The 134,914-nt window shown below is 35.0% G+C and overlaps 13 protein-coding genes, 3 long non-coding RNA genes and 1 other non-coding gene across 29 annotated transcripts; 7 read left to right on the top strand and 10 right to left on the bottom strand.

The window, feature by feature from the left end:
- Window positions 1-20,315: 20,315 nt before the first annotated feature.
- On the bottom strand, window positions 20,316-23,473 carry LOC122309125 (endoglucanase 24-like). The gene is made up of 4 exons (XM_043122489.1): window positions 22,824-23,473; window positions 21,783-22,082; window positions 21,437-21,598; window positions 20,316-20,960 (listed from the first exon to the last, which is right to left on the bottom strand). Exons 1-4 carry the CDS (start codon window positions 23,247-23,249, stop codon window positions 20,349-20,351), a joined length of 1,500 nt encoding a protein of 499 aa, XP_042978423.1. The 5' UTR covers window positions 23,250-23,473; the 3' UTR covers window positions 20,316-20,348.
- A 3,407-nt stretch (window positions 23,474-26,880) lies between these two features.
- On the bottom strand, window positions 26,881-28,639 carry LOC122311575 (GATA transcription factor 5-like). The gene is made up of 3 exons (XM_043126168.1): window positions 28,454-28,639; window positions 27,979-28,313; window positions 26,881-27,870 (listed from the first exon to the last, which is right to left on the bottom strand). Exons 2-3 carry the CDS (start codon window positions 28,309-28,311, stop codon window positions 27,187-27,189), a joined length of 1,017 nt encoding a protein of 338 aa, XP_042982102.1. The 5' UTR covers window positions 28,312-28,313; window positions 28,454-28,639; the 3' UTR covers window positions 26,881-27,186.
- A 3,055-nt stretch (window positions 28,640-31,694) lies between these two features.
- Window positions 31,695-36,834, bottom strand: LOC122311474 (subtilisin-like protease SBT3.9). Of its 8 annotated transcripts, none has more exons than XM_043126027.1 (11): window positions 36,489-36,834; window positions 36,293-36,384; window positions 35,815-35,912; window positions 35,581-35,736; window positions 35,395-35,506; window positions 34,395-34,938; window positions 33,791-33,888; window positions 33,451-33,690; window positions 32,679-32,793; window positions 32,384-32,606; window positions 31,695-32,314 (listed from the first exon to the last, which is right to left on the bottom strand). In XM_043126027.1, the coding sequence occupies exons 1-11, from the start codon at window positions 36,573-36,575 to the stop codon at window positions 31,746-31,748; spliced, it is 2,334 nt and encodes a 777-aa protein (XP_042981961.1). In that variant the 5' UTR covers window positions 36,576-36,834; the 3' UTR covers window positions 31,695-31,745. The 8 variants fall into 8 exon arrangements, with proteins under 8 accessions (XP_042981961.1, XP_042981964.1, XP_042981962.1 ...); XM_043126030.1 differs by having other exon boundaries at window positions 34,626-34,938; XM_043126028.1 differs by having other exon boundaries at window positions 35,581-35,727.
- A 6,067-nt stretch (window positions 36,835-42,901) lies between these two features.
- Window positions 42,902-49,726, top strand: LOC122311584 (SH3 domain-containing protein 2-like). The gene is made up of 10 exons (XM_043126183.1): window positions 42,902-43,124; window positions 45,470-45,592; window positions 45,695-45,764; window positions 45,860-46,011; window positions 47,008-47,109; window positions 47,240-47,440; window positions 47,559-47,621; window positions 47,760-47,909; window positions 48,680-48,754; window positions 49,223-49,726. The coding sequence occupies exons 1-10, from the start codon at window positions 43,065-43,067 to the stop codon at window positions 49,337-49,339; spliced, it is 1,113 nt and encodes a 370-aa protein (XP_042982117.1). The 5' UTR covers window positions 42,902-43,064; the 3' UTR covers window positions 49,340-49,726.
- A 6,560-nt stretch (window positions 49,727-56,286) lies between these two features.
- On the bottom strand, window positions 56,287-62,264 carry LOC122311028 (squalene synthase). 2 transcript variants are annotated; one of them, XM_043125371.1, is made up of 14 exons: window positions 61,821-62,264; window positions 61,451-61,493; window positions 60,325-60,414; window positions 59,670-59,745; window positions 59,116-59,185; window positions 58,437-58,580; window positions 58,243-58,347; window positions 57,912-58,058; window positions 57,544-57,619; window positions 57,360-57,448; window positions 57,013-57,104; window positions 56,857-56,902; window positions 56,632-56,716; window positions 56,287-56,548 (listed from the first exon to the last, which is right to left on the bottom strand). In XM_043125371.1, the coding sequence occupies exons 1-13, from the start codon at window positions 62,013-62,015 to the stop codon at window positions 56,645-56,647; spliced, it is 1,245 nt and encodes a 414-aa protein (XP_042981305.1). In that variant the 5' UTR covers window positions 62,016-62,264; the 3' UTR covers window positions 56,287-56,548; window positions 56,632-56,644. The 2 variants fall into 2 exon arrangements, with proteins under 2 accessions (XP_042981305.1, XP_042981307.1); XM_043125373.1 differs by lacking the exons at window positions 60,325-60,414; window positions 61,451-61,493; window positions 61,821-62,264 and adding an exon at window positions 59,366-59,489 and having other exon boundaries at window positions 59,670-59,727.
- An 8,594-nt stretch (window positions 62,265-70,858) lies between these two features.
- LOC122309557 (protein DETOXIFICATION 46, chloroplastic-like) lies at window positions 70,859-76,777 on the top strand. The gene is made up of 14 exons (XM_043123070.1): window positions 70,859-71,471; window positions 71,638-71,732; window positions 72,009-72,117; window positions 72,306-72,361; window positions 73,030-73,085; window positions 73,834-73,972; window positions 74,060-74,197; window positions 74,276-74,344; window positions 74,445-74,555; window positions 74,802-74,930; window positions 75,497-75,574; window positions 75,915-75,986; window positions 76,126-76,182; window positions 76,268-76,777. The coding sequence occupies exons 1-14, from the start codon at window positions 71,000-71,002 to the stop codon at window positions 76,367-76,369; spliced, it is 1,683 nt and encodes a 560-aa protein (XP_042979004.1). The 5' UTR covers window positions 70,859-70,999; the 3' UTR covers window positions 76,370-76,777.
- Window positions 76,778-77,982: 1,205 nt separating this feature from the next.
- Window positions 77,983-81,759, bottom strand: LOC122309556 (G-type lectin S-receptor-like serine/threonine-protein kinase B120). The gene is made up of 7 exons (XM_043123069.1): window positions 80,199-81,759; window positions 79,987-80,094; window positions 79,442-79,668; window positions 79,130-79,340; window positions 78,766-79,009; window positions 78,535-78,682; window positions 77,983-78,414 (listed from the first exon to the last, which is right to left on the bottom strand). The coding sequence occupies exons 1-7, from the start codon at window positions 81,508-81,510 to the stop codon at window positions 78,103-78,105; spliced, it is 2,562 nt and encodes an 853-aa protein (XP_042979003.1). The 5' UTR covers window positions 81,511-81,759; the 3' UTR covers window positions 77,983-78,102.
- Window positions 81,760-85,278: 3,519 nt separating this feature from the next.
- On the top strand, window positions 85,279-86,802 carry LOC122310054 (protein FAR1-RELATED SEQUENCE 5-like). The gene is made up of 2 exons (XM_043123941.1): window positions 85,279-85,466; window positions 85,692-86,802. The coding sequence occupies exons 1-2, from the start codon at window positions 85,279-85,281 to the stop codon at window positions 86,800-86,802; spliced, it is 1,299 nt and encodes a 432-aa protein (XP_042979875.1).
- Window positions 86,803-89,010: 2,208 nt separating this feature from the next.
- Window positions 89,011-89,794, bottom strand: LOC122309554. The gene is made up of 2 exons (XM_043123068.1): window positions 89,460-89,794; window positions 89,011-89,371 (listed from the first exon to the last, which is right to left on the bottom strand). The coding sequence occupies exons 1-2, from the start codon at window positions 89,610-89,612 to the stop codon at window positions 89,078-89,080; spliced, it is 447 nt and encodes a 148-aa protein (XP_042979002.1). The 5' UTR covers window positions 89,613-89,794; the 3' UTR covers window positions 89,011-89,077.
- A 2,540-nt stretch (window positions 89,795-92,334) lies between these two features.
- LOC122309551 (protein DETOXIFICATION 46, chloroplastic-like) lies at window positions 92,335-97,811 on the top strand. The gene is made up of 14 exons (XM_043123064.1): window positions 92,335-93,409; window positions 93,824-93,918; window positions 94,068-94,176; window positions 94,291-94,346; window positions 94,812-94,867; window positions 95,319-95,457; window positions 95,598-95,735; window positions 95,824-95,892; window positions 96,000-96,110; window positions 96,320-96,448; window positions 96,995-97,072; window positions 97,166-97,237; window positions 97,320-97,382; window positions 97,467-97,811. Exons 1-14 carry the CDS (start codon window positions 92,977-92,979, stop codon window positions 97,566-97,568), a joined length of 1,650 nt encoding a protein of 549 aa, XP_042978998.1. The 5' UTR covers window positions 92,335-92,976; the 3' UTR covers window positions 97,569-97,811.
- A 723-nt stretch (window positions 97,812-98,534) lies between these two features.
- On the top strand, window positions 98,535-104,566 carry LOC122309552 (protein DETOXIFICATION 46, chloroplastic-like). 3 transcript variants are annotated; one of them, XM_043123065.1, is made up of 15 exons: window positions 98,535-98,623; window positions 98,709-99,168; window positions 99,448-99,542; window positions 99,732-99,840; window positions 100,005-100,060; window positions 100,962-101,017; window positions 101,395-101,533; window positions 101,678-101,815; window positions 101,901-101,969; window positions 102,072-102,182; window positions 102,556-102,684; window positions 102,909-102,986; window positions 103,901-103,972; window positions 104,054-104,116; window positions 104,200-104,566. In XM_043123065.1, the coding sequence occupies exons 2-15, from the start codon at window positions 98,742-98,744 to the stop codon at window positions 104,299-104,301; spliced, it is 1,644 nt and encodes a 547-aa protein (XP_042978999.1). In that variant the 5' UTR covers window positions 98,535-98,623; window positions 98,709-98,741; the 3' UTR covers window positions 104,302-104,566. The 3 variants fall into 3 exon arrangements, with proteins under 3 accessions (XP_042978999.1, XP_042979001.1, XP_042979000.1); XM_043123067.1 differs by having other exon boundaries at window positions 98,552-98,838; window positions 98,896-99,168; XM_043123066.1 differs by having other exon boundaries at window positions 98,552-99,135.
- Window positions 104,567-107,335: 2,769 nt separating this feature from the next.
- Window positions 107,336-108,261, bottom strand: LOC122309553. Its single transcript, XR_006242453.1, has 2 exons — window positions 108,105-108,261; window positions 107,336-107,489 (listed from the first exon to the last, which is right to left on the bottom strand). It is a non-coding gene; the product is annotated as an uncharacterized LOC122309553 (long non-coding RNA).
- A 2,321-nt stretch (window positions 108,262-110,582) lies between these two features.
- On the top strand, window positions 110,583-112,057 carry LOC122311671. The gene is made up of 3 exons (XR_006242838.1): window positions 110,583-110,642; window positions 111,052-111,232; window positions 111,845-112,057. It is a non-coding gene; the product is annotated as an uncharacterized LOC122311671 (long non-coding RNA).
- A 228-nt stretch (window positions 112,058-112,285) lies between these two features.
- Window positions 112,286-113,891, bottom strand: LOC122311672. The gene is made up of 4 exons (XR_006242839.1): window positions 113,688-113,891; window positions 113,452-113,562; window positions 113,159-113,227; window positions 112,286-112,898 (listed from the first exon to the last, which is right to left on the bottom strand). It is a non-coding gene; the product is annotated as an uncharacterized LOC122311672 (long non-coding RNA).
- Window positions 113,892-114,871: 980 nt separating this feature from the next.
- Window positions 114,872-114,943, top strand: TRNAP-CGG. The gene has a single exon. It is a non-coding gene; the product is annotated as a tRNA-Pro (tRNA).
- Window positions 114,944-118,714: 3,771 nt separating this feature from the next.
- LOC122311786 (protein terminal ear1-like) lies at window positions 118,715-121,293 on the bottom strand. The gene is made up of 4 exons (XM_043126459.1): window positions 120,275-121,293; window positions 119,785-119,901; window positions 119,490-119,631; window positions 118,715-119,401 (listed from the first exon to the last, which is right to left on the bottom strand). The coding sequence occupies exons 1-4, from the start codon at window positions 120,889-120,891 to the stop codon at window positions 119,225-119,227; spliced, it is 1,053 nt and encodes a 350-aa protein (XP_042982393.1). The 5' UTR covers window positions 120,892-121,293; the 3' UTR covers window positions 118,715-119,224.
- A 5,740-nt stretch (window positions 121,294-127,033) lies between these two features.
- Window positions 127,034-131,020, bottom strand: LOC122311211 (D-ribulose kinase). Of its 3 annotated transcripts, none has more exons than XM_043125658.1 (9): window positions 130,758-131,014; window positions 130,315-130,550; window positions 129,464-129,603; window positions 129,116-129,368; window positions 128,876-129,008; window positions 128,494-128,582; window positions 127,875-128,152; window positions 127,453-127,522; window positions 127,034-127,367 (listed from the first exon to the last, which is right to left on the bottom strand). In XM_043125658.1, the coding sequence occupies exons 1-9, from the start codon at window positions 130,915-130,917 to the stop codon at window positions 127,158-127,160; spliced, it is 1,569 nt and encodes a 522-aa protein (XP_042981592.1). In that variant the 5' UTR covers window positions 130,918-131,014; the 3' UTR covers window positions 127,034-127,157. The 3 variants fall into 3 exon arrangements, with proteins under 3 accessions (XP_042981592.1, XP_042981594.1, XP_042981593.1); XM_043125659.1 differs by having other exon boundaries at window positions 127,224-127,367; window positions 127,453-127,527; window positions 130,758-131,020; XM_043125660.1 differs by lacking the exon at window positions 130,758-131,014 and having other exon boundaries at window positions 129,464-129,607; window positions 130,315-130,449.
- Between the last annotated feature and the right edge of the window lie 3,894 nt (window positions 131,021-134,914).

Here is a 134,914-nt window from a genome sequence, read left to right as displayed (position 1 = left end):
TTCTCTCTCTCTCTTTTCTCTTCTCTTCTTTCTCCATCCCCGAACGCCTCCATCCCTGAACGCATATACTTCTCTCTTTTCTCTCTTCTCTCCATCGCCGAACGGCCTCCATCCCCGAACGGCTCTATCTTATTCTCTTCTTCTCTCTCTACCGAACAACTCTCTCTTCTTCTCTTCGACACCCATTTCACCCCTCTCTCTCGTTGATCTGTTTTCTCTCTTGGACGCCCAAAATTTTCTGTGCTTTCTTCATCAACGGCGGCCTCTTCTCTCGTCCAAAAGGTGATTTCCCCGAACCCATTTGTGGATTTTAGTTGGAGAATATTTTTCTGTGTTATTTGGCCTGACTAGAAATTTTTAGGGTTTTTTTTTTTTTTTTTTTAATGTGATTACTCTAAATATTGAATTGAGAATAGAGATAGATAGAACAAACTAAGTTGGTTCTGAGGTTTGTGGTGATTTCCCCTGATTTGTATTTTAATTTGATTTCCCGAACCTTGTACATGGCATTTCGGTTGAGTTGGTTCTGAGGTCTGTGGTGATTTCCCCTGATTTGTATTTTAATTTGATTCCCTGAACCTTGTACATGGCATTTCGGTTGAGTTGGTTCTGATGTTTGTTTTGATTTTCCTTGACCTTGTACAGCTACCGTAGAGTTGCTGTGGAGCTGAATTGTGCTGCCGTGGAGCTGCTATGGAGCTGCTGCGAGTTCCTGAACATACCACCCGGAGATTAGGAATTTTAGGAAAAAAAAATTAATAGTTTATTATTATTTGGTCAAAAAATGCATAATCCAATATAGGAAATTTTGTTCATATTCAAAATCAATCTTCAAAACATGGAAATTTGCATATGAAGATGAATAATCCATTGCGAATGCTCTTACACCTTTAAAATCAATGCCAGTGAAATTCTATATTCAATTACCCAAAGAGTAGTTACAAAATTAGTCGGGGTTTGTCCAACGCCAGTGAAAAGTCTAAAAAAATAAGAAGTTTATAATTATTTTATAATTCTATTTATTGTTATTATTATTATTTAAAAATCTAAAAAGTAAAAAGGAAAAGAAAATAAATGGATTCGACCAAATGGGGGTAAATGAGGCTATATTAAAGTTATTGAATCATTTGCCACAATTATTCTATATCTACGAGTTATAAAAGTGTCTAGGCATATAATTATCTTATAAATTCTTAATTTAGATATTTCTCTACAAATAAGAAAGAGACAAACGTAATATATATTGAATTTATAATTTTTTTTTTTGAATTTACAATATTAAATGCAATAAATCAAGTAAGGTGCTAGAGTAGTTAAACAACACAAAAATGCTTAAGAGAATCACCTACCTCAAACACTACGTAAACAGCTGTTGAGTTGGCAAAAAACAAAACGCTGCATTTTGTCCCTCATGCCCACACGCTGCAAGACCCTCATTAGACAACCTTCCCCTTCCCCTCTATGTTTTACTCACGTCCTCCACACCCCCCCCCCCCCCAAGTCCCTGCGTTTTGTCTCCCTTGAAGCCACATCCCTCTCGTTGATGTCACTACTTACAGCCTCCATAGTGTCTCCCTCCCATAGATGTCGCTGCTTACGGCCTTTGTCAATGTCTCCCTCCAGTCGACGTCACGGTATACTGGTACATTCTTGGTAGAGCCCTAGATTTGCTTATTTTTTTTGAAGTCTAGTGATGGGGGTTTGGAGTTTCGAGGTGAGGATGCGGATGGAGGGTTGGAATAGAAGGAATTTGAGTTGCTTTCAGTTTCTGAGTTATGGGCCTCACTACTCATTGTCTTGGTCATCCTGTGATTAATGATTATCTTCTTTTATTGGATCAACTGAGTATTACTTTCTACTATGAGCTAAAAGAAACTAGTTGTTTGGAAGTGGAGGCTTTTAAGAAAACAGTCAATGGCAATGGCTAGTTTGGCTTCTATACAAAAATTTAAACAATCAACAAATAAAGTAATTCATGCTCATAAATAGAGATGAAGAGAGCTTGGCTTATGAGGAAGTTGATCATCATGATGAGAATGGAGAACATGCAGCTCATGCTTGAGCATTTCAAGTCCTCTTTCTTTTTGCAAGACCTATGGAAGAATGGGGTCCACAAACAAAATGGCTAACTTTGCAAAGAATGGGATCCCTTTCTCTTGTATCATGCAACCTCCATTCAACGAAGCCCACCCCAGAGATAAACGAAGAATCGACGAGCTTCAGCTTGAAGATCATTGTATCGCACCCTCAAAAGTGGGAAATCGAAAGTGAAATAGGTTTCATTGTTTTGCCTCTTGTTTTCATTTTTTTTTTGGAAAACTCTTGGTATAGGCATGGAGGGGCACCGATGCGCACCGATGTCCTACGTGGACCATTTATTTAAACGGTGCGTTTGAAGTAAAAGCGTAATGAAAATAAATTTGAGAGGAAGACACCATTTCCCAGGTTACATCTCTCTCTCTCTCTCTCTCTCTCTCTCTCTCTCTCTCTCTCTCTCTCTCTCTCTCTCTCTCTCCATTTTTTTTTCCTCTCCCCGTCATCCCCATTCTCTTTCATTTCTTTGCAAAACACTTCTCCTCCACTTCACGACTACCGGGGGGTTGTGTCCGTTCTGGTAAACATATAGAATTACAATTTACATGAGTATATCTCGCCTTCGGTGGTCAAAAATCGCGGAGGAGATTAGAAATGCCGAGATGCGATCTTCTCCTACATGCCCAACAAAATCAAGGTCTTTGTGGCCTTTTGTTCTTCGTTGGATTCCCTCCTCAACTAATCACATCCTTGCTGTCGAGAAGTGCCCTCTCTTTCTCTCTCGTCAAGTATTTTTCTCTCTCCCCCTCTCTCTCTCTCACAACAATAGTTTCATTAAATGTTGGAGCTGGTCGATTTTGTGTTGTGGATATATGTTGATTTTGTGGTTTTCATTAGTTAGGTATTGAATTTAGTTATCGAATTTAGGTCTTTTGATCTGGTGTGTATTTACTTTAGGTTTTTAAAGCAACTTGAAGTTATTAATCTGTTTGGAAGTTAATTGGGTTGAGTTCAAACACTTCCCTGGGTTGCCTTTATCCCATATTTGAATCCATGCATTTGCATTTAGTTTATTTCCTTATTACATCCAGATATTTGGTACCAACATCTATAAAGTGCCTAACACACAGGCTTGAGGCTTTTATTTGAATAGGCAAATGCTCGTTCTTATTATAGATGAATCGAAGTCTTAACTCCTAACAGGAAAAGGAGGGAAAGGGGGCACTTGATTTAAAACCAATAAACAAAGGATCTCATATATCTCTGCCGGCATTTGTGTTGAGGTGATATATTGTGATCTTGTTTATAATTTTGAGCGGTAATGTTGATTCCAAATGGCAATTTTGAGTCTGGCCCCTGGCAAGGATACCCTCCTTTTGAGTTTTTGCGAGGTCATGTCCTAAATGTTTGTGTAAACACAAAACCTTCCTTTTATTTTTCAGTTAGGGCCGTGTCGTTCTCTTGTATAAATTCATTGTTGCACCCAATTTCTCCATCTTGTGATGAAATATTTCTTGTCCAAATATTTGGAAAATGCTCATCTAGGAAAAGAAGGAAGCAATTTTTTAGAGTATCTTTAGATCCATGGGAGAGGGTGCATGTACTATTGTTTCCCTGAACCTTGGTGTATATATTTTCTAGGGGTTACATGTTTATAATTTTGAAGTACAAGGGTAAGGAACACAATAATGCTTTCTCTACCACGGTATGTTGTATTTCTTTTGGTTGGTAACTGACTTGACTTGCTGAAAAAAACTTTGGTAACTGTGTTGCATTCCAAATTTTTGAGTTTAGCACATCTTTCACATGACATATCTTTCAATTTCATATGTTGTTCTTTATAAAGAGTCCAATATGGGAATTAGTGATACTTCCTTCGCTGCTTTGTTCACTTTCTCCAAGCCTTTCTAATCATAAAAGCTAATATTATGATATTATGTTGAGATACGATTTCACTTGCTCTCAAATTTCCTATTCAAGGTTATCACACAAAGGAAAACTCTTGGTATAAGCGGTATAGAGGACATTTTTTTTGTGGGTTTGTCTAGTTATATCTTTCCTTTGCATTAACCTTTTTTCACTTACTGCTTTCAGTTGGTTCGGGCATCTAGCACTAGCATTGAAAACTCCATTGAACCAGTTGAGATACCTCCTCCATGGCCAAAGAAGAAACGCTCGCATCCTTATGATTTTAATTCGCTTGATTCTCCTAATGGAATATCATTAACAAATCAAATTGAACGGTCTCCATTGCCAAATTTATTGGTGGCCAAGGAAGGCACCAAATCAACTTGCAGTTGTGATGTCAAAGTTGTGTATTTTGTTATAATGGATGTAGCCAGTTGTATTTTGATTTAATGGACAGTCATGTGTATTTTGATTTAATGAATGTGGTCATGTGTATTTTTTTGTAATTGTTGCCCAGATGACTAACACAAGAGGGGGGTGAATTGAGTTGTATTAAAAAAATAACAATTATAAATCAAATATATAATATAAAATATAAACAAAATATGAAATAACAATAAATATAAAGAGTAAGGGTAAGAGAGAAGCAAACTTAGTATGTTAACGAGGTTCGGCCCCACTGCCTATGTCCTCGCCTCAAGCTACCCCTTGAGAATTTCCAAATTCACTATTCAACCTCATTCAGGTGGAGATAGAAACCTATTACACCTTTTAACAACACCGCTACAAAGGATCCGTATAGAACACCCTCTACACTTGCAATCACCTTACACGTGGTGATTCAACTATTCCCCGTGTAGAATACTTTCTACACGTACAAGGGTTATACACACCATTTTTCTGATACAAGAGCTGATAGTGGATAGGTTATTAGAAAACACTCCTCAATGAGTGAAATAAGAACAATACAGCGCAAACTATATCTCTCAAAATGAATAAGGATTAAGAATCAATGCTTAAAGAAGAGATAATGAAAACTTTAAATGAATGTTGTATGCTCTTGGTGTTGTAAATGTGAAGCTCTCAAATGATCTATTTATAGGCATATGAGACTTCATATTCAAATTTAAAAAGATTCACATGTCAAAGACAACATCATTCACTTTTTTTTAAAAAATCAAACATAATCTTTTACTTTTGGCATATGACAAAAGGAGCACACTTTCATTTTCAAAAAATTCAAACCTAATCTTTTACTTTTTGTATATGACAAAAGGAGCACACTTTCTTTTTCAAAAAATTCAAACCTAATCTTTTACTTTTTGTATATGACAAAAGGAGTACACTTTACTTTTCAAAAAAATTCAAACAAAATCATCTACCTTTTATATAAGTCTAAAAAAGTATCAATCACTTTTGAAAATATTCAAATAAAACATGCACATGTGAAAGATGACAATCAATCATCTTTCAAAATTTTCAAATTTAATTTTCAAAAATATTCATGCACATGTGGAAAATGTATTTTAATATTTTATGATAAAATATTAATTTTGAGCATTAATCCTAATTTCGAATTTTGAAGAGATTTACAACATTACTCTATAACTTTAATGTGAACTTGTTCCCTTCTTGCTCATGCTTGTTTCCTTGATGTGCTTGACTCCATTGTGTAGACAACTTGAGATTGAGACTTCTTTATTCTTTGAATTCATTTGTTATCATCAAAATTCATGTGTAGATATATAATTATACAAAACTTGAAACTTTGGGTTCAACAATCTCCCCCTTTTTGATGATGATAAATACTTGATAGAATCTGAAGCCTGTATTGATACTTTAGCTCCCCCTGAGAATGTGCGTTAGTTTTTCAAGAAAAAGTATAAATATAATTCCAAGTATATATAATAAGTTTAGCAATTCAAACAATGTTAATGTTCTAATCTAACACTTCTCCCCCTTTTAGCATCATTAAAAAGGATCTGCAACAAGTAAATGGACATGAAGAAAACGGTGCATTAGTAGAAACTGTTGATAGTTGAAAAACAAATGGATCCGTCCATGACCCGACAATTGTGGCTGGAGATTTGAAAAAAATCGCCTAATATTGTTGACAAACGAGATTGAAGGCTCCGAGTTTCTAAAATGTCATTTTCACCGATCGGTAAAAAAAAATCACATTGCTCTTTGACTTGGATGATAGCTTGTCTTGTTCTTTATGCTGTCTCTATAAAATCAGTCCTGAAGTTCATCCAATCCGCATCAAGTTTTCTTCTCATCTCTATAACTCATCTGCATTCGTTCAACATTCTCGTTTTAAGCCTTCTATTCTTTTCTCAATGGCTCATTCTTCTAACATTTCTCTAGATCCATCTATGAGGCATTCTGCACCTCAACCTCCTGTTCTTTCAGCAGCTACCATTAGTGCCATGTTGCAGCAAGAAAATAATAATTTGGCTAATAAGTCAGATTCTGATGCTATCTATGACTTGGTGAGTCTTGGAACTCGCTACTCTTCCTCTATTGTTGCTTTTTCTCAGCGGCTACAAGCCAAAAAATATGAAGTTAAAAAGCTCAAAAAATAAATTGTTGTACTTCAACGAATTGTTCAAGAGTCTCACACAAGAGAAGGAATCATTCGGCAGAAAAATAAACAGTTGAAATCTTTATTAGATTCTTCATTCCGCTTGCCGGTTCCCATGGATAAGAATGACATGATATTGTATGAAGAGAATGAACGTCTCAAACATGAGGCTAAGAATCTCAAGTTTATGTAAAAGTATTTAAAAAATCTATCTCTATTTTTATTGACTCTAGTCTATCTTTTAAGAGATATTCATAGCATGTATCATACATATTTCTCTTCTGATCATACATAATCTATCTTCTGGTAAAGGTTTTGTGAAAATATCTGCTAACTGATCGTGTGTGTTTGTGAATTCTAGTACTATATCGCCTTTCTGCACATGATCTCGAAGAAAATGATATCTTATTTCAATATGTTTAGTTTTAGAATGTTGTATTGGGTTCTTTGAAAGATTTATAGCACTTGTATTATCACATTTGATTGGAATGTGATTATACATGAGTTTAAAATCTTCAAGTTGTTGCTTCATGTAGAGAACTTGAGCACAACAACTACCCGCAGCAACATATTCTGCCTCAGAAGTAGATAGTGCAACAAAATTTTATTTTTTACTAAACCAGGAAACTAGTGCATGACCTAAGAAATGACATGCTCCACTAGTGCTTTTTCGATCTATTTTACAGCCAGCATAATCTGCATCTGTGTAGCTGATTAGATCGAAAGATGTGTACTTAAGGTACCATAACCCTAAGTTAATTGTACTACTAAGATATCTAAGAATGCGCTTAACTGCAATTAAATGTGATTCTTTTGGAGATGATTGAAAGCGTGCACATAAGCACACACTAAAGATAATATCTGGTCTACTGGCTGTTAAATATAATAAGCTACCAATCATACCTCGATATATCTTCGAGTCAACTGACTTACTGGATTCATCTTTATCAAGTTTAGTTGATGGGCTCATTGGTGTTCCAATTTCCTTAGCATTTTCCATCCCAAACTTCTTCAGTAATTCTTTAATATATTTTAATTGATTGATGAATGTCCTACTTTTTGCTTGCTTAATTTGTAATCCGAGAAAGAATGTAAGTTCTCTCATCATGCTCATCTCAAATTCTTCCTGCACAGTCTTAGCAAAAACTTGACACATATTTTCATTAGTAGCACCGAATATTATATCATTAACATAAATCTGAATCAAAAAAATATCATCATTTTCATATTTAATGAAAAGAGTTGTGTCGATTTTTCCTCTTGAAAAACCTTTTTCAATCAAGAAACCACTGAGTCTCTCGTACCAAGTTCTAGGAGCTTATTTAAGTCCATATAGTGCTTTTGTGAGTTTGAAAACATGATTTGGGGAAATATGATTTTCAAAACCTGGAGGTTGCTCAATATATACCTCTTCATTTATAAAACCATTTAAGAAAGCACTTTTAACATCCATTTGAAAAAGTTTGAAATCTTTATAACAAGCATATGCAAGTAGCATTCGAATAGTTTCTAATCTTGCGACAGGTGCATATGTCTCATCATAATCGATTCCTTCTTCTTGATTAAAACCTTGGGCTACAAGTCGAGCCTTATTTCTAGTAATGACTCTGGACTCATCTTTCTTGTTTCTAAAAACCCATTTTGTTCCAATAATAGTATGATTTTTGAGTCTAGGAACAAGTGTCCAAACATCATTTCTTTCAAATTGATTCAACTCTTCTTGCATAGCTAGAATCCAAGATTCATCAAGAAGATGATCGAGTACTTACACCTTGTGAAGCTTCTCCCAAAATTTGTTCCACTGGATGATCTTTCACAAATTTCTACTATTTGATTGCATCTTGTGTAACAGCCCGCTAGAAATTCAATTGTAAAATTTCTATTAACTTTAGGAACCTCATGAAGACCCCATAAGTTTTCACTAATCCATTAATCGTATAGGTTTTTGTCTAACTACATAGTCAGTGTTATTATTTACTATGGTATCAGAAGTGTGTTTTTGATTATTGGAGATAGTTAGAAGTGTTAAAATGTATTATGGTTTGTGCCATTAGACTCGGAGGGTTATTTAAGGTCTTATGGCGCAATAACATTTTTTCATATTTTCAGACAAAACGTCTGTTCAAAACTGTAGATATTATTGGATAAAAATATCTTAAACTAGTTTTGTGGATATTATTAGATAAAAATATTTTAAGCTAATTTCGTGGATATTATTGGGTAAAAATATCTTGAATTGATTTTTGTAGATATTATTAGGTAAGAGAGTTCTACACTCCACTCTCACTCCGGGTAAGAGAGTCATACACTTAACTCTCATTTCAGGTAAGAGAGTCCTACACTTAACTCTCACTCCAGCCTCATCTCTTCTATATCTCATCCATAAGTATTTTTAGCCACCTCTCCCCACGAAATTATTTTCATTTATACTTTCTATTAAAAGAATATCAAACACACTCTCTCAGACAGCTTTTAGGAGTTCTTTTGCATGCCCATTTCGAAGTTTTTGTAAATGTTTTATCATAAAGTCTCATTCATATAAGTTGTTTCTTTTTTAGTCTAGTTTACATGGATATTTTATTTGTCCCATTTGAAAATCATTTGGTCAGTCAAATATTATATAAACTATAGAAAGGTCATTCTAGGAGATAAACTCGAGAATATGTTATAGTTTGGAGTTTTTGACCAAGCTAATGGATAGATATTGGTCCGAAATTTTTATGGAGTATTTTTAACACGTATATATGACTATTGGTTGAGGATTTTTGCATGATTAAAGGTTTTGATTAAAGATTTTCTTAGATTTAGAAACTTAGAAACTGGAAGAAGAAAAACAGTTTCTGTTTTGAGAAAGTTTAACTCTTTGGTAGTCTAAACCTATTCTAATGATTTTGATAATTTTATTGGAGGATCCTAAGCATCTTATATACATGTTATATTATTATTTTGAAGATATTTGATGTTAGTTTCAAAGATATAAAATTTTATGCTAAGAGATATTTAGATAAGCCAAAGTGTGGATATTCTTGGCTAAATTTTTGTTTTGGTTAATTTCTAACCATGTGATCTTGAATTAGAAGCTTATATATGTTTTAGGATATCTTTTTAAACCATGTGATGGTTTGGTTTGAAGATCATATATTTATAAGTCATAGATCAAAAGGTTGATCAAAACAAGTTAGAAAACAAAAATCAATGGAAATAGAATATGAGAATTTCGACCCTATGGAGTTTTAATAGTTGTGATTAGTTTTAAATTTTTCTAAATTGATATTTGAATTGAGTATAAAATTTACATGAGGTATGTAAATTTTGGTAACATCTAGAGTTAGTATGCAAAATCTTTAAATTATGGGTAAAACGGTCATTTTTCTACATGCAGAGAGTAAAATGGAAATTTTACTCTTTAAGTTAGTATTTTATATATTTCAATTTATTAGTAATTTAGTGCTAACTTTTAGAATCACTAATTACAGTTCCTCGTGATCGCGCTTAAAGTTTTATAAGAAACGCGGAAATCGAGCTAAGTTAGCTTTTAATTTACTAGCAGTCTACTGTGTATGTGTGCTAAGTAAAGGAACTACAGTGTATGTATGTGTGTTATCATATATGTCATGCCATGTCAAGTTATCACATAATTGTCTATTATACAGAATTTATTCTGTTATCAATTTTTATCTGTTACATAATATATTCTGTCATGTATTACTGTACCTTACAAGTACGTCATGCTAAGTATACCATCTATTACATGTATGTCAAGTCATGTAATATTTACTGTTGCAAGTATGTCATGTTAAATATGTTATCTATTATATGTTATACCATGTTACGAAATGTTTCTATCTTAAGTTGGTCATGTATTTCAAGTTATGTTCAAGTCACGTTATGTTATATCAGGGCTTCAGTCATTTCGTATTCCAGTCACGTTTCATCTTGATTACTTATGTATAGGGTCACAGCAATTGTGATGCATACACTACGTGAGACACAACAATTGTGACACGTAGAATACATGGGGCCACAACAACTGTGGAGTATGTATTTAAGCAGTTAAAGAATAAGTTTTCGTAGAATACATGGGGCCACAACAACTGTGGAGTATGTATTTACACGTAGAATACATGGGCCACAACAACTGTAGAGTATGTATTTTTCATGTTAAGTCAAGTTTCCGTATAATACATGAGGCCACAACAACTGTGGAGTATGTATTTACACATAGAATACATGGGGCCACAACAACTGTGGAGTATGTATTTTTCATGTTAAGTCAAGTTTGTGTAGAATACATGGGGCCACAACAACTGTGGAATATGTATTTACACGTAGAATACATGGGACCACAACAACTGTGGAGTATGTATTTTTCATGTTAAGTCAAGTTTCAGATCAAGTTCATGTCAAGTCAAGTTCAGTTCATGTTTCAATTTAAGTTATGTCAATTATGCTATGTTGTACGTCAAGTTATACTTTAATTACTTATGAATTTGATTATGTATTTATGTTTTTACTGTCATTCATGCATCATTAGCTTGTGTGGAAATTTTTTGTTAACTTACTACAAATCTCACTTTGGTAGTCTCAACTACTATTCCCCCCGAATGGTAGATCTTGTTACAGGACCTGAAGGAGAATCAGGAGCTGATCAACTAGACACAGTTGACTAAGCGACGGTGCGACGTCAATGTTAATATAGTAGTTAACGTAAATTACTACTTGTACAATGGAGTTGCATCTCTAGTACTTTTTGGATCATAACCATTTTGGATTAGTGTTGTGATCTATTCAATTGGTCTTTATGTATGAAGTATGTTTTAAGCATTTGGAATATTTTCAATTTGGTGCATAGTATTGCTAAAGAAAAAAATTATCCGCTGCGAATATTGCATAATGTTAGATGCATGTTAGGAACATTGCATCTTATATGTCATGAACAGGGGCAGGAAACCTTGTGTTGCATGTCTCGACGCTTCAAATGTCCGTTCGATCCCAAACTGAATTTGGGGCCGTCATATCTTGTATTAAATTTTTATGATCTTTCCTGATGGCTCTATGTTGAACTTCCTCTATTGTTTTCTCTTTGTTGAGATTGAGACTTTCCGTGTTATTTATACCTCCTGTTTCTTCATCAATAGATTTCTTGAAGAGTGAAGAATTAGATTCATCAAATACTACATGCATAGATTCTTGTACAATCAAAGTCTTTTTATTGAATACTCTATAAGCTTTACTATTAATAGAATACCCGAGAAAGATACCTTCATCAGATTTTGCATCAAACTTGCCTAAATTATCCATGTCATTCAAAATAAAATATTTGCATCCAAATACATTAAAGTAACCAATGTTGGGCTTTTTCTCATTCCAAAGCTCATAGGAGGTTTTATCTAACTTAGACCTTAGCATAACTCTATTTATAACATAACATGCAGTACTTACCGCTGCGGCCCAAAAATAACTAGGCAAGTTGTTCTCATTGAGCATTGTTCTTGCCATCTTTTGAAGAGATTTATTTTTCCTCTTTACTACCCCATTTTGTTGAGGAGTTCGAGGAGCAGAAAAATTATGCACAAAACCATTTTCATCACAAAATGTTTCAATATTTTTATTAACAAACTCTTTTCTCCTATCACTTCGGATACTTGAAATGGTATAGCCCTTTTTATTTTAAATTCTCTTGCATAACTTGGTAAAAGCATTATGTGCCTCATCTTTATGAGCAAGAAAGATAACCCAAGTATATCTAGAGAAATCATCAACAATAACAAATGCATAATATTTTCCTCCTAGACTTGCAACTCTATTTGGTCCAAAAAGATCCATGTGTATCAGTTGCAATGGTCTAGTAGTGGAAATATGTTTCTTAGTTTTAAAAGAAGTTTTTGTTTGTTTACCAAATTGACATGCATCACAAATTTTGTCTTTAAGAAAATTTGTTTTTGGTAAACCTCTCACAAGATCATATTTTGAAAGTTTGGAAATAAGTTACATGTTGGCATGACCTAATCTTCTATGCCATAACCAACTACTTTTATTTTGACCTGAAAAGCAAAAAGCATCTTGTGAGGTAATTTTTTCAAAATCGATTGTATAAACATTATTGTTTCTAAAAGCAATAAAACAAATATTACAATCATGATCATTCAAAATAATGTACTTATCCATTTTGAAAGTAACTGTAAATCCTTTATCACATAATTGACTTATGCTCAAAACATTATGTTTTAGACCTTCAACAAGTAGAACATCTTCAATTATGATAGAAGATTCATTACCAATTTTACCTATTCCCACAATCTTCCCTTTCGAGTTATGTCCAAATGTCACGTGTCCTTCTTCTTTAGATCTAAGATCAAAGAATTTAGTCTTGTCTCCCGTCATGTGTCTTAAATATCCACTATCTAAAAATCACTTGTTTTTGCTTGTGGATGACTTCATGCATACCTATAAAAGCAATTAAAATGATTTTTCTTGGTACCCAAGTTCTTTGGGTCCTTTATTTATTAGTATTAGAAGAAATAAGATTTTTAGGTACCCATATGGCCCTAACAATCATTGTATGATTTCTTCTAATAGGACAAGTATGATAATTATGACCATTTCTATTACAGAAATTGCAAATAGCATGTGACATATATGAAAAATTTGAATGATTATAATAATATCTTTTTTTGACAAAATTATTTTTATGAAAAAAATTTTGATTATTAGTTTTTGATATAGAAGGATTATCAAAGAAATTTTTATAAGGTTTGTATTTTTATTTTGGTATATATCCCAAACTTGCCTTGTCAAAAACACATATTTGACTACCAAGAAGTTTTTCAAAATTTCTTTTTCTATTCGTAAAGTTTTCAACAATATTTTCTAAATCGGTTTTCTTCTTATTCAATTCAAGATTTTCATCTTTCAAAATGATATTTTCTTTTCTTAAAATATCAATTTCATTTGTTAAAGAAAAATTTTTCTTTTTCAAAGCAGTATATTTGATACCCAATTTTTCAAATTCCTCATAAACCTCTTCTAAAATATTTTACAATTCTTCATATGAAGGATCTTCAATATTATCAAGATTTGTTACTTCAATGTCATCTTTAGCCATAAGACAAAAATTTACTAATTCTCCATTACTTGCTTCACTATCTGAGCTACTTGAATCATCATCCATGTAGCTTTCATTGCTTTCTTGCCCTTGTTTCGATCTTTCTTTAGTAGAGGACAATCTGGCTTGATATGACCAGGCTTATTACATTTATAACAAATTAAAGTGTCATTTTTATCTGAATCTTTCTTGGAAAACTTTTTGAAGGATTTTCTCGGAGGAATTTTATTTTTCTTTAAGAACCTCTGAATTCTTCTTGTTATCATCACAACTTCTTCATCTTTGTCTTCATTTTCCTCATCTTCATCACTTTCACTTTCATGAGAAACAGCTTTAAGTGCCAAGCTCTTCTTTGGCTTTCCTTCTTCTTCTCCTCTTTTCAATGTGTACTCATAGGTGATAAGTGACCCGATGAGTTCATTCACTTCGAGCTTCTTGAGGTCTCTAGCTTCAAAAATCGCTGTCACTTTTGATTCCCAACGTTTTGGTAAAGAGTTGAGAATTTTTCTTACTATCTTCACCTTGGAATAAACTTTGCCAAGAGCTGTCAAGCTGTTTATGATGTTAGTAAAATGAGTGTGCATACTAGAAATAGATTCATCATCATTCATCTTAAACATTTCATATTCATGAGTAAGAATATAAATTTTTGATTTCTTGACTTGCGAAGTTCCTTCATAAGTAACTTCCAAGTTATCCCAAATTTCTTTTGCCATAGCACAAGTCATTATTCTATTAAACTCATTTCCATTGAGAGCATTAAATAATAAATTCATAGCAGTTAAATTCAAAGTATAAAGTCTATCGTCTTCACGATCAAACTCTTCTTCTTCCTTTTTGACCTTTACTCCATCAACCACTTTTGTTGGAATATAAGATCCATTTACAATACATTTCCAGATTTCTCGACCTTGAGTCTGAAAGAATATTCTCATTCTAACTTTCCAGAATGAGTAATTATCTCTACAAAAGAGTGGAGGCCAACTGCTAGATTGACCTTCACCAAATGAAATTGAAATGTTAGCCATAAAATCTTAACTCAAAAGATAGTTAATCTTATAATAGAGCTCCTAACTTTGATACCAATTGTTACCCAGATGACTAACACAAGAGATAGAGTGAATTGAGTTGTATTAAAAAAATAACAATTATAAATCAAATATATAATATAAAATATGAACAAAATATGAAATAACAATAAATATAAAGAGTAAGGGTAAGAGAGAAGCAAACTCAGTATGTTAACGAGATTCGGCCCCACTGCCTACTTCCTCGCCTAAAGCTACCCCTTGAGGATTCCCAAATTCACTATTCAACCTCGTTCAGGTAGAGATAGAAACCTATTACACCTTTGAACAACACAGCTACAAAGGATCCGTGTAGAACACCCTCTACACTTGTAATCACCTTACACGTGGTGATTCAACTATTCCCCGTATAGAATACTTTCTACACGCATAAGGGTTATACACACCATTTTTCTTATACAAGAGCTGATAGTGGGTAGGTTATCAGAAAACACTTCTCAATGAGTGAAATAAGAACAATACAGCGCAAACTATATCTCTCAAAATGAACAAGGATTAAGGCTCAATGCTTAGAGAAGAGAGAATGAAAGTTTTAAATGAATGTTGTATGCTCTTGGTGTTGTAAATGTGAAGCTATCAAATGATCTATTTATAGGCATATGAGACTTCATATTCAAATTTAAAAAGATTCACATGTCAAAGACAACATCATTCACTTTTTAAAAAAAAATCAAACCTAATGTTTTACTTTTGACATATGACAAAAGGAGCACACTTTCCTTTTCAAAAAATTCAAACCTAATTTTTTACTTTTTGTATATGACAAAAGGAGCACAATTTCTTTTTTAAAAAAATTCAAAACTAATCTTTTACTTTTTGTATATGACAAAAGGAACACACTTTACTTTTCAAAAAAATTCAAACAAAATCATCTACCTTTTGTATAAGTCTAAAAAAGCATCAATCACTTTTAAAAATATTCAAATAAAACATGCACATGTGAAAGATGACAATCAATCATCTTTAATATTTTCAAAGTTCAACCCTTTAATCAAGGCATGCACATGTAAAAGATGACAATCAATCATCTTTCAAAATTTTCAAATTTAATTTTAAAAAATATTCATGCACATGTGGAAAATATATTTTAATGTTTTATGATAAAATATTAATTTTGAGCATTAATCCTAATTTCAAATTTTGAAGAGATTTACATCATTACTATATAATTTAATGTAAATTTGTTCATTTCTTGCTCATGCTTGTTTCCTTGATTTGCTTGACTCCATTGTGTAGACAACTTGAGCTTGAGACTTCTTTATTCTTTGAATTCATATTTTATCATCAAAATTCATGTGTAGATATATAATTATACAAAACTTAAAACCTTGAGTTCAACAGTAATGGATGTAGACATGACTATTTTGATTTAATGGATGTAGTCATGTGTATTTTCTTCACTTTGATTTAATGGATGTGCAATTGGATCAGATTTGGAAGACAACTTTTTCTCTAATGATCATTAGATCACTCATGTTTGGAATAGGTTTTACCTGGAACTTATTTAGGTGAACCTAATTTAACTTTGCTTTCTTTTTCTTGCATTTACTTCCTCAAGGCTTCAACAGGATTTAAAGTAAGAGAAATATACGTGCACAATTTTTTCAATATACTTCAAGATTTTGATGACAACCAAGTTTTCAATATTTTCTAAAAAATCAATTGCTAGTTTCCAATTTACAAGAAAGAGAGTTTTCATGGCTTCATTGGATTATATAAAATGAACAGACACAAAGCAAGCAGCCAAGGCTCTAGGTTAACCCATGGCAAACTTGAAGACACCTATTTTTCTGATCAATATCATTCTTAAATGATGCAGTAAAATCAAAGATGCAATAAAATCATATATGCAGTAAAATAAGAGACACATAAAGACAACCATGCTACTTTGTTCTGGTCAATATCAGTCTTAGGCTGAAATCATAGGCATTTCCTACTCATTTTATTGCTGAAATCAGATAAGCAGTAAAAAGTTCAACACTTAATCTACTCATTTTGCTGAAATTAGAGATGCAGTCAAAGTTCAACACTTAATCTACTCATTTTCTTGCTGAAAATCAAAGATGCAGTAGAAGTTCAACTGTCTACTCATTATCTTCCTGAAATCAAAGGCATTTTCACTGCTTCCTATATCAAAACCAAAGCACACAACAGTATACACGAACTCATCGTCAATGTAACAATACATTTGTATAAATATTGAGCAGAAAAGTTAATACCTACTCATAGAAATTAGATTACAGCTTACCAAAAAAATCAAGAAATAGAAGAAGAAGAGTACCAACTTAATGATAGCAGTGCACAACCACCGCCCCCAAAAGAAAATAATTCTTAATTACATCATGTACAACCCAAAGCCTTGGGGGCGGTGGTAGTGGAGTGATTCCGCGTAAAGAAAATACAAGAGAGCCGTACTTTTCACCAATCGCAAAAGTAACAATAGTGGAGTGATTCTGCGTAAAGAAATACTTTTTCCCGGCTTCCAATTTCCAATCCTCCCTCTCGGAAACTTGCGAGTATCCTGCGCTTCTCAACTGCTTCTTTGCCTCATCTAAAACACAATGTATTGACAAACGACCTCAACCTCAATCACTTGTACAAAAAAAAAAAAAAAAATACTTGAAGTGCAACGAAATCTAGAGAAAGGGAGTGCGAGAGATGACATATGAGAAGTTTCAATTCTTTTATTCTTTTCAGGAAGGAGATTTTTACATATAAACGTCGCATGCTGGGTGCGAGGCTTACTGAGACTCCTATGTACTCAAATGTAAAGTTTGAAATTGAATAGAGAGATTTTTATAGTACTTCAGGAAGATATCAATCAGAAGTAGCAGCTGCAGATAGAGAAAATGAGAAAGGAGTTGCTTACTAGAGATGAAAATGGCAAGAGAGATCAACGGAGGCGGTGGTCGCAGAGGGGAGACGAACGAGAGAGATGAAAATGGCAGAAATAACAAATCTTCTTCTTCAAGTTTTGTTTTATTTTCGTTTCCCTCTCTTTTTAATATATATATATATATATTAATGAAACTGTCAGGTCAGCATCGGTGCACAATGGTGTGCAGGACTGCTTACCTGTAGAAGAACTCGTCTAGAGGAACTGTAAACAACCAGTGTACTCTGAGTTTTGCTATATATAAGTAAAGTCGCGTACTAATCTGAGTATTAATACTGATTCCTTTATACTTAAATTTTAAATCAGCACTGTTTTCAATAAAATCTACTTTTTATCCAATTACAATAGATTGATGCATATATTAGTACATAATTATACTTACAACTAGATTTTTTCGTGTACTCTATCATCTTTGGGCTTTGAACCCAAACCCAGCTTTGTATTGCTGGAACGGTTATTTTTTCCAACTTGCTTGAATCCATTGGAATGGCCCAATTCACTGGCCCCAACCATTTTAAACGATGCGTTGCAGTTCGTACCAAAAAGTTTGGGTTACAACCACCCATCTCTAATATAGGTCCGATCGGTAGCCATAATATGTTGTTTTCCCATTAGGGGCCCGGTTGGCCCATAAGGGCCCAGATTCCCCGACAGACGATACGGTTATAACTATACCCACCAATCTCTTTTAAAAGAAAACAGACTGGTTCTACCGTTCTTGCTTGGATTGATTGGAAGTTGGAACCACAGGCCAGTCGGTACCAAAAAGACAACTCTGTGCCACAATTCGCTCAACTGTGAGCGAGACTGCACTTTATTTAGGACTTCTAGGGGGATGGAGGCGGAGATAGACCTATACCAATTAACTGTATCGCAGATCACGAGAACCATTAATATAACGGTGGGTGGCCAACAGAGCCGATATCTGCCCCTTCCTAAGGTAGTAAGGTGCACCTTTAATATCAGTAGGTAAGTGAACGAGCATGATGGGTGTCACAACTACCTAAAAGTAACATGTCGGTCCATCATAGTACTCCTCCGAGATTAATAATCTGATCTACGTTATTTGAGTAGGTGTGCTATCTTTCTCAGCGTTTTGGCTGTGATCGATCATGATCCACTCCCGGCCCCAAGTTGTTATTCGTTTGTTTATCTGACAACTATTTAATTAATTAGACGAATCACATGATATATCTCAAAGTATACTACTTTCGTCATTTGGGAAAATAACAATTACACATTGATTTAGAAAAAATAATAATAATGAAGCCAAAGAATTCTTTTGGTCTAACTTGCAGTACTAGTAGTGGGACAAAGCTCGTGTTATCACGATGCTCAACATGATCATGCATGTGATCTTTTGAGGATAAGAGGTAGGCAAGAGCCTCGTGGTGATCTGATAACAAACGGCCTCCACGATTAATTATAAGAGATATTAATTATATATCCTGATCATCATGTATAACACTCATTAATGGATGCCGTCAACAATTATGCTGAAAGAGAATAATTTCACGGGAGGCATATATAATTTGTTTCTTTAGGGTGCATGGGTTAATATTGAATCATGATTACTTAAGACTTGTGTTCGTCCAATCAGTAACAATTAATATCTATAATAATAATAATAATAATTATAAGAGAACTGCTATAGAGACAAAAATATTATATAAAAGTTATAAACCTATAAACTGATATGGTTTAGTAAAATCTATTAAATTTACTTTACAATAAAAGTAACTTTACAATCTGATTTATTACATCAAAACACATTAATTTATAGATTTAATTTTGTGTAATCTCTTTGTGTCTAAAGTATTTTTTTAGAAAAATGATATTTAATTTACTCATTTTTTTTAAAGAAATTACGCAGTATTTACACATTCTACTAACTATATAGACGTAGCATTAATCATTTCCCTAACCATAATACTTGTAGCGAGAGAAATACAATTCATGCTCGATCTACTAATTCCCCGCGTACGTGGAGCGCATGGATCAGTAATTATATATGCTGTCTCGTCTCCCATACACAGAGAAACTAGAAAGAAGAAGGGTAGAAAAATGCATCATATGTGTCGAATTTCTTCAAGGCCATCTCGAGTATATATCAATTGATCTTTTCTTGGGAATATGATAATTATTATGTCTTTAGAAATTAGTTGAAACAATATCGTTGCATCTATTAAACATAGTACTCATGCATGCAGGAATATGTCGGCAAGGGTACGAAACATGTGTCTGTATGTAATTATATATATCAAGGTACGCTTGTATTTGATTTAAAAGACACCAAAGCACGACACCTTCATTGATCTTGTCAAATAGCAAGGGGCATCTTCAATTTTTAATCTTGAAATAAATTTCCAATAATCTTTCTCGAAAAAGTCACAACTAGACATGAATTGATGAGTCCGACATGCTATATCTCAAGAATCGAGCAAATTACGAACAAGCCTCTTCACTCTTTGCTTAATTTGCTTATATAAGACGAGAGGCATTTTCTCCTATATTTGAGTATAATGCACGCCATTATAAGAAAATTATTTATTTGTAACCAGTTATTTTTAGTGAACTGTCTATTTTAAATTAAAATGATTCTGTTTTCATGGTAAATAGTACATGTCTTTTTTGTTGTAAAAAATTAATCACAAGTATTCGTTTTTTTTTTTTGTAGCGTGATGACTGATGAAGAACTAATTTACGAAAATGAAATGTATTATATTAATGGTGCTAATAACTAGGATTGGGGTTCGCTATCAAGTATGCTAGTGCCCCGACTAATGGCGCATTAATATAGGTCGTGGGCTCAGACTTCTTGTAATCACTTCGATCATCCTCGTACATGTCGTCCTCCCCCGGTCCTCCCACCACAGCCCCGACAAGGACATTAGGGTTAGGATTTGTTGTATTGAAGTAGATCGAGCCCTCCTTGCATGCAAATAATTGGGGGTGGTCTTTAATAGATGGCAACGACGATCCACGATGGTGAATGCGTTGAGGATAGTAGTTGCTATAACCAACCATATAAGATAAACCCTTGGGGTTATCGCCTAGAATGTAATCAACTTGGCGCTTAGCCTGTTGGCGAAGCATGGATGGACTAATATAGATGTCGCCACAGTTAATAGATTGAGACGTTCGAGCCAATGAATTTGCATAGACCAGTGAAAGGAATGAAATGGACGTTGCATGTTGCAAGTTGCTACCTCCGGGCCTGTATATGAGCCCCCCAGGACTGTACTCTATGTGTGAGGAAGATGACTCCGGTATAAGAGTGCACATGAAGCTGTCAGCCGAAGCTTTGTACGATTGCAGAGAATACATATTTCCTTCTATGACTTCCTAAAAGAGAAAAGCTGACTAATCAATAGAAAAAATTAATGGCACATGCTATTTTTTTTTTTAAACGAATTTAAATGAATAATATAAACTGATCATGATGATCAGTATATATAAATTATTCAATTAAAATACAAAACTAACACACACCAATCCGGCCTATATATATATATATATATATCTTCGTGACATGCATGACTTAAAAAATAATCAATAATTTTTATTCGAGTTCCATCATCATGATCATATATGCGCTATATTTTACATTGCAGTCTTGAAAAAAACAAGGTTTTTTCTGCAGTACGTTAGCATGATTCTCATTTCATGCAAGTAATATAAATAAAATGAGTTTGTTATAATCATGCATGCATGCATGTTGTATGTATGTATGATGAGTCATTCTCGAGGACTCAGTTCGAAGATCTTGTGCTGGCCATCTAATTAATAATTATGCATGCAGGGGAAAAGATTAGGCCAACCTTAGAGACTAAAACGTTAAGGCCAGCATGTTTGTTGTCCCATCCAAATTCATTGATATTTTCATCGGCTCCAAGGGTTTGGGCATTGCTTTGTAGATAATTGAGGTAAGTATCCTGCTGAGTTGCCCTTCTTAACCATGCTGCTCCCCACAGTAACTCATCCTGTCCACCCCAACCAAATTAAATTAATTACATTAAATTCAATTGTACTAAGATATAAGACCACGCACAAAAACCAAACTCCACATATACTAGTGTCCATGTATGATAAATGCACCTTTCACAGATCACTATTAATAATTAGATTGTGATTGGTAACCAATAATGGACACCGTATAAAACAAACCTGATAGCCATCGAAATCGCAATAAAACGGGCAGGCACCATCTCTTATATTGGAATTATCGCTGTAAGCTCCTCTATAACTATCGGCAAATTGAAAAGCATTGATGGCATTCCGTAATAGAGTATCGGAGTATCCCGGGTCCGATGATCGGAATGCCATAGATGATGCTGCTAGAGCTGCGGCCGACTCTCCGGCAACATCAGAAGCCGGATTTGGTGCGTCAACGGCATAAACAGTCCTTGCCGTGTCCATATCTTCAGGTCTTTCCCAACAATTATGGTCTATGTTTGGATCCCCTACCTTCACCATTAAAAACAATGCATATCTCAAATCAAATTATACGCAAATTAAAGATGTTTACGTCTCATGGACACCCGACATTGTAGTTAATACGTTGGTTTAGTACCTAATAAGTTGGTGCATTCACGAGCATCTTTAGCGCGAGAAAACATACATGTATATATATATATAAATATATAAATATTTATATATATGAATTAGAGATATGTCTCTATCTCTACGGAGCATAAAGCTTTGATGATGGAGATTTCTAGACCATCCAACTCGTGGACTTTTAAAAAGATAGAGGGTCCACTCTTGCATGATTAAGGTACGAAAGGACCCAAGGAAGAGATTAGCGTCAAAATTCGATTAGACTAATTCAAATGTTTAAGTCAAAAGTTTTTTAGTCCAAAGGCATAGGATATGAGGGACGATTTGATCATGTACCAATTCGAGTAAAGTGATCGATCTCTTACAACTAAAGCTAAATAAGGCACGCACTACAAAGGAAGTCAGTTAACTACTCAGGATTTTTTGAACCTGGAGATTTCTTGGAGGCTGGAGACTACATGCGTTGGCCAAGAAGGTCAAACATCCGGGAACCGAGTGGACAAGACGAGTCAAGAGAACCACATTAATTCCTCAACCCGTTGTCACAGATTATAGCTTAACTAAAGCCATAAAATGTTCACACTCAGACTCCCTAAACTATCCCCACCCCACCACTCAATTTACACAAACCACCACTGTCACAATTACCTGCACAAAAACCCGGTTAGGCAGCTGAGACAGAGTCTTGAGCAAGTAATCGGTGGCCCAACGGATTGCCACGAGAGAGTTCCTCAGCTCATTGGGGGGCATGGAATCGCCGAACTCGATCACACTCCAAGCCAGCATTGTAGTCGTGAAGGCCATGGGGAAGCCGAATTTGACGTTGTCGCCGGCGTCGTAGTAACCTCCGGCCAAGTCAGTGTTGTACATCCAACCATCGCTCAGTCCGGAATTGGCGCGCCAGGTGATTCGCTGGTCCTGTGGAAGAAAACCCGACCGCTGGCCCTCGAAGAATAAGATTGCCTTCGATAATGCGTCTTGGTAGTCATGGGCGCTCGATGCAAACCTGGGGAACCCAACAAGGAGAAGGGAAAGAAGAAGGAGACGAGCTAAGGAGATGATCAGAAGGGTCATTGCCTTGGGTTTGGTAATTGGCGCGCGGGCCGTCCTGGTCGTTTGTGTTAATGAGGGAGTGCGTACTTCTGCTTGGGTTTTGGGTTGGTTGTTTGTTAGGTTGTAAATTTGGTCTCACGGGGAAGAGGATCCAACGGGATGGATGCGCCGACACTACGTAATGTGTCAGTTGGGGCTCACATGCAAGCACAAGACGTGAATGCACAGTCCTTGTAGACTTTGTACGTGAGCGACAGGGGGCTTTTTTGTGGGGTACTCCAATGCATGAGCTCATGTGGGAAAAGGGAAAATATTGAGTTGAGTCACTGCAAATTGTATACGTTCCAAGGACACTGTCGATCACGTTGCACGAGATGATCAAGGGACAAAGCCTGTGTCGCTCGCATCTCGAATTTGGGGTGATACGAAATTTTGGCGAACTTCTTTCGTAGCCACAGTTAATTCGATACATGCAGCACCCCTAGCTAACCTACTCATTTATGATCGATGCACATTTTACTACTTACTCTTTTGGCTAACCGATAAGATATTCTTGTTTGAATCGGGATCGAAGCGTATATAGTTAACTCAACATGCAACACCCCTAGCTAACCTACTCATTTATGATCGATGCGTGTTTTACTACTTGCTCTTTTAGCTAACCGATAAGATATTTATGTTTGAATTGAGATCGAAGGTTTCCATATATAGTTAATTCGAAATATGCAGCACCCCTAGCAAACCAACTCATTTCTAATCGATGCGCGTTTTACTACCTATTCTCTTAGCTAACCGATAAGATATTCGACTAAATATGGGGATTAAATTAGGTTATTTTTTAAAAAGTAATGCTACCAATAATTATAGAGTATATAAACGTTGCATAATCATTTTGAAAAAGATCGAAGTTCATTATTAAAAAATTATTTTTTTTCACATAAATTTTGTATTTACTCATAATTTTTTCAAATGAATTGTACAACACTTGTGCATTTCATTATTATAAATATTTCTCATTCTATAATGCATTGCATGGCGTGGAATATTATTTATGTGGAAACTAGCTAGTCTAAGAATTAGAAACTGGTGTGACGGTGTCTTCAATATTTCTCTTCTAGTCTAGCAGCTTGTTGTTCCTACGTACGTCCGTCCTCGTTAAACTAATATTTCCTAGTGCATGACATGTTTGCATGAAGTTGTATACGTACGCTTCTTAATTAGGAGGGAGTTAGGGTTTGAACCTTTTTATAAAGACAAAAAGTACTGTTCCGGGAATACTACAGTATATCGTGATATATATATATATATAGGTCAGTGGGGTGGTTCAGATATCTAGAAGGACGCTGCCAAAGGTAAAAGAAAATATTCTTATCTCCCTGCAGAAGGAAGATCAAGAAGGCGGTGTTTATAATCTATATATGTATTTTGCTTTTCAATAAAAAATGCATTTGTGTACACTCAGCTCTCATGTATATATGCATTGCTTAAAACTGGAAAGCGTAGATAGTCGCGATGAATTACATCATTGCGGCATACTTTGGTTCTTTATCTATCTTCAATTCACGCCTCATTAAATGGATGCCTTACATATTAGTATTAGTATGTAATTTAGTGCACAAACTTGCTTGCTAAAAGAATATTCCTTTTTAGTCTCATCCGCCAACCAGCCGCTATTTTTCTTGAAGGGAAGAGAAATTCTTGTGCTCCATCTATTTTTGTTCATTGGTGATACCCTCATGCATGGGGTGCTCGATTTGTTAAATATAACTTCTTTATAGTTTTTTCCCCACTCCTTGATGATCTCCACCATTGACATAAATAGTTAAATAATTGGAATACACCATTGACATAGATTGCAGCCTCAACACCATCACGCATGGTCCCAACCTTCGATTGCATTGTTGCCTTCAATTCACGTCTCTCTAGTTCACGTGGAACCTATTTCCACTGACCCCAATGCCCATCCCTAAAAATCGTAAATGAATAATGATAGTCTTACCATTATTTTACTATTTTACTATTTTTTTTTTAATTTTTTAAATTTTTTTAAAATTTTCTTTTACTTAATGATTAAACAAGTGACTATCACTAAAATTATATATTTTTAAAATTTTTTCTTAATGGCTAAGGATGTTAAAAAACATACTTAAAAGAAAATGATAAAAAAATAAATACACTACAAGTGGTAAAATAGTGATAAAAGAGTGGTAAGTGTATCATTACTCATCCTAAATTAGGCAAATTCTACAAATTCATAGGTAGCTTATGTTTTTTTTTTCATCCTTACTCTGTGGTTTATATAGAGTCGAATATGAAGAATATGAACTCATCGCATTCTTCTTTTTGCCTTTTTTTGGCACGTCGTGTATTGGTTCTACATATGTAATTGGCTATCTTCAATCCCTAGTATCCTTTTATAATATCTTTAGAGCATATCTAATGAAGTGTAGAAGATAAATTTTAAAATTTAAATCTTTCAAAAAACCTTACTACTTAAGTGATATAAACGATGTATTCTAGACACGAGAATATAATAACTCTTTTTTATATTTTTTAATGATAATATAAAACCCAGGGATGCTGAGGGAGGAAAAAAATAGAGTTAGGAGGCTACATTTTGGATGTGTGCAGCTTTTTAGCTAAAGTCTAAAGGAGAGTGTGAGCTTGCCACCCTTACAAGTAAAGGAATCGATTACTCATTTACAATTACTTCTTTTACGCAACGCCAGGATGGGCTTTACCCCTTTCGGCGGAGGGAGAGGAGGGAGGATGCTGTATTTTCTAATTACCGGGATTGGGTTGCTAAGCTCGATGGAATGAACAGTATAATAAAAAGAAAAATTAGCTCCATTTTCTCTTAGAAATACGTGCGGAAACCTCATGATGAAAAGCCTGGCCCAAACAAAGAAGTTGGGGCCCGAATGATCTCGCAGCTTGTTATTTCTATTTTTAGAACCAAGCTAGGCATGGGGCGTTGGGTGTATGTTGGATTGAATGAGCCTCGAAATCAAAGAAAACCTTAAAAGATTTCTTGAACCGAACAATAATAATAAAGAACGAAAGCACGCCAATTGCGTTGTTCATTCGAGTTTGGTAGAAATATGCTTGAAATTAGAGCAAAGATCGCCTGATTGAACTGCCAAGAGCATAGTGTGTTGGGGAAGGAACACGAACTAAAACACAACATTTTGTTCCCAATTTTTTTTCTTATTAACACTAAGATATAAAAAAAAAAAATACAAGTATCTAATTCTTAATGTGGCATTTTCCATCCACTCTTAAATTTTTTATATTAAAAAATAAAAATTAAATTATTAATTAATATGTAATATAGTCTTTGATTCTTGAGTTTAGGAAGTGGACCCGGGCACTCTGAGAGGATCCAGATATTTAGACCACTTGGGCCATTTCCATACACGTTTCGGACCACACACAGTACCGGCGGTCTCAAATCAAGACTACCCAATTTTAATGCCTCGAAATCACTCCAACTAATCAATCACAATCACCTCCTCCTCCTCTGGCCCCACCACAATCTTTGTGTCTCCATCCCTTTAACTTGCGATGGCTTTTCAAGAAGTTTTCAAAAACCACTAAAATCCGCCGTACTCTTTTGAACGTTTGGAAGGAAAATTAAAAGGGAGATAACAACTTTAAAAAATAAAAATAAAAAAGGAAAATTAATCAACCAAAAGTCCTAAAGTCTAAACCCCCTTTCCCTCTCCATTAAACCAAATAATTGAACTAACACTATCACAAGCACTAACTAATCCCCAAAATTAAAAAAATATATAAAAATTTAAAATAAAATAAAAAAACCCAAAAAGAAAACTAAGAGCTATGATTAAGAACCTTCCTAGGAGACTGTGACAAAGTCTATCCCGCGGCTGAGCACAAAAATGTACAAACTGAACCCGGCCGATGCCGGTTCACGTGTACCTGTTTTCTAGGTTAAAAATTATCCAAAACTTGGAACCATCTGGCTGAACCCTGATTCTGGTTCGATCACCGTCTCCTTCCTCTTCCTCATCTCCAACACTTTGCGGTGGCTGTTCGAGTGAATATCGATGGAAAAGGTCGGACTACAGGCCGGTCTGTACTCTGGGAAAAGCCGACCCGACTTGTACCGAACCCCGCAAGCGTTGCAGAGCGTTTTGGGACCCCGTGGACCGGTTCTCCACTGGGGGGTCTTCTGCACCTGGCAATGGCTGCACCTTCGCTGAAACTGGGTCCCACCGACCCCAATGGTCTGAACCGTCGGTTTCTTCTTCTGTTTCTTCGTCGGCGGTTCAGCAAAAGCGAAAAGCTGCATGTTTTGGACCGTGTTGGCGAAGATACGACAAGATGTCGAAGAAAACCCAGGAGAAGATGCTGAAGATGGTGAAGGTGACTCAGAGAGCGGGGACCCAAGTGTCCAAACGTGATTCGTTGCTCTGGCCCGTTTGGTTCTGGCTTTAGACGGAACCGGAGAGGGAAAACATGAAGGTTTTGTTGATGTCGACCTTGGTCTGGTCTCCGGTTCTGACCGGTTCATTATACGAGTCTCGGTTTTCTGTTTCCCGGCAGCGTACGAAAGAGAGAAATCCAGCAGAGAATCGTCCACGATGCGAGAAACCCATTCTAGCTCCGCCAAATCATCATCCTGTAAAACCCAAAAAGATATTAATTTCTAAATTCTATGGGATTTTTTAAGGGAAAGAAAAAACAAGCAAAATAAGTTATAACTATCGTTTTCTTCTAACAAACTTACCGGAACGGCAAGCTCGCTGGCAAGATGAGACTCAGACTCAGCTGTGCCGGAGAAATTTGTAGAATTGGAACTATCCTCGTCGGCCTGGTCCTGAGAGGAAGAGCCCGAAAGAGAATCTTTCTCCACTTCTTCCTCTTCCTCGTCTCGTTCCACGACGTACCCGTCTTCAAACTCGGCATTCGACAAGTCCAGAAGGTCGTCGATGGAGAAATCTTCGCTGGGAACCCCGCCAGCACCCCAGCAGTCCTCTAACGTCACCTGCTGAGTCGACTTCATGGCCAATTCTCCAAGTAAACTTGATTTGAACGCTCTCGCTTCCACGCAGTTCTCCATTTCTACATTCAGCATATATTCACCCAACAAAGCATATTAAAAACCAGCCCCCACCAAAAAACAAAGTCACCCATAACCCAAAAATTCTGTAATATTCCTATTCCCATTCTATTGTTCCAAAAAAATTTCATCTAAAGTTTACCTGAAAAAGATGAAGAGAAGAAAGATGCTAACTTTCGATAGGTAAGAGCTTGTTGGCTGGTTCGTGGGCGAAACTGGTGCTCGAGTTATTGGTTTATCTTTATTTACCCCCTTTATCTCTCTCTCTCTCTCTCTCTCTCTCTCTCCACTCTCTTATTTCGCACCTATTTAAGATTTGAATACTTTTTCTCCTGCGGAGGTCACGTTAGATACGGAGAGTAGCTGACTATTCTGGGTCGTCATGAGTTGGCCTGTTCGGACCGAGCCCACAATTCCACAAATGACTAATTAATTTATTTTTATTTTCTTGTCTGTTTAAAATTTCTTAGCCATCATCATGGGTCTGGTCATGCCGAACTTCCACCAAAAGTAACAAGACAAAAACTTATGGCTGGCTGAAAGTTACACGCTTTTTCTACTTTGAACATCACAGTCATGCCCAGCCAGCCCATGTTGGCCGTCCCGTTCGTTGTTCAAATCCATCCAGTGGGGCTGACTGGGACATTGTGACTTCGCGTTTATGGCGCTACCTACGACTATTACCATTCCAAACGGGAAACCGTAAGGAAACCAATCCTTTTTCTTTTCTTTTTTCTTCTTTCTGGTTTAATTGTATGTTTGAGAATATGGGTCTCTTTTTGTGGTTATTTACGGGAAATGGTATTGCTTTGCCGCGTTAATCGCGGCTCCCTTTTCGGCTTCACTTTGCAAATGACTCGAAGTCGACGAGTCATTCCCTTCGGCTTCCGCTCGTTGTTTTCTAAAATTTATTTCGGGAATTGTCATAGGCCTGGTCCACACGATGAATCAAACGGTCAATATGCTTAATGGTAACACATCGGACGGTCAATATCTTTCCGATGATGTATTACTCCGGGTAAGAATAGTCTAGTAGCTGGGCTTGGAACCTCGGGAATACTCATACAAAAAGTGCCTGCAGGCTGAAAACAAATAATACAGATATTTCTTTCCTTTTAAAAAAAAAAAATTAATTTAGTTTTTAATTTTTGTTAATTGTTTTTGAGTCAACAGCGGTGGCCCATTGCTGGTGACCAGTCCACTACTTTGGCCCATGTAGATTAGGAAAATAAAATAATAATGTTCCTTAAATGCAATCAATCCCTCTCATCTTTCAACTGACCTAGCTGAATGAGTTCACTGTAGAATTTTCAATTTTGAAATGAAGTAACTTATAAGCTAATCCACTATGATTTTTTTCTCCGTCTTGGATTAAAAACATTAATGTTTTAATAATGAATACTTTGGACACGTTCATAGATGACAAGGACACAAGTCAGTCAATTTCCCATTGGATTTTTAGAAATCAATTATTCATATAAAACAGAACATATATATATATATGTATAGTACTGAAAAAAATCATTCATCATTCTTTTTTTCATCATTTTATGATGTTGCATTAGATAATTAAAAATTATTATATTTCACTTATAAACTTATCATCTAATGTTATATTATGAAATGATAAAAAAATGATGAGAAAAATAATAATAAGTAACATTAATCGGCTTATGTCATATAAGTTAATATAATTTTACATGCCAACTTAAAAATATAATTTTTATAAAACTAATATACACAAATTCTGGGTCAGGATTGAGTCACTTAACATTGCTGCTCCATTTGGCAACCTCAGTTTTGTGGGTAGATCGAGGAATTAAAGTATAGCCGACCGTTGACGAAATGAGGACTAGCATGCGATCAACGAATCAACACTTGGCAACGAGAGTGATCTGCGGAAGAGAGATGAAAAAGTAGGAAAAATGGCTACAATCGGCAAAAGGACAACCAAGTTTGTTAAAATTATTCAACGCGTATATAGAATGCCATGATTTTTATAAGCAGAAATATAGAAACGTTTCTGGGTGTACTCAGATACCTCAATCTACTCCTCTATTCATGCCTTATCTTGTCTTTTTTATAGATGCTTGCCATTTCAGTTATTCTATTTTCTACACTGGGAGTGGGAACCTTTCTATTCTGCGGATTTAGATCTCTTAATATAAATCTTTAGTGCAGTAATTGGTAAATCTAAGCCTGCAAGTAAAGGCAATATAAGTGCACAAGGTGGTAAATGTATCAGTTCCATCAGGTACAGGCAAGTACAGCAGCTCTATTTTACGTCGCAAGGAAGAAAGTCAGCTAACAAGAAGCCTACTTGAAGAAACCAAACAACACGGAGAGAGAACATTTTAATAACATTAGTTAAGTTTGATGGCGGGGTATGGATTTCCTGCTCTTGCGTGTATGGGAGAGATATGACTTCGCTGATAATTTGACGAACAGATAACAGGATAAGTACAAGTTGAGCAGGGTCTCAATCTTGAATGTAAGTTGCCGGTATTAGCCTATAAAATGTAAAGTGTTTTAAATATCAGACCCGCACCCACCTATATATGAAATCCCAACCACCCAGCTGTTAGATCGGTTTTGACTTAGATTTTTAAATATTGGCATCATCTGGCCTGACAATCAAGACCAGTTGGCATGGAAAGTAGCCAAAACTCTCGTTTCAAAAGCCATCGACTATAGGAAGGGCTTCCCTTTCAAATTGGCTCTAAATGAAAACTTTTTTTGGTGGCTTCCAAAGCTTGAATATGTTCCTTAGCCGGGACTGTGACTATGATGATCTTCTTGAGATTGGAATAACCTTTTTTTTCTTTTTTCTTTTTTAACCCCTGCAAGGGAAACCATTTCAAAAGTAAACCCATTCGGTCAGTGTAACCAATTTGTAATCATGTCTGTTTAATGATTTAGTCATTGAAGTCAACCACTTTAGGAGCAAACTCATTTGGCCCAGTTGCCTAATAGAATCATGGTGAAATCACTTCATTGTGGATGAAGCATTTGCCTCCCAATTTCACAGGGTGACCTTTGACCTGACTTTTGATGCGAACACTTTCATGGTAGATTCATTTGAATAGCAACGAACTCATTTTGAAATGAGCCGGGGTTTTCGGTTCCTTGCTTTATATGATAATTAGAGGGTATTCTGTTTTTATTATATAATTCAGTGGAAATTGATAGTTCAAAGTGTCATTGCCAATTTTGAGAGTTTATGATACATATTACAAAAAGGGTGGTACTTCGGGAGTGCAAAGCGTAATTTTCCAGTAGTTGCTAGATTATGTATCCTTTTTACTTGGCGTAGCATTATTTTTGGAGTTTGAGAGCAGTAATGATTCATGAACGTGTTTTGTGAAATTATTCCAAGTTAAAAGGAGCATGTAAATGTTGATGATAATTTATTGATACAGTTGATGGCAACAACATCATGTCTGTGCATAAAAATTATCAATGACAGTCCGCACTGTCAATGGTATTCTAACTACATGGAAACCATCTAACCAAAACAGATTCCCAAACGAGTATCTACCTTGAACTCTTAGCGTGGAACCGAAAATCACCTTGAACTTCAGCTTCCTTATTGTAGAGTTAAACCTTAAAATTGATGGCTTAACAATCACTTCAGTTCCAGCTGGTGCTTCAACAAAAGCAGTGTAAATAGAATTGACCGGACCCACATTTGTTACCTTTCTCGACACAGTTAAGTTACTCTTCAGCTCAGGAATGGTAATAGAAGGCAGATTAAGATTTACAAGGACGTTGGCTGACTTATTGCAACGTCTGCTAGACCTAGTTATCGAACTGATGGCAGTATGATTGTATCCCATGGAACAAAGAAAATGGAAATAGTCTGAGGACCCCATGTCATATATGAGACCAGGAGCTATGGCTTTGTTAGGATCAACATGACCACCTCCATAGTCAAATGGGTCAGCCTGCTTATGGGGAGCTCCTTCAGCAACTGTGCGTTGGCCATATTCATCTTTCAAAGAAGCTGCACAAGAGACAAAGAGGATCAGTTGTGCACATGAATGTTTTGAGGAAATAATTTTTTTTTGTCAACCTGTAGAGACCAGCGCAGACTTGATTGCAGCAGGGCTCCATGTTCGGTGGATAGCTTTTAGAAGGGCCACAATGCCAGATATATGGGGACAAGACATGGAAGTTCCTGAATCAATACTGAAGTCGAGTGGAGGGAAGTGTTTTTGGGTCATATCTGATTGAAAGGGGGAATAAGCAGGGGACCAGGAGGCCAAAATATTAACTCCAGGAGCAGCAATATCAGGCTGCAGCCACACACTTAAATTCATCAACTGCAAGAATCATATAAAGTATTAACTTTGTGAAGTAGTGAGTACCTTCAATACAGATGGAGACAAGGAACTAGGTCCTCGAGAGGAGAAGAATGCCACTTCTGGGGAAATCTGTTGTCCCACAGCTGTCTTTGTTGGGCTAAACTTGACTATAGGATTTCTGTTGAATAAACATCTCCTCAGGAAATTTTAAATCAGACAGTTTTCAAATGAAGTTTTTCTTTCTGTTGCTCTTTAGAGAGACAAAAGGTGAGGACAATGCAGTTGGACTTTTTGTTAATGATTTACATGTTGACACAACCAAAAGGCTTAGAAATAGAATTAATAGCAGTCATCCAATATGCCTACGTTGTTAGCAAACAAAGAGGATTATTATAGGCCATTGATTAGTAATTTAGTACAAGGTTTGTGACAAAAAATAAGGCACTTCTGACACAAATCAAGAACTGACGACGCTATTATCTGCCCTCCTAAATTCCAATCTTGTTCTAGGCATTGGGGAGAGGGTTTTATTAGCCATCCCATAGCACTATTGGAAGTTGCAGATCAATATTCCAAGAACAATGGCCACATTACATAGTATTAAGAAGGATTTCAAAACAATAGGCAACATCAGTGGCCATCCTATCCACTTGGAATAACGTACCATATAATTTTACACAGAAATTGCTGGTGCCTTAACAGTGGAGATATCCTCTCATCATCATTGAAGTAGGAAAGGAAGGAAGACAGCTAAAGAAAAAGGGACACAGACATGTCAAAAAATTGGTTTATTTTCACTTCCACACCATGGATTCAGCATGCTCTCTCAAATTACCTGTTCATATCAATGTACGTGAGTAGAGATGTGCCAATTGCAAAGTCTATTTGGACACAAGGAATACCCCAGGTTAAAGTGACATCCTTTGTGGGAAACTGGGCAAAGATGACACCAGCTCCCCGAACATCAAGTACAGTACTGGTTGCAACAATAGCTGAACTTTGTGATCGAGATGCGAAGCAAAGAACTACTTTTCCTCTGGCTAAAGTGGCATTTAGGGTTCCTGAAACACAGCTCCTGCTAAAAGTAACTGCCATTAGAATATGAATATTGTAACATTGAGTAGAGGTTTCACTCAGAGTTCATGCAACAAGATGCAAAAAACAAGGCGTTATACTTTGCACTGGATTCATCTGAATCATCAGCTGCTATATCTTGTCCATTCACAATGGGGTGAAATTCGTTCACATCCTCCCCTGTATAGAAAGCCTGACCCTGTTTGAGAAAATAAAATTACTCCTAGGTCTATAATTTAAAAGAGGCAGGTATAAATTTTGGTAACTAGCTAGTAGTTCATTATAAATGTGAAGTTTCAAACAAGGCTTCTTTATGCATGGTTCAACCAGGGGAAAAAACAAAAAACAAGAACAAACAGTTCCAGGGGTTCAGGCTCTCCATGCAACTCCATAATGGATGTACTCAAAACTACTTATCAGAAATAACAAGTTGAATTAGCCAAATTATAGTGTATTTCCCTTGATAGGCTGGCTTTAAAGGAATAATATTGATGTGGTCATAAGATTAAAATATATGAATTTCTCAAGTTTCTTTTGGTGACACGGGCATAATACTGAACAACAATATATCTTTCTATGTTTATTCTTTGTTTGATTAGGTATTTATAGTTATGTTAATGCAGTAAGATTTCATTGAAATTTGTTTCTCATCCCAATATGAATAAATTACAATCATTCATGGCTGGAAAGGAAGTTAAGAAGTACCACAAAAGTTCGATTGTTTCCTAAAGTGATGAAAGTGGGGAAAGCCCTATCGATGGTACTTGCTGCCACAGTTATGACCCATGGAGCTGTATTTATGACAGACTGAGAGTAAGGACCAGAATTCCCAGCGGAACAGACAACAGAAATTCCTTTAGTTACGGCATGGAAGGAACCAACGGACAAGACATCATCAATATATGTATCAAGTGGAGGTGGTGAGCCAAGAGATACCGAAAGCACATCTACACCATCAAAAATTGCATCATCAAATGCGGCTAGAATGTCAGCTGAGCTGCAGCCACCAGTAGCCCAGCAAACTTTGTAAACAGCTAACCAAGCAGATGGAGCACCACCTCTTGCCACTCCTTGAGCTAATCCCATAAAACTCACATTTTGTACCGGAGCCCCAGCTGCAGTAGATGATGTGTGAGTACCGTGTCCTGAAGCATCTCGGGGAGATAAGTATTCAGCCCCATCACTTGTATTCATCTTTCCAAACTCAGCTTCGTATCCCTTGACATACCAACGTGCACCAATAATTTTTCTGCACAAAGTCCTACGGCAGTAAGTGTTTAATGCTGCAATCAAATATAAGAGGCCTCAAACTCGCAGGGATGCATTGAAAGGAACAAAAAAAAAAAGGGATGGAAAACAGATTGGTGCTTCTTTGTAGCACTGCATATTCTTGGACTCAAATGTGGGACTTTCAGAGTAAAAACTACCATTCCATTAACTCCGGAATTCAAAATACAAAAGTTAATGGCATGCCGAGAAGGTTGTGGCATAGTTTCATCAACTAAAATAGACAAAGTCATTACTCCAAACTCCATTGTCATTGATCACTTTAATGGCTAGAATAACCTTTACCGTGATCTTGCCAAATTTGATTTTCTTTTCAATATTATATGGAACCAAACTATTGGTTCTCTCATATGAGAATAATTTGATTCAAAATATAAGTTAGTGTAAAAAGAAATACAAAAGCATGAAGTAAATTAACCTATTACAGTGGGAGCTATTGAACTTCTCTCCTTGTTGACATATGCCTTTCCAACGAGGCGGAGCATGTTCCATTCCCTCGTCGTTGAAGCTTGCAGACTCGGGCCAGATTCCTACTCAACAAAAAGCAGCACAATTAGGAACTATCCCGGTAAAATACAAGCAAACCCAGCTTTTCCACACTAACCAGTGTCCATGACACCAATAATGGACCCGTTTCCCGATTGACTCATTGAAGTAACCCCATTCGCAATTTGGCTCTTTACTTGGAGGAAGTCCCAACTTCTAGTTGTTTGCAAGTTAAGAACTCGGTTTCGAACTACTCGAATAACTCCTGGGAAATCTGCATTGTATTATGAGAAAGGAGAATAACAACTGCAGGTAAGAAACCAGTATTAACAGATCACCAACATTGAAACACCTGCAATTTGCTTGGCTTGAGACTCAGTTAAGGCTGCAGCAAACCCCGAAAACCCATGCTTGTAGCTGTACAGAATCGACTCCTTGGCAGCTTCACTGCTGTCAAATTGATATCTCAAGCTCTTACTTTTTTCTTATTATCATAATTAGGTCATAGTCCCGTGCCTTCACCAGCAACAACATGGTGAAAATGCATTTGATGCACGTAAAACTGTAGGAACTACTAGGAAACAATAATTAAAAACGAGGCCAGACATAACGTTCGCATATGAAAACAGAGATTGGGTTTTACAACTTCGAACAAATTTTAGAGAGCATAAAAAATCATGCTGATAAAGAGATTTTAAATAACACAAGGCAATAAAAAAACTAAAGATAATAGCAGTAAGAGCACGCAAATTATATTATAGCTGTTTTAAATTTACTTAATACGCGATTGAAATTTTGTCTGCCAAAAAAACAGGATTTAGAACTCAAACCTTCCAATTATATTTGACAGGATTTCATGGTGCGAGTCCTGAACAAGTTCCGGTTCTTCATGCCGTCTCTCCCCCATATACACAATGTGAACCTACCAAGACCAGAGAAAAACACAAACCCACGAAACAAGTTGATCAAGAAAGCCAAATCAAGGAAAAAACGCAGCAGAACGCATACAAGAAAACGCAGACTCACATTGCTTGAAGCGAGAGCTAGAAATAGGAAAGACTGTTGCATAGCAAGAACAAGGAAGATGATACCATAAACCCAAGTAGAAGCCATGACTCATGAGGAACCTGAACTGCAAAAGACACTGTTTTGTTTGTGATTCTTGTAATTCTTGCAACCTATGAAGGTGGGGAATCAAAAAAGGATGAAATGCCTATGTGCGTGGGGACCATAGTGATTTGCTCCACTATGATACTAGCATTAACACCAATAAAGCATTTCTGAGCCATAGATATATAGTGATACATGTTTGCACTTTCTTTTGTTCGATGTTAGGTGAAATCACGAGTAGTGGACGCTTGACTCTGTGAGAGAGAGAGAGGACGAGCCGGGGGGGGGGGGGGGGGGGGGGGGGTTGACACCGTGTACAATGCATGATATTTGCATAATGATATTTTGTTCCTTTCATTTTATTGTTTTATTTTGATGACTCGTATATTTAATATTTTTTACTTATTTATTAATTAAAGCAGTGATTATTAGTTATATTAGTATTTTTTATATTTTTAAAAATATTAAAAAATATAAATTAAAAAATTAAAAATATAAATTTTACCTAAATAACACGCCAGCCGTCACTACCAAATTACGTCCTAACGTTACTAATTTATTCACCCAAGTACATTTTTTTTAGACGTCTACTGATACTTTTATCGAAATTTATTATGGACAGTGCAAATTGCTCTTAACCTTTTTCTATATAAATGTTTTTAAAAACTTCATAAATTTATTAAAAAAAAAGTTAATTATTAATTAAAATAAATAAATAAAAATCTTTTAAATCAATTGACAATACCTTAATTTCTCATTGGAAAAATCTAAGATGGTGTTTACTTTCTCTAAATCTTTTGGTTATTGTTTCAATAATGGAGCGGAATTGAGGGCGGTATTGGAGGGTTTGATATTATGTTAGCAGATGGAGTGTTTAGTAGTAGATATTAAATATGATTCATTGGTGCTAACTGCTAAGGGGGTGAATAAGATGTTTCGAATGAATGGACAGCTTCCCAAAGACATAAGAGGCTTGTATAGATTGGATAAATTGGGTATGGCTTATTTGTGGGAGGAATAAGTATTTTATTTTTGGTCAGTACTGCTGTTTTTTTGGGCATATCTTTGTATAGGTGCTGGTTTTTATTTTTTGTTGGGGGTTAAGATTGAGAATATGGATAGTTTTGGTTATTGTTCCTTTTTTTTTTTTTTTTTTTATTGGTTATTCTCTTGGGGCTTGGCTATCACCATGGTATTTCTGAGAGATGGTTACTTATAGACATAAGACCTATCTTTTTTTTTTCTTTTTTTATTTATTTTAAATCCTCCCTTTCCATGTATAAAATATAAATAAAAGACAAAAAATGCAATTCTATAAACATCATCAATAGAACTTCTCGATAAACATATTATTTTCTATGTTTTTTTAAAAGCTTTGCTTTTCTTTTCTGTCTCTATTGTAGGCTTGTGGCCAGTGGCGGAACCACGTTCTCCTTAGAGGAATGTGTCCTTATTTTAAAATTTTGTGAAAACATAAATTACTCTCCTATATTTTATATATAATTCTATAAATATAAAAATTTTATTTTAAAAAAATTTTATAATTTTTATATGATCTTTAAATTTTTTTTAAAATTTTAATATACTTAGAAATGTCTCTCTCCAATTTTTTATATAGTCCCAAATTTTTGTTTCATTTCTATATATTTTCTATTTTTAAGGATGTTGCTTCTCCAAAATTAAAATTAAAATTAAGTTTATGAGAAATAATAAACTTATTAATATAGATTTTAAAGTTTTTTTGTTAAATAATATTGGGTTTCTTAATATGAAATCTAAAGTGAAAAAATAAAAAAGATTATTTAAGACTGATGATCTATAAGAAAAATAGTAGTTGTAGCTATATTTTTATGATTTTTTCAATCTTTTTTTTTAATTTACATAAGAGAAATTATGTTTACAATTATAAGATGTGTAAGTCTCGTCCACTTCCTTTGAAAAAAATAAGTAAATATATGACTTACATAAAAAAAAATAATTTTTTAATAGGAGACTCTATTTTTTTTAAATAAAATGCGTAAAGCTTATATATTCTAAGACTATATTTAATATTATTATTTATATAAATGTGTCACACAATAAAAAAGTTAACTCCCCTTGATATAATTGCTAGTTTTACCACTGCTTGTAGCCTTGCATTTTGATTTTCATTTCTGTGCTTTCCAAATCAATCGATAAAGTTTTCACCTGAACAATAATTTAGAAGATTAAAGTTATGAATTGTCATACAGCTTAATCCATGTAATCTATCATTTTTGTTGGGGAAAAGTAACTGTTCAATCTAGAGGTATAAGGGCCTCTTTGGGGTTGCAATTAGAAATGTTTAAATAATATTAAAATCTATTTAATGAAAAAATTATGTTATTTAGGACTTGTTTGGGGTTGTGTTATAAGTCTTAAAAAGTGTTTAAATATTCTTAAAAGGTTTTTAATAAAAAAAAATTAAGTCATTTGGGTGTTACGTATTAAAGTACTTTTAATATTAAATAAGTTAAAAAGTACGTTTAAGAAAAAATATCATTTTCTCAAATTTGTTTTTTCGGATAATGCGGAACGTAATTCGAATTTTTAAAAAACTGTCAATGTACGGAAATATCCATACAACTTTAAGATAATTACAACTTTCAAGAATATGATCATAATTATTAAAAATTTAAATAATCGTCATTTCTACCTCTGAAATTACTTTTTTAATTTTTTTCAAACAAACGTAACATGTTTGAAAGTGTTTTAAACATATGGTTACTAAACAGTAAATAACTTTTTAATAGTATAACTTATCACTTAAATCATAAGTTATAAGTCCTAAAGTTATAAGCTATATTTCCCACCATAATTTCAAACATACATTTAAGTGTTATATATTAAAACACTTTTAATCTCAAATAAGCTAAAGGGTCTGTTTGGAGTTGTAGTATGAGTTTTAAAAAGTGTTTAAATAGTCTTAAAAGTTATTTAATTGAAAATTAAGTTGTTTGGTATTATATATTAAAGCACTTTTAATTACAAACAAGTTAAAAGATGTATTTGAGAAAAATCATCATTTTGATACTTTTTTTCAAATGTGCTTTTCTAGATAATGCAGAAAATCATTCAAATTTTAAAAAGACTGTCAATTGACGAAAATACTCATACAAATTTTCATATAATTTATACTTTCAAATTTTCAAAAATATGATCATAATCTTTAAAATTTCAAATAATCGACATCAGAAATCACTTTTTTAATTTATTTCAAACAAACGTGACATATTTAAAAATATTTTAAACATATAATTACCAAATAGTAAATAAATTTTTAATAATGGAACTTATTACTTAAATTATAAGTAATATGTCATAGAGCCATAAGTTATATTTTTCATCACAATTCCAAACATGCATAAAAATCTCATTTGATGCTTTTCTTCAAATGTGTTTTTTCGGATAATATGGAAAGTAATTTGAATTTTAAAATATTGTTAATAGACAAAAATACCTATATAATTTTTAAATAATTATAACTTTCAAACTTTCAAATATATAATTATCGTTTTTAAAAACCCAAATAATCATAATTTCTACATCAAAAATTACTTTTTTAATTTGATTATAAACAAACGTAATATGTTTTAAAATGCTCTAAACATATAGTTGCCTAATAGTAAATAACTTTTTAATACTATAACTTATTACGTAAGTTATAAGATATGAGTCATAAATCTATAAGTTATATTTTTCATTGCGGTCTCAAACATGCACTAAGACTATTAGTTTAGATTAGCAAAATTGATTGGACATGATCAAATTGATAGTCTTATTAGATGATATTGATGTGTGGTTTTTTTGGACCAGGTTGAAACCGACCGAATGTATATATATTATTTTATTTTATATAGTAATTTTATAAATTAATTATATAATTTTCATCAAATGTATAACCATTTACTAACTAGAAGTTGATTGGATATTGAGATAAGAAGAGATGATTTTAGATAAAAGTTTAATAAAATATTGTTAGAATATATATTTATTATTATTATTGTTGTTTTAGACATTAAAAAAGTTTAACTAAGATTTGAAAAAGTTGACTTATTTATTATATGAAGAATGCTAGTATGCCTCCCTTATTTTGATTGCTTGTGCATTTAATTAATTAATTAATTTTTTGCTTATTTATCGAGCAATTGATTATTAGTGTATTGATTTTTTTTAATCTTTTTAAATATATTTAAGAAATGTTTGAAATAAAAAGTAAAAAAAAAATGCAATTTGCACTATAGGGTATATCAAATGGATAAATTAGAATTTTATTACGTATAAGCGAACTTGTATACCAATCTGCGTAATAATACTGATGGTTTTATATTCAAAATTTAAATTGACTATGCTTTTAATAAAATCTACTTTCTGACTAATTATATTAGATGAGTATATATATTAATGCATAAAATCGTTTATAACTAGATTTTTCTAATTGAGTTGAGCAGCACTATCCTTAAAATATTTTATATAAAAAGTTTAAAAAATCCAACCGGCCTTAAGCTTGTAGCAACCAAGTAACATGCTCTCAAGGATCAGTGCAATGATAATGGAAAAAGCACGTCATGGAACACTCATGGTTATACCTTCTGCACCTTTCAACGTTAAATCGTGCTCAAATTCCGATCTTGTGGCTGAGAAAAGACATTACGGTCTCCATAAGCAAATAATTTCGTGGTGGGAATGAAGTCGTAAGCGCACCACATATCAACCTAATTAAAAGCCCCACAAAATGAAACAAATAAACACTATCACCAATATTGCCACCAAAACCAAATCCATGCGCTGAACGCTTCGCAATCTATAGCGAGTCTGCATTACATTTATGTGTTTCTCGGTATTTTGTTTTTCACATAGTAATGCTATATGGAGTACATCTAGCTGTCTTTTCCAAAAAAGAAAAATTCTATTTATTATACTATAATCTCACTTACATTTCATTAAATAAGACGTGATATATTTATTATCATTGAATAATTATTTATTACATATTTTTTTTATCATCAAATAGTGATAAATACGTCACATCATATATAATGAGATGTAAATAAAATAATAATATAGTGTATGATATTACTCATCATCTCTAAGTTTTCGGCAATAATCTTCTTAACCACCAAAAGAAACTTGTAATGCATCTTCCTTAAAAATATTCGGCACAAACATACTTTCATAAAACAAAAAATATATTTATCGTTCATTTGTCATCTCATTATGCGATATTAAATAATAATTTTATAAATAAAAAATAATATTTAATAATTTAATATCACATCATGAAATGATGAGAAGATAAATAATAAATAACATTAATCTTTATAAAAATCGAGAAAACTAAGAAAAAACTGACGAAGGTGTCGAGGATGTTCTGGGTGGCAATTTATTTATTTATTTTTTACTTTGTAATTTAGTAGAGTTATATTATCTTTTAGAAAATCTTTGAAAGGGTAACTTTTAATTTTTAAAGGAAAAAGAGTTACGTTACTATTTCTTGGCAATTTGGGGATGATAATAAAGATGTATCATGTCATGGCAACTTTCCACGAAGCAATTCAAAGATTGACGTAAAATGGAAGGTTTGGACTTTGGATGTTAATGATTCAAGGTGCCTTTGGCTAAGCCAACACAACAACAAGTAGTGGCATTAATTATTTCAACAACAATAAATTGTTGGCATTCGTTGGTTTTTAGATTCTTCCTTAAAACTTATCAAAAAAACAATTAGGAAATTTAAATTCTTTAGAAAGTTTTTGATCCTAAAACAACATTAAAATAATTCTAACATTGAATATTTTTACATTAGCGACGTGTTAAATGTGTAAAAATAGAGCTTATAGATACATTTTTTATAACGTAATATGATGTTATTAAATGGTATAAGGGGCAAGAAAATGATGAAATATCAGTCTGCATAGACTAATAATATATAACTTAAGTAATGTCATTGTATCTTCTAATTTATATCATTCACTTTGTCATATTGACGTGGCATTCATGTAATATATTAAAAAAAATTTAAAAATTAAAAATACAAATATAAAAGAGTAGAGGGAATAAAAATTTTTAATATTAATTTCTTTTATACTTTGTCAATATTTTATTTCAAATATATATTATTTCAAATATATATTTTAAAAATATTTTAAATAAATTCAATGCCACGTCAAGTAGATAAAATAAATAGTATAAATTAAAAATAAAGTAATATTACTCATGTAACTTTGAAACGTGTAATAAAATACGAAATATGAAGATTTAACCGTCCAAAACCCCAATAGTTTGCTTTGCGCCCGCTTTTTTAAGCCAATTCGACAGTGGGTGACACGAAGGTACGAAAAGTTCAAAGTGACTTCTCCAAATACACATCGAAAGCCCCCCCTCTCCCTCTCTCTGCCTTAGAACTCCGTTTGCTAATCCTCTGTCCGAGACCGAAAGTCTGGTTGCGCAGTTTCGGATCCGGTCCGCTGGTGAATGGAGGCTATTAGAAAGCAAGCCACCAAGCTCCGAGAACAGGTCGCTCGGCAACAACAGGTTCTCTCCTCTCTCTATCTCTCTCACACAAACCCTATTTGATTTTTATGGCCAAAATCTTGGACCAGATCCTCTACTATTTCCACGTTTCCGTTCAATAGAATTAGATCCGTTTTGATGCCAAATGTATGAATAGTTTTCTTTCTCATTGACTTGATTTTCCTCCAAACTCTGTTCTTTTTTATCAGTTTAGACATTGTTTATGAAATTATGTCTAATTTTGGATTCTTTTGGAATGTGGCAACACCGCAACAGCTAGCCCCGCTTATATTTGGTTGATTTATCTGATTAGGCCTAATCTGTACGAAAATAATGATTATTGGATCTACCAAATCGTGATTTTGAATTCGGAAGTGACATCGAAATGACGAAACCCACCAAATCTAGAACTTTTTCATAATCACATAAACTGCCATTGCTGCTGATAGATGCAGGAGAAGTAATCTTTTAATTGCAAAGGAGGAGCTGGTGGAAACCACTTTTTTTTTCTTCCAGCTATAATCAGCACAATGTTTGGGGACACGAAATGAAACCCGTTGTTTATGCGGGAGTTTGATTTGATAAATAAATAAAGGTTTTATTGGAATTTGGAAGTATGAAGAGAAAGATTATTACATTAGTTAAGTTTTAGGCCCTGTTTGGATGCTTAGAATATCTCAGTATATCTGTGAATAGTAGTGAAATAGTTTGATAAGATGTTCTATTGGGTTTTGAAAAATGATAGAGAAAAAGTTGAATAAAAATATTATAAAGTTAAAATATTGTTTGAATATATTTTTTTTAATATTTTTTTTGAAATTTGAAAAATATGTATTAGTGTTTTTTGGAAAAGTTGTAATGAGTAAATGAAAAAGTTGAATATTTAAAATTCAAAAATGTTTGTTTGAGACTTTGAGTGATGTTCGGAAAGGAAATATTTGAGAATATTGGAGAATAGTTGTGTTGCCAGACGGGCCTTTAGTATTCAGGTCTTGATGTTGTTATAAGTAAGGGCATGATGTTATTGGCTCCTCTTTGGCGATAAACCTATTTTGTGGGTCATTTTCCATGGGTGGTGAATGGGGATATTTCTTTTTGCATAGCCAGTCCAAGGAACAATTCTACGGGCCATGTAGAAAAAAGGAGCTATTGCTGTAAATAGTGATACTGTTTTGTTTGCCATTAAATTTCCTATCATGTTTGTTGATGTCTGTCCCTTTTTTATTTATAAGTAAAAGCAATTACATTATAAGTGCAAGGGTCACAATCCAAGTATGCATAATATGTATGCAAAAGAAAACACCCAAAAAATATCAATGATAATGAAACAAGCACAAAGTTCTGCAAACCTAAAACATTCGTGAGGGCATTAGAAACATCTGTTGATGTATGTCATTACCTATAGTGAGCCTCATTTATCATGATAGGCTTGTCCATAAGATGATATAGAAAAAAAAAATGGTGCGAAACGATTTTCACAAGTTATTCAGGTACACACTTGAAAGTGGAAATTGAGAACAAGATTTTGTAAGGTCCCAAGGATAGCCCAAGACACATCTAAAGTTGTACTTCAAAGAGATTAGTCAATGTTACAATTAGAGTATCATGGAATCATTATAACCCACAATTCCCTCTCCCCTCTTAGGCAATGTGGGATCCCATTATAATATTCTGGATTGAGTACAAGAGGATTGTTAATGGGTGATCTCACATTGTCTTAGGGTTCTCCAATGGTAACATGGCTAGTACTCTTGGAGCATAAGCTCATATATGGCTTGGGCTTTCCTTGGGTTGCTACAAATTTGGTTGTGGGTTTGATTTTGGCTTGCAAGAAAATTAACTTGCATTTTATGGTTTTTCATTACGTGTTGTATATATGTGCATTTCAGTCATTTCAGGTAATCTAGGCAACCTTTCCATGCTTTTGTTCAGTTCTTGTAGACTTCTTTCTTTCACATCAACTAAGCCCACTCACATCGTGTAGACTTCTTCTTTCACATCAACTAAGTCCACTCACATCTTCTCCTCTCCCACCCACAATCTGGGGTCCATCTCCTACCCATAATAACGGGGTGGACCCCAGATTGTGGGTTAAAGACTCACTAAGTGTGTGCATAACTTACTAATCAGGTAAGGAAAAAAACAAAAAGGTTCACTAGTGTACTTTGAGTTTGATCATGGATTCGATGCTCCACTTCATTTCTTCTATCTTTTTGCTCACCGCTTCATATATATATAATATGTTTTATAATGCATGCCTTAATTAGTGTGTGATCTTAATTTATCCTTTAGTTCTATAATTTTATGTATTCTTATTTGATGGTAACATGTGTGTTAATTGTTAATTACATTGAGGTCTATTTCAGGCTGTCCTCAAGCAGTTTGGGGCTGGGGGATATGGAGGTTCCGATGGCTTAGTTACCGATGAGGCAGAACTCCAGCAGCATCAGAAACTTGAAAAGCTTTACATATCAACACGTGCTGGCAAGGTTTGTGTTGTCCTACCCTGGCCTATCTTGTTCATTAGGTATTTATGCTAAAAACACCTGTTTTCTTCCCTGGCTTACAAAGATTCACTATTCAATTTTCAGCATTATCAAAGAGATATTGTTCGTGGTGTTGAAGGATATATTGTCACTGGTTCCAAACAAGTTGAAATAGGTGAGTTGGTGAAGCTTTGATGTCAATTTCTTTAAACAGAGTTTGACATACGAGGACTGAACATTGATATGCTGTCTACCACATAATTTTTGTAGGAACAAAGTTTTCAGAGGATAGCAGGAAATACGGTGCAGAAAATACATGTACCAGTGGTAGTACATTATCAAGAGCTGCACTAAATTATGGGCGTGCTCGTGCTCAAATGGAGAAGGAACGTGGAAATCTGTTGAAAGCTCTTGGTACACAGGTTTGACAAGATCTTAATGCACCAGAAAGTGACATTCAGTAAATTGAGGTTGCATGAGCATTAGATTTTTCCTACACCTCTCAAATTCATGGCTAAAGTTCCTCTCCTGAACTGCTACGATTAAGGAGATTGTGTGGCATGGATCATATTCTTGCAATTTTTACTCTATTTAAATATATTCCTTTTTTAAGTAACTCTTGATTTTCGTCCTTGGGGTTTATTTTATTTGTATACAACAGAGTAAGTCGTGCTTGTCTTGGATGAACAAGTGGTAGTCTGACTGTTAGTTGTATAATCCCAAGTGCTCCAGCATTTTACTGAGTTAATTTGTGAAGAGTGCTGGATGCAACCTATGAACATGGGAAATGTCAAGAGGGCCCAAAGGATTATGGGGAAAGAGTGAGGTAGAGAGATCAGGATGGGGGGAAGCTAAAATTGATGGTATAATCTAGGCTTGGTTTGGATTCAGAGATGAGATAAAGATGGTTTTAGATAAAAGATGAAAGTTGAATAAAATATTATTAGAATATTAATTTTTAATATTATTATTGTTTTGAGATTTGAAAAAGTTGAATTATTTATTATATTTTGTTTGGGAATTTGGGAAAGTTGTAACGATAAGATGAGATGAAACGCTTTTTTAGACCAAACGGGGCCCTAGTCTTTCAAGCAGTGTCTTGAACTGGGTCTTTCTAATATCAAAGGGTACTTACAAGCATTACAAGTGGTATGTTAAGTTGGCAGCAGAAACCAAGTGATTTGTCTAGTCCCCATAGTCTTCTATTAAATAATTGTCTGAACATGACTTTTTTTTATTTCTTAACTCCGAGTTTATATTACCTTATCTGAGCATAATAATTGTTGGAAGGCTTATTTTTGGTTTTGATTACTTTAAATATAATTCTTATATTTCAGATTCTAGATATCCCTCACTTTTCTCCTAGATAATTGCCATTTTGATATTGTTGGTATTTTGTTGAATGTTTTGATTATTAGGTTGCAGAGCCATTACGAGCAATGGTAATGGGAGCTCCATTGGAGGATGCTCGACATCTTGCACAACGTTATGATAGAATGCGACAAGAAGCTGAGGCTCAGGTATTACTAAATATGGCTTCTTGCTGGGGTTTGGTTATTGGGAATTTGGAGCTATCGACTTGATAAGTGCACTAGAACTGTTAGTTTTCCTCATACAAGAAGTAAAACACTTTCTGTTTAACCTAGACAGGCTATTGAAGTTTTAAAACGCCAAGCAAAAGTGAGAGAAACACCAGGCAATAGTGAAAGTGTTATGAAACTGGAAGCTGCTGAATCAAAACTACAAGATCTGAAGTCAAACATGGCAATCTTAGGGAAGGAAGCTGCTGCATCAATGGCTGCTGTTGAAACTCAACAACAGAGGTTAACTCTCCAGCGACTTATTGCTATGGTAGTGAAAGTTCCCATCCGATTTCTTTTACAGGTTTAATCACTTTAGTTTTGCACCATATACTTCAGGAAATCAGATTTGAAAAATTTCCCATCTTTTCTCCTTCTATGTTGTGAAGGTTGAAGCAGAACGCACTTATCATCAGAGAGTACTTCAGATACTTGATCAGCTCGAAGGCGAGGTATCCCATCATGTCACGATGTACTCAACCATTATGCTATTTACTATTGCAGCTGAGTTTACCATAAGATGACTTCAATAGTTTTCACTTTTCTGTATCAATTTGTGAATTTTTACTGTCAACGATATTCATCAATAGATGATTTCCGAACGACAACGGATTGAAGCAGCTCCTAGTCCTAGTATGGATAATACCATGCCTCCACCTCCGTCATATGAAGAAGTCAATGGCATATATGCTTCTCAGAGCAATAATGGAACAACGGACTCCCTGTACTTTTTAGGGGAGGTTAGTAAAGTATATCTTGCTTCTGCCTGTGAATTTGGCTTATGAATGATAAAACTAAATTATTTTTTATTTATTTATTTTAAGAAAATAAACCAAGATTAAGTATCACAGAAATTTTTTTTGGTGAAGAGCATATATGTTTAATTGATTCTATGTATTTACATGTGTGTGTGTGTGTGTGTGTTTCTTAAGATTCTTTGCATTTATGTATTATTAATTTGTATAAAAATTATAAAAATACTAATTAATAAAAATAGGTTCCTTTTCTAAGTACAACCGCAAAATTTCGTTTGAATGATGAAAAAAATGCAGGTGGTTGATCCCTGCATATTCTTGAAATAAACTACTCGCATGCACCTCCCTTTTAAGCTCCCAAAAATTGAAATTTATATTGAATGAGAAATCTTTATGTATATCTCGTGCTACATATGGTTTTGGAAATATGAGTACTACTTGGTTGACTAAGGAAGATGTTAGATGAATACACTGGTGTTCTTTGATGGTTTACCAAGGCAAGCTTTGGTTTAGTTAATGATACATGCATCTCTTAGAAACATGCAGTTCTAAGGTAAAAACCAAACTCAGTTAGTTCACGGAAATAATACTGGGTCTCACTGGTTAGTCAAAAACCCCGATGGGTCTCAAGGGTTTGTCTGGATTTTGACCACATCTGATCTGATTAAATAACTATTCAAGTAGCAGGCTGAGTTTAATAACACTAGCAGTTACCATTGTGCCTTCTTATTATATGTGCTGACATTCTCTTGCAGGTGGTGCATCCGTATCAAGGTGAATCTGATGTGGAGCTCACTCTGTCAGTTGGGGACTATGTTGTTGTCCGAAAGGTTACAGCTTGCTTCACTCAAACATCCTTATAATTTAACTCTAATTCTTTTTTTTTTTTTTTCCTTTTTGCTTTTTTTTTTTGTTGGCTGGTAACTCTAACTCTAATTGTTGGCTGGTAATCTGATTAGAACCAAGTTGGTGAATGGAAAATCTAATCGCAACCCAATCGAGTAGGGACCAAACTACTAACTTGGTAGATAATTAAGATATTTTCTGGAATAATTTATTCTAACACTGAATTTTGAGACGATTAATGATAATTTTCTTTGACACAACTATAAATTAGAATATAATTGATAAATAACAATATTGGGGTGGGTTTTTGTTTGGAGGTTATAAAAATGTTGACTGGGCCTGCTTATTACATGTTCTGCCAAAACCATCGTAAAGCTTTCTTTTCTTATATGCGTTCTGTATTATGTTGAATCCAGTGCAAGCATAACGATCGTGTGCTGTCCTATTGACAGGTGACAAACAATGGGTGGGCCGAGGGGGAATGCAAAGGGAAAGCAGGTTGGTTTCCATTTGGATACATTGAAAGAAGGGAACGTGTTCTTGCAAGCAAGGTGGCTGACGTGTTTTGAACATTTGTGTTCAAACGTCAGCTGGCTTCTTTAGCAGAAGGATTTTGTACGTGTGTATGTTTTGCTCCAGCCTCCAAGGTGGATCTCCTGTTCTTGCAAATAGAAGAACTTCTATTGTTACATATCTCGATGTGAAATAGATGCTGTCTGAACCTACCCCAACCCCCCCACCCCCTTACCTTCCTGGGGGTCTCTTTATTGATATAAAAGCATTTCCCTCTTCCTTTGTTTGTTAATACTTCTTGTCTTGCCGATGATGAGTGAAGTAATCTTTTCATTCTATATTTTGTTTTATACTTCACCTTGTTGGACCATCCCTCCAATTGTAATCAAGATTTGAGTTTAAATCTTATATCTTATGTAGCGCCTAGCCTTGTTATGATTTCACTGAACTTGTGGTTTTACTTTTTTCTTATAATAAATATCTAGCATGTTTTGAAAATATATAATATTCCAACAACGGAGGATCCTGAATAGTATTAATAATAGAGAAATGATACTTGCAGTAAATACGGAATTCATGTAAAAAAATTTAATTTTTTAACAATAAATTTTACTTTTTTTGAAGTGGGTGCATGGTGGAGCAATACTCTTAATAATATTGAATGGAACAAATAAAAAAAAAAGAAAAAGAAAAAAGAAATTTTACTGTTATGAACTCAATGAAAAGGAGAGAATTTCAAGAGATTCAGAGAGAGGAGATTCTCTTATTGATCTTTATCAAACTTATGAATTTTTTAAATGATTCAACGATATATATAGGCGTACAAAGAGGACTATGCCAATTTACTATGCTAGCACTATGCACTATGCATTTGATGGCTAGCTAAATGTGGTCATACAATTCAAGATAGTTTATAACACTTCCCCTTTGGATGACCATATTTAAAGAATATGCCTTGTTAAAACCTTGCCAAGGAAAAACCCTGTGGGAAAAAATCAATGGCAAAGGAAAAAGAGTTAAGTATTCATGTGTTCCGTCGAGTGCTTTACGATTGCCTCATTAAAATCTTGCAAAGGAAAACCCAGTGGGATAAAACCTTAGCGAAGGAAAAAGAGTACAATCAGCACAAGTCTTCAAGACATTACTTCCCCTGAAAAGTGCATGATAACAGGTCTTCAAACCTCCGCATTCCAATGTTCTGCATAATCTTCTTAAATGTTGCAGTTGGTAATGCTTTAGTGAATAAATCTGCCAGATTTTACTTGACTGTACCTTCTTGATATCAATTTCAACTTTCTTCTCATGAATTGCAATGATCTTCATGTGTGTATCTGAAAGATAACTTGCATCTGTACATCCAACTAACTGTGGACTTGATCCATGTTGATAAAATAATCACAACTGGATCTTTCTGCTGATCACTACTCTTCTGGAGTTCTTGTAAATAACACAGTTAGTGGAGAATTCATCAACATTAAACTGCTAACCTCATTTTTAATAAAAACGGTGGTCAGCCTTTTAAGATCAGATAAGTACCGCAGATTTTCAACTCATCTGTAGGTGTCAGGTGCTGCAGCTGTCAGGTGCTGCAGCTGTCAGGCGTGCTGTCAGGCGCCGCAGAGCTATGAAGCTATATTTCGTCTCTTTTCTCTTGTTTCACGAGAGATGATGTATCATAATTTTCTCTATAAAAGAGATATTCAGCTCATCTTCATTTGCATCTCATCTTCTTCACTTTTCTGTAATCATACTGCATTTTTACTCTGCAATCTCTTTCTGCATTTTTACTCTGCAATGGCTCAGCGATCTTCTCATGGCCAATATATAAGGTACTCTGCACCTCGTTCATCAGCTGTTCCTGCTTCTACCACAGGTGCTATCATGCAATGTAATGATCTGACTCATAGGTCAGATAATGAAGCTATCTATGAGCTTGTGAGTCTCGGTACCCGATACTCATCATCCATTGTCGCATTTTCTCAGCGACTGCAATCCAGAACTTGTGGAGTTGACAATCTCCACGAGAATATTGCTATACTTCAGCGACTTCTTCTGGAGTCCAACATGAAGATAGAATTAATAAAGCAAGAGAATAGGAATTTAAAATTCTTGCTTAAATCTTCTTTTCGATTGCCCACCCCTTTAGATAGGGATGCCATGCAGATTCTTGAAGAACAAGAGCGTTTGAAGAATGAGGCAAAGTGCCTCAAATTTCTGTAATTTTTGCTTCAAGATAATAAAATAATATTTCACAAATATTCATATTTGTGTTTCTATCTTCTGGTAGATTTCTGTGTGCTCATTTTTTATTTCTTCTTTAATAATGCACACTTTATATTAAACCCATAATATGAATCTGAAATACTAATTGTATTCAAAAGATGGTATTTCAGAACTAATAATATCATCCATCTTCCCCTTGAAGCCGCAAGGGTTTCAGATTTATATATCAAATATGTGCAGTTTTCATGAGCTCTTCTGGAGCCTCAATGACATTTAAATCATATATATATACTGCAATAATAACTTGTTCCACTTGAAGTCGCAAGGGTTTCAGATTTATATTTCAAATATGTGCAGTTTCTGTGAGCTCTTCTGGAGCCTCAATGACATTTAAAACATAAACTGCAATAATAGCTTGTTTCCATTTGCGTTTGGATTGCTTTAGATCATATAAGGATCTTTGAAACTTGATAGAATACATATTTTCAGATGTATTCATATTAGAAGTTTCAGACATTTTCTATCCTTCAGGGATTCTCACATATATATATATATATATATATATATCATGATCCAATGATCCATATAAATATGCAGTTAATCATGCATATCCAAACTCTTGGTAACTTTCAAGCTAATAAAAATCTCAATATGATTTCAACCACTTTAAAATCATATCAATATTGTTTCTTCGAGAAACTAACTTGTGATTTCTATATCACATTTTCATATTAAAAGTTTCAGGCTTTTTCTATCATGTATATAAATATCCACTGATATTTAACAAAAATCACCTCTTTAAGTGTTTAGACTTCAAGTCCATATTTATCACATTTTACTTAGTGATATCAATTCTGCAGGAATTGAGAAACTGACTCGTGATTTATATATCACATTTTTATTTCCTTTCCATAAATATCCACTGACATTCAACAAGCATCACCTCTTTAGGTGTTTGGACTATAAGTCCCGATGCATCATATTTTACTAGTAAATCAATTCTGCAGGAATTGTTTCTTTCAAATTTGGCCAATATTTTACGTCGTATTCTTCGACGATTCTTGATTCACTTTCATCATTACTTCTGGTAATGTCAATTGCCATCTCATATGGAAATACGTTGTCGACAACGATTTTATTTCTATCCATAATTTCTCCATTATTCATGAAATGTAACGAGATCTCGTTATTTTCAGGTACCTGTCCCTCTTCAAGGGAAGACATTTTCATGAAAATCCTCTTCAGGAGGCACTCTTCAGGAGATTTGTACTCTTCAAGAGTTTATATAGGAGAATTTTATACAGAAAATCGGGATGAACTTTATTGCTTGTTTTGTGGGTATGACCTCTTCAGGAGTACCAAATTATATGTGCCTTTCTCTTTTTGAGATGCTCTATCTTTTGTATCAATAAGTCTCACATGCCTTTAGACATGTCTTATGTTCATTAGACTGCTGAATTTCTTAATTGTCCTTCAGGGACTTCAATCCTCGCTGGGATTTTAGCAGTTAGAATATGAGACATTTTTATCTTATTACATCCAAAATTTAATTATTATCTGAACTTCTGGTTCAGATATGATAATCAAAATAACGTCGAATTATTTCATCTTATTTGCTTCTGACAAATTTTTCTTTCCACTTCTGGTGGTAGTAAAAGAATCTTCTGGTTCTTTTATGGACGTCCATATGAAAATCATTCGACTTATCATAATTGATTTTGGATGATCAAGATAACCATAAATGATACAAATATTTTGAATCATATCACCTTTTGATGCATCATAATATTTGATTCAATAATTTGTATAATATCATCTCAAAGAGAAAGCTTACAGCTTTTCCAATACGAGCTTCTAGCCCGAAAAGATATTTATTATCACGTACAATCTCTTAGTTTCTTTGAATGAAACGCATCATTCTTTTCACTTCAGGGAATAGAATGATATAAATTCATTATCATTCACTTCAGGGAATGATGTAGATCTAGTAAGACGTGACTAATGATTCTTATCAAAAGCTCATTATTTTGCTCAGTCACTGAAATACCAGATATAAATTTAGAATATATTGTGAACGTTTGCATTTCATATTGCTACTTCAGAAGCATACTCGATATTGCTACTTCAGGAGCACATTCGAGACGTTCATTCAAATATATATTCTTTCCACAATTTCAATTATGCAACTTCAGGTGCATAATCATAATGAGCTTTTAGTACAATAATCAATCATTTAAACTATGAGATACTCAAAAGCTGTTATTGATTTAGGGCGATCCTTCAGGGATGCTCCATTTCCATGCTCAAATAAATCATATCATCAATAAATAAAACTTGTATCTAAACTATGTAAATAAACATAAAATTTATCAAGTAATAATAATGAATATAATCATAAATATTCACCTCAACAATAATATATTAAAAACTTACTTAAAGTTAAAGATCAATAACTTCAGAATCATCAGAACTATACACAAGCAGCGTACTGAATGATTCCTCACAGCCCCTCTTCCTTGTTGATCAGTCTGTCTCCATGCTTTCTATCTTAATACAAAATTTTATTTATAAACAAATAATCAAATAAGATAAAGAAAGCATACAATAGCAGGCTGCAGGAGTGCAGGCGGGCAGCAACCATCATAAGGCCAAAAAGTCCACCCACCAACCATTGACTAGTGCACCTTGGCTGTCATTGTTTTTTTTTTTTTTTTCTTTTTCTGACAAGAGCCACGACATAAAAACTTTTATGGCTGGCATGCCATATTTGAAACTTTTTATGGTTGGCATATTTGACTAATGATAATGTTTTGAATATTGGCTTCCAGCATTTTTAGAGAATTATTGAAACAAGACCTTACCATGCTTGTGATTTCACCCGACGGGCCGACACACATATTGAGGGCCCACGGCATGCCATATTTGACCTTACCAACCCCTTTAATAACAATAAAGAGAATAATCTATGATGACAATAGTTGAATAAACAATACCTGGTATTTGCTTTTGAAAAACCGTTTTTGATGACCGACAAAACCATTATTGTAGTCAATGAAACGGGGAAGAAAGATCAGGCCACGCAATTAAAGGTTTGCTTGAGATCTGGAGATTGCGAAGCCATCTGGAAGCTGCAACGTCCGAACCAGCGACCTAAGGATGGCTTTCAATCCATTTCTGTACAGTCCGTGTAGATGATTCCGGAGATGGGATCCTGCTGGATTCACGTGCGACAACAGCACACGCGTCGACAATATCTGAAATTTCCTCTCTCCGACGCCGACACCCATAGATCCTGTGAACCCAGTTTTATCCTCTCTAATCACAAAGATCGGCAAGAAAGAAAAACATGAAAGAAGCGTGGAGTAATAAAGAGAAGAAGAACAAGGAGGGAAATAAATGGCTATGAATTTGAAAGAGAGGGAAGCTGAAGAAGAACGGCCCTGAGTCGATGTAATTGGGTTCACCGGACCATCTTCTACTCGTAGCCTCCCGCTGCCATGCACAGCTTCTCCCTCCAACGTAAACCTCCATGGAAGCAGCTCGTACGCACGGGTCCTTCCTCCACATCATCAGCTCTTCACCGTCTAGACCAAGGTGGCGTGAGCCAGAGAGATCACAGCCGTGAACCACCGTCCATGCCTCTTCAAGACCACGCAAACTATCGGTCGCATGCACAAAGAACACCTCTGTTTCTGCTCACCAAAACAGAGAAACTTGCCCCACCATGAGCTCTACGCCGTCCTCGTCTCAACACTGTACGCTTTGGCGAGATGGAGCTTTGACCAGCCTCTAAAAACAAAGGCTTGCATCATCGGAACATGGATTTGGATTTGTGCCGAAGAGTGAGTACAAGCAGCCATCCGAATCGGAATACGGGTCTGGGTACGGGCGTCTATGCCCAGATCGGATGCCAGCACCACCACCGAGCTCTCATGGTTGAAAAATTAGGCGTTGGGTTTTTCACGCTTTTGATTCAGAGATATCGTGCTGATAACGTGTTATGAACTCAATGAAAAGGAGAGAATTTCAAGAGATTCAGAGAGAGGAGATTCTCTTATTGATCTTTATCAAACTTATGAATTTCTTAAATGATTCAACGATATATATAGGCGTACAAAGAGGACTATGCCAATTCACTATGCTAGCACTATGCACTATGCATTTGATGGCTAACTAAATATGGTCATACAATTCAAGATAGTTTATAACATTTACAATATTATTAACTTGTTTTACAATGCTACAGAAGTTGGGTAGTGGAGAGAATATCTAAACATCATAGCACTGCCACGTGTTCGGCTGTTTACTAGAACTGGCAAAATCGATCATGCTCGGTTCTAGTTCAGTTTCGTTTCTGCCATCGTCATGGCTGTCCATGTGTCATGGAACTACGCATAGACTTCGAGAATCGGAGAGTGCAAAAATTTCAAAGAAATGGGGAACGACGTTACTTGGGTTTGGAGAATTGGACTCGTCACAGGCAACTTAAAGAGTACCAATTTTTTGGTTATACTTTTACATGTAACGTGTTTCGAATTGCTTCTCTTTTCCCATATTGAAAGATCTCTTTTCTGTATATATGGAGCCGCAAAATATGAAAAGTGGAGACATGGCATTTGAGGGTGGAAAATAAAGGGTGTAAAAGCTAAATCTCAATTGTCCAATGCTCTATTTGGTCGTCAGGACACGGAATGAGAAAATCCTAATTCAAGTAACCTCTCGTGACAGAATGGAGTGAACGTATAACATTTCTTTGTGTCGCTTTTAAAAAGCTTCAATATCATTGCTCAATCTCATATTTATTTCTAGAAAAAGTTGAAAGAGGAACTCATTTGATGTCTTAACGAGTCAAGAGTTGCCAACAGGTAAAAGAGTTTCCTCCAAGAGGTTGGAAACTACATGTACAATATTTGGCATATTTATGGTGGATATACAACCTTCGGGAAAAAGCATTTAAATATTGAATACAAACATAAATTAAGTTTCTTGGAACAAAGCACGCACTTGATAGCTAGCCATACAGGCAGGAAACTCAAGAAGTTCTGCATTAACAAAAAACAAGAAAAATGAGAGCAGTGGAAAATAATAGATTTCTTTTAATTGTCAACTAAATCATCAATTTTACCATTAGTGGAACTTCAATTATTTGGTTGTTTGGCAGAGAGGAGATATGCAAAAATGATGGACAATATAATGAGCAGCATAACAACCTGCATTGTAGGTCAAAAGATTATCATTGCATGTCTTAAATAACATTTATCTTTTGGGAGGAGAGGTTAGTTCAAAACAGAGATAGATAATCATCAAGTTTTGGAAACAAGATTAGGTTGATAAATAAGCAGATACTTACAAGAGTCGGATTTAATCTAGGCTCGCTCCTGACGACGTAAGATTTTCTGATGAAATCCATAAATCTTTATCAGATTTAAATAATTAAACAACCGCAACAATAACATTAACTAAGCATTTACGAAGCTCATATAAGACAACTAGGAACCATGACAACCTTTTGTTGAGGACTCCAGAATTCCTGCAGGTTTTCAGTATCGCATCCAGCCTGCTCAACGTCTTTGTTGCATTAGGGTCATTCTTGTTGACCTGCAGTAGTTCATAGTGCACTATTAGTAACACTCCGGAAAATGCTGTAAGAAACACTAAGGAGTGGAAGCTTGGTTTTACAAATCCTCATCATATTTAGTGGCATAGAAAGTAGACAGATCAAAACATTCGATGTGGTTTATGAAAATTTTCTAGTAGAAGTGTCGGATATGAAAGATGATTCCAATATATAAGCTGAAGAATATTTAGTTACAAGCAGATATATCTGGTTAATTATTAAGAAAAGCACCGTACCTTTGACTTCAGCATACAAGAAAAATCAAAGAAAGCACCATACACATCAGCCATCGTTTTTGTTCGGTCGATGACTTTGGCAGTAAGACCTATGCAACATAACCGCATATGTTGACTAAAATTTTAGTTGTCTGACATGCCATGAGATTCAGACGTAAGGAATGCCCATAAATAATTAACTTACCACGCCTCATTTTAACTACACCTCTGAAGACTTCAATGTTGTTGTAGCACAACGCCAGTGTTCCAATGGCCATGATCTGGTAGATGTAGCACGTCAAATTCCACAGAAACATTTCATAATTATTAGAGTTTTTGAACATCGAAACAAATCTAAAGACACATACACCATAAATCAGGAACTATTTGGATTTTGTATAGATATATAAAATGAAAAACATATAGCTTGCAAGTTAGGTGTGCATAAATACCTACATCCATACCAATGTGTCAAATTAACAGACACGAGAAAATAATAGTTGAGTTGGTTGATTATTATTCTTTTAAAAAACGTTACTAAAAAAGCCAGAGTTTGTTGAGAAGATTCCGTGCCTGGGGGATAGCGCAAAATCGGAATATCGAGAGATCACGTAAGGCAGCCATGTATTTCAAGGAATCTTCCACATGTATCAAAGCATTGGAGACCATGTCATTCAAACATTGCACTGCCTTTTCGGAGTTTTCCTCATATTTCAAGTCCTGGATTGAAAAGATGAAAAAGGATGAAAAACTGTCAATGAGAAAATGATAAACCTGATAAAATGAGAGTGAAATGCAAAATTTCAAGGCATTTTCATATTCCTACCCAAAATTCATTTACATCATGAGATAGCAAAAGAATGATGAGTATAGAATTGAGAAGAAGCATGGACAAGAGGTGCACCTCAAGTTTGTTAACGTATTTACTCCAGATCTGGCGAGGCCAAAACATGCGACACTTTGGTATCTCATTAATATCCTCCAGATAATCTCGTATTATGTTTGTTTTCTGTGATTGTAGAACAATCATTATCAAATTTCCAAGCAAAAGGATCTAGAGTGAACATGCTTTGGTTGTTTCAAGTATCAATGCATTACCTGAAGAAATAAACCCATTGAATTCGAAAGATGATCTGGAGCCAAATCTTCTGACCCAGAGGCATGGAAAAGCTTGGACAGACCTAGTCCGACAAGTCCTGCTACATAGTGGCAATATTCATCATAGTCATCAATTGACTCTACCTGCAGGATGAGGAAAAATGTATATGTGTCACATAAACTACATATAATCTCGCTACATGGAAGACATTTATCCACCGGATGTCAAAATAAATTCTAGATTGGGTTTCACGTAACAAGAAACTGATATAGCGGATAAGCCCCAACTTAGTGAAGAAGAATGGGCATCATTATTATACTAAGACTAAGATTAGGTGCTCTTAGTAACTTGTAGCTTAATGATTCGAGCTGGGGCATCTGAGAAGAAGGTACAATTTATATTCTCCTCGTCCTTCTTCTTTTATTTGGAAGGGGGTGGTAGATCCAACATACACACAAAATCAAATTCTGATATAAAGCTTTGTTGGGTTGAGCTAAGTCGTGCCTTCAGGCAGGTCATAATAATGGCAGAATGTTTTTGTCATCTGTCCCATTAGTTCCACCAGCCAACCATTTTCAACTTAGCCTCACTTATGAAAGTGACATAAACTCAAGAAAACAAATATGAAAATCTCAAGCAGCTGTTAACCCTTTTCCAAAAAGAGCATGAATAACAAACCTCCTGGCATATAAATTTTGCCATTCCTGCACCCATTCTTTTGGTAATGTCTTCAATTGCCTCCTGATAACTGCAGAATTGACACAAGTTTTATGAGTTATCTACTAAAACAATGTAAAGCAAGAACTCGTATAACATAGGTGACATACGCATAGATGTTGTAAATATTTAAACAATTTAGTATACCCGATAGATATTAACTCATGTTAATTATTCATTATATACAGACTAAGAAAGGGCACAATCATACAAAAGGGCCAGCACAACATGGACCATAGTTACAGCGTGCCACGTTGACTTCTTGGGGAACATTCAGTGATAGAGTGGAATTGCTAGGGTAACATGTAGATCATGTATGCCATGTTACAAACTACCTACAAGAAATAAAAGACAAGCCCTATCTTATAATCAGGTAGAAAGTTGTAAAAGAGGGCCAATGATACAGATTATAATCAAGTCGTGGATTGAAAAGCCGCAACAGGAATTATTGAAAACAAAAGCAACATTCTTATACCCACAGAAATAATTTCAGTATTCATAGAGGAAGAAATCACCTCTTTCCAAGCTCAAGAAAAGCAATTGATACATGATGAAATTGGTCCATGAGAACTTTGTACTCCTTTGTACCACCTTTAAACAAAAGAAAAGAAGAAAAATCAGTGGACAGACATCTTTTACACATTAATAATGGATAAGTAACATACAAGCATACCTGAAAAAACATGGCTACAGATTTTTTATAGAAGAAATATGGAGCTTTTATCTTGTAATAGATAAAACGATTGACATGAGAAAGCTCAAGTTCTTAGTTTACAAACCCGGCATGAAGTTGAGATCGGGAATTTGACACATAATTAAGATTCAGAAAAGATGGCACATGAAAAGCAACTAAAGAATCTCAATCACAAACACGAGAGCTTGCAAATATATGCGTACACGTATACCACAAACACAAAGAGGTTAACAGCAATAGAACTGAAGATAAAAGATGGGGTCCACAAAACTATAGCTTGAATCACCCACTTAATAATGCTACCTGCAAACACTGAAAGCAATTACTGAAGGGATTATGTGATAACTATGGTGTTAAAACGTCTACCATATCAGACATCTTTTTAATGACAGAATGAACTGGATGATAAGCTCTTCAGCATATAGAATCTAGGAAAAATAAAAGGGAGAACGGTTGCAAGATTTCAAACAACTCACATGAAAAATGCCACTCGCGATCATATATGTGACGATGAAAAGCTATCAGGATAGGCACTTTAACATCTGTTTGTATGCTTGTATCATCCTCTGCAAACAAACCATCAAAGAAAAGTTGATCAGTTGGGTGGATCAATAATAATACATCACACTGAAAGTTGGTAAAACCAGAATGATGCAGGAAACCAGTCATCCATAAAATCTGAAATTAATGCCAAATCAAAACCAACAGTTTTTTTTATTGCTTATTTACGGAACATTATATATATTTTTACTTAATGATAATGAATTTCGTTAAAAAAGTGCAAAAGGGTGTCACCCAAGTTCCTGGAAGTATACATAGGACACAAATCTTAGGGAAAGAGAACAAGTGTTTAGAAAATGTACAACAGAAGAATCTAGAAGTGCTGTGGACAGTTGACCGTTCGTACAAAGATTTAAGCATAAATACTTTTAGCTATGGTAGCGTTTTCTCATGGTCTTCAAAATTGCAGGCACTATGTTAATTCCAAATACACCGCATTAAGCATGTCAGAGCCATCTTCAATACATTTACTTAAGAATCTAAAGCAGAATACTATGAAAATTGTATCGGTTTGACAGAGTGAGTAGCTATTAAACATATGCAGCCGAAGCCTTCGGATTATAAAGTTAGAACTTGGCTAAGCCGATCATGTATAAATCCAATTTAAAAGTTTACCAACATCTTGAACAAATTCTGACAGAGTAGAGTATTTAAATCGGTAAATGCAAACCCACGAGGCTCCAGCTCATTAAGAAGAACTAGTATTCTTCACAACCACTTGACAGATACCAAGGTATTATGTAGAAGATGCAAGTGCCCGAATGGTAGCCTCCAGCACCACACCGTCAACCCAACCATGAGTTTAAATATTCATTCACAACCTAATGTTACCAACCAGAAAATAACTAGGGCCACCTTCATCTAGATGAAGCGTGGTCTCTTAAAAAACCAAAGTCTCATAAAAGGGCGCATCAAGCTTGCATTTTACACAAAACATGATGCTAACAATTTGACATAGTTCTTAAGTTAAGTTTCTCGGACAAAATATTAATCAAGAGAAATCATATGGAAAATCTAAGGTTATAGATAATAGGAACAAACCAACAGTATCGAGGGCTCGAAGAACCAGATAGAATATGCATACCTGCAAAACAACAAAAGATATAACTGAGACATAAAATGTGATGTATTTCTAGAAAGTAATATAAAAGGCAATCCAACTAGAAGATAGCAAATCCGAAATCCACGAATAATCCCATCCAAATCATTCAAAATTCCCAATTATGTTCATTAATTTCCTGGGCAAGAACATCGCGCCACAGATTGCAATCCCCACACCGAAATTCAAACATGCACAACGTGACCGACAGAAAAAAAAAAAAGAAGGATCGAAACCAGATTCAATCAAGATTATCAACAAAAAGCGAGACACATCAGACGTGAATTGGGGAAAGGGGGTGGGGGGGCTTACGGCGTTGCGAAGTTCGGGGGTGAGCTGCTGAATAACGAGAGCGAAGCTGCGAGAGACCTTGTGGAGCATGGTGTAGCAGAAAGCCCAGTGTGGCTCCGGAGGGATCTGCTTCTCAGCATGCCTCGCCGCCATTTTCAACTTCAGCAGCGGGTAAAAGTCATCGGGGTTTTTCAGAACCGCACCCAAGCTCCCCATTCTTTTTCGTTAAATCGGATTTCGTTTCGTTTCCGGAAACAGTCGCGATTCCGAGAGAAAAGCGAAATAAATAACTACGGAAACTCACAAAGGAAGACGCGTACACCCTCTGAGTGTTGCGGTAGGTAGCCTTTTTGTAGATGCGGACGATGGCAGTTTCGCCGGGTCTCTTATGGCATCCGAGAAGAGAGAGAGAGACATACACACACAGTTGTGACTGCAAAGTCGTTGAATGGGATCCGTATGGTAGAGCGACTTTCACATTAGAGATGCCGTTTACTTCACTTTTTTTATTTATTAAATAAATTAAATTGTCCACCCTTCGCCCATACATCATACATTTATTATAAAAAATAAAAAAAAAATAAAAAAAAGTGTAACGTACAGTATATAATTAGGCAGCCCGATAAAAGACTAATGGATGCTGGCATGCTGCTGTCCATTATTCTGCTACTTGTTTTATTTGATCTGAATCGGATTCCCGACGAAAATTGGTGCTCTTTTTTGTATTTTATTTAATTTCAACTGCCTTTTGACGGTGACGGGGTGTGAAAACAGGGAGATGGATAAACACTAGCTGGCTAGTGTGGACTTTTTCAAGCATTAACCTTTGAAATAATAAGGTTGCGCATGGACGTAGACAGGAAAAGGAAAATATAAAGGAGGAGTAATATTACGTAAGTCGTGTGTAAATATTATGTAATTAAAAAAAAAAGAGTTTGTTGTTAAAAAATTAATTTTTTTATATAAATATCTTATTTATTTATTTTTTAAATAATTATGTAGTATTTGTATAATCACAACTATAATTATCATTTATTTCTCTTATAAATTTTAAATTTCAGATTTTATAAATCTCAACGCATCAATAATTGACACATAAGCACTTGTTATGTAAATATAAATAGTGTTTTCTATGATATATACAAGGTTGTGCGCTCTTGCATTTTTTCCATTTTTTGTGATAACGTTTTCAAGGTGAGAGGGATAATGGTCAAATTGCAAAATAAGAAGAGAAGAAATCCCTTAGTTATAAAGTGATTATATAAAGTAATCTTAAAAATTATGTGATCTGTCATATTGTAAAGTTATTTTTATTATAATACAGATCTAACGACTCATATAGAATCACGTCAATTTATAAGATTATTTTTATATAATCTCTTATGTGTGTAGAACTCCTATTTTTTTAAAAATAAATGCAATTATTTATCACAAAGTGGATGGACATTTTTTATTGATGGATTGGAAAAACTTTCCTTCGAGCCAATTAGTAAGGAAACTTGTTCATATAATATATATTTTCTTTCCTTCCGGTTGAGTTTTAGACTTTTACACTCCCAAACAAAGAAAAAAAAAATTAATAAAAAAAGGCCCCAAAGACTTTGTAGTTATTCTTACCATTGTGTGAACCCAAAACTAGCTGTGCCGGTCAAAATGATGCAGAAGACCCATTGTTACTTGAAAGCAACACGAGAGAGAGAGAGAGAGAGAGAGAGAGAGAGAGAGAGAGTCTATTCCAAAAGTAGGTAACATGATAGCAATTGATGTAGGCTTACACGTTGACAAATTTATAAGTTTGATTGTTCCTTTTGATGTATCAGTTCCAAAAATCTCTAGGAAAATGTTATATGTAATTAAAAGAAATTTACAAAAAATTTATTTTCTCGCGTATCAATCATCATGAAATTCAAAACATAACTAACAAAATGAATTTTATAAATAAAATTATAAGTACGTGTAATGCTATTAAAAACTTTATTTGCCGGCATTTTGTACAAACTCGGAGTAGTTACAATAATTAATCACGTTTTCATTTCTCTTTGAAATTGGGTAGGTACGGTATTTGAAAATTGAGCAAGTTTATAGCCTCATTTAATCGTACTTATTACTTACTTTGGAATATTCGTTGGGTTGATTATTTTTATAGTCAAATTACTCTATGTACCTTAAAATTAGAATTATTCTTATTACAATCCTCTTTAAGTGGTCTGCATTGCAGACAAATGAAATGCAGTGTTCATTTAATCCCAACTCTGTGTTTCTTTTTATAGAAATAAGACCACCTAAAGACCTCGCTCCTTGTACATAATTCAAAGAGGACTTTGCTCCTGTCCAGCTCTATTCAAATAGGACTTTGTGCCTATCCAGCTGAAACCATACCCAAAGCCGCCCCTTGCCATTGCCGCCGTCGCCATCATCAAGCACATCCTCCCATCATTGTCGCCGTCACCGCTCCCGAAATGATTTTGGTGAGGGCTTTCCTTCTTTAACGTGTTTTGGTTCTTGAAATGTCTCAAAAAATTTCATGTGTTTAGTTCTAGAAATCCCTTTAAAAGAGACCAATATTTTGAATATTTACTTTTGTGGTAAGATATTTACTTGTTTGTGGTAAGATATTTAATTGTTTGTAAAAAGTTTTTGATTTTACCAACTGAGGAAAGTGAAAGCTAGGGGAAGAATAAGGGCTTCAATATGCTACTGTTCCTGAAATGCAGAGTATTTCCTCCCGAAGTTAAAGGCTGATGGCGTTATTCTTGAAATGCAATTACTCAATCATTGTGGTTGGGGGGGCTGGGGGGCACGGACGACAGAGGCCAGAGAGAAACTGAACATTTGAAATGTTTGTGAGATTTAGATTATAGAAGAAAGAGGATAATTTAATCTATTCAAATTTAAAAATGAGGACAATTTAGTAATTTTAGACTATGACTACAATACAGTCCTCTTAAGAGGACTGTATATAGAATGACTCTTAAAATTAACAGTTTAGTTTAAATTTAAAAAGCGTTTAATCTCGTCATTATAATTATTTTAAATTTTTATATAAAATATAATAAACAATTCAATTTTTTTAAATCTCAATTTAACTTTTTTAAATCTCAAAATAATATTATAATAATATTTTATTCAATTTTTATCTTTTATCTAAAATTATTTCTTTTCATGTCTGAATCCAAAACATCATTTAATTTTTAATTAAATATTTTACTGACCTGTGGTTATAATTTAAGTAAAAAAAGACATAAAACTACGTAAAAAGAAAACTTAAAAATATTAAAAATCTAGAGAAATCTTGATCAACCGGGTCAAACAATAATACCTAATAAATTATTTTTATAACAAAAAAGTGATGATACCATTATCTTGAAAAGCTTGCAACTTAAAATCTTATAATCTTTAAATGGAAAATCTTTAATTATTTGCCGAACATAGTCCATAATTTTCTAATTCTTAAAGGATGTAAAGTTTAAAAACGTAATCTTATGCAGAATTTCATAACAAGCCCGATGTTTACTTAACAATTCATAAGTAGCGGACCTCCCTCTTGAGAATTAAGAATTGCCTAACTTGCCTCGACCTAGCCAAATGTCAGCGTCTAGGAAAATTTTGGATAAAAAGAGTAAAAATGTTTTGCATTGGAGTATTCAAATTTTGGCTTTAAGTTTTGAGCTACAGTAATTTCAAAACTTTCTCCAAACTTGGCCAGTTACTATTTATCTCTAAAATATTATTTTATTCTAAAAATATTATGTTGGATAATTAGATTGAGAAAAAAAATAGTTAGAAAATAATAATTTTAAATAAAAATTAAATTCTTAATTAATATACGGTGTGTATTTGCACAATATAAAAAGATATTAAAAAATTAATATTAAAATATATAATATTATATTATTATTTTGACTTTGAAATATATTATTCAATATGAACTAAGTTTTTCAATATGACTTTGATTTTAATCAAAACCTCAATTTTTTATCTAAATTTTAGACCTAAATCATTGCCAATGCTCGAACCCAGTAAAAACAAATTGAGGAATCATTGAAGAAAAAAAAAATCATTTTACAAATGCATGTATATACAACACACATTATGCTGCATAATAAGACGTGAGGGGAACTAATTGGATGGTCTATGGGCATTGTTTTAAATTATTATAACATGTAGTGACTAATCCATAAATTAATCAGGCCCCAACTTGTAAAACCTTGATACGTAGGGATTCAGGGAAAAAAGAAAAAGAAAAAGATTTAAAGTATTTATAAGATCCAACCACGTACTAAAATTTAAATAAGAACGAGAGAACCTCCCTCCGGATCAACCAGTCAGTGATCAGCACTCTCAAAAACAAATTATTTCATAAAGGTTGACCAACATTGTAGCCTTTTTGCAAAGTTCTCAGCATTTCAACAGTCTTATAAGCCTGCAATTATTTGTTAATAACGTTTGGGTAAACGTTATGAGACGAGTAAAATATAACAAACAGTCTTATAAGACTGCAATTATTTCACCATTTCATTATATGGATACGATATTAAAAAATATAATAAATAATTTTTAATTATTTAATATCACGAGGTGATAGACTATTAGACTGTCTTTGCGTGTAAACGCAGCTTGCAAATTCCAATTTAATGGTCGCCCAAAACTATTTTAATGAAGAAAGTCTAAGCCAACAAACAAGGAAAGTAGGATCGACTACAAGCATATGCCCTAGGGCACAAGTCGTAGGCAGTGGGCACACCCATTCAAAGCAATTTCTGTCTATTTTTATTTTTATTTTTTAGGCATTTATTCAAGAACAACAACATGTTAGGTGAGAGGGCATTTTCAGTTAACATCCCGAGTCTAATGTTATTTTAAGACTTTTACAATATACACGTCTATATTATTTCAATAGTAATATTTCATTTGTAAATTTAAATTTTAAATCAAATTATGTCATGGTGTGTGGTATAAATACTTTATAATGACATTTTTCTAACATCCCATGTAGAGTGTTGAGGAATAAATAATGACCTGTACGTGAGGAAGGGTGTTGAGAAATAAATCACACATTACTTATGAATAAGGTCTTGGATATATTTTTAAGGTTGGAGCAAACATATTTCTTTAAACTAGTTTAATAAGATGAGTTAGGCCCATGTATCAAAGCCTACCATAGGACGAATGCGACTCACACTACTTACATGTGACAATGATTAAAAAATTATGACCTACACATGAGAGAGGGTGTTGAGGAATAAATATTACGTTATATGTAGACAATGTTTTGGACATGTTTATAAATAATAAACAACTCTTTCTTGTTGAACCGTTTTTATGTAGGCTCATGAATTTATTCGCAGAGTAATAATAATAAAGTCTTTGTAAGGAAACTCGTCTGCCTAGTGCTCAGATCTTAAACTGCAGTTTCTCAGGAATGATTTTCCAAGATCTTGCATTTGGACCAAATTGGTGAATTCTAGCAATGGATATTTGTTTGTGGTATTTTATTGCTTCATCATCTTCTCTTTCTCTGTTTATTTCACCTTTCATCAAAGATTCTAATTATGCAACCAGCTTATCTGCAAATATATAGAAAATAATGAGTTTTACGTTGCTCAGCTATTTATGTAGGTGACCCCAACCGGTAAGGATTCAGAATTAAATAAGTTAAGGTGAGTTTTTTTCCTCGTTCAGGCCAATGGCTATCTGAAGTGAAATATAAAACAAACTTTGCAACCAAACCTTGCCAGGACTTCCATCATACAAGCACTCATAGCCTCCATTTGTTTTTTTCTTGCAATTCTATAATTTCCAAATTGTTGGCATATATTGCAAATTATATCATTTTACAATTTACTTTGGGAATTGTTTGTGGAACTTGCTTGACTGGACTCTATATGCATCGTACGTATAGAAATATGTCTGATGCAAGTCTGGGTCTGTGATACCATATGATAAAAATAATGATAGACAGTGAATGAGATTCTGTATTGCTTGAGATTGATAAATTCTTGCTTTTTATGAGGGTTTAATGAGATTCTAATTATATCATTGATTAGTCTTTTTGAAATATAGACCATGTAGTTTAGATCTTTTATTGAGATGTTACAAATAGTATTAGAGTCTATTCCAACCAGACATGTGGGACTTGAGTTGTGTCACCTATAATAGACAAGCCCGATGAGGACGTTAAGAATTTAAAGGTGGTAGATTGCGATACCTCATATAATAAGGATAATGGTAGATAATGAATGAGATCCTACATTATTTAGGAATGAGAAGTTTTTGTTTTTTATAATACTCTAATAGAGCTCCAATTGTATCATTGACTAATTCTTTTGAAATATAACCATGTAGTTTGAGTTTTCTATTAGAACATTAGTAGTGAGTTCAACAAAGTTAAATTTTAGTCAAATAATAGCTAAAATGTAAAATAAAGTACTACAATAGACTCAACAAATGAACAGTAATTTTAATCAAAGACTATATGACTGGTCAAATATGTCTAGCCAAAAGGGCTGGTTAAATATTATTTTTCAACTAAAATATTTGCTGCCTGCTTCTCTCGCGCCATTGATTCCCATTGTCGCCACCATAAGCCACTCTGAACTCCGTTTTTCGTTTTCTGTTTTTTTTTTTTTATTATTTATTTGTAGGATTATAGGCTTTATGATAGATTCTACAATAAGATTTTTGGATTCTTCTAGTTTTTTTCTCGGATACGATTTTCTTGTTCTCCTTCATTACGATTCTCTTGATTCCGTATGTATTTTTTTTTGTTTCTTTTTTCCACTTTTGGGTTGTGGTTTGGCTTTTGAGAGTTTGATTATGGAATGAATATAATAATAAATTGTAATGCAATTATAATTTTTAATACAATTATATTTAAATTATAATTATAATTCAAATAATAAAAAGTTTAAAATTAATATTTTAATAGAATAGTGAAATATTTGTTGAACCTATTATTTGATATTGTAAAAAATGACTAGCTAAAATTTGTAAAAGTGAATTTTTTAATCAAATTTTAATTAAAGTTTATTGAGACCACTACTAGTGCTCTTAGAGCGTTATAGGGGATCCACCTATCTAGCTTGCACGTAAATATATATAACCAATTATACCTTTCCTAATTTTTTTTTCCGCCAAAAAAAGCACCCTCATTGTGTCTGAATATAGTTGTAAGAGTTGGTCGTGAGTCATATAGAATCAATGGATTCAGTGGCAATCTTTCTAGAAAACATATTATTATGATATTTCGGCTAATAAACAGATCAGAATGTGCATAGTTTTCTTAAAAATAGATTGGAGGATTATGCACATAAATTCTTTTGGTTGTTTGCATTAATTCTGCATCATCGATCTCACTAATTGTTATACCTGTTCCTTCTCCTGGTGGTTAATTGGCTATACTCTTGTGCACCATTATGGATGGGACTGAGTCTCTCCAATGGGCATTTCCAATTTTCTTCTTTCCTCTCTAATGGACTTCTCAAATGAAGTGAGATGCTACTGTTATTTCTTTGATCAGCTGATCAATCTGAACAAACACCGATTAGAGGAAGCGATGAAGCTCGAGGAGATCAATCTCAAAGAGGAGATGGCCAAAGAATTAGGAAGACAAGAGAAAAAGAGGTATGAAGCTCTGCTATAACAGAAGCCACATACGTGAGACAATGTGCTGAAAAAGAAGCATCTGAAACAATCCTGATATCATAAATCTTTTAACTTTCTAAGATAAAATTATTTATCAAAGTTTGGGATTAAAGATTTGCCGTTATTCTATTTACTATTGATAAGATCACTAATTCTTTTAGTGTTGGGCCACAATCCTGAAGCCCCTCTTGCACCGACTCTTTAGGATGTCAGTGCTATTTATCCAGACGGCAATTCTATCTTCGTGGGCTTTTTTCTTGTTCCCATTTTTGCATTAGGAAGTCATTGTAGTAGGCATTTTAAAAATTTTTAAAATATTTCAGTATGTTAGAAATAATTTGAGTTAAAATATTTTATTGAGTTAAAAAAAATTAAAATAAAAATACTATAAATTTTAACAATAAATTTAAAAATTATTATTATTATTTATATTTTGTTTAAGAATTTAGAAAAATTTGAGTGATATCTAGAATGAAATATTTAAGAATACTTTAAAATAGTTGTGTTGTCAAATGGATCTAAGACTACCCAATGGAACATTTTATCTACTTAATAATAGGGTCAGCTTGTTTTCCGGGAAAAATAAAAGAAAGGAATCCAATTCGCTTAACCGAGGGAGAATGCTGTATTCTCTCTCTCCCCATCCTCCCTATCAAGTTTCAAGCCCTTGGCAGCTTCACATGGGGGTTTAGTCCCAAGAAGAAGAAATAGTCACCAAGAGTTGTAGAAGGACGGGTGTTCTACAACATGATCCAAGTCCAAAAGGACCTCCATCGACCATCATTGGCAATTGCAGAAAGAAAAGTGGTTACCGCATATTATTGCTTATAAGTTTGGTAGCAACTCAAAAGAGTTGATCCTAATAAATAGATGGGGAGGGAGATGGCTCCGAACTTGGTCAGCCACAATACAGAGACCAGCGGGTAATAAATTTTTATTTTCTGTTTTCTCCTTTTTCTTTTGCTGGTTGTTCTTATTTATATTTCCCAACCAACTAACGGCGATCCGAACAAGGAAGCATGTTTGAAAATTAGTTACAGTTTCGGTTAGATTAAAGGAACGGTCCAATAGAATGTGACACCGTGGCCTTGCTAAATCTCGCCAGGTCATCAAACTTTTTTCGGTGCATTGTCCATGTCAGCATCTTTGACCTGTGGTGGACCTAATGCCCCCCGAGGATACCACGAATTTCAGCTTGGCACGTGCACATAAGATCGCAGCCTCGGCATTCTTTGCAGTTAGATGGAGTCCATGGGAGCGCGAGCGATAAGGTAGTTGGACAACTAATATTATTAAGTGGCCATATAGCCAAGCCGCGAGCCGTTAGCTTGCATCCAATGCATCGCTCAATGCCGGATCAGCAGTGTTTATCATTGTTACAGGAGAGGAGAGGAGCCAAACCTGAGCCGCCAACCTTTCACACGGCTCCTTCATTCAAATGAAAATCACACGGTTTATAAACCGCTCGGGTCTACTCTCTCTCTTTTTCAACCTCCATTTTCTCTCTCGCTCTCTCTCAGAGCCCACTCTTCTCCACCTCCATTTCCAGCTACAAAATGCAGCTCAAGACCCTATCTCCCCCGTCCCACACTGCAGTCCGGAGCCCCAATATCCGACGACTCTCTCGCCCTTCAACCTTCTTCAACAAACAATTATTATCTCGGCGAGTCCCCAACTCTATCACTCTGCCGAGTATTCGTTTCTCTCCGGTAAATACTCGTCGCAATCGGACATTAATCGCTTGCATTAGTAGTCATAGTCATGAACTTCTCGAAGATAAGTTTGAAGGAACTAGCGAAGACGATGGCAATGTTCCTACGGTTTTGTCTAGCTCAACCGAAGAAGTAGTTGCGGAGGTCGTGGCGTCGAAGCGGCAGGAGTTGGCGAGTCAGAGCATATGGAACCAAATGAAGGAGATCGTGATGTTTTCGGGGCCCGCCACCGGGCTCTGGATCTGTGGCCCGTTGATGAGTCTCATCTCCACGGCTGTGATCGGTCGTGGAAGCTCGACGGAGCTTGCTGCTTTAGGTAGGTTTCTCAAGTTCTTAACTGTCTGTTTGGTTGGTTGGAACATGTAGGTAAGACAATGAACTTAAGTCTAATCATATTCTGAATCTAATCGCTTGGATGTTCCATACACCTATATAATTGGCTAGTTGGCTCAGTTCCGTTGATGGTGGTTTTGAATGGGCAGGTCCTGGAACGGTCTTTTGTGATAATATGAATCTCTTGTTCATGTTCCTTTCAATTGCCACCTCAAATATGGTTGCCACTTCGCTTGCCAAACGGGTTAGTTCTCTGAGCTGTTAAAAGGTTTTATTATTTATGTAGTGCGGTGATCGGTGAATTTACAAACGCATAATTGTTTTAAGTAATTTTTTGGTGCCTTGTAAATGAAACACATCCATATACTTACTTTTAAGGAAGAAGTCTTTATTACTCTCATCATGTCAGGTATCCTTTGTTAAGGAAAAAGTCTTTTACATTGTTTCTGTAGGATGACATCAATTCCTATTTGCATTTTTCGGCTCTATGCTGCATTTTCACTAAATGGTACTAATGCAGGATAAAGACGAAGTGCAGCATCAAATATCTATCTTGCTCTTTGTAGGGCTGACTTGTGGGACTTTGATGCTTTTGTTTACGCAGTTCCTGGGTCCATGGGCACTGACTGGTAATAAAGATTGGTTACCCTTTTAGTTCCTTTGAAAAACTGGGCAGATGTCAATTATTATATAAGCGTTTTCACCATTTTATATATCTTTTTATAAGAACTGGCAGCAGATTAATTACAATGGACATAGCAAAGTTGACTGAGGAGTTTGCTAAGATTGTTTTCTTTTTCCTTTTTTTTTTTTCCAGGTTTTGCTGGGCCAAAGAATGTCCATATTGTACCGGTAGCAAGTAAATATGTCCAGGTTCATATCCTTTCCCATAAAACTTCTTATTTATTATTTTTATAGCATACAATTCAATTGTGCTTTGCCCTGAGATTAATATCTTCCTTTACACCGTTTGATCTGTTCTATATGGAAATGAAAGTGGATGCCGTGAAAGAACTAAGCATGCTCTTATACCATGTTAATAAAACCAAGTTTTATCCGGGGGAGAAGATGAAGAGAAGAAACTGATTCTCATTGATTAGTTATTCACAAGATCAACTATGTTTATATACAAACACCAAATGAAAGAATGGAGACGGAAAATACAACTCTCTTTTAATGCTGCTGACTGGACTGGACTGTGCTGCTGATGTGGGCTAATAAAAACTAACTAACAATATTTACACTGGTTAATACTTTGACATCTACGTATTGGCTGTAAGTTTCTGCTCATTTTGTTCCCTACCATTATATTCAAAAGAAGTTTACAAAGAAATGGGTATCTGCCACTTTTTCATCTTGAAGACAAGTATACCTGGAGAAATGTTTCTCCTTGCTTTTTTTAAGTAACTTTATTATCTGCTTAAGTAAGTGATTGCTTTGACATATTGTTCTTCCTGCCATTTTTCCATTATTCTTAAGATACTCTCTGCTTACTGCCTTTGAAGTAATTTTTTAACTAAATTTTATGCCTCTGTTGGTAGATTCGAGGCTTAGCATGGCCTGCAGTTCTTTTTGGGTTGGTTGCTCAAAGTGCAAGGTACAGATATTATATATATATATATATTCCCCATTGCATCACCCATTTACACGTTGGCAGTGCCTTGTTTTTTTAACAAAAGCTTACTGTGTTACTGTAAGACATATTTTAGCTTCTATGCACTTCCATATCAATCGTGTTCCATATATTATAGGCTATGGCTTTGGCGCTGCATGTTTTTTTTATAAGTTTTTTTTACACTGAAAATTCTCCCAATGTGAGCAGATTGTGTCTATGTTTGACAATTTTTACGTCTACTTAGTTAATTCTCCTTTCTGTTAAAGTTTACTTGAGTAATTTGAACTTTAAAGTGGGTGAAGATTTTGGATCCTTAGGCTTGATTCACAGGATCATGAAGATAGTAAAATTAAAAAAGAAGAGAGAGAGAGAGAGAGAGAGAGAGAGAGAGAGAGAGAGAGAGATTGGAAAGACTATGAACTTTAAAGTGGGTGATGATTTTGGATCCTTGGGCTTGATTCACAGGATCAAGAAGATAGCAAAATTAAGAGAGAGAGAGAGAGAGAGAGAGAGAGAGAGAGAGAGAGAGAGAGAGAGAGAGAGAGAGAGAGAGAGAGAGATTGGAAAGACTAAGAATTGTTTAAATATTCTCTCTAGCAGTAACTTTAAATGTTAGCATCTTATCCTCTCAACACCTAAGAAGCTCCTATAGGGTGAAAAATTAACGAGATTAATTAGAAGATGCATGCAATCAGCCCCTAATGTGAACAATTCTTCTTCTGATTCCTAGTCTTGGCATGAAAGATTCCGTGGGACCCCTTAAAGCTTTGGTGGTAGCTAGTGCTGTTAATGGAGTTGGTCATGTAGTCCTGTGCAGTATGTTACACTATGGTATCACTGGCGCAGCTTGGGCAACAATGGCATCACAAGTATGATTATTTATTAGCTGATGCCTTCTTAATGTACTCAATACCCAGACTTCTAGAGTTGTCACTAATCTGTGTAATATACTCCAGCTTGTTGCAGCCTATATGATGATTGAAGCTCTGAACAAGAAAGGATATAGTGCTTTCGCTATCTCTGTTCCATCACCCAATGAATTTCTGCAGATATTTGCAATTGCTGCTCCAGTGTTTATAACAATGTTCTCAAAGGTTTGCTGCATTTTACTTGGCTCTATTCTGTATCTGCTTATATGGGAATGAATTTATGCGTATGTGTTTCTGGTGTAGGTGGCTTTCTATTCTCTCATGACATATTTCGCTACAGCTATGGGCACAAGTACAGTGGCGGCTCATCAGGTTGGCTCTACTTAAAATGGGACTTACTATTACTTTCATCCTTGTTATGCTCCTTATCTGTTTGAATTAATGTGCATTTAAATTGTACAAACCACTCCAGGTCATGATTCAAATGTATGGTATGTGTGTGGTGTGGGGTGAGCCTCTCTCTCAAACTGCACAATCATTCATGCCAGAGTTACTGAATGGAGTTGACCGAAGTCTAGAGAAGGTTAGTGACGTTCATGTTCTGCTGATGCGCTTATACCTTGGTTGGATCACTTGGCACTAATGTAATATCTAAGAATTGATTTTTCAGGATATCATTTATTATGGATATGATATTAAATATTATACTATTTAATAAAAGGTTACTCATAAAAAAAACTATCAAATATAAAGTTCTGGTAGCGGATTTTGTCTTTATTTTGAACTATTTTCATTGGAAGTCTTCCAAAATGTTTATGATATCATACAGGCTCGAATGCTGCTAAAGTCACTGGTGATAATTGGAGCTATACTTGGATTAACAATAGGGGCTATTGGAATGTCTGTTCCTTGGTTGCTTCCCCAAATGTTTACAACTGATCTTAATGTCATACAAGAGGTTAGTTCTTAAGTTTTGAGTTTACTCAAGTATATTAATTACATTTCTCAACAATCCATTTTTGTACAAAACAATCATGATGTGTTACAATTAACAGTGGAAGGTCTTATATTGCTTAATTGAGGGTTTATAATTTTTGAAACTTTGCACCAGTTATATCTGCATAAGTGGGACATGATTCCTCCTTCATACATTAGTTTCGCTCTTAATAATTTTGTCAGAGAACCAATGTGGCTTTACTTGGAACCTGTTGTACTTGTGTCCCATTCGGCTAATCTGAGGTCCTTTTTTATGCCCTAATTTCAAAATATTAAATAACACAGAAACTCAAATTAAAAGACCCTTGATGTCTTTAGTCTTGGGATGGTTGAGAGTATTTCTGCTGTTATCCACTGGCAAATGGATCTGTTTATAAAATCATGAGAAGTACTTTGCATTATCCACAACCGCAGAGCTGAAATGAGAAAAAATGACTCTAGTAAGCTGAGAATATTCTATAGATGTAAAATACATTTTCATATCTTTATGCAACCAACAGGCTGATATATCTGATGTTGTCTCTGCAGATGCACAAAGTGTTGATTCTGTTCTTTCTTTCATTGGCTATAACACCCTGTACTCATAGCCTGGAGGGGACATTGCTGGTATGTCTGATGACCTCAATTCCAACATTTCCTTGAAAAGTTTCTCCTTTCGTGTGATTTATTCTGATTCCCGTGTTTTGGACAAAGAAATACTAACGCTAAACATGGACAACCATGTCAATGCGGCAAGATACGTAATGTTGTTCTAGAAAGGGACTGTTATGTTATTCCCCTGATTACCAGGAAAAAAAAAATGCACACTTCCCCGACTATATGCTGATTATTTCTAACTTTCTTAGCCAAACGTTCCAATTACAATTTGTATAGTGATCACCTTGTTGCATAAAATTAATGGTGCCACTTTTGATGCAGTATTATTATATCTTGTTTTATGGTGCAGGCTGGACGGGATCTCAAATTTATTAGCTTATCAATGAGCGGATGCTTTTCTTTGGGTGCTCTTCTCCTGCTGGTCGATCTCTATCTCTAATTTCTTGGTTCCTTGAGGACACCACCCCCCCCCCCCCCCCCCCCCCCCCCCCCCCCCCCCCCCCCTTCTCAACACCTTGGTTACTGCATTAACATCGCTCTCCTATTCTTCTCGTTACCAGCTTGTAAGAGGATCCGGCTTGACAGGTTGCTGGCTTGCACTCGTCGGATTTCAATGGGTAAGACTAACATACATCCTTACAACTCCCACGTTCAAAAAATCGCTGACTTGGACTTACCCAGAAGAAAATATCTTCTTTTCAGGCCCGGTTTTTCCTTGCTCTCCGGCGTCTTCTTTCTCCTAATGGCATGCTGCACTCCGAAGATATGAGCCAGTACAGACTGGGGAAGCTTAAAGCTGCTTAGTTTTGGAATCCATATTATGATACAACGAGGAAGAACAGTACGTATACGAAGTTGCCAAGGATGTGAAGTCCAATATTATTGCCTACGTCTTACGAGCTGCATTCTACCATCCATATTGGCATTATTCTTTTGAGCTCGCTGTTGTAAGTTAGGTTTGTATTCATTCTTCGATGCCGTTACGAGGCCAAGGTGCTCGTAATTGTTCGCAATTGTTAGAGCGAAAGGTATTAGATGGTATTTGTATTTCTTGTAATTGTTTGTTTCAATATCCATAAGAAAGTTTTCCCCAAGAGCGGAAATCTAGTGATAGAGTATTCATTTCAATATGCCAATTATGATAAATAAAGTAACATTGACAAAATCTAGGTTGACTTTGAATAAAAGTCAGAATTATGTCTTTTATTATTACTCGTTTGAACGTTTCCATTTTTTCAGTTAAATATGAACTGTAATTTCAAATCAGCAATATATATGAAAGATATATAAATCACATTTTTTATTCAACATTTCCCCAACATCAACTAATGGGCTAATATGGCTGAGGGTGAGTTTGCAAAAAGCATTTGGAGGAAAAGTGCTGTATAGGTGGGAATGAATGTAAGGGAGGGGCGGTCTTGGAAGGACACAATTGGTAGCTGGTTTAATACGGCTAACAAATTTTCCACTATGGGCAACCTTATTGGTATTATTCCTACTATTATTACTTGGAGACTATGGCTAAGAAGATGCAAAATCCGTATGGAAGGCAGCGGCGAGTCGGTGGAACAGGTTTGGAGAAGCATTCGCTTTTGGATCACCAAAATATGTGAGAAATTAAAGGCTGGAAAAAATTTGAAAAGAAGAGATGAGGTGATACTAGATGAGCTAAATGTCCCCCCAAAAATGGTTACAAAGAGAACACCACAGATAGTCAAATGGTTTAGACCATACCAGGGAAGATTCAAACTCAATACCGATGGAAGTAGCCGAGGCAATCCGGGGCAAGCTGGAGGTGGAGGAGTGATCCGGAATTCCTCAGGTAACTTGATTAGAGCTTTTGCGGTTTTTCTTGACCAAGGAACGGTTTCCTTTGCGAAATTCATGGCGGTTTACCATGGGGTAAAATTAGCAAAAAGCATGGTATTGTTCAGTTAGACATTGAACTGGATTCTAGCACGGTGGTAAAATGGCTGAAAACATTACGTTGTGGGTTATGGTATGTCGAAGACTTTTGGGAAGAACTAACAGATATATTGAAAAGTATGAATGTAAATATCACTCATGTCTACCGGGAAGCAAATACACCATCAGATCTTTTAGCTAGAATGGGTTCGGAGAGATGCACTAAGTACTAGGACCTCTTTTCTGATTTACCTTGGAATCTTCGTGGCCTTTTGAAGATGGATAAAGTGGGTCTGCCATATATACGAGATGGTTAATCTGTTTGTATTTTGTTCTTGGTTTCTTTTTGGTATATATGGAGTTTCTTTTGTACCCATGGTGTTCCTCCGCCACACGTGATGTTTTGAATATATCCCGGAGGGTCCCTCCTCCATTATTATAAAAAAAAAAAAAGCTAATGGGCTAATAGCCGTTGCAAATGTATCAAGGAATATTATTATACTCACACCAAATAAAACATAAATATATTCGTATGATCAGTACGTGGGTTTATTTTTATATAATTTCTTTATATGTATAGCATTTTTTTTAGAAAATGCCTAATTTTCTTAAAATAAATATAAAGAAAATAGTTATCGAGCTTCCATAATCGAAACAGTTACATCGTTTATTGAGCAATTCTCTGCACTACTGGTTGTTGAATTTGTGTCCGTCGAACTCCCGCCGCCTATGGTAAAAGCAGGTTGCTTGGGTACCGGTAGAGGTGTATGTTGATTGCTAATCATTGAGACAACATCACTCATGGTAGGTCGGTCAGCTGGTTTCTCTTGAACACAAAGAAGCCCGATGTTAATGAATCTCAACATCTCGGAAGTTGAAGGAGGATAACCAATTGTAAGATCCATCAATTCTAAACTTCGATCTTCTCTCCACAACTCCCAAGCCTGTTATCATTTCAAATCATTGTAGATTTAATCAAGGACTAAAGCATTTCACATATAAGACTTAAGTGCCAAATGCAGAGAATTAGAGAGGATATAAAGGAGCTAGCTAGTTAAACGTACATATATGAGAAGACCGAATGACTCGTTGCTATTGAAGCCTTTATTCTTCTTGCCACTCACAATCTCTAGTAACAGTACTCCGAAGCTAAACACATCAGACTTTATTGAGTATCGACCTTCCATAGCATATTCCGGAGCCATGTAGCCACTGGATTCCAAAATCAGTGTGGTATGTTCTTTTTAGTAGCAGACAGTAATACATATTAGACGTGAAATAGATTGCATACTTACTAAGTTCCAACGATCCTATTTGTGTCTGCATGTGTTGCATTATCTCCAACTATTCGTGCCATGCCAAAATCCGATATTTTCGGATTCATTTCACCATCCAAGAGAATGTTACTGGGTTTTAAATCTCTATGTATGATTCGTAGCCTTGAATATTGATGAAGATAAAGAAGCCCTTGAGCAACCCCTTCAATAATGCGCATGCGTGTCCCCCAATCTAGCATCTTTTTCTTGATGGGATCAGCATCTGTTTAAATGACACAACCAAGGAAATTAGTACCCAAGTAGCCAAAAGACTAAAACCTGAAATATATACATGCATATATGTATATATATAAAGCATCAAGATGACAAGAGGTTGACGCACCAAAAAGGTAGAAATCCAAACTCTTATTGGGCATATACTCGTATATCAATATTTTTTCATCGTGCTCTATACAGCAACCCAGGAGTCTGACAAGATTTCTATGCTGGAGTTTTGCAATTAGTGTTGCCTCATTTCTGAATTCCTCAAGCCCCTGTCCTGATCTTTTCGAAAGCATTTTCATTGCAATTTCCTCCCCATTAAGCAACTCTCCCTGTGAGATAGAACCATAAGCTCTTTAAATTTTTATTGAACGTTTACCATTATTGGTTACTGATATCTTTGGTGATCATTCATTAGGAAGATAAAACATACCTTGTAGACTGGTCCAAAACCTCCTCGTCCAAGCTTATTCTCGGTTGAGAAATTATTAGTGGCAGCTGACACACTCTCATAACTGAATAGTGGTAACTCAACATCCTTCGTCCCTATTCTCCTCACATTATCTTCTGAGTACGATGCATCATTCATTCCACTGAGTTCAGTATTAAAATCAAATAACAGTATATCAATGCTTGTAGCCTTCTCTTGGACCTCTCCTCCTGTTTGATACAGAATACAAATCTTGTCATATTAATGGAAAATCTACTAAAGTAGTTTTGCTAGTGCTTGGTCAAGTTTGTGAGAGGACCCCCACAAACTTGGTTCTCGTTGCTTCAAGAGCATGGAGACTCTTTCACTTACCAATGAGCTTTACATTGTCAGTCATGAGAAAAATGTATCGAATAAACACTCTCTTAAGAACAAGGACATTTCACAGTTCTTTTCTTATCTAAGATAAGGCAGAGCTTTTTCTATATTAGTGATCCACTAAATCTACAAACACAAATAAAAAATTGATATGCATCGCTAGAACTTACCTTGGACTTTGAGCTTTCCCTTGCGTGAAAAATAAATGCAGAGGCATAAGCTAATTAGCCCTGTTGCAGGGACCAGCACGGCTACAAGCCATACTTTCCAGCGGTTGCCTGATTATGATAATTAGAATCACAATTTGCTCAAACATACCAGAATTAAGTATGCATTCAGAATGAAGATGACAAGAAATTATGAAGAATTCAATTCATCCTACGTTTGGTACTTTGACGCTCATCAGCAGCAAGCCTGAGATAGATATCTTGTCCGGTCTCGCGACCATCTGAAAGTTGCTGTAAGTTCAAAAGCCCTCCTTCCCATATCATACATCCGCTGCTGTCGTGGGCATAAGCAGGGCAAGAGCAACCATTCATGCAAGCAAATTCACACCTTTTAGCATTCGCTGCCGGGTATGCTTTTGGATTAATAGGCAATCTGACGTTTGGTATTTTCAGGAACCAATCTTTTTTGCCATTAGCGTGCGTACCATTCTCACACTGCAAAGGGGATTTCCTCACACATCCACCTGACCAATCATCCTGGACATTGTCTTCAGTTGGAAGTCGTTCAAAACCTTCTAGACATGCACAGGGGTTGTTTGAGAAGTTTTCCTGATACACGCCAAATTTACCACATAAAGCATAGACTTCCGATAGGCTTTCCGGTCGAGACCAAGTTTCAGTCCAATTCCAAGGGCCATCCGACCATGTCAGTAGCTGGATCTGTCCAGAAGGCTCAAGGACAAACATAAATCTGGAAGAATTATTTCGAACAGAATAAGTCAAATAGCTTTCCTTTTCATCTGACACAAAACTGAAGTTGAGATCATTAATCACCATATCAGGAGCCAAGCTGAAAGATTTTTCATTCCCAACTCCAGTACTCCAATACACTTGGGACCTGTTCCACTGTAAGATAAATTGGCTGCTTCCACTTGGGTCTAACCCGAACGAGTACATACCTGGTGCAGGATCTTCTGAACTTTTCCATGAAACAAACTGCTTCGCTTTTCCAGTAATCTTATCGATCCCAAGCTTTGCACCTGGCAACCATACATTGGTCGGATGGTCGAAACTCTCCCAAAATATAGTGGAAGGGTTCGAGCCATCTCTTAAAACAAAATTTCCATCGTCTAGAATTACTGCTTCAGTGGAGTTAGGAAGGGTATACATCAAATTTGTTGACCAAAATGGTGTTTCAGAGGAACTTTCAAGCAGAACTAGATTACCATCGTCTAACAACTGGAGGCTTAAAGAAGATGGGTCGGACAACGGGTTTTCTCTATTTGCTACCCAAACAATGTCCTTGACATCAAAATTCTTATGACATGAGCCCAGAAAGATTTTTGAAGCAGGGCCTGTGAAAAATCCGAGTTCAAATTTGCTACCTTTAGATATTCTGGTATCGTCCACTGAAAGGGACTGACCTACCGAAATGGTATCACCTGCATCGGAGAAGCATGCTATGCAATGAAACAGGACTACAACCAGAAGAAAGAAGAGCTGAGGCGGAGTCGTATCGGTGCCCATCCCTCTCTAACATGAAAATCGTAGATGAAAAAATGCAATGAAAAAGATGCTATGTATGATTGACTACACGATAGAATATGACTTTTCTCGGAAAACATTTCAATCCCAATTCCCAGCCTACGAATTTGACGATTGCTCTATTTGTGGGGTATGCACAATCTGACTTTTCCTTACCAACTGGATTAGAAAAGGTGGACATCTACTTTGGGAAACTAAGCAGAACTAAGCACGGCGCTGATCAAAGTTGAGCTGTTGAACACCTTTGTTCTTTTGAAATGGATGATACATTCTCTACAGCGGACAACACGGATTATGCTAAGTACTTGCGTACTCTATACGCAATTCCATCGTCTAGAATTATTGCTTCAGTGGACTTTTCTTTTTTAATTTATTTTTAAACTGTAATAATTACACAATTTACAGTTATAAATTTCTTTTCTAATAAGATTTATAATGATCTTCAATATCGGATTCATCATGACACTCTATTGAAGGTCATAACTTTAGCAAATTAATGGACTTTTTTTTAATAAACTAATCAACTTAACTAATTAAACGTCTCACTCAGCCATATGAGTTGAACATGTGCAACGACCATATTTATTATTTGGTCTAGACGCCTTTTTATTTATGATAATTTATTTTAACGATAATTTTAAATAATTATAATCTTTTATCTCGCTCATTGCAATTATGAGATATCGCTGTACTATATCTAACAGAATTCGTCTTTAAATTAAAGTCTGCTTGCATGAAATCAAATCATGAATTTACATGAACATAAACATTAATATTAAAAACTTAATTTTGATATATATATATTTTTGACATAATAAATTATAATATATAAATATATAATCTTTTTATAAATATATTTTTATACATTTGATCATATATTTTTATACATTTTTGAGAAATAATCTTTTGGACTATACTTTTTGGTGAAAAACTAACGATTTAATCAATTTTTTATAGAGAAACTTATGGAAGTGCAATGCACGGGACTGAGATTTATTTTGTAGGGGTAAAACTGAAGAATCTTGCCTTGGAGAGGTTCCTCGACAAAAATAAAAAATTTAAAACTTATATAGACTATAGTTAAATTCAGTACTATATTAATATATGTTAATTATTATAAAATAATATAATTATACTATAAAATAAATATACTTATAGTTTAGTATATATAAATATTATATTATTAATATCATAGATAATTTGTAAAACTAAAAAAATTAGATCGAACAGGATCTGAAATTGACAAAATCGAAAGTTTTAGTTTTGGTAGTGAGTCAGTCCAGTATTAGTTCTTAAATTTTCAAAACCAATATATACACTCCTTCTTGTATGAAACCAAACCGATTACAAAACAGAATCGAACCAAATCGGTTGCACTCCTAATGTTTGTTATATTTTTGTTGTCGAGCTTCTCTACCTTCTTGTATGGACGTGTAATTAGTACAAAAACTTGCTTAAAATGTTCTCGGGAGTGGATAAATTCAATTCAACATGACGTGTAAGAAGGTGAATTTATTTTATTTTAAAATAATGTTTAAAGTTAATTTGGCATATTTTATGCATATTTCACTAATGTGATTGGTTATATCAATTTTTTTTAATACACAACCAATTACATTAATAAAATGTCTAATAAAATATATAAAAATGACTACAGATAAAATTTTTGTTTATATTCTATCCTGGTCAAGTAGCAGCCGAGAGGATTGCTCTATAGTTGTTTTATGTGTCTTTTTCTATACAGGAAGTTAGGAACAAGTCTCCCTTTAAAAAAAAACAAAAAGAAGAAGAAGAAGATTCCATTAAAAATAAAAAATAAAAATTTACTCTTTTTTTTTTTTTTTGATAAATCCTACTTTTTTTTAAGAAATAAACTACACGTGAGTTGTTTATTTAGAGTTTTAAAGCTTTAATAAATACGACGTATTTCTAACAAATATTTTAAGCATCAATTAAAGCTTTAAAACCAAATATTACTCATTTAAAACTTCTAGTTTGAGTTATTTTATTATTGAGTCAATGATTAGAGCACATAATTTATATTATTTAAATAATATAATTTAAGTTGTAAAATTTATATTCTAAATTAAATTTTGTTATATAATCACTTAGTTGGATAATAGAAATTATTCTTTCTAGCCTTCCATGGTGTAGATTGTAACACAGGGTCTACAAGTATTCTCAACCCCTGACACACTCCTCACCTATGTCGAGATTTGTGTGAAAGCATGCTAGTAAATATGCTTGCTGTAAATTATTTTGACACTATTTTTATCAAAATTATTATAAAAATAAGTATATTATATACAGATACTTTTACATATTTTTTATGTATTCTAATAATGTGATTGGTTAAAATAATAAGTTTTGTTATTTACAAGTAAAGTAACGCACTAATCTGTGTATCAATACTGATTCCTTTATACTTAAAATTAAAATTAACACTTTTTTCAATAAAATCTACTTTTTGACTAATTACAATAGATTAGTGTACATGTGCTTGCAACTAGATTTTTTCTAAAATAATTATTTTATATTAAAAAAAAATACAGTCAATTACAATAATAAAATACATAAAAATGATTACACGTATAATTTTTATACGGACATATATGTTATTAACTGTATCAAGTAATCAATGTTGTAAATTTATAGGAATTTGATATTTTCTACAAAACTGTAGTAAAAAACTCCATTCTATAAGACTATAATTTTTTGGAAAATGTTGTTGTGTCGCTTCTATTTGCCCGCTTTGGATGACCGCATGAGGTGGCACTACGCGTGTAACGTGATGTGGAACGTGATGTGGACGGACAAAAAGTATTCCCTTCCCGGGTAAGGAGAACTCATCTGTGGCATCCATCTCCCCCACCTGGCCCACCGTAACAACTCCGACCACCACCATAACGAACTCCGACCACTGTAACGACTCCAGCAACGAAAGGATCCGAAGATCCCGTACTATCATTTCCTATTTTCGTGCAGAAAAGAATGAGGCCATCTGCCTCCGTTCTGCCCCACCTGCCCCCACCGCCGTAACGACTCCGACCACCACCATAAAGAATGGCGACCACCACCGTACTGGGCCCCCCATCTACGGCGTCACGACAGATCTGGATTTCACCATCTACGGCGCCATGTGAGCCGAGAAACCCATCGAACCACCTGCCCCTGCACCTACCATCACGGCAACGACCACCATTTTGATCAGCCCCATCTCCGGCGACTTCTGGGTCCACCGATTGACGCCACAAGCTCGACCCCCACGCTGGCTGAAGGTAAAGATGATTTCGGATCTGTGTTTTTTATTTCTTAGCATTTACATTTATCAGATCATCCATCTCCTTCATCATTTACATTTTTCTTGCCTTAATCATCTAGGTAATACATGCTAACAGACAGATTATATTATAGCATACGACTGAATAGATTATTATGTATGTCAGGACTAAGTGTATTTTGATTTTGATTTAGTTAGGAACAGCTTATAATTACATACTTAAGTTTCGAAACTTAACATATGAAGCAACTACAATAAATCACAACTTTCAGTCACTTACCAAGAAATAGATACATTTGTTATTTAATTTCATTTCAGCTAGTGTGTTGGATTTGGTAATTTAACAATCATTTTGACTAAAAATTTATCACATGCTTTCCCATTGTTGTATCTTGTAATATAAAATAAAATTATATTCTAATTCAATTTGATCAGGTTGTTACTTGTAGGTTCGCCAAGGTTGAGTTGATATGGCTTCCTTAGTAGAGTTATCGGATAATGAATATGATGAAGTAGTGGTTGATTATAGTCCTATTAATGATGAAGGTGGCGAAGCACCCGAGGTTGATGATGGTGTCGAAGAACCGAAGGTTGGAATGACCTTTTCTAGTGAGGAAGAAGTTCGGTCTTACTATATGAAGTATGCTAAGCAGAAAAGGTTTGGGGTGTGAAGACAGAATTCTAGACAAAGTGAGGACGGGAAGGTTAGATGGTTTACATTAGTATGTGCGCGGCAAGGCATAACAAAGAGTCGGGCTTCCAATGTCCTCAGGCCAAGACAAACGGAGAGGGTAGGGTGCAAAGCAAGAGTTAATTCAGTTTTGAATGAGGACGGCGGATACACCTTGTCCAGTGTCATATTGGATCACACACATTATTGTAGTCCAGGGAAATCCAGACACTTTAGATGTTTCAAGAAGGTAGATGGGAGGGTTAAAAAAAGGCTTGAAATAAATGATGAGGCCGGAATACGTACGTTAAAGACTTTCAAGAGTGTAGTTGTTGAAGCGGGGGGTTATGAGAATGTGCCATTCGGGGAGAGAGAATGTCGAAACTATATTGAGAAAGCACGTCAATTTCGCCTCGGAGTTGGAGGCGTTGAAGCTTTAATGAACTACTTCCAGGATATGCAAAAAAAAAATGCTGACTTTTATTATGCGATAGATGTGGGTGCTGACATGAGGTTAAAGAATGTCTTTTGGGCAGATGCCAGAAGTAGAGCTGCATATCAATCATTCGGGGATGTGATCACTTTTGATACAACATACCTTACCAATGCATATAAAATGCCTTTTGTACCATTTGTTGGTGTCAACCATCATGGTCAATCAATCTTATTTGGGTGTGGATTGATATCCAATGAGGATGCACATACTTTTGAGTGGTTGTTTGAGTCATGGTTGAAATGTATGAATGACCAACCACCAAATGCAATCATTACCGACCAAGACAAGGCGATGCAACTTGCAATTGCCAGGGTGTTCCCATCGTCGAGGCATCGCTTTTGTTTGTGGCATATCATGAAGAAACTTCCAAAGAAATTCGGGTCACATTCTCAATATAACGAGATCAAGAGTAGTCTACACAAATGTGTGTATGACTCGTTAAGTGAGAATGAGTTTGAAGAAGGATGGTGCGAAATGCTTGACACGTATGATCTACGCGATAATGGATGGTTGGGATCTCTTTATGTTGATAGGCGGTTTTGGGTGCCGGCGTACGTTAAATGGACGTTTTGGGTTGGAATGTCAACTACACAATGTAGTGAAGGCATGAATGCATTTTTTGATGACTACATTCACTCTAGGACCGAATTGAAACAATTTGTTGAGCAGTATGATTCAACCCTTATGAGGAAGGCAGAGAATGAACGAATTGCTGACTTCAGTTCATTTAACACTGAGATTCCTTGCATCTCCCGCTACCCTATCGAGAAGCAATTTCAAAAAACATACACAATTGCCAAGTTTAAGGAAGTCCAAGAAGAATTCTGAGGGTTTTTATATTTGAGTCACTCGTATTTTGGGGGCGATGGTGCAAAATATGTGTACGTTGTCGCGGATAAGATTGAAGTAAGTGATGGATTCATTAAACGTGTAAACTAAAATGTGAGTGTAGAGGAAGTAGATCCCCTAAATATTACATGTAGTAGCAAATTGTTTGAGTTTAGGGGAATATTATGCAGACATGCTCTTCGTTTTCTGGCACAGTTAGGCAAGACTGAAGTACCACAAAAATACATTTTGGCTCGTTGGAGGAAGGATATAAAGAGAGATTATTTGAATGTAAAAAGTATTTATGAGGCAACAAGCAACCCTGTGAGAAAAAGGTTTGATCGGATCCAAAGTTGCTTCCACTCATTGTGTTCAAATGCCGCAAAGACAGAGAGGAACTGTGTGAAATTGATTGGTCAACTAGAACAATTAAAGCAAGAGTACCCGGATAATGACTCCTATGAAGGTACCACCACACCTGGACAAGCTACGCTCAGGGATGGCACGAGAGGCAAAGTTCTTAGTCCATTGGTGGTTCGGAGTAAAGGGAGACCACCAAGTAAGAGAAAAACGCATCCAGTTGAGAAGACTCTCAAGAAACCGAGCACTAGAAGGAGATTGCCCACAACTGAGGTTGTATATTGTTCCATAATTTTCTGAACATATGTACATTAACTTTGCAAGAAAATATTACTATTTTTCTCAAACTCCAATCATATAGTTGTTAGTTGAAGTGAGTCATGTAAGAATTTCCATTTTATAAGTCTTCAGTGGTTGTTTGTAAGATACATTAAGAATTTCTGAGTATTACTGACCATATTAATAGATTATTATGGATTTATGTTGGTATGCATAGAGAAGTCGTCAATTATGTAGAGAAGATAGACCTGTGTACAGTGTATCATACCAACAAGATGAAGTGCTTCAAACCCAGGTATACTAAGTTACTCAAGTGTTCTTTATTTTTATGTGTTTTCTTTTCTTTCCTTTATGTATAGGATCAAGCAAATTGATATTTTGTAAATTTTGAAGGTATCCTGTCTATATGATCAAGGAAGCCAGGTTTGGACACATGCGCCAGAATTTTTTTGTACTCCCTCGACCGCTCCTCCACCTCCAGTAGAAGCGCAACCTAGGCGATTGAATCTATCGGATCAAGATGATCTATACGAGCCTAGATGGTGGCAGCCATGATGGTGATCTCTTTCAGTTGGATATAAGTGTATAGAAGCTAAGAAACTGGTATTATGTTCAGGTTGTATAGAATAGCTGACCCTGGAACTTTTCAGCTTGTATTTTGTGTATTTTGATCAGGTTGTATAGAAACTAAGAAACTGGAATTCCAAAGCTTGTTTTTTGTATGAAAGTGGCAATTTCCAACTTGTATTTTGTGTATTTTGATCAGGTTGTATAGAATCTACACAGCTGAAATTCCACAGCTTGTTTTTTGACAAGAACAGAAACTTTTCCAGCTTGTATTTTGTGTATTTTGATCAGGTTGTATAGAATCTAAGAAACTGGAACTTTTCAGCTTGTATTTTGAACTAAAACTTACATTTTCCAGCTTGTATTTTGAACTGAAACTGTAATTTTTCAGTTGGATTTTAGTGTATTTTGATCGGCTTGTGTAATTCTAATAAACTGGAATTTTTCAGCATGTATTTTGTAAGTTTCTTACATTTTCCAGCTTGTATTTCGAAAGAACCTGGAACTTTTCAGCATGAGTTTAGTGTATTTTGATCGGCTTGTGTAATTCTACCAACCTAGAATTTTTCAGCATGCATTTGTCTGACTTATGTACAATTTCCAACTTGTATTTTGTAAGAAACTGATACTATTTCAGTTGCAAGAAACTACATTTTGATCAGGTTGTATTATTCTTGGAAACAGAAATTTGACATGTACATTGGGTAAGTTCAAGGTCTCAGCAACTGAAACTACATTTTGATCAGGTTGTATTATTCTTGGAAACAGAAATTTGACATGTACATTGGGAAAGTTCAAGGTCTCAAACCGAGTACAAACAGTTACACCATAATACACAAAGCTTCCACATTGGAAACTTTATATTCAAGGTCTCAAACTGAGTACAAAGAGTTACACCAAATACTATTTAGTTTTCACAAAGTAGAAACAGCTGCCACAAAATACAAACAGCTACTACAAAATACAAACAGATTCTCCAAAATACAAACAGCTGCTACCATCTACAAACAACTGCCACAAACAGCTTTCACAAAGCTACAAAGACTTTCCTAGTTGCTAACTTCTAAAACTAGGAGAAACATTTTCCTTTCGACCAACCACAATTGGATATAAGTATCCCAAGAAAGAATAACCACGACAATGAAATTGTTAGCACGTAGGTAGCCTTCTCCAGTTGCCTCTTGCGCCTCTCAGCCTCTATTTCTAGTCGATGATTCAAGGATTGGATATCCCTTGATGCTTGGATCTTTTCAACTTCAACTTTTAATTTATCAACATTGTGTTGTAATCGTTTGATCGTCTTTTGGCAATATGCTGGAATTTCATGGTCATCCCAGCAGAAGTATCCACAAGACTTTCCAAACTGCAAGAACCAATTCCCAGTTAAATTATAACAATAAACATGACTATCAACAAGAATGAGATACGAGGGCGAGAAGAAAATATTTCACCATATAGTTTTGACATCCAAAAAACCGCCGCCCATCATTTTCCTCCGTATGTGCAGTTCTTTGACAAGCTTTCATTCCACAGTAACAAATTGGGTACTCAATTATTGACTTTCCTTTGGAGAAATCACTATTTCCACTATGTGACTTAGACATTGCTGTTCATATACAAATACATTCGGTTTTTGTAAATAGGCATAATAATCTGGGTTCTCGGAAACAAAATTAAAACAGAATTAAGGTAAATGAAGTCGACCTAGATTTTTTCCTGATTGATAAGTAACCACAATCATTAAAAACCTCAAACTGCATATTCCAAGTAGACAGGTCGTATACAAGAGAGATACCACAACTAGAATGAGGATAAGATAAAAGATAATCATTTTTGGCTCGTTAAATATTTTACAAGTAGTCCAAAGTAGTAGAGGAATGGAAAAAAGTCTTCAGGAAGTAACCCAAGAAAACTCAATCCAGATTCTCCAATAATAATATATAATACATATAACTCTACCCGGATTCTCCACCCAGATTCTCCCATTCCCTCTCTAAGTCCCTATGTATGATTACAATGCTCAATCTATATGTTGGCATGAGCTCAGCTCAACTAAAATTAATCATGCTGTAGCTGGGTAGAGCTTGACTCTATTAAACAAGCAAACCAAGCTTCAAATCAAGCCAATCACTACAAGCTAAGAAACATAACAAAAAATAATTCTAAGGAATATCTAAGTCACTAAAAAGACATTAATTTAGGTTCTTTCAAACCCCAAAACATATAATTATTCACAAAGACTTTGTTTCTTTTAATTCTCATTTGATATCAGAAATTACTTACAGAAATACAATGGCACATTTGGTACCAATAACTAGCTAAACTCACAATGATAATGCTACAGAACCAATGACCCGGACGACTCCAATTGATGAACTTCAGCAAATAAGCTTAATCATACCAAACTCACAATTATAACCCAAATTGTTTAAGCTAACAAATTCCCACAAGAATAACAATAAACATGCCCATTTGGAGGTGAATAATCATGGGTAACTCAGAAATCGTGCCCTAGGTTACAATGGTAATGGACGCATATTTCCTATCAGAAACCCTAACCCTATGGATGCAATTGAAGACCTAAGTAAGAGAAAAACGTAGAAATCTCAACAAAAATACTTCAACTAACAGTCACAAGCTAATTTCTAGTCTCAAATATTTTGAACAAACCGAAAGCATCCTCTATCTGTAGATCTGTAGCATTGAAAGGGAGAAATTGGTGGATGTTACCATAAACAACCCAAAAATCAAGAGGAAGTCGGTGTTCGGCGACGGGACGGAACGCACTCGTGGAGGAGGGTAGCTCTGCCGCCGGAACGCTCTTGGGGACGAGGGTAGTGAAAAACGGTGCTGCGGGCCCGATCTCGTGGAGGAGGGAACTGCTGGTCGGCGATGGAACCACTCCTGACGGCGTTTTGCGATTGGACGGCGAAGGGGACGGCGAGGGAAGCCACGACGACTGCAAGGTGAAAGGACGACGACTGGAGGGTGAAAGGGTTTCGGAACAAACGGGTTCAGTCGAATGGGTTCAATCGATTCCATTTCCTATTTTCAATCTAATTTTTTTTTTAAATAATTTGCCACGTGGTGTGCCACGTCAAGCGGTCACCGCCTGCGGTCACTAGCAAGAGGTACTGTAGCGCGACCCTAATTTTTTTCGGTATTTGAAAACCCCCTTTTTTTATTTTGGTTTAAAGTTTACTCCAGATGACAAGGTTGGGTGGCCTAAGGCCCAGATTCCAAACCCCGTGCAAGTTGCCGAATGGTTGCTTGCACGCCATGGGCCATTTGGGGGAGGCGTGCCCTTCCCTGCTTGGTCCCTTTTAAATTTTGTTTTTGTTTTAATTTTTTTTTGTTATATGAGGTGGGCTTGGCCCAATTTCAAGCTCATCTTTTTAGAATAAAGTCAGGAGCAGATTAATAATAATAAAAAAAAAACATGCTCTCTATCGAAAATTTTCTCATTTAGATCCCTAGGAGTTAAGGCTTAAAGTAAGATAAATATACTTATAAAATAATTTTCTAATATTTGTTATTTATTAAGTATTTAATTTGCACAAGTATAAACATTATAAAATTTATTTTTTTATATGTTTATCTTTCTGCTCAATAACTCAAATAAGAATCTTGATAATTTTAAGGGGTCGTTTGTTTTAGCTAATAAGATAAGATGAGAAGAATTAAGATAAAAGTTAAATAAAATATTATTATAATATATTTTTTAATATTATTTTTATTTTAATGCAGTTTAAATAATGAGTTGAGATAAGATAATTGAAATAAAAATTAAAAATTAAATAAAATATTAATTTTTAAAATAATAATTTTAATATTATTAATATTTTAAAAATTAAAAAAATTATATTATTTATTATATTTTATATAAAAATTTATAATAATTATAATAATAAAATAAAATGAATTGAGATTATTTTTTAATTCAATCAGAATAGACTGCCCTTACTCAAATACTTAAATATTAATTAATTTATAATAAGCTTATTTTAGTACAGAACATGGGTAGAAATCAAAAAATGAGTCTTAAATAAATTTTTTTTTTATTATTATATACTGTTATTTATTGTTTTGTAACATTTTTTGAGAAATCTCACCATCTTCTCATTAATCATCTTTTTTAGTGTAATGAAATTAAGCTTAATTTAATATTTATTAAAAAAAAAAAAAAAAAAAAGCAGCTTGTTTTAGCAGCAGTTTAAGACAAGTGAAGTCATCGAGTCGGCCGTCGGTCATCAATATTAATTTTTTAGTATTTAAGGCTCTGTCCCTGCTGAAGCCAGTCAAGAAAGTAAACACTCCATCCTCGTATCCATAAAAAATTGGAAAATAAGAACACGGTTCTGAACTGAACTCGCACATTGTTCACGCTATGCCAGCGGAATTGAAGACCCCCACCTAGATTCTGAAACAGCTCACAGATCTTAGTGGGATATTGAGTACTCTCATTGCCAAAGAGAGTAAAGACTGGTTGGAGTTGGGAGGCAGGTGGGAAAAAACAAATAAAGAAAAGAATGGGGTTTCTGTTGGGGACGAGAAGGAGGAGGATGGGTAGGTGGGTAGGGGAAGAATGGAAGAGTTGTGGGTGGTAGGTGGGGATAATCGGAGAGAGAAAGAGCGATTGAAAGGGACTGAAGAAGGAGAAATGGAGAGGGTGACTGTGATAAAGATTCAAGAAGTTCTGCAAGAGAACTTCAGAGAGGGAGTAGGAAGTAGGGGAGAGTGAGGAGAGAGGGGAAGAGCTTCTCAGGGATCGTCCATTCTTTTGAAGTTCACTTCTAATTATCGTAAACTCGGCTACAGCCTACTCGCTCTCTCCAATCCCTTCCTCACCTGCCATTTCATCTTTATCCTCTCCTTCCCCTGTATTCTCCGCTTGTTTTCCTGTGCTTTTGTTTTCTCTTCTTCAACTTTTGTTAGTCCTCCACTGAGCTAGGAAAACAAGAGAAGAAAATGCAATTCAATACCCTGATAATTCGCCCTCCCCACGCCCCTCTTGTCCCAGGCCCAACTCGAAGATCACTCTCTCTATTTCCTCGCTGTCAGGTCCCTCCTTTCCCTTCAAATGTATTGCTCACATCGACGCCGAAAAATAGTTGCAGTCGGATAATAACATCATGCATCAGCCCTGTCGAAGAACTAATCGTCAGCCAACCCGAAATATCTGGCAAAAATGATAATGCTACCGTTTCATTTTCCGAAAGCGTTCTGGAGGTTGAGGGAGAGGAATCGGGGAGTGAAGAGAGACAGAAAATATTGAATCAAATGAAGGAGATTGTGAAGTTCACGGGACCAGCCACGGCTCTCTGGATTTGTGGGCCGTTGATGAGTCTGATTGACACCGCGGTTATTGGTCAGGGTAGCTCAATTGAGCTCGCTGCTTTAGGTATTGCATTGCCTTAGAATACTGGACTATACAACTGCCATCGTTTAGATTTGAAAAGTGTTTCAATTCTTCTTACCATTATAATTTTTTAAAATTTTTACACAAAATATAATAAATAATTTAACTTTTTAAAATCTCAATTTAATTTTTTTAAATTTTAAAACAATAATAATAATATTTTATTTAACTTTTATTTTCTATCTGATATCATCTTTAAATCCAATCCAACCCTAAATATTTTATCTTTTTTAACTGTGTATCCCACTTGAATGCAGTAATTTAAAATTGTATCTACTAACTAGCATTACTGGTACTTAATTGTACGAGTCTGCTCCTATATGCTTTCCCTAGGTAAATCATATGGAGAATATACTATTCCTATATTTGATTGGTTGGATAATTTGATCGTGACAGGTCCGGGGACAGTTGTATGCGATTATATGAGTTATGTGTTCATGTTCCTTTCGATAGCTACTTCGAATATGGTTGCTACTTCCCTTGCCAGAAAGGTAAGTTTCTTTCACAGTTGAATACCTTTGTTGCAAATGTGTTAGTAGCACGCTTAACTCTGTGGTGTTAGATAATCTATATCGATCAATTTCTCTTCGCTCTTCCATGTTCTATGCCGCATTTTTTTGACAGTATGGCATTGGTGCAGGACAAAAATGAAGTGCAACGTCAAATATCTAACTTGCTCTTTGTTGCTTTTACTTGTGGTTGCTTGATGCTTTTGTTTACAAAGTTCTTTGGTACATGGGCACTAAAAGGTGACATATATTTAGAATGTTTTTCACCACTTATAGATTAGAGCTAGCATTTAGACTAAATGAATTGGAGACACAATTTAAAGACTGGTGAATTGGCTACTTTTGCTTTTTCAGCTTTTACCGGGCCGAAGAATGCGCATGTTGTACCCGCTGCGAACACATATATTCAGGTACATTTTCTCCTCAAATCATTCGCGCGTTCTCTTTTGTAGTTTGAAGATTGCCAGTCATTCCTTTTGTGCAGATTTTCTCCTTTCATACTGCTGAACTCAAACAAAGTTATATAAGGGAATTGCTTTTCTGAAAAAGATTTGGAAGTCAGATATACCCGAGAATGAACCTCTATGATAACTCGAGTACACTATAGTCAAGATGGTGCTAAAGTCAAATATATATGATGCAACTATTTCTGTTGCTAGTCATATTTATCATATGTATGATCAGCATCTATGTAAAGGCTTGCAGTAGCTTTGGTCTTTCCTGGCTGTCTTGGAAAGTTTATAGAATCTGAGATAGAATTTCACTTTTGAATATTTTTTCACAAGAACAAATATCTGTCGGATTCTAACTGCATAATCTGATACATTTATTGTTCTACTCCCCTTGATTTTTTTAAATGGATCATGTGATGGTAGATTCGAGGCTTAGCATGGCCTGCACTTCTCGTTGGATGGGTTGCTCAGAGTGCAAGGTGATCATCTACCTCTTCTAAATGTTTTACACTGAATGAGCTCACAGTTTTTTTTTTTTTTTTTGTGTGCACGTGTTACTATGGTTGTTCATTATTGTTGTTGATCTTCCAGTGCATGTAAATGTTAGCTATGGTAGAACTACTAGAAAAATTTTGTTAAATATGCAGTGCCTTGGTTTGTGCGATGCATCTTTTTCACACAACTTCTGATGGTGATCAAATATGTCTCGTGTTTGTAAGATATTGAGACAACTTGGAGTTTGATTATGATACAGTTGATTTTCCCACCTCAAATGACATATTGAACTGTGGAATGAACTTGGAACATTTTTTACTTAATTGAGTATTTATCTGATATTCCCATCTCAAATGAGAGATTGGCTGGTTTGAGGAAATTGGATCATTGGTTACTTCATTGAGTTTGTATCTGACTTTCCCTTCCATTTCGCAGTCTTGGCATGAAGGATTCCTGGGGACCATTGAAGGGTTTGACGGTTACAAGTGCTATAAATATTGTTGGCCATGTAGTCCTGTGTAGCTTCTTAGGCTATGGTATTGCTGGTGCAGCCTGGGCTACTGCAGTCTCACAGGTGTGCTGAGTTAAAATTTCAATGTTAATTTCGTTAAGGTGGAATGTAATCTATATTATGTGCTTATGCATTCTCATTGTAGCCAAGCAGATTTGCACACCCTTTGTTTTTCCATTGCCACTCACCGACATTCTTTCTAGGTGATTGCAGGCTATATGATGATTAAAGCTCTGAACAAGAAAGGATACAATGTATTTACCATCTCTATTCCATCATCCCATGAACTTCTATCTGTACTTGGGCTTGCTGCTCCAGTGTTTATAACGAAGATTTCTAAGGTTACTTTACTGTATTATTACTCAATTCTGCAGTCGTACCCAGGCTCCTGTTGTATCTTAATTTATCTGAGACATTCTGATGCTCTAGGTGGCTTTCTATTCCCTCCTTACATACTTTGCTACAGCTATGGGCACACACAACATGGCTGCCCACCAGGTTAGTTTTGTTCATGCATGTAATTTTGGTTAATGTCTTCCCTGCTCGAGATCCTATGTTTTGAACACTGATGGTCATTTGCATTGGCAACTTATCTTTTACTCTAGGTCATGATTCAAACATACTGCATGTGTACTGTATGGGGTGAACCTCTCTCTCAGACTGCACAGTCATTTATGCCGGAGTCAATATATGGAGTTTATCAAAATTTAGAAAAGGTATGTGATGGTCATTTTTACAATTCCAATACCTTGCTGTTTGCATCAGTTGCCATTACAATCATGTTTTATCCTACATCTTATTGATGTATGATTCAGGAAATATCCCCTTCTCTGACTGTCCATTAGACAATATTAATGCCACATCATCTCTCTATATTGACTTTTGTTTGTTGAAAGTTTTCTGAGTGGTTGAGTCAATAAATCAGGCTCGAATGCTGCTGAAGTCGCTTGTTATCATCGGAGTAACACTTGGTTTGCTGGTAGGGGTTGTTGGAACATCTGTTCCTTGGTTGTTCCCCAAAATCTTCACACATGATCAGAATATCATACAGGAGGTTTGTTCTTACTTCTATAGTTTCTGTCGCAAGTATTATTAGTCCATTTATAATTTTTGGAGCTGTCACATTGCACCTTACCATAAGCATTAAGTGGGTTCTGACAATTGCTTTTACACTAAATTTATCTTTTTATTGATCTTGAATTTTGAACTCCCAGTCCCCCAATCCATAGATATAGATGCCACTTTAGTACTTCTTTCCATCATTTGAAAAACTGCTCAAGTGACAAATAAATCCAAGAAATTGAATTAAATTGCCATTTTTTTCATTTATAGCTACTACGCCTGGACAGAATATCTTATCTGCTCTGTTTCATTGGTGTCTCATGCCATATATCTTGTCTGAGATTTATAAATCATAAAATTAAGATATACCCATACTTAACAAATAAGTAAATCATAGTCAATTTTTTAGTTGAAGGCTGAGGAAATTAGTCAAGTTGTAGATATTCTATGGGAAACATGTGCATTGTCATTATTTAGTGCAGATGAAAAGTTAAATCTTACCTGTTTCTTCTTGATATTTTATCTTGGTTCCAAACAGATGCACAAAGTTCTGGTTCCATTCTTTCTTGCATTAGCCATCACACCCTCAACTCAAAGCCTTGAGGGAACATTGCTGGTACGCTTGGTTTTAATTTAATTTATCATTCTTATTGTACTTGGCTTAACATTTCCATATGCTCGATTCAATTGTCTGTTTTTTATCTGGCAGGCCGGACGGGATCTTAAATTTATTAGCTTGTCAATGAGCGGATGCTTCTCTGTGGGTGCACTTCTCCTGCTGGTAGAGATCTGCTTCATGCTCTTCTGGTACCCTTTTTTACATATTGTTTCGTTAACGAGGCCCTCATTTTTTTCCTCACCAGCTTGTAAGCAGTAGAGGATATGGCCTGCCTGGCATCTGGTTCGGACTAGTGGGATTTCAATGGGTTAGAACAACATCACCCGCTTTGTCATTTGCAAATACTGTCCATTTGAACTTCTCTTGATGGCACAAAACTTGTCGTTTTCAGGCTCGTTTTTTCCTCTCTCTTCGGCGTGTTCTTTCTCCAAATGGTGTACTTTACTCTCAAGATTCGAGTCCATATAGTTTGGAAAAGCTGAAGGCTGCCTAGTTTTGGGATCCACATGAACGTACTAGAAAGTCAAATTGTGAAGAATCAATTCATGGTTCTAGCCTACAGCAATTGGGAATCATTGTTCTTGTGGTTGAAGGATTAATTTATCATTCTTTGCCTCGTTGAGGCTAAAATAAGAAGCAACTGAAGCAGCCATGTTAATTTCACTATGGCCACAGGTTGCTTCCGACTTGTCGTTTTGTTCGGTATCTGATAATAAAGAATTCAGTTTGGCGTGAAGTTCCTAGCCAAGTTCATGGAATTACTATAGCATCTGCCGATAGTTCATTTTTGGTATTTTGTTTTTTTTTTTTTAATATTTAACAGACTAGCCCAAGTAGAGAAAATAGAACAAGTGGCCCACAGCTTGGCCCGGGAAACTAAACCACGGGCCCAGATTAAATGACGGTGGTAAATATGCCAGCACAAAGCAGTCCAAACAACGGTTAAGGCATATGATGTTAATATCAAGAATCATACACCGTGCACGTCTTGTCAGGATCTATCCTAAGAAAGGGCGACACATCGTCGAGGATATTCTCCTACAATAGAAAGGGAATTATGCAACTTCACACATTGCTTTTTAACCAAATTGGATTGCTATGGTCGCAGATATTTGGAAAGATAACTAATATTTGCAGTTTTAAAAACGCGTAAATTTTGTCTAATTTTTTAAAAATAATTGAATAAATATAAAATTTACATATATATATAACTTACTATTTAAAATTATTCCTTTGTAAAATATTATTGATTATGATTTTCAAATTTTTTATATATTATTTTATGATTAATGTTACATATAATTTTAAATTATGCAAGCATGTATTTTTTTAAAAATATATATATAGTTTATATAAATTTCATATTTATTTAATATTTTTTAAAATAATATACAGTACACTGTAAATATTATTTATCTTTATTTTATAAAAAATTATATATATACTTAAATTTTATTTTAAACAAAAAAATAAGAAGAAGAAGAAGCCGGCAGTTCACACGCGCGACTCCAGTACCGAACTTTGAAATTCAGTTCAAAACGCTCCAAAGTCTTCTTCTCACCATGTCAATTCGTTCTTTCTTCCTCCTCTCTCTTTTCCTGTTTTTTCATCTTGAGGTTTACTTTCTTCTCAGGCCTTCATTTCCAACGGCAACGGGAAAAGGAAAATGATACTCAAAACTCAAATAATAGCTGGCCCTCACGTCTCCCAAAACCCTACTCGAAGGCCATTTTCTCTTGTTCCTCGCCTTCGCATCTCCCATTTTCGTCCGGGTTTGCTACTCACTTCCACTCCGAAAACTCCTCGCTTGCGGATAATCATCTCTTGCATTAGCCCAACCCGAGAACTATTCGACGATGAACCCCAAGTATCTGGCGAAGATGTTGGCGATAACGTTTCGTTTGCAGAAACTATGCTGGAGGTTGGAGGACACGAATCGAGGAGTCAAGAGAGACAGAGTATGTGGATACAAATTAAGGAGATTGTGAAGTTCACGGGGCCAGCCACGGCGCTCTGGATTTGCGGGCCGTTGATGAGTCTGATTGACACCGCCGTTATAGGTCAGGGTAGCTCAATAGAGCTCGCTGCTTTAGGTACTTTATTCTCTCGGAACATTGCATTATAGGATTAGTTCTCTATCCGGTTGCTTAGACAATGTATAAATTAAAATTTGGCATTCTAATTTTAAAATTTCAACTTCAAAAGACTTATAAAAAAAAAAAAAAAATTGGGAGCTTCGGCTCACCGGTGCCTAACGTAATTACTAATTACTTCGGTATGTGTCTGAGTGCGCTGTGCTGTTTTATGCTCTTCCTGGATCAATCATATGGCGGCTGATATATTATTACTAAGGGATAGTTTGATGCTGACAGGTCCGGGAACAGTTATATGCGATTATATGAGTTATGTGTTCATGTTCCTTTCGATTGCTACTTCGAATATGGTTGCTACTTCACTTGCCAGAAAGGTTAGACTCTATAACTGTGGAAAGCCCTTGTTGCTCTTGCATTTATGGTAGGAGCACGCTTAGATGTGGCTACTTTTCTCTTTTGATTATGAACTATATGCTGTTGGATAATCTGTGCTAATCAATTTCTCTTTGCTCTATGCTCTGTTCTTTTTTTTTTTTTCGTTGAACGATATGCCATTGACGCAGGATAAAACTGAAGTGCAGCATCACATATCTAACTTGCTCTTTGTTGGGTTAACCTGTGGCTGCTTGATGCTTTTGTTTACGAAGTTCTTTGGTTTGTGGGCACTAACTGGTAATAAATATTGGAGTTTGCTTATTTCTAAACTGAGTGTTTGATTTTTTGGTTAGTCAGTACCTGCATCTTTTTCAGCGCTTAATAGATAACATCAAGCGTTTATACTGAATGAATTTTATACACGATCCAACAACTAGTTAATCAGCTACTTTTGCTTTCAGCTTTTACAGGGCAAAACAATGCACATGTTGTACCTGCAGCAAACACCTATGTTCAGGTACATTTCCCCCCACAAAGCCTACCGGTGTTTCCTTGTATACTTTGATGAATTCCAGTTATTCCTTTTGTGCAGATTTTCTTCCTTTATTAATGCTAAAATCTAACCCAGAGTTGTATAGGGAGATAAGAATTATAGAAGTTAATAAAAAAATCCAATGGCATAAAATTCCTTGCCTTTCTGAAAAAGAGAGAAGATGAAGAAACAGTTTCTTCGGAAGTTGGATATACTTCAAATTCTGAGAATGATCTTCAAATGTAGCTCTCGGGTACACTAGTTAAGAGGGTGTTTGGCCGAATTATATATTATGTAATATCTTTTTTTTCCCTTCATATTGTCATATGTATGATCAACATCTATGTCTTGCAGTGGCTTTTGTCTTTACTTACTGTCTTGGACTGTTCATAGAATTTTTCATATGAAAATTATTCAAGAGAAGAAACCTCTATTGCATTATGGCTACACGATCTGAAACATTTAATGTTCTGTTACCTTTGATATTCCTTCAAGGTACGTACAATAGGAAAACAGAGAACAAGAACAAATATGGCTAAGAAAACAGATCGATGATTGTCTTGTTCATTGATAACTTTCTTCTTCATTAAACTTACAAGATACCGGCAAATAACAGCAATTCAGCTCTTACAAGATTATCAGAATAGTGATAATCTGATAAACTAGCAACAGCTCTTAATATGAAGGAGATATACATGAATTTTGTTTATCCAGTGGCTATAACTATTGCTAAGTATTAAAAGACGCATACTGCTTCAAGCCTCTGTGTGAGGCGCCACATCTGCTTCCAGATAAATCTTGAGCACCTGCTTTTATTGCTACAATATAGGCATGTAACATGTTCCAATCCACTTTGTTTGTCTAAATGAATCTTTTGTGATGGTAGATTCGAGGCTTAGCTTGGCCTGCACTTCTCGTTGGATGGGTTGCTCAGAGTGCAAGGTGTTGATGTCCTTTACCTCTTCCCATACATTTTACTCTGAATAAGCTCTATTTTTTTCTTTTATGTGCGCTTTACTATGCTTTTCATACTTGTTCTTGATCTGATAATGCGTGTACACATTACCTATGATAGAACTACCAGACAAATTTAGTTAAATTGCAATGCCTTAGCCGTTGCTAAGCACCTTTTCCCCCCCAAATTTTTCTGAGGGATAAAAACATGATCCATTTGTGTTTGTAAAATATTGGGCCAACTTGGTGTTTGATTATGCTACAATTGATTTGTCCATCTCAAATTAGATACCGGCCTGTTTGATTTAGTTGGACCATCCCCTAATTCATTGAGTTTGTGTCTAATATTCTCTTCCAATTCCCAGTCTTGGCATGAAAGATTCCTGGGGACCATTGAAGGCTTTGGCGGTTGCCAGTGTTGTGAATGCCGTTGGTGATATATTCCTGTGCAGCTTCTTAGGCTATGGTATTGCTGGTGCAGCATGGGCTACAATGGCCTCACAGGTATGCTGAATGGAGATTTTCATATTGACTTCGTTCAGGTTGAATGTAATCTATATTATGTGGTGATTGTTCCATTTTCATTGTAGCCAGGCAGATATGCATACATTTTATTTTTCCATTACCACTCACCAGCATTCATTCTAGGTTATTGCAGGTTTTATGATGATTGATGCTCTGAACAAGAAAGGATACAATGCATTTTCCATCTCTATTCCGTCACCACATGAGCTTCTGACTGTACTTGGGCTTGCTGCTCCTGTGTTTATAACAATGATATCTAAGGTTAATTATGGTATTGATGGATTATGTAACTATACCTGTAGTCTTGCAGTATCTTTACTTTATCTGAGTCATTTTGATGCTTTAGGTGGCTTTCTATTCACTCCTTACATATTTTGCTACATCCATGGGCACACACACCATGGCTGCTCATCAGGTTTGTTTTGGACAAACTTGTAATTTTAGTTAACATCTTCCCTGCTTCAGCTTACTTCTTTTCAAAACCAATAGTCATTTGCATTAACAACTTTTACTATAGGTCTTGGTTCAAACATTCTGCATGTGTACAGTATGGGGTGAACCTCTATCTCAGACCGCACAGTCATTTATGCCGGAGTTAATATATGGAGCCCATCGAAATTTGAAAAAGGTTAGCGATGATCATTGTTATGATGCTACAGCCTTCTAGCTTCTTGTTTGCATCAGTCACCATTACAATCATGTTTTTGTCTTACATCTTATTGATATACGATTCAGGGAAGGTCCCCCCTTCCCCAATTCTCTGTCTCTTTACAGTATATATGCCACACCATCTATCTCTACATCCTTGTGGTCAAAGGGTGGGCTTGGGATGAGCTGTAGGCTCTGAAATCCTGGGTTTGATTATGCACTCAGAGTTCTCTGTCAAGTGGAATCATTTATTCGGGGTTTACTCTCCAGGAGTGGGCCCTAAAAAAAATCGTCTGTCTCTATTCTAATTTTTGTTTGTTGAAAGTCTTATGATGGGTAATCAAATAAAACAGGCTCGAATGCTGCTAAAGTCACTTGTCATCATTGGAGCAACACTTGGATTGCTGTTAGGGATTGTTGGAACATCTGTTCCTTGGTTGTTACCCAAAATCTTTACGCATGATCAGAGTGTCATACAGGAGGTTTGTTCTTGCCTTTTGAGATTATCTGTTGTAAATAATATCAGTCCATTTATAATCTTTGGAGCTATGCCCGTGTTATGCTTTTCCATATTTCATTAAATTGATTGTGACAATTGCTTTATGCTAAGTTTTTTCATCTATATTCTACAGGCATCATCATCTTGTGCCAATGAGATAAAGGCTTATCTAATTCTTCTTGATGTTTTATCTTGCTTCCATAACAGATGCACAAAGTTCTGATTCCATACTTTCTTGCATTAGCTGTCACACCCCCAACTCACAGCCTTGAGGGAACATTGCTGGTATGCTTGCTTTAATGTGAAATTTCCATCATGTTTTGGCTGTGAGTTTAATTCTGGCATGTCATGTGCATGTTTTGTATCGTGAATTGCTGTGACTCGCTGAAATTTGATAGAAGAGTCATGAATTTGGCAAATCACTCACTAGACAGCAACTTGACCTTTCTTCCATGGCTGCATCCAGCATGCAATATATTGATTTAATGACGGAGCTGTGTTGAGTATTAATGAGTTTTTTTCCAACATGGACACCGAATGGAAGGCTATCTTGATGGACTTTGACTTTCTGTGCTCTCCTAATTCAAATAGCCTCAGAATTATGAGCTCGTAAAAAGATGCAGTTTAGGCCCCTTGGGTTTAGTCATGCCATCTTCAAGAGACACATCCCTTGATCACGGAGGAGAGCTCTCCCCCCCCCCCCCCCCGCGGTGCTTAGGCAAGAAATGAATTTAGGATAGACTACGCTCCCTGGCCACTAGAGCAACAACCCAGGTGGCGTTCAGGAGTCGACTGATTCTTGTACTAGTATTCTCTTTGCCGAGAAGTATTAAGGGTTGCATACGCAGGACAAGGCGGGCCATTTTATATCAAAATTTTGACCCAAGAAAAAAAAAAATCGAGAGAGAGAACTTTTCTCCCGAATAATTAATTTGGTTGCATTTCGTACTCTTGGGAAACATTGACATACCTTAATTCTGGATTATTTAAAGTAATCGCATTTTCATATCTAAACGATGGCATAATTTTCCTGCCTGTGCCATGCTAAAATATGAGCCCAAACCTGCTATTGAAAATAGGCTCCGCTAGGCTGGGGGACGCATCCACTTCATCGTCAGCTTTATTTACTGTATTTCGGTTGTGCTTGTATGAGAATATGGACAAGTTTGTGTTAAGTTGTCTTTTTCTTACCCCTGCAGGCTGGACGGGATCTTAAATTTTTGAGCTTGTCGATGAGCGGATGCTTTTCTGCGGGTGCACTTCCCCTGCTGGTAGAGATCTAATTCATATTCTTGAAAAGTCCTTTTTACATTCTTTTTCATTATTGAAGCTCCTTTCTTTCCTTTCACCAGCTTATAAGCAGTAGTGGATATGGTCTGCCTGGCTGCTGGTTCGGACTTGTGGGATTTCAATGGGTAAGAGTAACATCCTCTGCTTGCATGTATGCAAATACCATCTATTACAACTTCTCTGAGAGCACAAAGTTTTTATGTTTCAGGCACGATTTTTTCTCTCTCTTGGGCGCCTTCTTTCTCCAAATGGCATACTTTACTCTGAAGATTCGAGTCATAATAAATTGGAAAAACTGAGGGCTGCCTAGTTAACTACTCCAAATGAACTTACTGAAATCAATTTTTCAAGAATGAAAATTTTATGGTTCGAGCCTACAGAACTTAGGAATTATAGGGTAAAAAAAATCAACAGTACATTCTTTGCCTCAACGAGGGTAAAAGCGAGAGCATTGTATTGTCCCAGCCTGTGATATGTATTTCACCACGGCCAGAGGTTGCTTGCCACTTGTTATATTGATCGGAATCTGATAAGAAAAAATTCAGTTCCATTGAATAATAGTATAAATCCCTAGCCAAAGGTTTCAAAAATGGTTTTATTAACTATATATATATATATATTTTTTATTTTATGTCAGGGAACATCTTCAAGGTAGGGCCACCCACCGCTGTAAAGTAAACTATAATTTCGTGTACTGTATTTTCTGAAATTTTTCTACGCGAAACTGGATAAATTGCTGGTTTCTCACCAAGGATGTTCCATTGGAGAATTAGTATAAATTCCTAGCCAAAAGTTTCAAAAATGGTTTTATTCACTATATATATATAAATATATATTATGTTGGGAAACCTCTTCAAGACAGAGCCACACACCACTGTAGAGTAAACTTCGATCCCGTGTACCGTACTCTCTAAAATTTTTCTACATCAAATTGAATAAATTGTTGACTTTTCATTAAGGGGTGTGGCCACAGAAAATTATTTGCACCTATCAATATATATTATTGGCAAAAGTGCTGCTACACAACCTCCTCATTATAGCTCAACCTCCGCACGCCTTGTACTTTTAAAAAAAAAAAAATGAAACTCACGGTTTAGTAGAACCAATTGTAAAAATCAAAATGCAATTTTCCCCCCGCGTCCACCCCGATCTCCACAAGAGATACAATCCCATTCTTTTTGTGCCGAACAAATATTGGGAGCAGCCCCTGTTTGGGAGCAGCCAATTGCACACCATACGTGGTGTTGGATAAATGACCAAATTCTCCCCAGCTTTCCGTTCCCTCCCTCAGTATTTTCACATTTGATTTTTGAGAAACAGAGCTCGAGCTCCTCTCTCCCGAACGTGTGTCCGAGTCGTTCCGTCGTCAACATCCCCCCACCAGCACCTCCAAAATCCTCTTCAACGAAAACCCCTTCACTGTGAATTTTCTTCTGCTTCTTCACGTTGAAACCCTCAATCCCCCTCACATCGTGACCTTTCTTGTTCTTCACTGGGAAGGCCTCAGTCCCCTCACAAAACTGAACCCTTCATCTCAGCCTCATGACTGTGTGAGTCCAAATACTATGAAATCGCGTCTAGAAATCTGCAAAAATCTCGCAGCACAATTTTACCACCAGGTCCAAAAGAAGCAAGCTGAGATCACTCCCAAGAAGGTACTTTTATTTTTTTTTTCATCTGGGTTTTCCTCGCATTCCCTTCAATATGCTTATTCTAGAAGTGGGTAATCCTTCATTAAATTTCACTATGGTTTTGTTGTATCTTGTGTATCTGTCATCAGATCTCAGAGTATCAAATAATTGAGCTAGAGGAGAATGTTTGTAATCTGAAGAAAGTTGAGGCGGATTGGATTTTATAGGTAGGTGTTGTGGAACAAGGAAATAAGTTGGAGGTAAGAAGAATTTAGTATCTAGGTTTGTTTATGGAGCTGTTTGATGAATTGCGTATTTGAGATTTTGTATTTTTAGTTAGGTTTTGTCAATTATTACTGTCAATAGAAGTTATAATAAGTCCAGTTTGTATTGATGTATTTCTACTTTTCTAGGCAACCTAAAACATAATGTTGACTTTCAATGCCTTGAATTGGCTACTCATTTTACTTTTGTCTGTTTTCAGCTAGCGGAACAAGACTCTGAAGGACAATGCAATTTAGAGTGCAAAACAATTGAGCGGGCTTGACAAGAGGTGAGATTTTGTCACTTGATTTGCATTATTTTATGTCTTGGTCTGCTTATTATCATGTAACTCTATATTGGCAACGGAGTTCTGTTTCTTTAAAGTAAGTAGCTATAATATGGACAAAACTGGCGAACTTTTTTTATTTATTTGGTTTACCATTTAAATGGGTAGAGTTTTGAATAGTATGAGAGAGGTCCTATGTTACAATCTAATGGAATTCTTGGCACCAAGTTGTTTAACTTTGTTTGCCCCTTGATCTTGCTCAGGTGGTATGAAGGTGGACTTGAGTTTGATGTTATGTTTGGGTGAGGTTGCAGGTTAAGATACTACCATGTAAAGCCAAAAGGGATGTTTAACAGCTTCTAAATTGTGGCATTCATGTGGATTTTGTCACTGTCCAAACGATTCTATTTGGTTTTTGGCTCTTTTTACATTATTTTGGATACCACACTTAGCATTATGATCAAATCACTGTTTGATCATATTCCAGGACATGGGATATTCTGATATTGATGTTGCTGAATATCTATATAGCTCCAAGCCACAACTTGATTCATTGGTCAACCTTTTATGTAAAGACCTTACTAAAGCATGCAGTACCAAGCCACCTCCAAGAGAACCTTTTGTGGCCAAGTCATCCAAAGAGGCAAAAATGGAAAGATATTGAAATCTATGGAGGTGATCATTTTGTCATTGCTTTGGCTTTCTCAAAAGAGCCTTCCGCTATAATATAGGATTTGTAACCAAGAGTTATGGTGGGTAAATGTAAAGACAATGTATTTGAGAACTTGGTTGTAAACATTACTCTCTTGATTGTAAATATTTTGTACTTGAGAATGAATAAGCAGTTTCAGTTTTGCATTTTATCTTCATGTGGTAGTTTTGCACAGTGGTACTTTTATCTTTCCTAACAGATGAATATGTCCTATTTTGATTTGTATCCATCAAAATGGTAAGCACATGGTGACTTGCCCTTAGTTAAAAAAAGGCCACTCAATGGAGCAGCTATCTATCATTCATTTATTACTGGAAATGGTAAGAAATGGTAAATTGATTCCATCACAAAAAACCAATACACTAAAGATTGTACTGAATCAAAATGGTAAACTCATTCCATCACAAAAAAATATTAAAATCAGCATTACAAGAATGTATTCCATCACAAATAATACTGTAGCAAAATATTTATTACAAGAAAGGATTCCATCACAAATAACACTGTGTCATAGTACAAGAGAGCATTCCATCACAAAGCATTACACGCTTGCAGCAATGAAGAGACAACCTCCATATCAGCTCCATCTAAACTAGCTTCCTGGCCTGTTTGGGTATTGGCATTTGTATTAGTAATGTTGGAAAGAAGGCTAGATGGAGTTCAGTTTACTTGCATAGACAACATCATCAAAATCATGTGATAATAAAAAACTGAGCAAGCATTTCCTAGCCATAAATATAATCCATAGATTTTAACACTTAAAAGCTTCTCCACTGGGAATACATCGATTTGTTTCCTTAAAAATGTTGAAAAAATGGTTTACTTTGTCAAATGTTTACCATTTTGGTGACTGCTGGTAAATCAAATTACCTGAGAAGCTGGTACAAAAATCTATGAGTCAGTTGAGACTCATGACCTACCCTAAAAGAGAATAAGAGTGGGAAAAAAAAAAAAAAAACCTCCTTTCTGATTTGCAGTAAATCATTTTGTGTTTATTTGGTCCCCAAAGTCCAAATAACATCACATGCAGGGAGGGCCATGACCCAATAGGATTCTGACTAGTACAAGATCAACATGTAAAGAAGCGAAACTATTTATCACAAAGGAAAAAAAAAAAAGCAAAATCATTTGAAAAGAATACTGCTTATATCCAATTGATCAGCAGCTGAGCATTACCAACCCCCATCAGCAAAGCAAAAAGAAAGGAAAAAACTGCTTACCAATTCAATTTGCAATGTCGAAAACAGATTAACAACACTGCAAAATTGATTCACTCTAAGGGATCGACTAGCTCTGCGCAAGGTTTTTAACGGTGTAGACAAGAATCGAAGGAACCCATACAAAAGGCCTTTTCTAAAGCAAAGTTCTCACTCCCGGCCAAACGCTGGCTGGCTCAATCTTTCAAAAGTAAACACAGCATTTTCAAGATGAGAAAAAGGAACTAAACAATGAGACAAAAAAAAAATCCAATTGTTCTCTTGAATTCCACTCCAGATCAAATGCTCCCCAACCAAAAGGAAAACCCACAAGTCATTTCATTAGATTCACACAACAAGGATCGGAACAAAGACCCAAAAACTCACAGTAAATCAAAACCCAACAAGAAAAAAAAAAGGAACAAGAGAAAATAAGTACGCATGTGATAACTTAGTACTCATGCAAACGAAAAAAACAAAGAAACATTAAAAGAAAAATAAAAAGGAAAAGAGAGACAAACCCTAGAGCAAGGAAAGGCAGCCATGGCAGAGGAGGCCCTGGAGATTATCTGCAAAGAGGGAGAGAAGGAGAGAGAGAGAGAGAGAGAGAGAGAGAGAGAGAGAGAGAGAGAGAGAGCATGGGTGGGTTGGCACCTTTTTGCAGGAAATACTAATTATAACACCACGTGTGAGGAAGAAGTTGGTGAGGAGGTTGTATAGAAGATTTTGAATGGGGAGATGAAACCCAGTGAACTGCAGATTTTGAATGGGAGAGGAATGAGGCCGATGCGGGTTGCTTGGCGAGGAAGAAGGGGGTCTTGTGGGATTCAAATCGGGTTTGCTCCCTCCGTTCAATGAGCTCGGGAGGAGTGGCGGCGCTAGGTAGATGGAGGAGCGTCTCTCGGTGGCGTTGAATAGAGAGACGGCATCACCGGAGGGCACGGGCAGAGGAAAGTGATGCGACGCAAGTTATTGTCGAGGGAGGAGAGGGTTCCGAACTTTCGCGGGACAAAATTTGAATGGGAAAGAAAAATTCTCACCGATCTTTGTTTGAATCAAAACGGTCGTTTTGTTGAAAAAATGCCACGTAAGGTGTGTGTTGTGTGTGTCGCTACAGTGGCTGATCCATAGTATTACTCTTTTGTGCCAAAGCAGCATCCGCTTTCAAGCTACTTCACAGGCTTCTTTGTTTGACATCCCATCCCATAATCCATCACGGCTAAAATAAGGCATTCATCATCCCTAGCCCGAGTAAGAAACACAACTTCCAGTTCTGGAATAATCCATAGTTTCAAGTATCTATCACCTGTAAGTTAGAGAGGAAAAAGAACGTAAAGATTTCACCTTTTTATTCAAATGTGGTGATGCTGACCAACGGAATGCAATGCATTTATTCAGACAAAGAAACTCGAGATAGGTATAAATTCAAAACAACCGCTATCACAACAGCCAGGTCATTATAAAGAAATTAAATTCATAGATCGAGTTCAACTAGTAGTTAGAATTTCATATATCCATTCCACTGATAACGATGAAAGCTTTGAGATATTTTTGATAAATGAGCAATTCGAAATATTAATTTCTCACGAGTTTTCCCACAACCTTATCAGAATTATGCTTAAACTTAGAGATTGACGTCCGTGTTCATTTAAATAGTAGGGGAGAGTGAGGGTTCATCTGGGTGAGGAAGAAGATCCTTCGCAAAGAAGGAAGAGTGGGGTGGGGAGAGCTTTGTCTGGGTGAGGGAAAAGGGCAGAGGAGGTTTCGTTTGGGTGATAAAGAAGACTCATCGTAGAGATGGGAATGAGTGGTGGGGGGCTTCGTCTGGGTGAGGGAGAGGATATAAGCATGATGTGGTGACGAACCGGGTCAGGTGTGTGGTGTGCGTTCTACAGATCGTAGGTTGAGAAGATTTACTCTATTGGCAGTAGAGTAATACTATGGATCAGCCACTGTAGCGACACACACAACACACACCTTACGTGGCATTTTTTCAACAAAACGACCGTTTTGATTCAAACAAAGATCGATGAGAATTTTTCTTTCCCATTCAAATTTTGTCCCGCGAAAGTTCAGAACCCCCTCCTCCCTCGACAGTAACTTGTGTCACATCACTTTCCTCTGCCCGTGCCCTCCGATGATGCTGTCTCTCTATTCAACGCCACCGAGAGACGCTCCTCCATCTACCTAGCGCCGCCACTCCTCCCGAGCTCATTGAACGGAGCAAACCCGATTTGAATCCCACAAGACCCCCTTCTTCCTCGCCAAGCAACCCGCATCGGCCTCCTTCCTCTCCCATTCAAAATCTGCAGTTCACTGGGTTTCATCTCCCCATTCAAAATCTGCTATACAACCTCCTCACCAACTTCTTCCTCACACGTGGTGTTATAATTAGTATTTCCTGCAAAAATGTGCCAACCCACCCATGCTCTCTCTCTCTCTCTCTCTCTCTCTCTCTCTCTCTCTCTCTCTCTCTCTCTCTCTCTCTCTCTCTCTCTCTCTCTCTCTGTGCAGATAATCTCCAGGGCCTCCTCTGCCATGGCTGCCTTTCCTTGCTCTAGGGTTTGTCTCTCTTTTCCTTTTTATTTTTCTTTTAATGTTTCTTTGTTTTTTCCGTTTGCATGAGTACTAAGTTATCACATGCGTACTTATTTTCTCTTGTTCCTTTTTTTTTTCTTGTTGGGTTTTGATTTACTGTGAGTTTTTGGGTCTTTGTTCCGATCCTTGTTGTGTGAATCTAATGAAATGACTTGTGGGTTTTCCTTTTGGTTGGGGAGCATTTGATCTGGAGTGGAATTCAAGAGAACAATTGGATTTTTTTTTTGTCTCATTGTTTAGTTCCTTTTTCCCATCTTGAAAATGCTGTGTTTACTTTTGAAAGATTGAGCCAACCATTCTTATATGCAGCGTTTGTATTAGAAAATATTATTCTTCACCATTTAGTTATTGAATTTTAATTACTTTCTCATAGGTGAGGAGTGGGCTTCGCGTTTGGCCGGGAGTGAGAACTTTGCTTTAGAAAAGGCCTTTTGTATGGGTTCCTTCGATTCTTGTCTACACCGTTAAAAACCTTGCGCAGAGCTAGTCGATCCCTTAGAGTGAATCAATTTTGCAGTGTTGTTAATCTGTTTTCGACATTGCAAATTGAATTGGTAAGCAGTTTTTTCCTTTCTTTTTGCTTTGCTGATGGGGGTTGGTAATGCTCAGCTGCTGATCAATTGGATATAAGCAGTATTCTTTTCAAATTATTCTGCTTTTTTTTTTTTGTCCTTTGTGATAAATAGTTTCGCTTCTTTACATGTTGATCTTGTACTAGTCAGAATCCTATTGGGTCATGGCCCTCCCTGCATGTGATGTTATTTGGACTTTGGGGACCAAATAAACACAAAATGATTTACTGCAAATCAAAAAGGAGGTTTTTTTTTTTTCCACTCTTATTCTCTTTTAGGGTAGGTCATGAGTCTCAACTGACTCATAGATTTTTGTACCAGCTTCTCAGGTAATTTGATTTACCAGCAGTCACCAAAATGGTAAACATTTGACAAAGTAAACCATTTTGTCAACATTTTTAAGGAAACAAATCGATGTATTCCCAGTGGAGAAGCTTTTAAGTGTTAAAATCTATGGATTATATTTATGGCTAGGAAATGCTTGCTCAGTTTTTTATTATCACATGATTTTGATGATGTTGTCTATGCAAGTAAACTGAACTCCATCTAGCCTTCTTTCCAACATTACTAATACAAATGCCAATACCCAAACAGGCCAGGAAGCTAGTTTAGATGGAGCTGATGTGGAGGTTGTCTCTTCATTGCTGCAAGCGTGTAATGCTTTGTGATGGAATGCTCTCTTGTACTATGACACAGTGTTATTTGTGATGGAATCCTTTCTTGTAATAAATATTTTGCTACAGTATTATTTGTGATGGAATACATTCTTGTAATGCTGATTTTAATATTTTTTTGTGATGGAATGAGTTTACCATTTTGATTCAGTACAATCTTTAGTGTATTGGTTTTTTGTGATGGAATCAATTTACCATTTCTTACCATTTCCAGTAATAAATGAATGATAGATAGCTGCTCCATTGAGTGGCCTTTTTTTAACTAAGGGCAAGTCACCATGTGCTTACCATTTTGATGGATACAAATCAAAATAGGACATATTCATCTGTTAGGAAAGATAAAAGTACCACTGTGCAAAACTACCACATGAAGATAAAATGCAAAACTGAAACTGCTTATTCATTCTCAAGTACAAAATATTTACAATCAAGAGAGTAATGTTTACAACCAAGTTCTCAAATACATTGTCTTTACATTTACCCACCATAACTCTTGGTTACAAATCCTATATTATAGCGGAAGGCTCTTTTGAGAAAGCCAAAGCAATGACAAAATGATCACCTCCATAGATTTCAATATCTTTCCATTTTTGCCTCTTTGGATGACTTGGCCACAAAAGGTTCTCTTGGAGGTGGCTTGGTACTGCATGCTTTAGTAAGGTCTTTACATAAAAAGTTGACCAATGAATCAAGTTGTGGCTTGGAGCTATATAGATATTCAGCAACATCAATATCAGAATATCCCATGTCCTGGAATATGATCAAACAGTGATTTGATCATAATGCTAAGTGTGGTATCCAAAATAATGTAAAAAGAGCCAAAAACCAAATAGAATCGTTTGGACAGTGACAAAATCCACATGAATGCCACAATTTAGAAGCTGTTAAACATCCCTTTTGGCTTTACATGGTAGTATCTTAACCTGCAACCTCACCCAAACATAACATCAAACTCAAGTCCACCTTCATACCACCTGAGCAAGATCAAGGGGCAAACAAAGTTAAACAACTTGGTGCCAAGAATTCCATTAGATTGTAACATAGGACCTCTCTCATACTATTCAAAACTCTACCCATTTAAATGGTAAACCAAATAAATAAAAAAAGTTCGCCAGTTTTGTCCATATTATAGCTACTTACTTTAAAGAAACAGAACTCCGTTGCCAATATAGAGTTACATGATAATAAGCAGACCAAGACATAAAATAATGCAAATCAAGTGACAAAATCTCACCTCTTGTCAAGCCCGCTCAATTGTTTTGCACTCTAAATTGCATTGTCCTTCAGAGTCTTGTTCCGCTAGCTGAAAACAGACAAAAGTAAAATGAGTAGCCAATTCAAGGCATTGAAAGTCAACATTATGTTTTAGGTTGCCTAGAAAAGTAGAAATACATCAATACAAACTGGACTTATTATAACTTCTATTGACAGTAATAATTGACAAAACCTAACTAAAAATACAAAATCTCAAATACGCAATTCATCAAACAGCTCCATAAACAAACCTAGATACTAAATTCTTCTTACCTCCAACTTATTTCCTTGTTCCACAACACCTACCTATAAAATCCAATCCGCCTCAACTTTCTTCAGATTACAAACATTCTCCTCTAGCTCAATTATTTGATACTCTGAGATCTGATGACAGATACACAAGATACAACAAAACCATAGTGAAATTTAATGAAGGATTACCCACTTCTAGAATAAGCATATTGAAGGGAATGCGAGGAAAACCCAGATGAAAAAAAAAATAAAAGTACCTTCTTGGGAGTGATCTCAGCTTGCTTCTTTTGGACCTGGTGGTAAAATTGTGCTGCGAGATTTTTGCAGATTTCTGGACGCGATTTCATAGTATTTGGACTCACACAGTCATGAGGCTGAGATGAAGGGTTCGGTTTTGTTAGGGGACTGAGGCCTTCCCAGTGAAGAACAAGAAAGGTCACGATGTGAGAGGGATTGAGGGTTTCAACGTGAAGAAGCAGAAGAAAATTCACAGTGAAGGGGTTTTCGTTGAAGAGGATTTTGGAGGTGCTGGTGGGGGGATGTTGACGACGGAACGACTCGGACACACGTTCGGGAGAGAGGAGCTCGAGCTCTGTTTCTCAAAAATCAAATGTGAAAATACTGAGGGAGGGAACGGAAAGCTGGGGAGAATTCAGTCATTTATCCAACACCACGTATGGTGTGCAATTGGCTGCTCCCAATATTTGTTCATTGGCAGTATATCTTCTTTCAACATAAACTTTGTTAACCCAAAATGTAATTGAATCTTGTTTATGAATTAGGAGTGATGATATCATGATAGGCAAGCGGGACAAGAAATTAGGATTAGATAAATTTTACATATAAATCTTATGTCACATATCTTTATTTGATTAATATATAATTTTTATCCTATTTTAATGCTTAGATGTGTTTAAATAAATTGATAGAAATGATAAATTACATATTAATTAAGTAAAAATATACAATAAAAGACCTCAATTTAGCATTTTTCGTTTATTATTGGTTTGATGAATTAAAGCCGCAAAGACGAGAGCAGTGGTAAATGAATAATTCTACTCTACTCATCATATTTGTACATTTATTTATTTATTTATTATGTATTATAATAAATATATGATATAGAAATGATAAATAAAAAAATTCAATTAATTTAACAGAAAACAAGAATAAAAACAGCAATAGTGTGGGAATAAGCAGTAGTAAATTGGTTAAAAATAAAATAAAATCTCCCATAGAGAATCATTACATATGATAGGGATGGTTTAGCCGTGATTGTTCGTATCCTTGTCACGGATAATGTGATGAGCACGCGGTAACGATACGTTGATATTCGGGCGCGCTCCCCAGTCGCAAGTGCTGTCTTAGGTTTCAAGTATCAAGAATTAATGCTGTCATATTGTTTTCGTATTAGGAACGGCAGACTGGAGTTGCGGAAGGTGGGTGTTTGGTCTAGTGGTATGATTCTCGCTTCGGGTGCGAGAGGTCGCGAGTTCGATTCTCGCAACACCCCTTCAATTAACTCCAAAAACGATAGTTTTTAACTTTTTACAAATAAATATTAGCATAGTACGAAAGACGATGCTAAAATCATTCTATAACCTGGCCCAACGTTCTATTTCAAATCTTTCAAAGATCCTTGGAGCGTTGGTAATGGTTTTTTTATTTTTATGTGTAAAATTATATGTTTTAAAGATTAATTTTAAATATGAAGAAAAATTCTTATATTGGATTATGTATTTTTTGATCAAATAATAATAAAATAATAAAGAGAGAAGAGAAAAAAAGAGAAAAGAGAGTTGAGAGAAGGGAGAAAAAATAATAAAATAATATTTGAAGAAAGAAAATGGCATCTTCAAATATGAATAACTACTGTTCATAATTATTTAAAATTATGAAGATAAATAAATCAATGTAGATGAAATTATGGCAAGTTTATTCAAATTTAACTTCAAAAATGAAGATGAGTAAATCATTACTAGTGCTCTAGACAAACAAGAGCAGGCTGCTGAAGGTCCATCTTCTTCTTCACTTTGATTACACGAAATAAGCTTAAAAAAATGAAAAAGAAAAGAAAAGAAACTAGTGCCTGATTACATAGAGCAGAGGTGCTTGAGATATAGGTGAAAAGAAAAAGGAAGTACAGTGCAAAATCCATAACCCTTCCCATGGTTATAGCCTTGTGGTCATGAGGTGCTTGTATGGTCAAATGGCCCACTCCTCAAGTTTCGATGATGATGGGAGAATATTGAGTTTCGCAATGGCACGGAGGAACTGGCTTGAAAGAACACAGCAACAACAGAACATATACTATCAGAGGTATCCAAAGTTGACTGTCATTTTAGTTTGCTCCGTCGCATGGTATTAGTTTCCTGGCTTCATAGTATTTTTTGCTACTAAAGCGACGAACGATCTTTGTGAGAGGAGTAGGTTTGGAGAGTGGGATAAGAATTTTTAATTTTACATAAAAGTTTAAAATATTATATTTTAATATTATTATTATTTTAGAATTTGAAAAAGTTAAATTGTTTATTATATTTTATATAAAAATTAAAAAAAATTGTAATGATAAAATGAGATCATTCAATGCCCTAAACTTTATCACGTTGCCTAAAAAAACTATCTTTATTTTGGTGCAACAAAGAGTTTATACTTTATTAGTAATGTTGTGAATAGTCGTGTAATATGTAAACGTCATATATTTACTTTAAAAAATAGTAAAGTTCATTATTAAGAAATTAAAATTCTTTTAATATGAATTATGTATTTATTCATTTTTTTTAAATGATTACATGACGTTCATACACTCACGACTGCAACTGTCATATATTATACTTTATTATGTAATGCAGTGAGATTTTTGTAACTAACAATGCCTTGTGCGCCAGAGATAAATTAAGATTTCTTTTAAGGAAAATTCTCCTTGTCATCCTAATACTTCACACACTACACTTATTTTAATTTTTTTTCATTTTTTCTATAATAAATATGTAATGTGTGGATAATAAATAACATAATTCAATTAGTCTAATAAGAATAAAATGAAATAAAAAATAAAAAATAATATTTTAATATATAAAGTGTGTGATATAAGATGATGTGTAGCATTCCTCTTCTTTTAAATTCAAACTCAACACTTCTCTACAGCCACACATAGGGGTGTAATCAATTCCATCCAGTTTTCTATAAAATTTATGACCGAATCAGTATGCTCCGGTTTTGAAAATTTTCAAAATCGATATTCCGATTTTACCAATTCTCTGGTTTTAATGTACTATATTAAATAATATAGTACATAATATTATAATGATAATATATTGTAATGTATTATAATATATGTTATAATTGTATTATAGACTATCGTAATATATTATAATATATAATATAGTGATATAGTATTAATATAATATTAGTATAACTATTAATACAATAAAATTTTAAAATTGAATATTATATTAGTTAGTAATTTATCATATAATACAAAATTATTTTATATATAATTATATATAAAAATTATATACAATTGAAAAAATTAAAATATATATAAACTGGTCCAGTCCGATTTTAGAAAAAAAAAATTGAAATTAGACTAATTTTGATCGATTTTAAGAAAATTAAACCCAGCACCGTACCTAACCAAACTTGGGACCGAACAAATCCCACTAGTATAGTCCAGTCCAGTTTACCCATCGATTTTGTTTTTATACCCCAAGCCACACATGAAAATCTTCACTAGCATCTCGATTTTCCCATTTGATTGTTAAATTCAAAATTAACTCAATTCAATAAAATTTTAAATTAAATCTAACATCCAAATACTGAACTCTCAAATTATTAAACTCATCTCAACTCAAAACCTCTTTACATTTGAAACCTACAACCTTTTCAACTCAACAATCTCTTTACACGCGAGACTCATAATCTTTTTTAACTTTTTCATAAATATCTTTAAATTCATTTTAACAACTAAACACATGTAAACTATTCTTAAATGAATCCCACAAAATTCATTTCATCCTCTCAACTGACTATTATTCATAAAAAATTTAATTTATCTCGTCTCAGCTTGACATCCAACAAGACCTTAGCAATTACTATTATTTTTATATATTTTTTTAAAATTTACAATATCATTAAAACATAATTACTTAATCAAGAAAAAAAAGGTACAGTCCCGCAATTGACACTGAGAGCAATAATAATAAAATATTATAAATTTAATTATATATATTTTTTAAATCTATTACTTTTTTTAAAATTAAGAATTTATATGAAAATACATTATTATTTTTATTAAATAATAAAAAATGGAGTTAGAGAGATTATATAAAGCTAGTATTTTTTAAAATAATAACAATCAAATTTGATTCCTATCCTTTACTTTCCAGTAATTAAAAGTCAAAAATTTTAAAGTTTGATAATTTAATAATTTAATATAGAATATTTTCAAATTCTGTTAGCTAAATTTCTCATTAAATTTACATTTACATAATTTAATAAAGATGCTCAGTCATAACATTTGGTAAGTCGCTGAAATGACCACTCGATCCTAACAGAACAAATACCCGTACTAGTGTGGAGCAAGATATAAGATTTTCCAAATTAGCATTACTCTATGGATATGCATATATAAATTCAACTCTTTTACATATCCACTTTGTCGTTTCAATAAAACTTCCACATTAGCTTATACATATTTAAAACAAAATAATAATAAAATATTACAATTTTTTTTCTTTTTAGAGTGCAATTTCCATGTACTGGTTTATACATACAATCAACACTCAGTACATGAAATGCAATTAAAACCGAACCTGTAGAATGAATATATATATATGACTTTATAATCTTGATATCAATAATATCCTTTATTTGAACATTCTATTAAAAGCCAACACATTACTCGGAAAAAGAGTGTGGGAAGAAAGAGAAATAAACATTAAAATAAAACTTAGAGTAAATAGTAATTATGAAAAATTATAAAAAAAAAGAATCCAATGTATACTAATTTATATTAATAATATGCAAAAAGAACTTTGCAATGTGGATGCTCTAAGGACTTTGCTGCGCATAAACTTACTCCACTCCTCCCACATATTTTATTTCTTTTTATTTTATTTTTACTTAATTAATTAAATTATCCCTCTCATCATCATAATCATCATCCCTATAACGTGTGTGTGGATAACAAGTTATATTATTATTTTTTAATGGTTTGGACAAATATATTTATCCCTCCATCTTAATTTCCCACGAGGCCTAAAAGCATAGAACTTCCATTCACTGAGATAACAGGCAGCTGCGGCCATCTATGGCCTCCACACTGCTATTTTATGATAATTGGAGTTTACACGTACAGGCACAGTGATTTTACAAGGAGAAACATACTTGGCCAGAAAAAGAAAGCACACAAACTCTCTAATTCCACACACAGAAGTCGAGAGAAGTACAACATCTCAGTCCTTCACAACCAAACCATCTCGAGAGGGTGGAGCCCACCACCTATTCCTTCCCAGTGCCCACGTACACTTTAGGTTCAGGTGCCAAGCTCCACCCTCGTCTGTGCTAACTAAGCGCCAAGCAACACAGTTACGTACGTACACTAACCATGCTAACCATTCCTAAGCGAAAGATTCACTAACTAGAAATTGCAACCCCAACTAAAATAGAAGGAATTGAAACCAAACTAACAGCTGAAGAAAAGCCAAAGCATGACGATGAAAATGAAATTGACAAGAAACTTGTCTCATCAGTCATCAGAGCAGCCAAGTCCGATGGCTAGATTTGATTGTGCTCAGCGAACCCTCTCGTGCCTGTGTCCACGAGGTCCCGTGCGGATGCATCTCCCCACTATACTTTGTTTCACGAAATCCCTCGAGCCATCGCGAGGAGGGCTAAAGGACACAGGCAAGACTTCGTCCGATTCACACGGGAATCCCATACTCTCAAAGTGCCTCACCAGTTCCTCTCCCTGTTCAACATTTTCAAACCAAAACTTGAGTCAGATAATGATGGGCGGTGCAGAGATTTTTTTGCACCAATAACAATCAGGTCTATACCTGGAGTCTTGCGAAGGATATCTGGCGTATCTTGTTTGAATGAAAAAGCTCCCATGACTGGTTGTTAGCAGCAAGGTAAAACTTCCACACGGCGTGTGGGTCGGTGAAGTTAACGAATGCGTATCCTTTGTTACACCCAGTGCTGTATAAGTGATTTTTGTTTCTCAATACTCGAAGAGCACAAATATTGCATATAGAACTAATTGGAAGTGGGCGTGGGGAATCAGATCGAGTCGACTGTCGAGGTTCACATACGCACTAGACAAGGAAATTAAGCTGAATTAACACGAAATACCTGAAGTCTATAGGCAAATATACGAAATTAAAAGCGGACACAATTTGTTCTTCAGTCTCCACTTTTTCATTCTCCAACTTGCAATGCTCGTCCAGGAATTCCACCAACATCTTACGTCTGACAGAACATGAAACATGTATACAAGAAATAAGGAAAATAATGAAGCTAATCACAGAAGGCAAGCATGAAGAGAGAAAATAAAGATAATGGACAACCCAGCTAACAGAGATCAAAGGATTTAACAATTTGTCAAAAAAATGGCTGACATCCACACCTATTCGTAAATAAATAAAACTGAATTGTCAAAGGGGAGATCAAGAAAATCTTTAATCAACCAAATACATCATTCAGAAAACGTCAAGCCCAGAAACTCATAGCTAGGTTTCCAAAAATTCAACCTATATGCAGAGAAAAGTCCACAAACAATAAACAAAGTCCCTCCCGTGTGTGTATATACGTGTATTTATAGAGGATGAATGGAATATCATACGTGTATTTGCTTGGTATATTTCTTATCATAATGGTGGTTTTTCCTACACCACAATGCACAGGCAGCAGCGGAGAAGACTTTTTCTTCTGATCATCCCGGGCACGGGAACGTCCCCGAGTATTCAGAGAGTCTGCCTTTCGAGTGTAGCCGTTTAAGCTCCCAACATTCCTACGACCAAAATTCCCACCGTTACCACACTTCGTCGACCATGCCTGCCTAACCCAAGCACCACCTCGCCCTCGACAGGATGGCGTCCCACACTTTCCCAGATTAACATTTTGAACAGCCACTCTTTGATCTACTCTGGAAACACGGTGCATTTTATTGGTCTGTTCCAAAGGCGCAGTCACTGAAGGCGTTGTTGCTTCAACAACTGCCGACATGTTCTCCGGTTGAGGTGGAAAACCCGTGCTTTGGAAGTAGGTATCAGTATAAAGAGTTGGCCATGTAAAACTTTGAATATAAGGGTTATGGTAGCTGAAATGTGAGGTTAGATGTGATAGATAGTAGTGAAGAGGAATGGGAAAAATTGGATAATATGTGAACTGCGGATAAAGATTCGGCATGAACACCGGTGCATCCGGATTTAAACCTCTCAGGGATACCAATCCATCCATGGAGCTTGAACTTTGGAGCTCTGGAGAGTGAGAAATTTACTGCCCTAGACTGGGAAAATTACAGGAGAAAGTTTTAAATATATATATAAATAATATATCATGGCTTGAAGAAGTCGGTTCCAACTTGCACTCGAGAGTCGTAGTCGTGAGCGGTAGGATCATTGGAACGTGCGTGGAGCCCAAGCCAAGAGCCGGCGTGGCAACCCTGGATAGCATTGGATTAGGTAGATAATATGATGACGCTGGAATAGGAAAAGATTGCGTTTACAGAGATATTTAATGTTGGGATTCGGTGCACAGTAACGATCTGGCAGAGGCAGACTGAAGAGACGGCTGAATGTTCCTTTTTAATTTATGAGACAAGAAGTTGGTCTGGCTCTTACTTGCCCTACTTTATCCTTCTTTCCGACTTGTCCTCTGCCTGAAATCTGACCCCGTTGGTGTGCATCCCATACTTCTTCATCTCTCGCTCCTACCTGACCTATAGTGCTCCCTTTGGTTCTTGGTGAACATCAAAACGGACGAGATATCAAGTTTCAAAAGTGTTTCGTTTCGTTTTGTTTTGTTTTGTTTTATTTTATTATTATAATTTATATAAAATATAAAAAATATATATGCAATTTTTAAAAATTTAAAATATTAATAATATTTTATTTAACTTTAATTTTAATTTATCTCATCATAACTCATTATCTAAATGACATTATAGATAATATGAACCCTAATCAACCAGTTCACTTTGAGATCCAATAACAAAAAAAATAAATACAAAAAAATTAAAATCAAGTCAATAGATGGAGAATTTAGACTCATTGAAAAATTGTTTCAATAACCTAAACTATATTAAAATTTAAATCCGTTGAAAAACCTAAATTATAAGGAGGAACGATATAAATGTTGTAATTTACCTCTGATAAATTTAAAAATTCAATCAAAAATAAGATAAATAAACTCAATTCACTAATAAAAATTTATTTTCTTGACTTTTGATCTGATAATTGGTTCATCTGAAACTTGTAAAGAACCTTTAAAATTAGCTCCACCTTGATTCCCATCAGTAGAATTATGTCTCGTTTAGTTATATTGATGAGATAAAATAAAAATTAATAAGATAATATTAAAATATTATTTTTTTAATATTATTCTATTTTAAAATTTAAAAAATTAAATTATTTATTATATTTTATATAAAAAATTTAAAAAATTATAATAATTATATGACATGGTTTGGTTTGATAGATGATCTAATCTCATATAATATAATTATTATAATTTTTTTAAATTTTTATATAAAATATAATAAATAATTTAATTTCTTTAAATTTTAAAATAAAAATAATATTAAAAATATATGTTTTGATAATATTTGATTTAATTTTTAATTTTTATCTCATTTATATAACCAAATGAGACCTTAATATTTGTAGTAGAAAATTCTTGAAAAGTTATTTAATTTTGGTAAATATGTCCCTGAATTACTTTTAAATTTAATTGTGATGATTTAAAAAATATATAACGTTATTGCAAGATCTTTTCAGAAAAAAACACCTTCAATGAGGAATTTTTTTAAAAACAGATAAAAAAAGATTTTCGATTTTATTTTAAAAACTTAAAGAACTATTTTTCAAGGCACCAAACTCGAACTCAAATACACATTTTGGTTATACGTAGTCTGCTATATGATAAAGAATAATTCTATTTATTATTGTTATATATTTCATATAATATGTTTTTAATTTTTATTTTATAATAAATATGTAATTTATAGATGATAATTAAAATTTTTATTTATTTAATAAAAATAAAAATTAATTAAAATTTTAAAATTAATTAATTATAAAATATATATGACGTGAAATGATCTATAATAAAACAAATCCCGCTTTGGAGCGCTGATCCGTTCTTCAGGCTTTAACATCATAGCATCATATCCCATAAAAACCCACCATGTAAGCATTTCTACAAAAATATTATAAGACTCTTCACACCCGATAATTCCAAAAGTCCTCAAGTTTTTATCTCTGTTCCTCGTTCAAGGCTTCAGCATGGCATTGCTAATAGAGTTTTTATCTTTATATTTAAAATTATATGTTTTAAAAATTGATTTTAAATATGAAAAAAAATTTTACATTAGATTATATATTTTGTAATTAAATAGTAATAAAATAATAGAAAGAGAAAAAAAAATTGAAAAAAAAGAGAAAAAATAATAAAAATATAATTTAAATATTGAAAAGGTAGGCTTTATGTTTAAATTAAAACTGCAACTAATTATTTAAAATTTTAAATATGAATAAGTTAATATAGATAATTTTAAAGACATATTCTTCAAATTTAAAAATAAAAATGAAGACAAAAATCATTACTAATACTCTTATCTGTTAAGTTTGGAGAACCAGTTCCGTTGCCACCACAATCGCACAACGGCATCGCCGCACCAAGTTCCATCGCCCCCCAACGTTCATTGCCGCGAGAGCTACCGAATAAGAAAATCGTTTTTTTTTTAAGGTGTGGGATTGGTTTCCTCAAAGATTCTTATCGATCTGGACCCAACTAAGGAAACAATACTGCTTCTAAACCCACGACGAAGATTGAGGTGCATTTGAGCAATCAAAGAGGGGAGAATACTCTGATATACACAAAAACCAGACAAAAAAGAAGGAACAAGAGGAGAAAGTGGAGAAGAGAGCATAAAGGCTCAAGGAAGGGAAGGGAAGGGAACGGTCTCTCTTATATACACAAAACCCAAACCGTCGCTCCCAGTAATTTAGTAATGGTAAGGGTTAAGCATTTTGTTTTGTTTTTGTTTTTTTTTATCTGTTCTTTCTCCTTGGAGCTTGATCTACGGGAAGGAAAGTTTGGAAATCCCTTATTTGCATAAATTGCATGCATTAAAAAAGCTTCACGTTTTTCCTGTTTTAGATCTTTGCTTTAATACACTGACATTGGATTGATTAAATTTATTTTTAAAATCTGATCAAAAGTATATATTTTTTATAAATTTAAAATTTTTATTTATATAATTTTACATTAAATTAATGGTTAGATTCATCAAAATAATAATATAATATTTTTTTAATAATAATATTTTTAATTTTTTTTATATTTTATAATTATATTAATTATATGAATATTAATAATTTAATTTAATATTTAAATAATTAATTTTTAATTAATTTAAAATAAAATTATTACCTATTAAAATTAAAATAAAATATTAGTTTAGATATAGGATAATAAAAAATAATAATAATTACTGTAATTTAAAACTTTTTTAATATCCTTTTGATTAATTTAATATAAATTTATTTTAAAAAAATTTATCAAAATTTAAAAATATATTAATTTTTGATGAAATCAATACTAGGGCTCTAAGCCCAGCCCAGGGCATAAATCTTTCGATCAAGATTTTTATATCAGGTGAGGGGAGCCTTCGAGAGAGAGAGAGAGGATGATTTCTGATTTTTTTGTTCTGAGTTCCGAGAGGGGAAGCTTTTTTATTCTTAAGAGTTATAGCCTGTGGTGCGGTTATATTAGAAAGGAAATGGAAGACCTACGTGGCACTGTTATTTTAAAAAATAAAAAATAAACAACCGGCCAGAAGTCTATCTCATAATAAAAAGCATTTTCCAACTTTTCTTCAATTTATAATTTTTTTTTTCTACAAAATTTATATGCAACCAATGCATTTCCATTTAGAATGAATCAAACATTTTAATTTAAGATTTATAATGTATTGATAAATGTAATTGTCTCGTCTTTAATAATTTATCATTTGGAAAAAAACAAAGTTTTTGTTCTAAATACTTGAGAAATTACATTTTGTGTTTTTACATTAATCTCGATTCTTCAATGCGTCCATGTAGCCGTATCAATGAACACACTCCAGAGAATCTGGAAAGGTTTGATTTGACACAAGAAAGGCGCAAGCATGAAAAGTGAAAACTAATTATTATAAGAATAGGAAAATTTAGTTATAAGTATAATTGTACATTAATATATGTATTAATTTAATATAATTAATTAAAAAATAAATTTTATTAAAAATAATATAAATTTAAATTTTAAATATAAAAAAATTAATATTGATGCATAAATTAGTACATAATTTTATTTATATGTAATAAAATTTATTTTCTAAGATTCTCAATGCACGAAGAAGCTATTTAAACAAGATAAGGTTAAATAAATTTAGATAAAAATTAATTAAAATATTAATAAAATATTTTTTAATATTATTATTATTATTTTAAAATTTAAAAAATTTGAATTGAATTTTAAAAAAGTTAAATTATTTATTATATCTTATATGAAAATTTAAAAATTATAATAATAAGATGAGATGAGATGGATTAAAGAACATCCTTATTGGATTATCTAAATGTAAATGTAAAATTTATATAGTATGACATGATTTTACATTTGTAATAATAAAATTTATTTTCACATTAGATTATCTATATATTAGTTAAAATATTATAAATTTAATAATTTTTTTCTATTAATTTTTTTTTTCTAAATTAAGAGTTTATATGGAAATATATTATTATTTTTTATTAAATAATATGAAAAAATAATGCAAGATGAAGAATAAGAATAGGGAGGGAGAATAGAGGAAGAGAGAGTGTACAAAAAAGATATTATTTTTTATTCATTTAGTTGTGATAAATTTGGTTAGAAATTTTAATTTTATTGTAACTAAAAGTCAAAAGTTTGAAGTTAGATAATTCAATTTGGAGCATTTTTAAGTTTTATTAATTAAATTTTGAATTAGATTTTTTATATTTGCATAATCCAATAAGGATAGTCTAAGTTATGAATAGAGAGAGTGCTTGATTTGCCTGTGAATATCTAATGAACTATTTATGAATAGAGAGAGAGTCTGTACACACACTTGCATGTATATATAAGTAAATAAATGATATTACAAAGAGAACTCTTATAAAGAAGCCTTAGGGCTAGTTTGATTTTTTAACTCATCTCATCTCATTTAATCTAATTATTATAATTTTTTTAAATTTTAATACAAAATATAATAAATAATTTATTTTTTTCAAATTATAAAATAATAATAATATTAAAAAATAATATTTTATTTACCTTTTATTTTAACATCTATACGCAATCTTATGCAACGAATGCCAAGTTGGTGCTTGCCAACGTGTATTTTTTTTTAAAGCAAAACGTGAACCCACTCATTTTAAAGCAAACCCACCCTCACGAAACGTCACCATTAAATTTTTTTTCCAAGATGGAACAATTTCTCTAGCTCTTAATTAGTAGATTAACAGCCATCAAATCCTTCATTTTATTTATGTGGTAGAGAGTAAAACCGTGAAAGGAAATAAATTTTTTGAAAACTAACCGGAGATTGTTGGGGACTTCGTCTCCAAAACTGTGCAAGTTCATCTCCAAATTAAGGGGAAGAATAGCATCTTAGCATTGTACAATATTTTTTTTTTAACGGGAAGGGATCTATTTTTTTCTCTTTTTGGAGAAGAACCCATTTGGTAAGGCCAGTTCAACTTCTCTCTTCATATTGATCTTGATATATACCCGTACACGGAGGTGGGTTTCAACATCTAGATAGAGTTTATCTTTTGATTCATAGATAAAATCATCATTACTGTTAGGAAATGTATTTTCGGTCTTATGGGGAGGTAGACTCACTGGGAACCCGACTGAGTGTATATTTAGAATTGTATTAAAAAATATAATTTATAACTGTAAGGCTTATAACTTATAATTTAAGTAATAAGCCCTATACTTCAAAAGTTATTTATTGTTTGATAAATATGTATCTAAAATACTTTTAAAATTAATTATATTAATTTTTTTTAAAAATATATAATTATCCGCACAAACCTTTTAATAAAAACTTCAATTTGATACTTTTTTAAAAAAGTAGATTTTTAACTTTTTTAAGTGATTAAAACACTCTTTATAAATTTATCAAATATATCATTTTTTATTTAAAAGAATTTTTAAACAGTTAAAATACTTTTTAAACTTTCAAACTCAATCTCAAAGAGCCTCGCAGTGGGTCATTCCGCTTATTGAGTGTTTAGCAGAAATGGCTTCACAGAGGGAATGGGCTTTTGTTTTAAACCTAACCGTGAGGTGAGAAGATTAAACTGGTATGTGGCGTAGAAAATAAAACCGGCTGCTGTTTAAAATAATTATACAATAAATTGGTGCCACACATGATTCATCGCTGAAAGTTTGCTTTCTGCCTCCATGGGCTTCAACCCAAATATAGAGTACTCCTATACTCCTTGGACGCATTGTTGAGCGCCCTTCAACGCCAACAAAGCAGCTCCATACGCAGCTTGTGTCTGAATCGCGGGACTCACAGGCAAACCAAGCACTCTCTGACGTATCTTGATCCATTTGGCATTCTTTGCACCACCTCCAGCCGTGAACACTTCTTCAACTTGGGTTGCTCCTAGATCCTTCAGCAACCCATAAGCATTTGCCTGTATATCATGTAATCACAGACGTCCATGTCATGAGACTCTAGTTTAAGGTTAGGTGTTCATAAATAGAAGGCAGTCCTCATACCTCGATGCGGGCAATTGATTCTAAAATCCCGTGCAAATAGTCCACATCACTCTTTGGTCGTGGATGTAACCTGCACTAATATGATAACTGAATCAATCATTAGAACCGTAGGACCTTCGCACATTCACTATCTGAATTCAGATGCGGGAGGGAGGGTAATCTCAGCTTTTCCAAGACAGATCACTTTGGTCTTTGGTGATATTAGTTTAATGCTGTCTTGCTACCCTATAAATACCTTAACATGCCAATTACAGAGTATGCTTCTCCCAAAATTAAGATTCAAGAAAGTATAACGGACCTGAATATAAAATTGAGATTATTATTTTTTTCAAAAGTAATGTTAAAATGACATTTTATTAGACTAACGAATAGTTATAATAATCTTCTAGTCTCCATCCAGACTTTTGGATGAGATTTATTACCTAGGAGCCATATTTGGATCTGCCACAGGAAATCTCTCTCCCACAGTTGGCAGAGGGTAGTAGTCTAGTGGAGACGTTTTCATGGGATCAATCTGTTCACTTAAGTGCTCTAACTGCTCATCAGTAAAAATTTGTCGGAGAACAGCTCCACCGGTATTTGAAGCACCTCCAACTAGCCACTTATCATCAAGACGATGACTGTACACCCCATATCGTGCATCGTCGATCCTACTGGTGCTTAGTAGCTTGACAGCAAGGGTTGAACCCAAAGAAGTGACCTGAATATGAACATTATAAGTATAAACCAGGAACTGATTCAGAGAACAGCTTAACTGCATCGCGGTTAAGCAAAACTTTATTAGGAAAATAAGAAATGCAACATCTGGAGCATGAAACCAGTAATACTGCCAAATGCAATACCTGCAGTATGGTGACTTACACAATATTTGACTTTGCAATGCCGAGATAAATGTGAGGTCTATAATGAGAAGGCAAAATTTTGCCTTATTCAACAACACAGTATAGCCTGATGCGGTCCTGGCTATATAGCAAGCCTAAACATTCATTACAATTTTCTTTATGACAAAAGAGAACAATCATGAGTGTAGAAAATTCTCACAGCTTTCCCCGGTTGTGTTGCCTGAGCTGCAAGAAAAGCTGCTATACTATCTGTGGTTCCTGTGCATACAACACAATCCTTTGGAAAACCTGCATGGATGTGTTTTGGTAAAAGTGAAATTACACCAAATAGTCCAATGGATTTTTTTTAGAAGTGGAGATCTTCTGATGGAATGTTACAATGTATCCCCCAAACTGTGAGACCCCAGTGGAAAACAATTTGAACAATCTTCTAATTGACACCAACGTACCTAAGAATTGAGTCAAAGTATAAAAGCAAAATGGCATATAGCTTTCATTAGAGGACTACATTGAGTCCAAGCAGAAAAGTACAAAGGCACATAGCCTTCATTACCGGACTTCTCGGAGGGATGAAGACATACCATATTTTGTTTTAACGTTCTCTTTCAAAAACCCAATTGGAGTTCCAGGAGCTTTAACAGATGGTAAAAATTGAGAATAGGGCTGCGCGAGCAACCAATGTGGATAAGAGTCAAGTTCAGGATCATAGCCAACCTGTGAAAGATAAAGAAGAATGATAATTTCTTTTCCAACACATAAAAACATGATTTATGAGCGGTAGAGATAGAAATTCATGAATGGAAAAAACTGGTCAAAAATACCTTCAGAGCATTATTGTAATCAGTCACTCCGAGATTTCCATGAAGAAGCCATAAAAGCCAATCCGCTTGATGCAACAATGTTGCAAGTTTTTTATCTGAATCGACCATGTTCCACCAGGAGACGAGCTTGCACAAAGTCGAGGAACCAGTGCAAACTGTATGGTTTGCAGGAGCAATAGATTTTACTGTCGGTAAAGCATCAGAACAACTCTCATTGTAGAGCAAAGGTCTCCATAATGGTTCTCCAGTTGTGCTGCATTACCAAATCCAGAATGCCAACTTAAATGCATCTCCGCATGGAAAAGAAAATTAACGCCAGAATAGGGAACAGATCCGTAAGGCATGCACCTGTCCACAATTATAGTAGTCGCAGAAGTCCCATCAAGAGAAATGGAAACAACAAGTTTGCGAAGATGAAGTGGAATGTCTTCAAGCAGCAAGAAAAGTGTCGATTTCCAAGAACGTATCCAATCCATTGTTTCTTTGCTCTTTCTAGACAACAGAAACAAAACTTTCAATTTATCAGGGCAATTAACGTTGTTGAAGTAATACAAATAGCACATCACATTCTTCTTGTTATGTATCCTGAGGTGATATTCGAGATCATTATTCAGCGCATAAGGTAGAAGCTCAGTTAATGCACTCAATTTATCCAAATTTGTTTTTGTACAGACAATGACAACAGCTGAGGGTGAGTCCTCTCCGCAGCTATGAATTGACAGGGGGAGGGGATCCCTCCCTGTGCCACACCCTGCCACGAGCCCTCTCCCAACTTGATTTATACAAGAGTAGATATAATTTAAATTATTAAATTTATTTCTTTTATCATAATTTTTTGGAACAAATGCTAATTAACAGTACCAGAGAGGAGAATCCCCTCCATTCGGTGGGTTGGACCCTAAGCGGAGGGAGTTCCCCACCCAACTCGAACCAGTTGAATAGGGTTTGGATGAGGATCCCTCCCCCAATTCTCGTATCCTCGCCTTCCCCTGTTCAATTCACAGGTGAGGATCCCCCAACCTCCACACACACTACTAATCTAGAAAGTGAGGCACTCAACTTCCCACTGCTACTCGAAATTTGGGTTTGCTAAGAAGTACTTCCAAACATCCATTTGCATCCCACTTTCACAAAGGCTGGTGTTAGAAATTATCCATTGTGGACATAAGCTTCGTGGATACTCCACCAACTATCATTACCTTATACGGCGGATACTCCCTCGTCCCTTCGGCGTGGATGGTTCCTCGCTTGTCGATGAGCGCAAACCTCGCACCTGACGTGCCAAAATCCATCCCAAGATAAAGCCGCTCGCCAACTTGAAGACCCACTTCAGGGTTGCCTTCCTGGGTCGCAGAGATCATTGCTCTTGGTCTTGGTTTGCTCGCAATATTACATAACCCAGTTCTCGAATGTGCCTCCCTCGAACCACGATGTCCTGGGTCATCAAGATAATATTTGTTGAGAAATTAAACAAGTCGGACAATAATGATGTTGATGGTTGCAATTTTGATCAGGCCGAGGATATGATGAAACTTGGGCAAATTTGGCAAAAAGTACGTAACACATGAAACAGTGAAAGTCATGGCAAAACTGTGTACTGTGACATTATAAAAACTACGCGCAGAGAGAGAGAGAGAGGTACCATGTTTTGGTGATGAGGGCAGGAGAAACAGAAATGAGCCAGTGGGATAGTGAATCGAGGAAAGCATAGTATTTGACTGGAGCACACTTGCTTGCTTTCCCAGCGGATAAGGGAGCAGAGTATGGAATCTCGTTGGATTAACGAATAGGAGACGATTCATCGAAGAAAGGAGAAAAGGAAAACAGAGTCACGGTGTCGTTTTGAACCATGGCTATTGGCTAATATGCATGTAACTCATTTTTTTCCTTTTTGGAAAGCATATAACTTTTCTTTATAACAAGAGGTTGGGGATGTTACTAGAAAATATAATCTTATTTTCCGATGAAGTTTTGGTTAAAAAAGCCATCGACAAAGCATGTAACCATTGGATTATGTTGAAGATAATCATCACTTCAGACGATGCCGTTCAAGGCCTACGACCACAGAAATGTGATTACCTGAATCCGCAAAGAGAGAGAAGAAAATGCCGAGAGTGTGGGCTTGTAAATGAAGCCCAATCCTCACAAGGACTACAGGGAAAGCGTTGGCCCATAATAGCCAAGACCGATTTCCGGACCACCTCGAGCTTGCATTTCGGAACCTGACCCAAAAAAAAGGGAGAATGAGAGAATATTTAGGGGAAGAGAAGATATGACGAAGTGTTTTATTTGATGGGTGGCTCTATATTCATCTTGGGAGCTCTTGCTAATGTATTTTATGTTTTTTCTTCTTTTTTTTTCACATACATTTTTTTAATATTTTTAAAAAATATATGATATCATTAAAAAATATTTCCTTAATAATGAAATTTAAAAAAACAAAAAAAAAATCCCATTGAGAGGCCCCAACGTTTTCTTAATTTATTTCATCTCCTTATTATAATTTTTCTAAATTTTGATATCAAATATAATAAATAATTTAATTTTTTTAAATCTCAAAATAATAATAATAAATAATGTTTTATTAATATTTTATTAAACTTTCAACAATTAAGTCTTATTTAATTACATATTATAGATAAGATAAGATATTTTATTAAAATTGAATAAAATATTATTGTAATATAATTTTTTAATATTAATTTTTATTTAAAAATTTAAAATATATATTTATTTTTTTATAAAAATTATATAAAAAGTGATGAGATAAAATAATTTTGATACGGTAAAATGCCAGTCACATAAACTCATTATCTAAACCGTACATAACGCGGAACCCACGTGAGAATATTGAGAGAGATGTCCTTTTTTTTTTTTTGTTTCCGGTTGCACGTGAGCCACTGGTACAGCACCCAGCGGAGGTGACAGCTAAGTAGCTTCTGGTCACAGTCACGATCATCACTAGCCAGAAAGGAGTAGGGACCACCACCACCACATTCATAAAAATAAAGGTCTCATGTGCGGCACATGATGTGCCAATCAATCTTTCCGAAGAACCCAACGAGAACATGTATTCTTTACTCGCACTCTTTCAGACAGATTATGAAGTTTGCATGAGAAGAGAACAAAAATGTTACATCGAACCAAAATAACAGAAGCAGAACAAAAATGTTACATCGAACCAAAATAACAGAAGCAGCGTAAGGTACTTTTGCATATCCGTTGAGCTGCTAAGTTCTTGTTTGGTTTGGTTATACGATTTAAAATAGATGAGATAAGTTTTTTTATTAAATATAAAATAAAAATTATTATAATATTAATTTTTAATATTAATTTAATTTTAAAATTTTAAAAAATTGAATTATTTATTATAATTTTAAGTTTTGCTACATATAAATAAAGTCACGGATTCTAGTGAGAGAATCTCTATCTTCTCTCTAGGTTAAAGAAAGTAGGAAACCGTCCGAGGCTCCTCCCTCCTCCCCCAACCCTTTATTCTTTCTACTTTTCATTACTTTTTTTCTTAAAATAAGATCGATGTCCGGAGGCCTCCACCAAAGGTTGTGTCCCGAGACCTTAACTTCTTTTTTTACACCCAGCTGGGCGGAGAGGTTTTCATTTTGGGGGTGGAGGTTCTCAGTTTCATTTTTGGGTGAGATTTCTGACTATTTTGGTATAGTCTTCTGTGGGGTTTTTCTCAGAGGGTTACAGTGTGAGTTGATTTGGGTGACTTACTCTTGGAGATGATGTTTTTGCATGTTGGCTTGGGGTGCCTCCCGCGGGGTAAAGGATCTCTGTTTTACCATGGAAAACAGAGGGTTGTTTTCGGGTTGTAAACCGAGCTGCATGGAGGTTTTAAAGGGGTTGGGGTGGAGTCCGGATGCAATTCATGGTGGTTACTCCTTTGGTTGGTGGCGGAAACCGGGTGTCGCAGTGTTAGATGGTTTTCTAAGTTCTTTTTAATTTCGTTTTGGTTGTTTAGATCTGGTTAGATCTAGTTTTTTTTATTAGGTGTCTGGAATAAGCCTCGATTTCGTCTCTGTTTTGGTTTTGGTTTTGTCTCTATGTCCGTTTAGTCTAGCCGAAGTGTTTTGGTGGTTGTGGGCTGGCGACGGAGACGGGGATGTAATCATTGTGCAGGGAGTACGCCGCATCCTCCACGGAGTGGCATAAGAACTTTCTGTTGAAACCTGTAGGGATGAAGGGCTGAGCAGGAGCCGGGCGGGAGAAGGATGCAGAGGCTTGTAGGGACGAAGATGGGCGGCGGCGGCTTTGTGTTGAGATGAAACCCTAATCGAGTTGGGCCCCCATGTTCCTACGGGCTGGACCTTTAGCTCGGGCAGGGCCTTTAGTTCAAGCTGGGCCCATTTGTTTTTCCAGGCTTTTTTTATTTTGTAGTTAATCTATTTTTAGTTGTTTAAAAATAATAAAAATAGGCTACTGTCCCACTCCTCTTTTGGAGGAATGTGGGTGTTTGTCTTACTCCTCTTTTGGAGGAAGATAGGTGTTAGTACTCTTTCTCCTTGGGAGGAGAGAGTGTGATTGTACTCTTCCTCATTGGGAGAATGGAGCGTGTGTGTACCTCTCTTCTTCGGAAGGAAGGTTGTTTCAGCTCTGGTTTTGACAGAGCGCTTTCTCTTTTGACTGTTGTCAGGAGAGAAGGTATAGAAGTTTAGACAATGTCCGTCACAAAGAAATTTGTTGGCGAGGAAGCTCCTGAGCAGTTGCGTTAGTTGACTTATAGTCTGGTTCTCCTGTATTGATAAGTCACAGTTGTAACTTCGTTTATGAATGAATGCAATGAAACATATTTCCATCAAAAAGACAAAAAAAATAAAGTCACATCTAATTTTCATATCAATACTAATTATTTTATATTTAAAATTTAATTTAATATTATTTTTAATAAAATTTATTTTTTAATCAATCATATTAAATTAATACACATATTAGTACGTAATTATGTTTATAATTAAATCTTTTCTATAATTTTTATGAAAATGTAAAAAATTTATAATAATTAAATGATGTTAGATACAAATATATCTAAAAGTAACAAACTAACCGTCTTTGGGACGTTTCTACTCTAGGAAACCCACAGCTTTTTCCCGATTGACTGATACCATTTTTCCTTGTCTATTTTAAGGTCCTTTGTCTGCATCTTTTTCGGTGGAGTTTAATTTGGACAGCTGATTGGTAATGGCTTGCAAAACGAAGGGAATGAAAAAATGAATGTTGGAAGAAAATTGATAAGTTGACAGTGAGAGTATTTTCTTTTAGGAAATCACTAGTGCCACAGAGAATTTCTACCGATTTTTTTTTTTTTTTTAAGTTTACTTAATAATAATCAAGCATTTTTAAATAAATATGCAATTTTTTATTTTTAAAAAATATCTAAATAGTTTTAAAAAATTGTGAAAGAAAAAGTTTTTAAAATAAAAAGAACTTACCGATAGAAGATTTCGGTGTAAATCTTATGTGAACTAATGTTCGCGCATTTTCCTATCAATGATGGATGCTAAAAATTTTAGAGTATTTTTTAGTGGAGTGTCCCCAATCCTAAGGGACGGGCTAGCTTGAGTACTAGGGTATTCTAAAAATAATTTATTGTTATTTATTATTTTTTATTATGTTTTACTAATATTTATTATTATTCAATATTTTATTATTATTTTTTTACTACTATTTACAAAATATCTGAAATCACCTTACTACCCAAACGCAAGCTAAAATAAAAAATTCAGAACATGCATTATTGGTTATTAACATACAGCTTAAGATTAAAATATGGATGTTCGT

The sequence above is a fragment of the Carya illinoinensis genome, chromosome 5 (genome assembly GCF_018687715.1).
Source record: "Carya illinoinensis cultivar Pawnee chromosome 5, C.illinoinensisPawnee_v1, whole genome shotgun sequence".
NCBI lineage: Eukaryota > Viridiplantae > Streptophyta > Magnoliopsida > Fagales > Juglandaceae > Carya > Carya illinoinensis.
Note: the sequence above shows the minus strand (reverse complement) of the source record. Positions and strands in the feature narration are given on the sequence as shown.

Bases quoted from the DNA above. Each gene is read 5' to 3' on its own strand.
- LOC122311584 (XM_043126183.1), top strand. From the start codon at position 43,065: ATGGAGGCTATTAGAAAGCAAGCCACCAAGCTCCGAGAACAGGTCGCT. The intron at 47,622-47,759 runs GTATCCCATCAT...ATTCATCAATAG, and splicing joins TTGATCAGCTCGAAGGCGAG to ATGATTTCCGAACGACAACG. The intron at 47,910-48,679 runs GTTAGTAAAGTA...ATTCTCTTGCAG, and splicing joins CCCTGTACTTTTTAGGGGAG to GTGGTGCATCCGTATCAAGG.
- LOC122309554 (XM_043123068.1), bottom strand. From the start codon at position 89,612: ATGTCTAAGTCACATAGTGGAAATAGTGATTTCTCCAAAGGAAAGTCA. The intron at 89,372-89,459 runs GTGAAATATTTT...TGGTTCTTGCAG, and splicing joins TTGGATGTCAAAACTATATG to TTTGGAAAGTCTTGTGGATA.
- LOC122309125 (XM_043122489.1), bottom strand. From the start codon at position 23,249: ATGACCCTTCTGATCATCTCCTTAGCTCGTCTCCTTCTTCTTTCCCTT. The intron at 22,083-22,823 runs GTAATTGTGACA...TTAATGGTGAAG, and splicing joins CTAACCGGGTTTTTGTGCAG to GTAGGGGATCCAAACATAGA. The intron at 21,599-21,782 runs GTTTGTTTTATA...TGGGGTGGACAG, and splicing joins GCGATTTCGATGGCTATCAG to GATGAGTTACTGTGGGGAGC.
- LOC122309552 (XM_043123065.1), top strand. From the start codon at position 98,742: ATGATACTCAAAACTCAAATAATAGCTGGCCCTCACGTCTCCCAAAAC. The intron at 99,169-99,447 runs GTACTTTATTCT...TGATGCTGACAG, and splicing joins AATAGAGCTCGCTGCTTTAG to GTCCGGGAACAGTTATATGC. The intron at 101,018-101,394 runs GTGTTGATGTCC...TCCAATTCCCAG, and splicing joins TGGGTTGCTCAGAGTGCAAG to TCTTGGCATGAAAGATTCCT.
- LOC122309551 (XM_043123064.1), top strand. From the start codon at position 92,977: ATGCAATTCAATACCCTGATAATTCGCCCTCCCCACGCCCCTCTTGTC. The intron at 95,458-95,597 runs GTGTGCTGAGTT...CATTCTTTCTAG, and splicing joins GGGCTACTGCAGTCTCACAG to GTGATTGCAGGCTATATGAT. The intron at 96,111-96,319 runs GTATGTGATGGT...TCAATAAATCAG, and splicing joins TTTATCAAAATTTAGAAAAG to GCTCGAATGCTGCTGAAGTC.
- LOC122311786 (XM_043126459.1), bottom strand. From the start codon at position 120,891: ATGGATGGATTGGTATCCCTGAGAGGTTTAAATCCGGATGCACCGGTG. The intron at 119,902-120,274 runs GTATGATATTCC...ATGTTCTGTCAG, and splicing joins AATATACCAAGCAAATACAC to ACGTAAGATGTTGGTGGAAT. The intron at 119,402-119,489 runs GTATAGACCTGA...AATGTTGAACAG, and splicing joins TATCCTTCGCAAGACTCCAG to GGAGAGGAACTGGTGAGGCA.
- LOC122311028 (XM_043125371.1), bottom strand. From the start codon at position 62,015: ATGGGGAGCTTGGGTGCGGTTCTGAAAAACCCCGATGACTTTTACCCG. The intron at 61,494-61,820 runs GTAAGCCCCCCC...GTTGTTTTGCAG, and splicing joins CCCCCGAACTTCGCAACGCC to GTATGCATATTCTATCTGGT. The intron at 57,105-57,359 runs GTACGGTGCTTT...GAACTACTGCAG, and splicing joins CTTGTATGCTGAAGTCAAAG to GTCAACAAGAATGACCCTAA.
- LOC122311575 (XM_043126168.1), bottom strand. From the start codon at position 28,311: ATGGAGAACTGCGTGGAAGCGAGAGCGTTCAAATCAAGTTTACTTGGA. The intron at 27,871-27,978 runs GTAAGTTTGTTA...TGGGTTTTACAG, and splicing joins CCAGCGAGCTTGCCGTTCCG to GATGATGATTTGGCGGAGCT.
- LOC122309557 (XM_043123070.1), top strand. From the start codon at position 71,000: ATGCAGCTCAAGACCCTATCTCCCCCGTCCCACACTGCAGTCCGGAGC. The intron at 72,362-73,029 runs GTTCATATCCTT...CTCTGTTGGTAG, and splicing joins TAGCAAGTAAATATGTCCAG to ATTCGAGGCTTAGCATGGCC. The intron at 73,086-73,833 runs GTACAGATATTA...TCTGATTCCTAG, and splicing joins TTGGTTGCTCAAAGTGCAAG to TCTTGGCATGAAAGATTCCG.
- LOC122311474 (XM_043126027.1), bottom strand. From the start codon at position 36,575: ATGGCTTCTACTTGGGTTTATGGTATCATCTTCCTTGTTCTTGCTATG. The intron at 35,913-36,292 runs GTTTGAGTTCTA...TCAATTTGACAG, and splicing joins CTGTCAAATATAATTGGAAG to CAGTGAAGCTGCCAAGGAGT. The intron at 33,889-34,394 runs GTACTTCTTAAC...TTTCTCAAACAG, and splicing joins GAAACAATCGAACTTTTGTG to GGTCAGGCTTTCTATACAGG.
- LOC122311211 (XM_043125658.1), bottom strand. From the start codon at position 130,917: ATGAATCGTCTCCTATTCGTTAATCCAACGAGATTCCATACTCTGCTC. The intron at 130,551-130,757 runs GTACCTCTCTCT...TTGATGACCCAG, and splicing joins GCCCTCATCACCAAAACATG to GACATCGTGGTTCGAGGGAG. The intron at 129,009-129,115 runs GTATTTTTGACC...TATCTTTCACAG, and splicing joins ATTACAATAATGCTCTGAAG to GTTGGCTATGATCCTGAACT.
- LOC122310054 (XM_043123941.1), top strand. From the start codon at position 85,279: ATGGCTTCCTTAGTAGAGTTATCGGATAATGAATATGATGAAGTAGTG. The intron at 85,467-85,691 runs GTTTGGGGTGTG...ACATTATTGTAG, and splicing joins AAGTATGCTAAGCAGAAAAG to TCCAGGGAAATCCAGACACT.
- LOC122309556 (XM_043123069.1), bottom strand. From the start codon at position 81,510: ATGGGCACCGATACGACTCCGCCTCAGCTCTTCTTTCTTCTGGTTGTA. The intron at 79,669-79,986 runs GTAAGTTCTAGC...TGTATCAAACAG, and splicing joins GGGAAAGCTCAAAGTCCAAG to GAGGAGAGGTCCAAGAGAAG. The intron at 78,415-78,534 runs GTACGTTTAACT...AAATGATAACAG, and splicing joins CATTCGGTCTTCTCATATAT to GCTTGGGAGTTGTGGAGAGA.